The sequence below is a fragment of the Synchiropus splendidus genome, chromosome 10 (genome assembly GCF_027744825.2).
Source record: "Synchiropus splendidus isolate RoL2022-P1 chromosome 10, RoL_Sspl_1.0, whole genome shotgun sequence".
NCBI classification, from domain to species: domain Eukaryota; kingdom Metazoa; phylum Chordata; class Actinopteri; order Syngnathiformes; family Callionymidae; genus Synchiropus; species Synchiropus splendidus.
Window position 1 is genome coordinate 11,725,740 of NC_071343.1, and position 144,179 is coordinate 11,869,918.

The window sequence follows — 144,179 nt, forward strand, 5'->3', positions numbered from 1 at the left end:
TGTGATGCTCCTTTTATGGAACTTTTCATGGCTTTTATAATGCTTTGGATGATAGTTAAAGATTACACATGCAGACACTTCTACCGATCTTGGTTGGGATAGTTTCTCACTGTTCCTCTCTTAAAACCAATTATAATACTAGTACTAATCCTCACATTTATGCTTAACCTTCTTAGGAGCAGAAAAAAACACCCCCCAAAGTCACAGAGAAACTAGACAATAATAATAAACAACATAAAATCACAACTATTGACGGATTTTTAAAAATCATCTGTAAAAGTTAATCTATATTGACATAGAGAATTAGGAAAAGGTTTTGTGTAAATAACTGTTGCTCTCAAAACACAGTGATATAAGTCAAAAGATCATCACTCATTTAAGTTAAAAAGGCAGCGGGAGAATCGTTGACTCTCATCTGGTTTTCTCTATCCGACAAGATCCTCAAATATTTAATCTTAAATCTTTAAAAAAAAATCCTCTTCATATTTCACTTTTGATGGCCTATACTCACCGCCTAAGTCTTTCTTTTGGTTTCTCAAAGTTAATGTAGCTTCGTGCAACAGTGTATTATGCCACTTCTGGTAAGCGCCGGCATTTTTTGTGGTAGTGCAAATTTTCTCTCCGTCAACCTAAATGTTCGATGCAAGACCAGATCGTCTATTGTTGTTCCTTTGACAGAAAATTCTGAATATGTTTTAGATCATTGCGGCTCGTTTTTAAAGCCATTGTTCTTCATGCTAAGGTGTTTTATTTATTTATTTATTTTATTATCGTTTTCCATTGTATTTATCCACATGAACGGATGAATATAAACGTGACTATCTCAATTTAATCTTTTGGTGACCATGTATTTACCAATCCACATTGACTAGTGTGAAAATATATAGCATATTTTCATAATAAAACAATGATTCGTTTGTTTTTCTTTTTATTGGAGGGTATTATGCTATCACTATTTTTCACTATTTCACCACCTAAGGTCTAATTTTTCTTGTCAAACATTAGCGATCAAGATTGTATCTATAGTATATGGTATAGGCTGCACTGCCTACTTTGAAGGTTTGTCTTCTCCAACAAATGCTGCTCAGGTGAATCCAGAAAGCCTGAGTTCAAATTGATTTATATCATTGCACTCTTTAAAAGGGAGTGTGTCCGTGCTGTGCCCCGAGTCGGGACTTTCAATGCACCCCTTAATGTCATATACCCAGTTGTTCTTGTGTTCCTTGGTCCTTGAATTCATGATGAAATCAATTTGAGCTGTATTTGGACTCAATAATAGCTGATATTTGATGTTTTGTATGGATCCAGTGAACTCGCCGAGAAATGAGCTGCATGTTTAACTCAATGTCATTTTTGAACTTCAGTCCACCCTTCGTCTGTCTGTCTCTATTTAGGGAGAAAACAGCGTAGTTGAAATCAGTTTGAAGTCAGAAAACCTCTGAGCCCAGACTGACAAGAAAATAGTCCTGAATAACATGACCACCCTCATTACCCCTGTAGGAAAAATACTTAGAGATGGTTTCCAAAATGAAGAGTAATCCAGATTCACTTTTAGTGTCATGATGAATAAGAGACAGTGATACTGCACTAAGACGTTTCTACACTCGCGGCTGCTTCGTACGTGAAACTAGAGACGAGTAGTGGGGAATTCAAATGCCAGCGAACCAAACCCTGGACATGGATGTGAATGATTTATCCACCTGGCAACTTAAACTGTAGTTCCAATGCTTCGCTGTCACTCATTGAAGAGCCAACTTGACTGCTGCAGAAAAAATATAATTTGGTTTAACGTTTTTCTCTGAGTGTTTGAAGGAGTTAGATGATCCTTTGAAGGAAACTTTTGACATATTCCATTTTTGTTTATAGTAAAAATATTGGGCTCCTTGCTAAGTAAGTAGTAAGTAGTTGGCGATGATAGTAGGTAAATTGATCTCTGCTTTTAAAATAGAGATAAAAAGTCCATAACTGTAGTAGTGGAAGTGCGACCGACCCTATGTCTTTGAGAACAGAGATCCAACCAAATGACACTATATTAGAATTAGTTCATTTTAGGCAAAAAATAAATAAATAAATATTAAAATAAATAAGAAAATATTGGAATTAATTATAGTAACAAAGTATAATATACACACACCATCTTGTCGTAAGAACTAAATACATACTACAGAAAAGAAGCCAATGTACATTTTACAATCAAGAGTCCATGCTGTATAAAAAATATGTCAATTGCTTGAAGAAATATAAAAAATATAAAGTTAAAGAAATATCAAGTTTATTTCAATAAATATTTCATTAAATAAACATTAATTAAAGGGTGTGCTGGTATTCTCAATATATCTGATCAGAACAAATGTACTCACCTTCTGACATAAACGTGCAAATTATTACGGGTAAAAATGTGTTTCAATGATGGAGCTCCTTTATTATTGTTGTTGTTGTTGTTCTTATATTGTATGATGATTTGGTTAGCGCGTTCGTGTAGTACTCATCTTCATCAGTAGGTGGCGGTGTGGCGTTCACTTCAACTTTACAGCCGTAGAAGAAGAAAAACGCCGCTCAGTTTTGCAAGTGGAATCATGGACTAGTCTATTTGCGCTCATTATCAACTGATATCTTCTTTTAAATTGGTTCGTTCAAGTTTAACTTTTTTATATGTAACCGTAGATGATTGTCAGTGGGCACCTCGCAGTTCACAGCTTTCAAGCTGTGGTAGTTTGAGTATCTCCAGCGTTGAAGACAGTGTTAGCATGTTAGCTGAGATGCTGAATCAACGTTGTTGGTTGATAAAAGTCATGAAAGCTTTCGTTGCGTCTGAATCATGATGATATATTGTTTGGGGGGCATAAACACTGTCACCCATTAACCTCCCGGATGTACGTTATATAGTCCATAGCTAGCCGTTATTCAGAGTTAACTGTCATCTTCGTTTATCACTTGCTATCGTGTTTTGTTTGTCAGGGATTTGGTCATCATGCTTTCTACTCTTTGAAGAAAGGCCATCACGAACATGGATTTCTCTGCACCGGCGGAGGAAACACCTGTCGCCAGCGAAATGACGACCAGCGAAAAGGTTCGATTTACCTATTTGCTTCGTAACCTATCACAATGACACTCAATTAAACTCTGTTTACATTTTATCAAACACAGAATATGTGAAGATTTGGGTTGGTATAGAGCAGCATTGGCTTGTTGATGACGAAAGAATGATTGTTTTATTTATGTTTGGTGTGGGATTTATTTTTTTATTCATTCATGTGATGTGATGAAACAACTTCTCCAGTTCAGACAGCCCTGTCGCTTGCATATACATTTACAGAACGATAAATAATTTAAGTATGTTTATGTACTGTATAGCACAGGCTAATAAACAAATACACAACTTCACATTCATATCAGAGTCACTTCCTGTATAACGCTTGGATACAATGTATTGTTGAACCTGCAGGTCTAACTGAGAGTTTGGTTGTTCTGTTCTGATGGTCTAGTTTTGGTGTCTTGAACTAGACCACAGTTGAACTTGAGTAGTTCAGCTGTGTGTGCATGACTCGTGAGAACAAAAACCTCCACCACACCAGCCCTTTGAGGACCCCTGGCCCTGACTCTCTCTCTCTGCCTGAGAGCTGCTCATGAACCAAAAGCTCACACCATTTTGGTGTGTACAAGTACAGCTCTACTCCTGTGCCTTTCATTGGCATGAGTGCTGAGAAAATTTTAGTTTGGGGGAAAAAAAATACAAAAGTCACAGTGAATGTATTAAAACAACAACCGGTTCATAACAAACTGTTTAATTCCAGGTTGTGGACCTTCTCAACAATGCTGCCATCACACCATCAGATGAGAAGCTGGATGTGCTCAAACAGGTCTGTATCTCAATCTTTTTTCGCTCAAAATAAGGCGAGAAAATAAGTTGTCTCTCTCCTTGGCATCTATGTATTATCTTATGTTTGTAGTTGTAGAGAGGTCCTCGACGGGTCTTTCAGATCAGTGGAGAAAGTGTGCCTTACTGATGAATACACATTCTTTTGTACATATTGTTCATATTGTCAGTTCAGTTAGTCATAGTAACATGAAAATTTGCCTGCAGTCACTCTTGTTTTTTCCTTATCTTAGGTTCAAGAGCTCATCATCAATAAGGATCCCTCTCTTCTTGACAATTTCCTTGATGTGAGTATATCAAATATATTAATATATATTTAATGTTTTTGGATTCAAAATGATGGAGTTTTATTACCATCACTATTATCATTATGGATTGTTCATGGCAAGGTTGTCCAGCCCAACTAGCACACCCAGCTTCACCCATCAGGTGTCTGAAAACTGTGATCTGTTGATTGTCAGCCTGGTGCTACGTGTTATCTGGTGCAGTTTGGACACCCCTGATTTATACTGATAAATATATATACTTATATTGGAAAAAAATGCACCAAAGCAATGCTTTTAATAAACTATGGATTCTTCACATTCTAGGAGATGATCGCCTTCCAGACTGATAAGTCGATTGAAGTGAGGAAGTTTGTCATCGGTTTCATTGAGGAAGCTTGGTGAGTTGTTCCTGTCACATATTATCATGTAACTTGTGATTTGTCAGTCTACTTCATCAGTCAATGTCAGGTCACTGTTTACCTTAACATACCTGACCAAACACTATGTTGGTTCCATTTTTACATGTTCATGTCTGTACTCAAATAATTGTGTCAATATTAATATAACTGCGGTATTTAGTCTGGTGATACATTTCATCTGCGAAGTCTACCAACCTTTTATTCCTGAATTATTAAATTGTTATATTTTTAATCAAATTCTGCTAAGCTTTATCATGTTTCTGATGTTTAAAAAAAGTTTTTTTTTGTTTCCCCCCACAGCAAAAGGGACAACGAGCTTCTCCTGAGACTGATTGCCAACCTGAACATGCTGCTGAAGGATGAAAGTGTCAATGTGGTGAAGAAAGCCATCCTCACTCTCACCCAGCTGTACAAAGTTACTCTCCAGGTATTCCCACTCGATGTGCTCGGTAGATATTTTCCTCTCCATGTGGGGGTCTGCTCATACAGGGGCGATTGAAGCTGAGGATCTCCGAATGCCATTTGAGCCAAAAAGTAGAATGTCCAGTCTGGGACCCTGAACATTACTACATTGAGTCCAGGTCCCGAAGTACTGTTATAAGTTTATGTATACAGCATCCTACTGATAACTTGTGTTGTTTTGCATGTTTTGCACACCAAGGATGTAACGGTTACCGGTATATATGATTAACCGTGGTAAAATATTGGACAGTATTGCCTCCTTAAGAACTTGCCAGCAACAAACAGTGTTTGACGATCTCACTTTACCAATAACTAACTGAGGATGACTGAGTCATTCTAATCTGCCTCAATAAATAGTGATTTTTGTCCTAAATTCTGGTTAAATAAAGGCCAGACGACTCAAGTCTGTCTGTGTGATTTCAGGGGACTGATCATGGTGGGTAAACGCCAGACTCTGCATGTTGCTACTGGGCATTACATACATTTGTGTCTGCACCCGAGCTGCACCTGTCCCTCACATGCAGACGCAGCTTGTAGTGTTTCTTTAATTTATAGTTTTTTATTTGCAAACTTTGTTCTGAAGCAGGGAAGTGTGCTTTTATTTGACTTGTTTACAGAATTTGTGTTGCATTTTGAGCACATTGCAACGCCATGATAGTAGTAATTACCATGATGCTTTGGATCACAATACAGTGACTTGAAATTTTCACACTGTTACATCCCTTGTGCACAGAATTCTTCCTGACTGGCTAGGCTCAACAAGTTTTTTTTTTCTTGCGTGCAGTGGTTGGTGCAGTCCAAAGCTGTGTCCGAGATGCAGGAAGCCTGCTGGGACATGGTGACACAGATGAAAGAGGATGTTCTTGTGTTGCTGGACTCTGAAAACGATGGTGTGCGGACTCATGCCACCAAGTTCACAGAGTCACTGATCATCACCCTGTCACCTCGAACTTCACTGTCAGACGTCCCAAAGAGGCAAGAGGGCGACATCAGTCTGGACAAAGTGCCCAAAGACCATCCTTATATTCACTACGGTAATGTTTTGGTGTTTCCTCAATGCCAGCCCAACAGCAGTCACTGTTTGTTGTCAAAGATAAAAACATACATTAGTTGAAAAATGTAATGATTTTATTCATACAAATATTTGCATTGATTAAAAAAAAAATTATTAAGTGTGTGAAGTCAGCACCCCAACAGCCTTTGGAAAAATTCTCAGCTGTTACTGATAACTCATGACACTATGGGAAAATGTAATTCATAAACGTATAATCCTTTACAGTCATAAGATGTGGAACAATGCAAAAGAAACTTGACTCTTAAAATGAGAAGAAATGAAAAACAGTGTCCTGTGAAGTCCGCTTGAGATTAAAGATTTTGTCAACACATAGTGGTTGTTGAAGAAGTACTGAAGTCACCACACCAAAAAGCACATGATGTATTCTGGAGCGAAAGTTTGATGCTAACTTTTGATCATGTTCTGGGTAGATGCGTTGTGTGAGGAGGGAAAAGCAGCCCTGGACAAGCTGCTGAAGTTCATGATCCACCCAGCTATCTCCAGCATCAACCTGACCACAGGTTTGGGCGCTCTGGCCACAATTGCCCGTCAGAGGCCGATGTTCATGTCAAAGGTCATTCAGTCATATGAGACATTACATGGTGAGTGTTTAATCCGGTGCTGGATTGTTAGTATCGTGAAACAATGTCACTGTGCATTTTCTTTCTTCAGCCAATCTGCCACCGACGCTGGCCAAGTCTCAGGTCAGCAGCGTGCGAAAGAATCTGAAACTGCACTTGGTGGCGGTGCTCAAGCATCCCTGCAGCGTGGACTTCCACAGCCAAATCTCCACTCTGCTGCTGGATCTGGGAATGCCGCAGAGCGAGATTACACGAGCCACACCTGCAGTGCGGGAGCCACGCAAGCGACCTCGCGCTGAGCAGTACACAGAGAGCAAAAAAGTCAAGATGGGTGAGTTGCTGTTCCAAGCAGAGTGATAGGCGAGCATCACCTTTATGGGCAGTGGTCGGAGTGGTCATGGTCGGCCGACTTCAGCGTGATCGTTGAATGTCGAGAACTGTCTGTCACTGCCGATCACAACAACCGATCATGTGCGACAGCCTGCGCTCTGATGAAGCCCTGCTGGTTGTGATGCATCCGCTCCCCCCTACTGCTCACTTCTTTCAATCTGTCATGTAAAGTTTGCATCCTGCGGCACATGCACGGGAAAATGCAGTGCAGAGAAGCGCCTTGAAATTAAACACGCCATTTAAAGCGGAGAGTTTTCTGGGCTCATGTAGGTGAGGCCGCTGGTTCCTCAACAGCTGGCTGTTAGCGCAGCTAATGCGTGGTCCAAGCGTGACAGTCGAAACGCTAAGCTAATTGCCCAAGAAATAATCATTAATTTCACCAAGCTACATGAGCAGCCTTTCCCCGGTGTTGTTTACGCAGAAACGGAAAGGACTGGATCCGTCTCCGTTTTGGAGTTAGGTGCAGTGTTCCACCTGAATCTGAAACTTTGGAAAACATCCAGAGTGGAAACTTCCATCAATGCAGTGCTCTCTCTCTCACTCTCTCTCTCCCTCTCCCTCTCCTGCTACAGTATGTAAATATTTCAAGGACTTAGCACAGTCTCTAGGGATTCACCTGCAACATCTCACATTGAATTAAATGTTTTTCAGTTGTCCTTTTAACAGAATAATTGCTGCATTCATTAGAATTAAAATGATTTAAAGTTCATTTTTTCACCATGTACACCGAAGGTCTCATTTTGATTACAAATTCATTGTCAATCCATATGATGTTTAGTGATTGGCAATCTGGCTGATCGGTATTGGTGATCAGCAGCAAAAGTCCTGATGGAGCGTCCCTAAATATAATGCTTTTCACTGAAATACAGACGTTTAAACCCGAACACAACATCAACATCATGATGCAATCATGAAAGGTTCCTCTTGTGCTTCCAGAGACAAATCTCATGGAGGACGACGACGACAAAGAAGAGCCTGCTCCACTCACTGCACCCAAGCCAGCAGCTGTTCCTCCCGCCCAGTCCGCCATTGACCTCACAGCCGAGTTTTTACGTCCTTTGTTGAATCCTGATAATGTAGCCAACCTGGTGAGCAGCGTCGATTCTTCTCCCTGTTTTATTATTAGCCTGTTTTATTATTAACTAGCACAAAGCCTGTCATATGCTGCCTATAATATACTTGAGTGGTGTTTGAGTCTTTCTCCATCCTGTTGTGTAGGTCCTCATCAGCATGGTGTATCTCCCAGATGTCATGCCTGCATCCTTTCAGGCCACATACACTCCTGTGGAATCAGCAGGCACTGACGCTCAGATCAAACATTTGGCCAGACTCATGGCCACCCAGATGACGGCCGCTGGCATCGGCCCTGGTAAGCAAGGGTCTTACCGGCAACACTGATCGATTACTAAAATCAACTTAGACCTTTTTAAACACGATACTTAACTACTGTAGACTAACAAGCTGTCTTGTTGTATCCCATTGAAAGTTTCATTTGCCATGCTGATCTTGTGTGCTCCTTTGTTACTCCACCAGGCCTTGAGCAGTGCAAGACCAGACCTGAGGTCAAAGAAGAGGATGCTGGAAAGCGCAAGCTTCCGCTAGGCCAGGCCATTTCTGTAGTGGGAGTCTATGAGATGCCTGCTGCTCCTGCCGTCACAAAGAAGCTTCCTGAGCCCATCCTGCCCTCCGCCCAGACCAAGTGAGTTTTGCTGCCGATAATCAAGAATATGTTTTGAATTCAATGGGAGACTGTCGGTATGATTTTGAATATCATATTACAATAACAATCAGCACCTTAAAAGATAAAACATAATACTAAACCAGTCATGAGAGTCTAGATTTAAGTGTCGTACATTGGTGTGTCATTATATATATTAGGATGCCCCTGTACTGTGGAGAGCCTGTCTGTTATGCATTTGCTGAGCCATACTGGCCTCTTGAGTAGATCCATCACAGAGCACATGTAGCCAGGAAACCTTTCATATTTACAGACCTCGAATGAGTATCTGTTCATCCCTCCCACTTCATCTCTTTTCCTTGTCTATGTTTTTCAGATTGTCTGGTGCGAGCGGGAGGAAGAAAGTGTTTAGACTCGCTGATGTTATTCAGCCATTTCCGGTTGCACAGTTAGAAGAAATTACATCCAAAACAGTTAAACGCATCCTACATTCCGAAAAGGCTATTGCACAGACCGGGATGTCACATGTGAGTGGTCACGTCCGCCTGGGCGAGGGTCAGCGTGACAGCGGTGTTGAGAGTGCTTCCTCTCTGTGGCAGGTCCGCATCAAGCTGCTGTCCCGGTTGGTGACGCAGTTCAACGGCGCGATGAAGGATGAGCTGATGGCGTACGTGCTGGAGGATGTCAGGACGAGGAGCGACCTGGCGTTTTCCCTCCTCTATCAGGAGTACAACACTTATCTCAGCCAGTTTCCAACTGGGCTGCTGGATAGTTATGACCACTGTCTCTATACTCTGCTCTCCGGTCTGCAGGAGAAACCTGAGCAGAGAGACGGGTGAGCAGCTATTTTGTTGACATATTTGTTTCTTTTGTTTGGCAGATTTTCAGCTTTTGCCTATTGGCTGAAAAGACAGATGTGCATCATAAGTTAATCTGTATTGCAGAACACTCTCACCGCTCTTACAGACTAATAACAAGCAGCAGTAACTGTTAACATGCTGAGCTTGATAGTAATTTCTTTTTCTTCCTGTTTGCAGCCTCTTTACCAAATTGGTACTAGATGCTCCAATCATTACAGACACAGCACTCGAAGTAATACGGCGCTACTGTGAAGACGAGGTGAATTACATATGTCAGGATTTTTGGGTAGAACATTGTGTGATCCATCCACTCATCTGTCCTGCATATGCTCCATCAGTCACGCGTGCACTTGGGAATGAGCACACTCGCAGAGCTCATCATCAAGCGGCCGTCCCGGCAGTTCCAGTACCTGCACGTCCTGCTTGACCTCAGCTCCCATGAAGTGGAGAAGGTCTAAATTGTTTCATTTGTTTCCCTTATTTGGGAAGTTGATGCCTTTGCTTTATGATCTCGCTTCTTTTTCTAGGTGCGAACTGGTGCTCTGACCTTTTTGAAAGAGTTGTACCAGAGAGACCAGCTCAGGGACTACATCGAGAAGTTTGCTCTGAACTACATGCAGCTCCTTGTCCATCTCAACCCTCCCTCGCTGCTGTTTGGGGCCGACAAAGACACAGGTTTGTTCACATCATTATGCTATTATTATCACTGCTGTCTTGCCTGATGGGTCCAATGATTGTTGCTTTTACACACTGTGAGGTGGAGGCCATTTAGAGCATTGTAAGTGAACCAGACTGGTAGTTTGGCTTTTCTTAAGTGACCCCATCTCAAATCAGATCGTTCCGAGTGGCTGCCTCCGGAGTGGGTTGTTTTTGTTGCATTTGTCTCACTGATGCAATGTTTTTGTTGAGACAGAAGTTGCAGCTCCCTGGACCGAAGACACAGTGAGACAGTGTCTGTTCCTCTACCTGTCTCTGCTTCCCTTGAACCACAAGCTGGTCCACGAGCTGGCCGCCGTCTACACTGAAGCCATCGCTGACATCAAGCGCAACGTGCTCAGAGCGATTGAACTGCCTGTGAGTGGCTCTTTGTCAGTTTTGCACATTGTCGACAATTTTTTATTATGCTATTGTCCCTTTTATATTTCATCTTCATTAGGGGCAGACAGAATTAAATTGTAAAATCTCCTTTTTTTTTGTACCAATCATAAGTTCCCCTACTGAAATGAATGGATACGCATTTCATATGTGTATTCAGAGCAGGGTTTCCACGACAGCCACCTCGCCATTAGAAACTGGGTCTCGTTCTAAAGATGAAATGTCACGTGATCAAACTTATTTAAACAAAGTTGAAACAGTGAAACAAATACATAACACGTAGTGAAGGTGGAGGTGAACACAACAGCTGCTTATTGGAGAGATTTTTTTCTCATCATTTAAAACTTTCGTTGTCACCAATTGAGTAAATGCCAAAACGTTCATTGTTTCTCTTTCACTTCTTGAATGGCTGCGTTCTGAGGTTTTTTTTTTCATACAAATTTAAAAAATTCTGGTGGAAACCCTGCAAAGCTTGTATCACCTTGTGCTTTTCTTTTTAGATATATTGGAATAGCTTTATAAGTAGTTTTAACTTGAAGTATCATTTTCCAACCCAAGATCAGAGCAATGGGGATGAACTCCCCTGAGCTACTTCTGCTAGTTGAGAACTGCCCTAAAGGCGCCGAGACCCTGGTGACCCGCTGCCTCCACATGCTGACGGACAAAGGTACACAGGCCACCACATTCCATGCTACTTGAGACAAACGGAAGGCTAGCATGACCTAATTTGTTTGTGTTCCAGTGCCTCCGTCTCCTGAGTTGGTGGAAAGAGTACGAGATCTCTACCACAAGCGAGTGCCAGATGTCCGCTTCCTAATTCCAGTCATCAATGGTCTGGAGAAGGTAATGAAACTCATGAATGTGTCGAGGCAACTGAATTCAATTCATTTCAAGAGTTTTCAGAGCTGTTCCTGATGGCAATGAATTCAGAGCCAGATTTATCTTTTCATTTTTGACCAGTGGGCCTCCAACTGTCACAACATTGATACCTTGGTGGTAAAAGTGAAATATTGAGGTTATAGGAAGGAATATTCCAAAGTTGAAGGGAAATCAAACTGCATAATTTACTTCAAATTGAAGACAAAGGTATCAGCTTTTCTTACATCTGGTTTCTGCCTGGAATCCTTTGGACCCATTTGACTGTGTTTGTTACTTTTTCTGTCCCAGTAGGATATTTTATTGCACCGTGTGGAGGTGAACTATGAAAGTCTTCACATTTAGGGGCTGCAGTCTGTTTATTTTGCTGAATTTATTTTCCCGAATTAAAGTCGCACGTGATTGGTCAAAATGTGCGTTGACAGTATAAGTCAATCTGTGCCAAACAAAAATGCTGAGGGGAATGGCACTTAGCCATCTTCTTCTTTCGGCTTCCCTCTTCTCTCAAACCTACAAACCTCATGACCTCCTTCACCACCTCCATAAATCTCCTCTTTGACCTTCCTCTCCACCTTCTGCCTGGCAGTTCCAACCTCAACATCTTCCTACCAATGTACTGGCTCTCTCTCCTCTGTACATGTCCAAACCATCTCCATCTAGCCTCTCTGACTTTGTCTCCTAAACACCTGACCACATGTGCTGTCCCTCTGATCTACTGCTTCCTGATCCTATCCATCCTGCTCACTCCTCAGCATCTTCATTTCTGCTTTTGCTGGCACTTAGTAATGTATATTATAATATATCTGAAATTTATAGGGCTTGTCTCATTTGACCTGTGTCCATTATTCGTCACAGCTCTACATGTTTGTGCTGTTTTCTTTGTGTCCCATGAAGCATGAGGTCATCCAAGCCCTTCCCAAGTTGATCAAACTGAACCCTGTGGTGGTGAAAGAAGTCTTCAATCGCCTTTTGGGGACTCAGCACAGTAAGACAGAAAAACGCATACAACTTTTTCTCCTCCATTACAACATGTCTGACGTCTTTTGTTTGTTTTTAGGTGAGGGGAGTTCATCCGTGTCACCGCTTACACCGGGAGACCTGTTGGTCGCGCTACACAACATCGACTCAACTAAATGTGATATGAAGTCCATTATTAAAGGTTGGTGAAGTCATTTTCATGCTACACAACTGGACAACTTAATAATTTAGGATCCATGTATACACCTGTCCGTTTCGAACAATGTTACTGTCACTGGTCACATGCTTCCATGACTTCTTTATGTTGGTGTTGCTGTTCACCAATATATCCACCAGGGGGAGCAGCCCAGAGTCAAAAGTTTACGACAATGACAAACTCCAAAACCAACATGGCGACTGTGGAAGTACTGATAATGTACCTCTCGCACAAAAGATGAAACGGAGGCAGCGTTGTTGGATGTATCGTGACTGGAGGACCGAGAATATCCGCTATTGTTATGTCGTCTTCGTTGGCTAGTAAGAGCAACACTGCCCCCCATGGTTTCCAGTGGTACTGCTCCCTTTGCTCTGTATCCATAAGCTTTGTGGAAACATGCAGAAATACGGACGAAATGAACGCAGAGCATGGACAGAAGGCTCTATCCGACTTCGTACATAACATAGAGCATAAATGGGCCCATAAGGTCTTGGTCAGTGACTGACATGCGCAGGCTTTGGACATGTGACTCACAGTTGCAGGAGGAGGTCAGGTTTAGAGCCCAAACTGTGCTGGCTCAGTAATGTCCTGCCAACCAAGACCTTGACTTTGTTGTCTTGCTTGATTCCCAGCCACCAATCTGTGTTTCGGGGAGAAGAACGTCTACACGTCTGAGGTTTTGGCGGTGGTGATGCAGCAGCTGATGGAGCAGAACCACCTTCCAATGCTGCTCATGCGAACAGTCATCCAGTCCCTGACCATGTATCCACGACTGTGTCCGTTCGTCATGAACGTCCTGTCCCGTCTCATCACCAAACAGGTGCGCAGTTTTGTTCTGTGTACCTTCAATATTCCGAAGTTCTCTGGTCATCAGCCGCATGCGGGCTGAAGGCTGAAGTCTCCCTCAGAGGCGACCTCTGGTGGACATTCATGTTATTGTGCTTGTATCTGGCTTATTAACCACCCTGGTGCATCAGGCCTGATGTTCTTTTTGTCTTTCTTCTGAAGGTGTGGAAGTATCCCAAAGTGTGGGAAGGTTTCGTCAAGTGCTGCCAGAGGACCAAGCCGCAGTCCTTCAGCGTTCTCCTGCAGCTGCCCGCCGCACAGCTGGAGAGCATTTTTGAACGCAACCCAGAAATGAGGGAGCCTCTCCTCTTCCACGTCCGCTCCTTCATGCCAAACCAGGTAACCGCCGCTTCCTCTCCTCTCTTTCCATACGTCGGTTCGTCTGCCATCAATGCGTGGTCCTCTCTTGTGTCACAGCAAGCTCACATACCTGCCTCCATCATGGCCGTCCTGGAAGCCAACAGGAAGGCCGAGCCGCCGCACGAGGAGCCAATGGACATAAAAGAGGTAACAAAGGAGATAAGATATGAAACCTGTGAAAAGATCACCAGGCCACAACCAGACCGAACAATCCAATATAATGTTGAAGTCACATCAGTGACAGTGAGTGACTCACAGCAGTTGGTGGAATGGATGTCATTTCGTCTTTGATCGACATAACAGGAAGAAGCAGTCGCGGTTCCTGACTCTCCAGTCCGGGGAGGGACGCCCACTCTAGAGGAGCAGGTCACGGGTCTTGCAGACGAGGTGGAACCCATGGAGCTGCAACAGTCCAACCCCATTAGACTAGAGGAAGCTGCAGCCCCAGCACCACAAGTAAGTGAGGCATTCATCCAAATATGGTGGACAGGGGTGTGGACTACAGCTGGAGGCTCATTCATCTGAGAGGATCTTTGTATGAATGGAAATGGTTTTGAGTTAGACAGATAAATCTGGTACCAACTGCTCAGGAACCATTGAGTTCCCTCTCTGGCTCCACGTGAATCATTTTTAACCGTCGTGTTGAATCTTAGATGGAGGTGACACACACAGAGGAAGTTCTGTCGCCTGAAGCAGAGCAGAAGGAGAGTCCTCCACAGGAGCTGCAACCTGAACCTACAGAAGAACCTCCACACCCGGAGGAACCAGACAAGGAGGACGATGGCACTGCTGCCGAGCCTGTAGCTGTGAGTGGCAGCGAGGAAATGGAGTAAGTCCAGCAAAAAGAAAACCTGGAGCGTCTCTGTGTGATGTGGATGAATAAATGGAGTCAACACAGCTTTGTTTCTTTTGGAAGAAGTTGCATGATTTCTTGACACGTGACCATTGAGGGGGAACGAAGGACAGTGCACTTTGTCTCCCATCATCACAAGGATGGCCTTGAGATTTTAGTTTAGGGAGCCTTCCACATCTCTTTCCCAAGATTGGTGATGGTCACATGACCATCGTCGGTGACATTCAGACGAACCTTTGCACTGTCTGGTTGGGGGTTGCCAGACTTCCACACCTCACTTCCATTCCTGTAGATGGCCAAGGTGGTGTTTTTGTTCAGGCTGATGCAGTCTCCATTCATGGCAGCGCTGTTAGTGGACCACAGCTTTTGCCACTGGTACAGATTGAAGTCGCCATTTTGCTGTTGGAGCCAGAAAAGGACTGTTACTCATCGATACATACAAACATGTCAGGAACCTTTAGATGGGAAAACTGGCTGAAGAAATGTAATAACCAGATTATTGACAAAACCAGCCGAGCTCTTGGTGAAATACATGTGAGATAAGATAAGATAAGACTCCATCGACCCGCGTGAGGAGATTCAGCTGTCAAACATGGAACCAAGACAGTGACACACCACAACAACAAAAACAAAATGTCATATTCCAAACAGTTATATCTTTAAATATTTACAAATCCAATGCTGTATTACATGAAAACACAATATGCACCATCATTATCTCATCTTGAGTTAATATCTAAGTATTACAAATTGTTATCAGAAAATAGTTGGGGATCTGTATTCACAGAACTGGAGTTACATCCAGGTAACTAGTATATTTAAGGAGAACATAATCTAGAGTCAGATTGGAACAATGCATGTCTTAAAGCTCAAAAAAATATAAGTTGCATTTATGCTTTTATTTATGATGAAAGGCTGTGAACATTCATAACATTCTCATGTTATAATGATAATAGGAATATATATATATATATATATATATATACACTTCACCACAAGTTTGCTGGGCGGCCATCTTGGAAAAGTTTGAGCCGCACCGCAATGAATTGACGTCTGTGGAGGCAACATTAGAATGATTATAACTCTGATGCATTGCAACAAACGACAAGGAGCGCAATAAAACAAAACAAAAAAAAAAACCCTGGAAACGTTCATTTGAGTTCATGCTTTTCTTTAAACAATTGATTTGAAGGTATAAAGAACATCCTCGAAATCCAATAGAAATGCGCAAAAACTGAAATGAAAAACAAATATTATCAATTGTTCAAATTTTACTCTGAAATATCAACACCACGCAAACACTCTTGACTCAGTGAACAGAAAAAGGCTATCAAAAGAAGTATGTGTGAGACATGTTTCCTTTTGCAGGTTTATAGCTGCGTTTTATGATCCTCATAGCTGACTAATGTACGTCCATTTCTGCGAGTGCAAGCAGCCGTGTGAGCGGAGGCGAGGCTGCCGTCTGGTGTGTCTCATGTTGACTCTCTTTTCCACTGAATTAAAATAACTTCAAGGCGGTTAAAGATGAATCAGAAATGTAAAAAACATTGCATTGGGCCCCTGCCGGGGACTTGTAAGTGTTGACCATCACACCGCACACTGAATGGACCACATTTTTTATTTAGTATTGTTTATTTGAATCATTGTTTCAGTGACACGTCCCCCTCACATGGTTCTGGTCAGATTACCTCACAAACTCACACGTGTCATCGACACTGACTGCGGCATGTGGAGGCTGAGTGAAGGTGGTCTGGACTCTGTGGTGGAGGCTCATGCTTTCAGAGACGCTGTAGAAGGACAGGAGCCCTGCAGAGTGATCCAGTAACAGCGTCCAGTCAGAGGCTCTCCACTCAGGACCTGATCGAAATCTAAGAAGCTGTCTGCATGTGATGACTCATCATCTTCCAGAGGACTCTCATCTTCGTCCATGTAGGTCACTTTCCTGTTTCCTTTAGACAGTTTCAACCCAGAGTCTGCCGTGTTTGGATCCAGTGATGTCCCGCGAGTATCTGAGGAACTCAGCTCTGCTCTTGGTTTCTGGAGCGAGCTTCAGTGAGATGTTGGTCCACGTGTCTTTCACAAAGTCCTGGAGTCGGACTCCGTTGACTGACACTTCCTCAAAGCAGCAGTGAGGGTGACTGGGGGTACTGGAGGAGAGCGTGTCTTCACTGACCTCTGAGAGTGACGACAAGTTCTGGACAAAGACCAAGTGACTGTCAGCGAGTGACAGCTGCTGCAGCTCAGCATCTTTCTTCTTCAGCTCAGCGATCTCCTGCTGCAGCTGCTCCTGAAGTCCTCGCACTCGAGCAGCTTGAGCCTCCTGCCGGGATCTGATCTGCTGCTCCACATCAAACTTTCTTTTCGGAAGGTTCTGGATCAGCTGCTGGAGAGTCTCCTGACTGTCCTTCACTGCTTTATCAGCAGAGTCTGCGATGTTCTTCTCCTCCTGCTGAAGCAGCTTCACCTCTTCCTCTCTCTCCCGGATCCTCTGCTGGATCCTTCCTCGACTCTGACCCACCTCTTTCTCTCGCTCTCCTCTCTCTGCTGCGGCCGAGACAATGTGGTGGTCTTTGTGTTGGTCCACGGCGCAGAAGTGACAGATGACCTGCCGATCAGTACGACAGAACATCTTCCTCTCCTCATCATGTTGATAACAGGTCTCCTGGAGCTGCTTGTGTCTCCTGAAGGACGGCTCTTCTCCATGAGGCTGAGACACCAGACAGGACCCGAGGTCTTTCTGCTTCCTCCCAGTGCTGGAGTCACAGGTCACACCTTCAGGTCCAGCAGCTTGGAGTCCAGTCTTCTTCAGCTCCTCCACTAACTCTGATAACATGATGTTCTTCTGCAAGAGAGCAACACCTCTCCATCACCCTGTTCCACTTTACAGCAAAGGACTATGCTGTCTCTTAGCGACACAACTAAGACAAACGGTGTCACTGAGACAGCACAGTCACTGATGAGTGAGAAGTGTGCGTTGCCCTCCACCCGCGTCGCCCAGTTGCTGCACCATGTGGCTGAGCTTCTGAGAGGATGAGGCGCAGGTGCGCTGCTTTTATAGGTGGAGGCACACTGCCCCCTGCTGGGTGGTGCGTACACACACAAAGTAGCGACTACTGACAAAGACGGACACTGTCCAAAGATGAGTTGCTCTTACGAACTCGTGTGCAGTTTCGTGTTCATCTTTCCTGGGAGCATATTATTCATCGGGCTGCAGATTTCAGATTGTAAAGATGTGGGTGGTGAAAGAGTTTGCCGTTTGGTTTTACAGCCATAAGATTTTGTGGTACTGAGAACATCATGTAGCGCAGTTGTGTCACCTAACCTTGGAAGAGTGTGGACCTCTCTGGGCTCTATGAATATCAAGTTCAAACTCAATGGTCATGTGACCCCAATTTACATGATGGCAAGTGGCATGCGCTCGAACATAAGGGTCTCGAAGCCACAGTGGCTGCTGGACTTCATTCGGACCAATCCAGAGGACACCTCACAGATCAGGGGTATGAGGGTGGTAAGTGGAAGTCATCTGCTTGGTAAATCTGTATGTGCTCGAAGCACGCCTCAACTGTGACCCTGCTCAGATAGAAGCTGAGCAAAAACTGCATCACGGCCATCTGACAAGTGCAGTTACTGCAGCTGGTCAATATCCACCACCCACAAGCCACAATTCTACAGAAGATGCCAAACAGTAAAGATGTTTCAAAAGAATCATGCTATCACAGATGACAACAACAATCAGCTTTTGGAGTTTTTGGAACAACTTTTATTATCAAGACAGTCAGATTAGTTCTCCTTCTCCTGGACGGTCTTTGTTCCACGCAGTCGTCCTGTACGACGGGCAGCGATGAGACCGACCTTGCGACCAGCTGGCGCGTCTCTCCTGATGGTCGAAGGTTTGCCAATGTGCTGATGGTTACCACCACCGAAGGGATGCTCAACGGGCTGCAGGCAGAACAGAACATTGGTCAGGAGGGGAAAAGGGGAAAAAAGAAAACTGTCTCTGTTGGACAATACAACTTCTCATAACGGTCCCCTGAGGAGAAACAGTATCCACTTACGTTCATGGCCACACCACGCACACGTGGCCAGCAGTTCCTCTTGGCCTTGTACTTGTGGTAGGCACGGCCAGCCTTCAGGATGGGCTTGTCGATACGTCCACCACCAGCGACCACACCTGGAACAAACGGCACATACACAAGTGAGTGACAAGACAGTCCACATTTGAAAACTATACCTGTCAGTCCTAACACCAGAGTGCAGGCCTGGCCAACCCGTGGCTCCCGAGCCACATGCGGCTCTTCACCAAACTTTGTCATTCCCTTAACTAAACGTATGGCATGTGTTTCACCTGTTATTCATTGTTCTTACATATTTGTAGGATGTGGCTCTTTTCAGCAACAAAGTAAAACAATGTGGCTCTCAGCCTCTGACTGGTTGGCCACCCCTGCTATAGTGGATCCATTTTCTTTTGAATGACATGGGTCTATAAAAACTATTCTCCTCAAAAACAATTTTGTATAACTTATTAGTGACTGCGTTGGTAGTGACGTACTGAATACAAAACAAGAGCAACCAAAAGTATGAAGTGCGTCCTTACCGACAACGGCTCTGTTGGCGGAGGAGATGACCTTCTTGGAGCCAGAGGGCAGCTTGACTCTGGATTTCTTGGTCTCAGGGTTGTGAGAGATGACGGTGGCGTAGTTTCCTGATGCACGGGCCAGCTTGCCTCTGTCGCCAGGCTTCTCCTCCACACAGCAGATGATGGTACCCTCAGGCATGACGCCGACAGGCAGGACGTTGCCGATGTTCAGCTGAGCTGTGGGCGACATACAGGTGAGGTTTCAGTCACAACAATTTTAGAACCAACTTATTTCCAAGATGCTTTCCCCCCCCGTTTAACTTCACCAAGAACATCAACATTTTCCATTGGGGTCGCCACAGCACACTATCCTCCATCTTAACCGATCATGAACCATCCTTCGTAGCCAGAACAATCATCTTTGGCTCCATTAACAAATATAACCAACTGTGAATTTTTGGGGAAAAAAAATTCACCTACAAGGTGAAGTGCATCTTCTCTTGCCTCATTCCTACTTCATACTCTTCCATTCTTGGTCAAGACAAACAGAGTTGTCACTGCCCCCTCTAAACTCCGAACAAATGGTCTTCCAGTCAGTCACAACAACACTGACAGCCCGACTTACACATTCTGCTCTTTTGCTATGTACGTGGTTTTCAGAGTATTTTGACAGCAAGTTGGTCAAGACCATTGATTTAACCGTCACCCCATTAGCTGTTCATTTCATTAGACAAATCCAAAATGGGCTGATGAGCTAATAGATTCACATTTGTTTCATCACAAGCACAACACAGCTCCTCAGTCACAGTTGAAATTCAGCATTTAAAAAAAATCCAATCAACATATTCTCTACTTCCCAACAATACTACTAGTCCACCCAAGTTCAGAGATCTGTCAAGTGATTTTTTTTTTCTCCATGGAGGAATCGCCTTCAGAAAAAGGCTATAACACAAAATACTAGCATATAGGACTATAAGTGCCCCCCCCCCCCAAAAAAATTCCTGCAACTTACTAACAGGTCTGAGTTTTGTGTGTGTGTGTGTGTGTGTGTGTGTGTGTGTGTGTGTGTGTGTGTGTGTGTGTGTGTGTGTGTATATGTATATGATTTATCATCTGATTTCACCATGTTATTCCAGTGACCAGCATGACCAAGAAGTAAACATGACCTCTGTTATGTGCCCAACAATCTTAATTCTGCCAAACCACCGACCGAGAAGGTTGTTCTCCAAAGCATAAAACTTGCGTGACCAAGCCTCAAACAGCAAAACAAAACTAGCACCATAAAAGTGGACACGATTGTGATGTCTTTCAATAGAAAATATCCAGACAGAAATGGACAGAAACGACAGGAACACTGAACACATTATTAAATGATGAAGTGATTAAAAGCTATTTTTGTAGTCATCAGTGCCATAAATAATAATTTAAAAAAATGCCCATTTGCTTGTTTCTCAATTAGTTTGTTGCTTGGCTACGTTCCAATCCAGATTGTCTCAGATTTCACATCAGAGCAATGAATACAAACAGCTTCGTGGAAAACCTTTGTGATGTTTCTACGTCATGCAAATGTGATTTGTGCACATTTTTTCTTTTTCACAATGCATTTTTTGATCGGCGCAACTTATAGTTAGTCAAACATAAATAGTCCAGTGCACGTGGTCGAGGGGTTACGCTCTTTGATGAGCGTCTTCACTTAGTAGCATCTCACCTTTCTTGCCGCAGTACACGAACTGTCCGGTGTGGATGCCCTCAGCAGCAATGAAAAGTTCTGTCCTCTTCTTGAAGCGGTATGGGTCACGGAAAGCCACCTTGGCCAGGGGAGCACCACGGCCAGGGTCGTGGATGATATCCTGCACACAACAAACCCTTTGGTAAATCGACCACGTCAAGATCGGAGATGCTGCCAGACCACCTACCTTCACAATCCCCTTGATGTAGCCATGGCGTTCAGCGAAGTCAATGTGCCGGAGTTTAGCAGCACCTTTCCTGTGCTTGACGTGGGCTTTGAACACGGAGCCCGCACCTTTTCTCTGTCCCCTGATCACACGTCCCATCGTGAACTAGAACACAACAGTCACCGACTTGTCATCATGGATAAGAAAATGTCACGTTCAGAGGCTAACGACGTGTCGGCTAGCTGGTTAGCATTTCATCTATTGGTAAGAAACATTACACACTTTACGGTAATGAAAACAAAGCGTCACAGCTATAATAGAGAGGCGATTAATTCGTTTTGTCGTAGTTACAACGGACTCATGCAAGTAGGTTACCGGCCTTTCGGCTTCTACACATTGCCATAGAGCGCCATGACAGCACTTGGTAAAGTGAGCAACAAAAAAGCGGTCACAAAAACTGTCTCCAGCTGAAATAATGAAACGGTGTTGTTTGTCGACATTTAATGTGTGTCCATATGTGTTTATTTAAAGTGGATGACTTCGTTTAACGTTGATTTAAGTGCAGATTCAGTGGAGGAATCGGAACCGAGTTGCCTTACCTAAACTCCGATGACGGAAAGAGGAAGTGAGAGGGCAAAAACGGAGATTTTCTTCCGGAGAATACGAGACAAGGGCTGATGGGAAATGTAGGCTAATTCATAAACAACACGAAAGGAACCAGCATACTTCGGAGAATGTAAAAAAACAACAACTGCATAGCACTGTGCGAAAATTTTAATAGTCGTGCAAATACGTAATTGTCACAAAATAATCTACCGTTCAAACCTTTCAAACCACTTAGCAGAGCATTGTCTTTTTACATTTTCAATTACCAAGAAAGTCGAAGGTGGAAAACCTAAATACAGGCACTGTACGCAATGTAACACAACTGATAACATTTTGATAACATAAATTCTGATGCTAAATAATTTAATTCAAATAAACAAAAAATACTCAAAACAACAACAAGGTGAATTGTATGCAAAACATTTGTACGTCTAATAATGTGCCTGTGGATATATCGGTGTTTGGAATTAGGAATGAAACGAAATGAAATTTTAAAAAATAAATCAATATGTTATATGTTAAAATTAATTGTTCTCACACGCCCAGTTTTGTATCAGACAAGTTGGGCAACATTTTTAGTCAAGGCTTGTGCTTATTTCCAGTAAGAACAAAGTATGTGGAACAGCGTGACGAATAGATTGTGACTAATCCTCATGTCATGATGATTACTGATCTTGAAACGCTGTTCTGATGTCTTTGTGTCTCAGTCCAGATGCAACACACATTTGATCAAGTTCTTCAGTAACAGATAATCTTATTAGAACATTATCTTTTAACCGCTGACCTTTCTCCTAATGACCCCCCTTGAGCTTTTATCCCATTAACATATGGTCTCATTCACTGTATGGAGAGCAGAAGGCCACAGACGACTAGGTGAGAAATGGGGGGGGGTTTGGTAGAGAGGATGGGGGTCGGTTTTGTCTCAGCTTGAGCCCTTATCTGTGTCGTCTGCTCTTGTTTTGTTCTGATGTTGAAACTCTTACAGGTTTGGGCAAGTGGTTCGATGTTAACTAGTGAACTGAAACAAGACTGTAGTGTAGTATCCACTGAGCAGTGGACACAGTTCATAAAAGGTAAATAAGCTTGGACATGAGGAACAACACTGATAATGAAGCAGCAGGAAGAGAATATATTGTTTAATCTCCAATGAAAAAATAATTCATATCTGTAAACAAACAGGAAACTGAAACAGAAGGAACAACAATTTTGCGGCACCACTCCCATAAGTGTGAAATTACACAGCAACACCAGAAAAGCATTCAAGTGCCAGTACTGACGTTTACATTTACAAGAGCATCTTTGCATGTTAGAGCTGGCTATTTAAGGACAGGGCAGACGTGAGAATCAAATTGTGAGAAACAAGAACAAAGGCGATATATTTCCCAAAAAAGCGAGGAAGTTCAAGTTAAAAGTCACCGTTATTCCTCTTTGTAATATTTAATGATAAATTATTTTTATCCTGAGTGTGCGCCGCATCTCGCGCACATGTTTCTACGGCGTTGCTACTCTTGCAGAGTTAAAAAGAAAAATGTATCTATTTAACTTGTAGTTGAGCCCGGACGAACAAACAACAACACAGATTTCTGTTGCAAAAAGATTCTCCTATTCATTTCTATGGTGAGAGCAAACTACATGACCTTTTGTAAAATACTGACTGATGGTATTGGGTAGAAAACTGGATGATCTTTGGCAAATTATTGCATCATAATTGGTTGTATCTGAGGTGTTCTGGCTAAAGTAGTCAGAAGAGCTCATGCTCAGAACAAAATTCGGAATAAACAGTGTACTATTAAGGAGTATGGAGGGTGGTCACAATGCAACTGCAGGGAGGCAGAAGGCAATGCTGTTATTCACCCAAGGATTGCAAATATTCGAGATTAAAAATTGACCTTGGAATGCATCAGTATTAGAGGGAAATTGCAGGGCATTTCACGTCAGATGCTGCTCTCATGTCCTCGTATAAGTGGAAGAAAAACAATCGTTGAATATAATGGTTGACGTTGTTTTAAAATGTTGCAGAAATCAGTAAATGCCTTTCCTTCACAAAAGCTGTGTTATCTAATTTAGGGGTCACCAGATGTTTGTCCTGTCTGTGAGTGATATGGATAGTGAATACTATGAAATAGTGTACTATTGTGATGAAGTTAGTTCATGACCATAAACAACAAATCAAAGTCCTCAATGTTTCTTAGTTCAGCGTTCACAAAAAATATTTTTAAAAACTTTGTTTTGTATGCAATCTTTCCGACCTGATGTGGTTATTATATAAGTTACGTACATTGCTGAAAAGGTGTAAGCGCTCTGTTATGTAACTTATAAAGTTACTGCATGTACTTTTGCTGGTCCCACCAATCGGAAGGCCGGTGAGATATCGCGATATTTGCGGCGCACCCCGCTGGCCAACAGAGGCTTTATCTCGCGTTACCTGAGCGCCGAGTGTCTCATTCCAACACGGTCAAGCCTGCCGGGAGCAGCAACCTCTTCTTCTGGGAACTTGAATTTATACTACCACCACAGTTTTATTATTTATTTTAAGTAACTGTGTTGCCTAGTCTAGATAAGGAACTGTCGGTTGAGGTGAACCGAGCTACGATCAGTAAAGGGACAAGCCAAGCGTCGGCCGGTGTTGCTAACAAAGAAAACCCTTTCTCTTGAGAAAAGAATCCCCCTCAACTCTCTTTAGTTATGAGTCATGTGGTCGTTGATACTCCACACGGTCTAGATCAGCAGGTAAGTGCTTTATTTTCCTGAGCGGGAACTTTGGTTGGTATTTTTTTGATGCTGCCACATGTAGTTTCGATAGACACCGGTTTTCTAAAATGGAGGTGATTGTGTCGCTACGGCCGATTGTGATGGCGGAGGAAGACCAAGTCGCCGTCTATAGTGAACCGTTTTCAGCTAGACGAAGCAGTGAACTGCTTTGGTTAACACTTGTGGGTGGTCAGTTTTGGATATTGTAGCCGACAATGGATATTTCCGAGCATCGTTCTCGTTTCGTGCCGGCCGGTGCCAGGGCCGCTAAGCCCGGCTAATGTCGGGCCTTCTCAACCTGAAACGTGGCGCAGGAAAAAAATAGTTCCTGCCAGAGAAACGTCGCGGGTATTAAATATTTACAGCGTTTTTTCAATCACCACTCGATTCTTGAGTACTCTCTCTTTACTTTTAAGACGGTTTTCTTTATTTTTTTTTAGCAATTGCCAACTTTATCCACTTTTACGTCATATCGCCATTTAAGGCAACCATCACAAACTAGCTTTTTTATTGGCTTCGGTGTTTTTTTTCTCGCTGATATTACGTGACGTTACGATATTATAATGGACCGGTGATGTCGTAGCTTCAGAGCGTACCGTTCGTACTTCTGTTGGGTTGTTTTACACCGGTGCCAGTGATTTAGAGGTCTGAACCACAAAAGCCCCCATGGATGGTAAAATGGCGTCCCATCATCACCACCATAGTACTGGTCCGAGACCTATATGTGTTGGTCATGTGACCGATGTCCTTGTGGTTGACCAAAAATGATCAGTTGTGTTGAATGTGATCCCTAATATCTATTTGTTTTGCAGCTCTCTGCCCTAGACTTGAACTCTGCTGAAGGACAAGGCGGAGGAGCTGGCAGTAAGTACAGTCCGTCATATTTATATTATGCTGCTATTTTAAGACTTGTATTAATTACTTTTTAGCTGCTTATGAAATGCCACCCCTTTAGTTATTTATAACTAAAAGCCCTATACATTTATTTTATCTGCTTACAATTACACATTTCGCTAAAACATTCAATGCACCTTCTTTTTGGAATCAAAATGTAACATTTAAATTTTATACATGGGTGTATACATCCTATATAGTATACTATCAAACTGGCCTTTTGTTGCCACCAAATGGTTGTTTGTACCACAAAGTGTGTAATTACTTGCAACAGGGTAGTGCGATGATTCATTCAATTTTAAACGCACAGGTGAAACGGCATAGCAACAGAGCGTTTCCTAAGCTGTGCCATGTGGTTGAAGCACTTCCTGGTTTTCACATTTGCTGGTGTGACTGGACTTGAATGTTTGTTTTCTCTTTCCCCAGGGCGCTACATTCCACCTCATCTGAGGAATAAAGATGCTTCCAAAAATAGTAAGTGGTTTGCGAGGCCGATCAACTCTGACATCTTGGTGTGAAGAGCCCATTGGAGCTCATAGAGGATGAATGACTGCCTAGAATCAAATGGCCATGTCATGAAGGCCATCAAATCAATCATTTAAAAATCATCATCGCTGGGTGATATTGAGGTCATCTAAGTCACGGGTCACCGTACTTTTGGAAACGGCCACCTCAAGACAACAAGCGATCCAAACAGTGACCAGTTTGGTGAATTCTTGTTCTTCTGTTTCCCAACATCAGTCCACCGGCAACAAATCATAATAAAATAGGAACTTTTTTTGCCCACTATGTTGATGACCCCTGATTTAGGTGCTTACCTTTTGCTCTAGTTAAAGGTTGGCTCCATGAGCTCTCGTCTTTCGGTGCACACAATTTGAATTTAGAGTCTGTTGTGAATCTGCACACTTGGCATTTTTCTTGATTTGCTGTTTTTTTCTTGTTCCACAGCAGGAAATGCTTATTCCGCTGGTAGACAGTGTGGTTATTCAGTGGCACCCGTAAATCTCTGTAAGTCCCTTCTGTCTGCTTTCGCTGAGGCCTACCTGCATTTCTAGATGCATGAGATAGCCGTTTATACAGCAGCAAAGCCATTATTGAAGGGTTAGTGTAGACCAGCTTAAATAAACTAGCAAGTTAAACTCTCATGAACAACTTGAGTTTTTCTTACGCAATGCTTCCCTGAATGGATTCTCTTCCCCCTCCCCATACAGTATATTCAAGCCCACATTTCGCTTGCAATGCTACTCAAGGTTCCTCTAAGCAGTGCCCACAACTGTGGCAGGCAGAGGCTGTTCAAAGAAATGGCATAAACTATACAGCAGGATGGGATGACTCTAGCACGGGTAACTATTGGTGCTCAGTCCAGACCAGCAGTAGTACTGCATGAGTCAGTCGTTGCAGATGAGTCTTTTTATAGCCTCCTTCCCTACCTTTGCTCAGGTTACCCAAGAGCGGCCTCTCAAGAGCTTGCCTTTCACCAAGCCTTCAGTGGGGGCTGGCGAGACAGATGTGGTATACGTTTTTATGGCTACATGCATGCCATGCTCTCCACCCAGCAGCTTAGTGCCCTGTATTGCCAAAATGTTTTGCCCTGCTTTGTGTTTACCACGATAATGTATTCGTACAAGGGGCAAGTTTCTTTTTAGAGAAATATCTCCAAGGAATGTTAAATTTTGCAGTAACAATGGTCCTTTTGAACGGAAAAAATCAGCAAAATTCAGAGAATTTATAGGCCGGTGCGCCATAAATCTAGCCTGGTGAATTCATTAGATTTTTGCATACTGCGGCTCCTTTCTTTGCAGTATGCTGTCAATAGCGTAATCAGATACTTAAGTGGAGACCTGAAGATGAAATGTTGACTCTAGGCTTGAAGGGCCAAAAAGGTTTCTGCACCAAACTGAAAAACTACACCCCACACTGTGGTCATTAGCTTGTTCTGCAATGCTGTGCGCACGTTGCCTGATAACGCCTTGGCTAACACCATGAGGTCATATTTGGAAATGAGACCAGCAGATCGACCATTAATGATTGCTGCCAACTGGAGTGTTGTGATGTAATTTAATGATCGCTGCTCTGCTGAATTGTTTTCGTGGGTTTGTCCCGCAGCTAATTTATCTACAACAAACGCAGTGCAAGATAACACATGCAGACGTCCGTACCAACCCCCCTTCATTTCCTGGGTTTTAGATTATCGCCAGTCTTCCTGCTTTTGTCACAAGCTGTTTAAGCCCTCGATAGAAGTTCAAATTGTCCCTTTACTAGAATGTTTTCTTCATGTTTTTACACTTGTGCTGAAGCATAGTTGTTTACCCAGCTTGTGTTGCGAGCTGGCTGCTACCCCCTTTTCAAAGACGCTTGTCAGCTTAAATTGACAGCAGTAAGAGGAAGTGGTGGCATGACTGATGTTTGAATCAAATAATTGCCACATGCAGACTTCAACGAGTCATCCTATATAAAAAAAAAAGTTGAGCATGAAAATAATTTGCTCAATCCGGCTTCACCCATAACACTGAACGTTTACAAATGTTGGCTGGAAATGAGTGATAGTGAGCCGCTGTATCGCTAACACACATTTGCTTGGATTAACACAGTCAGGAATAATACATTAACATGTTCTCACTGAAATTTAGTGGGCTGATCTTTTGTTTCCGTTCCTCCCTGTAAAGATTCTGGCGGATGGGATGGTGGACGAAGCAATGGCTTTGTGAATGGTTACCACGACAATCGCACCAACGGGAGCTTTGGTGGGCGTGGACCTCCACGCAACGATAGAGGTGGGCGGGTGCCTACTATGACTACAAGGGTTGAGGCGTATGTTATTGTTGAAAAATGTGTGGGAGAATCCAGTGTTAATTCAGGTGCTGAGTTTCATGTTTGGATTAAATACTGCCTTGTTTTAAAGTTTGAAATGGCGCTCCTCCTTGAGGTTGAGTAATGTGACACTTTTGAATGCTCACATGTCAAAATGCTCCAATGTAGGCTTTGGCAACTATGATAACAAAGACGGAAACTGGGGAGGAGCTCCACGAGATTCTTCATTTAACAGCTTCGGGAACCGCTCTGACCGCTCCAAATCCAACTTCTTCAATGACCGTGGGGCCGGCTCAAGAGGAAGGTGAGTGGAAATGAGATGTTCTATCGTATGACGTTTGAACAATTGTGTGACTCAGTTGTTGCTTAAGTTCCCCATGTTTTTAGTTGGTTACAATCAAATAGAAGGAATGGGGAATATGTTCCTGTCCTTCACTGGCTAGTGAAGTGTGCCGTTAGTCCCCACTGTAGTGGTGGATGCATCACGTTGACATTGAGACTCATGCGTATAGAACTACTGAAACTGCAATGATTTAACACTAATCTCTTTCTAAATATGTAGCACCTGGTTGAGAAGTTCAGGTTGTGCTCATTTACTTTTCTAAACTAATAATGCAACATGTGTTGTGCAGATATGATCGTGGGAGCTATTCTGGCGGTGGAAACTCGCGTTGGGCCGAGGAGTCCCGAGAGGAGGACTGGTCCAAGCCCACTGCTCCCAATGAGCGCCTGGAACAGTGAGTTTTCTCCACATTCACAAAGGAAGCCCTTCTGCCTTAAACCTTTATTGACATGCCATTCAATTATCAGCGAGCTGTTCTCTGGAAGCAACACTGGAATTAATTTCGAGAAGTATGATGATATTCCAGTCGAGGCTACTGGAAGCAACTGCCCACCCCACATCGAGAGTGTGAGTGCTGGACACAAATGATGGAAAACTATTGGAATGTGCTCAAACTAAGTGCTTTGGAATGGTTTTGTAGTTCCATGATGTGGACATGGGGGAGATCATCATGGGGAACATCACACTGAGTCGCTATACTCGTCCCACACCAGTCCAGAAGCATGCCATCCCCATCATCAAGTCCAAGAGAGACCTCATGGCTTGTGCCCAGACTGGTGAGATGACTGTGCAAGCAAGATGGCAGACGTTAGTTTTTGATCTATCAAACTGAGTCATTGCTTTGTGTTAGGCTCTGGTAAGACCGCCGCTTTCCTGCTGCCGGTGCTGAGTCAGATTTACACTGATGGGCCGGGAGATGCTCTCCAGGCTGCCAAGAACAGTGGGCAGGTAGTAGAGCACGCATTTAAGTCTGGAGTTAAATAGTTCCAGTTTTAAGCATAATCTTTTCCACAGGAGAACGGGCGATATGGACGCCGAAAACAGTACCCCCTGTCCCTGGTGCTGGCTCCCACCAGAGAGTTGGCCCTGCAGATCTACGACGAGGCACGGAAGGTAACGTCCTGACACGTGGTGATCAACGAAGTGTTAAGAGTGTGATGTTAATGCTCTCCTTTTGTGTAGTTTGCCTACCGCTCACGCGTACGACCCTGTGTGGTGTATGGTGGCGCTGACATCGGCCAGCAGATCAGGGACTTGGAGAGGGGTTGCCACCTGCTCGTGGCCACTCCTGGCCGTCTGGTCGACATGATGGAGAGAGGCAAGATCGGTCTGGACTACTGCAAGTAAGTGATCAATGAAGAGTTGATCATTGTTTTTTTTGACTCAAGAGTAATTTTTTTTGTTTTTGTTTTTTTTAACCTAAGCTACCTGGTCCTGGATGAGGCTGATCGTATGCTGGACATGGGTTTCGAACCACAGATCAGACGCATCGTGGAGCAGGACACGATGCCCCCCAAAGGCATCCGCCAGACCATGATGTTCAGTGCCACCTTTCCCAAAGAGATTCAGGTTGGTTTCGTGAGAACGGCCCTAGTTGTTTCTGCTCATTTGTTGGATCCAGCAAGTGTCAACTAACGGATTGTCTGCCCAGATTCTGGCCCGTGATTTCCTGGAGGATTACATCTTCTTGGCGGTCGGACGTGTCGGCTCCACCTCAGAAAACATCACCCAGAAAGTGGTTTGGGTGGAAGAGACTGACAAGAGATCCTTCCTCCTGGACCTCCTCAACGCCACTGGTAAGAACTCCCTTGAACTGGCGCCGGTCACCCCCACGACGGTCCCATCAGTCTCTCTTAACCCTCCATCTTGAGTCCGTCTTAACTGTTTGCATCTCAACAAACTGTCACGGTAGCATGTTCCTGCACGGCTAGCCAGAACGGTCCCCGGTGCCGAGCGTAGCCGGTCGGGATAATGTGTTAACCATTCAGCATGCGGTCTTGAATATCTGTCTACTACGCTGGCTTGCATTTACCGGCCGGTTTGGTTTTATCTTAGTTATTCCCAGTGAGGTTGAGGAAAGTGTGACTGGGGCATCAGAAAAGCCAGGTAAGTGCTGAACTTATCACTTTACTCTGACCCCAAACCAGACACATCACATCCCACCGCTCATCCTGTTTGGTTGCTCCCTCAGCTGAAATGCAGCCTGCGTTTCCCCTTCTTGTTTTCCCTGTGGAGGTTTACTTCGCTTTTGAACTTGGAAAATGTTAAACCACCAGTTAAAATGCAATCCAATCGCATTTCAGATATTTTATCAGCTTGTTCAGCATGTGATATGAACTGATTTGAGACTGAAATAGACTCAAATTCCCGTGGAGCATCCTAAATTTCTCATAATCCGGACCATTCCTTTCTCTTCATGCAAGACTGGCATCAGAGTTGAAGAACCATTTGGTCACAATGCATTGCTCGTGGGTCGTGTGCAGCTCGTGTCAGATCAGGGGAAGCTGAAGTGGCAAATGGAAATGCAGATCCAGATCCCTCTGAACTATGAAGCTTTTTTCCCCTCTCAGTCCAAATGTTCATTGCCCACCACCCCTCTACCATTCTTGTGAGCTCTGGTTCTGATGGCCATTACTGAACACACTTGAGCTGCAACAGACCGTCTTCTTGGATTGGGCTTTCAAACGTGTGTAAGGTGTCGACTGGAACTTATCAAGCTGGTCCACTAATGGCTGTCAGTGCCGTGCCTTTCTTTAATGCAACCCAGTCTCCGTCTCCTCCATCTTGAGTTGGTCCTCATCTGTTCAGTGCAGACCTCCTCGCTGCTCCCACGACTCCTCCAAACTCCTAATTCAAGGTTGGATCTCTTGGCAGGCAAGGACTCGCTGACGCTGGTGTTTGTGGAGACCAAAAAAGGGGCCGACGCTCTGGAGGACTTCCTGTACCGCGAGGGCTACGCCTGCACAAGCATCCACGGGGACCGCTCCCAGAGAGACAGAGAAGAGGCCCTGCACCAGTTCCGCTCTGGACGCTGCCCCATCCTGGTGGCCACCGCTGTACGTCACCCACGCCGGCACAGGTCTCCGCAAGCCTGATGTTCACGCTAACCTTTCTGTCTTGGACTAGGTGGCTGCTCGAGGCCTGGACATCAGCAACGTGAAGCATGTGATCAACTTTGATCTGCCCAGTGACATCGAGGAATACGTCCACCGTATTGGCCGTACAGGACGTGTGGGAAACCTTGGTATGGACGTGGACAAGCCTCTCGTCCAGGCCGCCGAACAGACCGACTGACTCCATATTTCTTCTCTCCACACAGGTCTGGCCACGTCGTTCTTTAACGACAAAAACAGCAACATAACCAAAGATTTGCTGGACATTCTGGTGGAGGCCAAGCAGGAGGTTCCTTCCTGGCTTGAGGGTCTCGCCTACGAGCACCAGCACAAGAGCAACAACCGTGGTCGCTCTAAGAGGTCGGCATCCTTTTCTGGCGTAGCTGTCCACACTGCGGTGGGGGAATGTCTGACTTGGGTCGCCTTGTGTCTCCTGCAGGTTCTCTGGTGGCTTCGGTGCCAGAGATTACCGTCAGACGTCTGGAGGCTCCGGAGGCTTCGGTGGAAACCGTACTGGACGCAACACCGGCGGTCATGGAGGAAACAGAGGATTTGGTGGAGGTAAAAACAAAAACACATTGGCCGTAATGATGGTTGTGGAAAACGTGTCCCTGAGAGTCACGAGGCGTTTGTCCCTCAGGTGGCTTCGGAGGCAACTTCTACAGCGACGGTGGCTACGGAGGAAACTACAGCCACTCGGGTAGTGTGGATTGGTGGGGCAACTAGTCGCCATAGGAAGGGGTTGCCATGCCAACCCAAATGGAAACCACATGTTAACTTAAGCCAGACCATAACAACCCTCCCTGTGTAGCTTCACTGACACACAGTACATTACCAACCCTGGTTTTCTGCCACTTGCTTCTCTGTACACGGGAGCGCTGCACGCAGCAAACAAAGGAAGTCACCAGCGCGTGCGCCAACCAGAGAGCACCGGAGAACGCACACCTCAGAGTGAGCATGGATGCTGACACGCATTTTCCGATAGCAACCTCGGATTTTCGTTGTTTTGAAATAGTTTTGTTCTTTTTGTGGAAAACAACCCAAGAGAAACACCTGAGGATCATTTGTATGTTAATGTACTGTGCCTTTTTGAATTTGAACAGGAAATCTGTGTTTTCATTTCACCAGATGATCTCGGCCAAGAGCTCCAAATTTTGTTTTTACTGTCATGTTTGGTGAGAACCATTAAAGCTTAGACTTAATCAAACCTTGGCAAACTCAGAGGCGTCGTGGCTCTCGAGCCGCGACTCCATTTGATCCTCAAATTTATCGCCGAAACGTCCCGTCGCCTTTTTACGACCGCGACGGCAAGCGGAGCCGCGGGGCTTCTCCGAACTGTTTTAATCCTTTCAGGACAGTTGCATTCGTTTTTGTTTTTCTTTTGCTCACTCTATCCTGGACCGACTCCTTCTGAAGGATGCGCGCGTCTGTGAAATAGCCATTCCTGAACACGGAAGTCGTTAACTCGGTGCCAACGATCGCTGAGGTGTATCAAAGCATTATCCAACTTCTGAATCCACGTTTCTTTCAATTGACTTGACAGTGTTAAGGCAGCTAGTACGGCCCTGTGCTAGCGGCGGTAAAGTGGGCGGCGTTTTTTGTTTTTTACTTGAGAACTTTTGGTGCAGGTTTGTGCTAAAACCGAAAAACTGAGTCAGTTTTTTGGTTTTTATTTATATTTGGGTTTTTTTTTCCTGGCGGAATATGTATCAAAACAAAAAATGCCTGCCATCTTTTGAAAGCGAGGTTGGCTGCATTAAAAGGACCACGGCATCGGGGGGCGGGCGGGCAGGCGTCGCTGCGTGGTGCTGGCGTCCAACACGGCCAGAGCGACCAGCGCCGGGCCCGCATGGTATTCCACGCTTGCTAGTGTTTTGTTTTTTGGTCAAGGAGGAAGGACAGGTGAACTGAGTCGCAGGCTTCAATTTAGTACAGACGTTTCCTCTTTTCAAGCTGCGTTGAAGGCACGACTCATCTCAAGACGGGTCACTGAGGTTTTTTTCTTTTTCGGATCAGGCGCGGGTCTCGGAGCACCGCTAGCGTGAAGCGTTGCGCAGGAGAGACGGAGCATTTCACATCGGGTGTGTTGTGCCTTAAACTTTTATAAAAGATTTGAACTAAAAGCGGATGCACTGATCGTGTTGAGAACCTGAGATTGAATGGTGCTACTTGATTTTAGGTGTGTAGACACGCGTGCGTGTGTCATGCCCATCCACTTTTACAGAAGTTATTTTTATTGCACTGTTACAACTCTGCTCGTTTAAAGGAGAGGGGCAAGACGGGGCCGCAGCACAGCCACGCTCACCTGGACTCTCGCTAAAAGTGGAACCACGAAAACAAAGAGAAAAAAATCTGGCCTCTCGTGGGTTCAGATCCGAAAAAGCGATTTGCAATTGGGTTTTTAAACTCGACTTCTTGACTTCTGAAGTCGCAGACGTGGAGGCACTCTGACTGAAAAGCTGCACCCCCTAAAACTCTAGTTGGGTGGCGAGCGACAACATGCACATCTAGAGTTTTCTATGGTCGTCTTCTGTGTCCTTACGCTTCCAAATACTGTGTACGAGGAGATCCGGGAGGTTCGGGTGGGGTGGGGGGGAATCAAAAACGCAGCTTGTTTACAAAGGGGAAGGGTTCTCAACGTTTCAACCAGGATTTATTTGGGACCAGGGGGTTTAGCAGTCGGGGGGAATTTAGCCATTTGCACAGATTTCTAGATTCTACTTTTGCTGCTAGTTTTGTGTAATTTATTGAGCATTTTTGACAAATATTTATTTTTGTAAGCCTCAAAAGTGATTCTTTGAAAGTTTCAGAAACTTGACCAAAAGACAGTAACAAAAAAAAAAAAAAACACTGGCACTTGAATGTTGAATGTCACCTGTATGCGTGAAATTTATATATTTCGGGGTAGTGTGAGCTTTTTAATGTCGACGATACATATTGGCCTGGGCAAAGTCAACTCCACAGCTGTTTCCGGGCCTCCTCAGGGGCCGCGCGCACGTCTCTCGACCATCGTTCCAATTGGGTCACAAAATTTTTGAAACGAATAACGAAACATGCCAAGGTTTGGAACAGAAGCTGTCAGAAGAGCAAATAATTCTCCAGAGCATATCGACGCGGACGTGTTCACATTCTCCAGTTGTGTGCATTTATTCTAATTTGACCCGATTCTCTTTCTCCAGTGAATGTCTGGCTGGTGGCAATCCGAAATGAAACGAACATGTGGTTAACGTTATTCTCATTGTTGTATTTGCGTACTATTATTATGACTCCCGAGTTCTCCTTGAATGTGGAGCAGCCTTCTGTTGGCATGTACACGCTCAGTACTGTTGGACTCGCTCCACGTTGGTGGGAGAACCTGGAGCTGTTTAGTTAGATTTGCATTTTGTTTCTGTTTTCTTTTTGTATTAGCTTCTAGGCTCCTGCACGGCATGGGAAGTACTCAGCAGTGCAATTGTATGGTTTTTATCAGAATAAAAAAATGTTTCAAATGCAAAAAAAGTATCTGGAAAACTTTCCAGCATGTTTCCTGAAACTGTTTACTGTAGCTGTGCGGCGTACGGCGGCCTTGTAGCAAGCTGTGAGGCTGTCGACCAAAAACTGGTTTGGGTTGGATGTTGGGCTTCATTTCTTTGGATGGAAAAAAATATATAAAGATTTTCATTTGTAACTTCCAATATCTCTGTAGCTTTATTTCCACTCTTGGTTTGGAAGGTTGCGCTCAGCTACACACGGGCAAAACTCTCCACATGGATCAATGCTTTCACACACACACGTTTATTGCTGTCCATGTGAGGACATAAAGAGTTCACATTGCCTTTCCCCAGCCTCTCACCCTTGACTTAAACCTCCAAAACACATGGCTCACCTTAACCGGGACTCGGAACCAAACTGAAACCCAATTGTAATAACTTAATTATTCTGAAGTCTTCATCCTCAAATTCAGGTTTGGACCTTTTGTCGGTCCCCACAAGGAAAGTGTTTCGTCAAGAATTGGTCCCAACAAGGCAGTGTAAACACGCTCACACACACTTGTATCTCCGTCCTTCTGAGGACCTCTCACCCATAACAATCTGAAACACCTTAACCAGGAGTCTGAACCAAACTTAAGCCCAGTTATGACCCAGTTATTTTCACCTTCAAATTCAGGCTTAACCTTGTGGGGTCCAGCCAAATGGTCCCCATGAAGACACAAGGTCTTCCTAGGAAAGTGTTTTGTCAAGAATCGGTCTCCACACGGGTGGATAAACAAGTACACACGTCTTGTACCGCCATCTTTGCGGGGGACATCTGAATGACATAACCCTTTCCCCAGCCTCTCAAACTAATCCTAACCATCCAAAACACATGGCAAAACTTAACTGAAACAAACTGAAACCCAATATAGTGACCCAGTTATTTTGAAGTTTTAATCCTCAAATTGAAGCTTGACCTTGTGGGGACCGGCAAAAATGTTCCCACAAAGCAAAACATCTGTGATTTCAAATATTGGTCCTCACAAGTACTGTCTAAACCAGGTACACACACACACAGATTGCAGGTGATGATCAGACACGTGCAACACCTCCTGTATGAGGACACAATCGATCAGCAGGATCACACCACTGCTGATCTGCTCATCCTCTAATCCACGTCAACATCTGCTTCTGATATCTTCCACCCAACTTCATGCTCCTCACTGCCAGAGTGTGTGAGTTACCGCTGTGATCCCACGGCTTCTTGTGTAATCCCACCAAATGTCCCCCATCATCCCTCCCTCCCTCCCTCCGCACATCACTCCATCCACGTTCAGGGGATTTGGAGCCATTAAGAGATGGATTTTCATGTGTGTGTTTATGAAATGAGTAATGAAATGGGAGGAGGGCGAAGTGGCACCAACAAGTGCAGAGCACACTGGTGCTGGAGGTGGGGCTCAGTGTCCAGGCTGGAGGGCCGCGAGCAGGATGGATGCCAGCGGTGATATCTGGAGGAGGACCGAGGACCCACATGGAGGCAGCGGCGAGGAGGCGTCCACAGGTGAAGACGTCGTCCTCCACTTGCGGCTGCCGTGACCAGTTCTGCTGGGTTTTGTGTTCCAGATCTCCGTTAATCCTGGAGTGTCCCGGATGAGTGACCACAGTCATGGCGGTCATCACGTTCACTGGTCAGTCTCTCTCCTTCTCTCTGCCTCTGGGTCAAGTCTGTGGGTGAGGAAGTCTGTTTCAGACAATCCGTTCGGTGATCAAGCTAAAAGGTCCAAACTCCCAGACAATGGCCATTGTTGGGGCTAATCTCTGGCTCCATCACATCAGCAGCGCCACAGGGAAACCATTTCACCTTGGACGGGAAAATCTGGGCTCGGAGAGTGAAGGAAAAACTCCATGGATAGTTTGTCCTGAGCTGAGCTACAAAGAGTCTGGCTCTGTTTTAACGTTCCTCTCCATCGACCTCGCTATATAAAATCTGCCGGTAACAAACATCAGGAAACGCTCCTGATCTCTGTCCAGGGGAATAGTTGAGATCACTTGCAAGAGTGAGACGCTGACGTCATCCCCGCCACGTGTGGTGTGTCTGTTTGAGAGCACAGCAGATTGACTGGCAAATACACTGGTCAATCCTGAACGGACGTTCACCTTTCCAACTTTGGTATCTGAAGTGCGTCGTCCTTGTGATGGTTTGATGAAAAATTCAAGTTGACAAGTTGAGTGAAAAAAATATTTTCCAAACTTTTTTTCTGCTTTAAATCTCTTGCATTTATATTCTTGAACTTCTAAACGTTCTAACACATTTTTATGTTGCTTTTTTGCAATCCTTTTTTATTTTATGTAATGTGCCTGTGCCTTATTTTTTTTATATATTTTTAAGGATGAGGTTGTTTTTGTACTTTTTTTTAAATCTATGTTTCTGATTTATAGTTTTTTCCCCCCATTTTTTTATTCATACATATAAAAACAATAAGAATACGATTCATATTTTTCAGATTTGTACAGTGGCATTTATTTCTGGGAGTTAAATTCATTTGTATTTTTCAATTGTTTTGTGAGACTACGTTTATCATCTATAGCCAACCTTTTAATTGACAATGATGTCTATCAGGACGTCATCAAAAAACATTGAAAATCTTGTCCTTCAAATCTGGTTTTAAACTTCTTTTTTCAAATGAAATAATGAAATCTGTTTTTTGATTGATTTTCTGAACCTCAAGCAAATACTCTTGAATGCTCAGACACAGTCTCTTATTCTTTGTGTATATATGACATTCTGAATATATATATATATATATATATACATACACATAAGTAAGTTGATACTTTGGTTCAAATCCTCTGTAATGTTTGGACACATTCACTTTCGTCTTTGCAATGTCATGGACAGCAACTAAGGAAAGTGAACATCCCCGCTGCTGTCTTGTCCTCCTCACAGTGTCCCTGCTGTGTCTGCTGCCGGCGGCCGGGTCTCTGGCCCGGTGGGCCTGCGTCCGGGCCTGCCCCCCCTCCTGCTCCTGCACTCAGGAGAAGAGCTGCAGCGTCCTGTGCGACCGCTCCAGCCTGGCCGAGCTGCCCAGGGAGTTCCCCTGCGAGGCCTCGGCCATCAACCTGGACAAGAACCGCCTCAAGTTCCTGTCGGAGCGAGCCTTCGGCACCCTGCCCTCCCTCAAGTCCCTGTCCCTGGACCACAACAACATCTCCTTCATCACACCCGGAGCCTTCAAGGTCTGATCCTGAGCTTCCTTCTTCGTCTTCATGAGTCTTCAGTGAAACTGACCGTCCCGTCTCTCAGGGTCTCTCTAACTTGGTGGAGCTGAAGATGGCGCACAACGAGTACATCAGCTACCTTCACACTCGGACCTTCACTGGCCTGAAGAAGCTGGTGCGCCTGGACCTGTCCGACTGCAACCTCTTCAACATCCCGGACCGGATCTTCATCGAGCAGACGGCTCTGAAGGAGCTGCTCTGCTTCCAGAACAACTTCCGCAGGATCCCGGGGGCCATCCGGGGCATGGAGAACCTGACCCACATCTACCTGGAGCGGAACAAGATCGAGGCGGTGGCCTACAACTCGCTGCTGGGGCTCGGGAGCCTCAAGTAAGTCGACCCACACAAGGAATACTCCTCTAGGTAACCGAGTGGAGTCACAGCCAGCATGGCAACCGGAGCAGCTACGAGTTGTTATTCTCCCCCTGCTGGAGAACGTTCAGGGTTTGTAGCAAATACAGGACCAAAATGTGATGCGTCATTGACAGGTCAGAAATGGGACAATGCGCCGGACATTTCTGCCTCATGTTCCACGTGAAACAAAGCATCTAGCCAGGAGATTGTTTCCTGTTGGTGAAGCTCAGAGGTGGAATTTCTGCTTCATCTTCCTGTGCATGATCCGTGGATAATATTCAATGGAAAAACGTTTGAGTTATCAAAGTACGACTTACGAATCGTCCACTTTAGAGACGAACTACTCAGGTTTGGTGGTATCACATGGTGGACTCTCACTGACTTCATCATCAACCTCTTTCAGGTACCTGAACCTCCAGGAGAACCGCATCAATGTGATCCATGACCAGGCCTTCCAGGACCTGGTGCGTTTGGAGAACTTCTACCTCAACGACAACCTTCTGTCGGACCTGCCCCGGCTCGCCTTCAAGGGTCTGAGCCGCCTCAAGATGCTCAACCTGGGAGGCAACCAGCTGACCAACGTGTCCAAGACCTGGTTCAGCGACTTGACGGAGCTGGAGATCTTGTACCTGGACCGGAACCAGCTGCTGAACATTGAGGAGGGGACCTTTGAGAACCTGACCAGCCTGATCACGCTGCATCTGAACAGCAACAACCTCACCACGCTCCCCTTGCCGGTGTTCCAGCCCATCTACTTCCTGGGCCGCCTCTACCTCTTCAAAAACCCCTGGGAATGCGACTGCGCCATGGAGTGGCTGAAGGACTGGATGGAGTCCTACAACCTGGTGCGGGACATCCCGTGCGCTTCCCCGTCTTCTGTGGCAGGCATGGATCTCAGCGCGGTGGTGTTCACCAAAGTAAATGGCACCTGCGTGGACCCGGGGGAACTCAACCTGACCACCGTCTCCTCCGAGATCCTCAGCACAACGGAGAACCGCTTCAACAGTCTGATCTCCAAACTGCTACAGCAGGAGCTGAGGGAGGAGCTGGGGAACGGGACTGACAGCCTTCGCAACGGGACGCTAGCGGAGCCAGAGGGGCAGCTGCTAGCTGGAGCGCAACAAATCCCCAAATCCCACTTGCTCTTGTGCTTGATGGTGATGTGGCTCCTGGTCCTCGTGAACAAGTGAGACATTTTGAAGACCCGAGACGGATCTGACAAACTCGGCGCTTTCTCCCATTGGGGAGAGTTTTTTCTTTCTGTTTTCTTTGCCCGCTCTTCTCGATTATTTTTGGCCGACAAAAGTTGAAGGTTCAAATCCTGGTGTAGGAATCAATTGGCAGGATCCTTGACATTGGAACAGCCTGCAGTTACTATACCACTTCGGACACCACTTGTCACGGAGATGATTCTTTCCTGACTCAAAGGGCTTCCTGGGAAAGCGGAGGCCAGTGGGTCTCAGGCGACAATGACTATAGGTGCTTCTGTTGCGTACTGTTGCTCAGACCACCGTCCTCCATCGCTGTGTGTCCACGTGCTCATAATATTATTGCTGTTCTGTGTATATTTTGGACAGAAGCTTTAAAGTGACTGCAGTACAGAAGAGATGGAACCATTCTTCTGCTTCCACGGTTTGTAGTACGTGAGTTTAGGAACTGAACCTCAGATGATGTGAAGGTGAAGAGCTACCAGAGTGCACTTTGAGTGATTTCACTTTTTTCCACATATTTCTGTCAAAACGACAACGTAATATCTGGGCCACACGATGGAAATATTTTCCCTGAAATTTCATTTGATTCAACATCTCGTCGACGTCAACAAAGTTTGACGCTTGAACATCGGCGCTTGTGGACGGTGATGGTATATGAATGGGTGCGTTTTGGCAACAGAGGTGTGGCGCACTGCTGCCAAGCTACGAGCGAACTCTAGTTATAATCCTGGTTCTGACCAACAACCAAACATATTCCGTTACCTGCAAAGATTAAACAACGAAGCTGAAGGAAACATGTGGCTGTTAGCATGTTGTGGAATAGCTTAAGTCACTGAACTCTGTCGAAGGGTTGTCGTTTAACTAGCTTTTTAACTTTTAATTGATCATTTTCTGTTCCATATATGTATATTGAAGGATGAGTGATGCACACCAGAGCTGCTAGTTTCGCTAGCTTCCTTTTAGTTTTCTCATGAAACGCTCTCGCCAAACGTCCCGTCGTGTCTGTCGTGGATTTCAGGCTGTGGCTCTTCTGTGACCCCATTGTTACATCATGCTGAATTCTTATGATGTCATTGTCCAATATGAGTATTTCTATTTACATTCTCACGTGTCACGCTGGCGGAGACGAGCGCTCCCGTGTCGATCTGTCGAGCAGATGTCCGCCCTGCTGGTTTCCCATCCAACTGGAAATGTCGGGTTTGCAGCTTCCCCATAAATGCATTAATCTTCTTACGCGGCTTTGATGCGCCGCTGCTGGTGAATGTGACGCCGTAATGGACGGACCTTGTACACACCCCGGTCGCCTATGGACGGATCTGAGCGGGGTGTGAGCGCCATATGCGAGGTCGTCGACGGGGGAAGGTTTAGCTTTCGCGTTTGACTGAAACGTCGGGTTATTAAGGTCTGTCACATGATTTATTTTTTTATAAATAAAGTGGCTATATATATGGTTGGACGTCCAGGCGTGCGGGATCATTTCAGAGATGCCCCAGAAGTCGACCCACTTCGCTGGTGAACTCCAGTTAATCTGTGCACACTGTGACCCTCTAATGTGGGATTAGGTTTTGCACTAAGACAACTCATCTCCGCCATCCCATCAGCACCGTAGATAAACGCCCTCCGCTGCCGTTACACCCTCTGCTTTACATATTTTGACTCATTGTGTCGCCGAAAGGCGGCTGCTGCAAGGTCATATTCAGGGGTCAGCGCTGGTTTGGTGGTGCTGCCCAGGTGCTGAGGTGGCTCCAATTGCTGTCCGACTTGCAGAAGGCTGCAGAAGGAAGCAGGGCAGTTCTTGTTGCTAATTCTTCACGACATTGCCGGCAGAGGTCAGCGACACTTTTCTTGCTCGGAGTACTGACCACTATCTCACCAAAACTCCCTTTAAAAGGTACCATTCTGATGACTACTTTGTCTGTGTTCAGTGTGTCATTGAACATGGTTTATCTCCGCCTCATGCGATGCATCTCTGCAGTCAACTGCCCAGACGACGACATCCTCAGGCAGGTGTGTTTGGGAACAGTAGTTTCGACTCTTTCTACTATCAGCTGAGCCTTTCTGGCACTGACTTCGATGACTGAAAGTTGATGACAATTGTTAGCAAAGGCTCAAAGGTTCAGTGGTCAAAAGTTCATTTGTCAAATATCCATATGGTCAGATATCGGCAATATTGTGGCACATGAACCGAAAGATGCGCCGCCTTAAAGCATTGAACAACACCAGGTTCACAGTGTCTTCAATGTCCCTCAGATTCTTCTCAGTTTCTTGGTTCATGTTCTGACTGATCCGATGGATCTGCATTTTTGGATCAGTCTGCGGCAAATGGGACACTTTAGCTTAGCTTCCAGGCTCCATGAACTCACATGTCCAGCTCCCGGCATCAGATCCACCACTCATGTTCTCCAACACACGCCAGCAAGGAACTCCATACAAGCTTCTTTATCAGCCTCACTGAGTTCCAGACGTGCCCACCTGGTAGGGGACCCCGAAAGTGTCTCCTGTTCGCAACATGATTGAAAAACTGCCCTGAACTTTCAACTTCCCTTCTGTTGTTTTGATTCCCACCACAGGTCTTTTTGAAAAGCCTCGGTCATCCCGACTTGACCGGGCCTGCGTGTGCTCTCTCTTGTTAATGGTATGAGGTTACACAACAGGCAACGCGGCGCCGCTGTCTAATCGCACACTCGCTCTGATTGAAACGTTAAAAGGCAGCAGGTCAGCTGAGGTCTGATCACCTGTTTTCGCCGGCTGAGTTTGGGAAATTCACTGCACATCTAGGTCAAACTGAGGTAACCCGTTCTTTAAGTGGAACTCAGATGTGGGTCAATAACTGAAAACAAAAGGATCCAGACGGTCTCTGGTTGTTGTTTTTAGTGAAGTTTAGTGAAAGAGCTTCACACAACCCAACCAAAGACAACGCCACAATCCCAGTCAGCTTTCTCATCTCAGGCTGACCCATTTCCATGAGGCTCTCCAGCAGACATCGTCCTTCTTTTACCAGCCTGAACCCTTCTGTCATATATAAAAAGAAAAGGAACTTTTCTAAGCCAAATTATTTCCACATGTAAACCGAGCGCTGCCATGGATTTATTTAGTTTTAGACGCAGTTATCTCATCATAACTTATCTCAACCTAACAAGGATGGTTTTCTCTTTGATGTAAATATTATTATATTATTATTATATATATATATTATTTTTCATGTTATTGTGTTATCCTGCTGTAACAAACATTATTTTACTCATGAAAATGATTATCTTGTGACAACCAATTTATATTTGTATTTTCTCACGATAATTCATTTTAGCTATCGTGACTTTATTATTATTTTTTTTTTATCTTGACACAACCAATTTAACAATGCAATTTTTTTCTTATCTTGACAGTCAGTAAAACCGATACGGGCAGAGGTTGGCGTGAGACGACTCAGTTTGAAAATCTCTTCCGGACATAAAACACCAAAGCGAATAAAAAAAGAAAAAAAAAAATCAAGACTTTTATTTATGTTTTTACAAACACATCTCACTACACGTTGATCTTGTACAAATCTGTCGATTAGAAATGTCACCCGAAATGTGAGGGATGTGCATAGGTGTCCCTGTTGTTGTCTCGACTCCTTTATGGGAATTATTTCACTGTTTTCGGCGCGACACGAGGAACACTGACGGACTGACAGCGTGGAAGCTTGCAAAGGTCCACATGCACGATCACCTCAATTTTTCATCTAAAGAAACACGCCGTCCCCGGACGGTTCCCGCCGAGATGAGAGGGTGCAAACCAGTTGGGGGGAGAGAAGAGATGAATAAATAAGGAGGGATGTCATGATCTCCGCAGAGCGTCCGTGTGCTTACGTTCCTTACGACACAGATGAATGGACTGTACTGTCTCTTTAAATCAAACATCTACGAAAATGTCGCCTCCTAGCGAGCTAGCACAGACATGACAATATTCAGTTTTCATCTTTTTTTTTGTTTTTTAATACAACAACACTATGACTAGGTTGTCTGAGAGAGCACAAGTCCCACTGGCTGCTGAGGGGGAATGTTGCGGTTGAGTTCCACCTGATTCAAATCTTAGTCCGCGTCACCGACGGAGGGAGAGGAGTGGAGCGAGGGAGGAAACGGGCGGTGAGAGTCCTCAGTAGACCCACGAGACCGGCACCCACTGGCTGGTGGAGCAGACCAGGTCCATGGCCTCCTCCAGATGCCGGATGGTTTCATCGATTTCATTGTTGATGATGGTCTGGTCGAAGTAGTGGGCGTAGGTCTTCTGCAGGATCTCCGACTCCTTCTGCAGCCGCTGTAGAGACTCGTCCTGCAGGGGGCGGGGGGCGAGCAGAGAGAGGAGCTCAGAGAGCGACACTGTGGGGCTGAATAGCCAACAACCCTGAAACCCCCACATAACCCACAAAACTCTCCGTTTTGTAGGCCTCTTCCGAAGTGTTACAGTCACCAGGACACAGGCTGGAGAAGTCGAGCCGTTGGGGAAACTGCTACTAGCACAATGACTGAGGGAGGAGCACGATCACGGTGGTACACCACTGGTTCTTAACCATAGGGTCGGGGCCCATAGTTTGGCCGCGAGAGCCTTCTAGAGGGCCGCTAAAAGTTTTCTTGTTTTACACCTAATACATTAGCCACGTATGGTGGCAGCAGTGTGTCACTGAATTGACTCGACAGCCGCAAATCTGTGACCAACTATGGAGAAGTTCTTGAAAAGAAAAAAATGATAAAGTGATGCCGCCCCAGTAAAAGCAGTAAAAACTTGTTGAAGCAGTTTTGAAATTGAATTAGAACATTTTATGTCGATACTTTTATTTATACTTCACTTATATCTTCTTTGGAGAATAAAATATTATTTTTATTTTATGATATTTAGTCATGGTTTTATCATATTTATTTAATTCAGAATTGTATTCAGTTTTTTCCAATTTTCTCAACAGTTTGCATCAAGTGTATTTTTTTTCCCTTTTTTCTTTAGTAAATTTGATGAACATGATTCTGCTGCTGGTTGGACTTTTCCATGACAAATATCTTTGCGATGATCACATGGTTTCATGTCACTTCACAAGGTTTCAGTCTAAGTGTCAGTAGATTAAATATATCACAAATGAAATCAAGAGTCACAAACCCATTTGTTCGGGGAATTGTGGGCCCCGAGATGAAAAAGGTTAAGAACCCCTGGGCGACACAACTCAAGAGGAGTGGACAGGACACGCGTGTCATGGGAACGTTTACTTACTGGCAGCGTTCGACACCATCGGGGTGTCTTGAGGCCAAAGACAGAAAAAGGCATGCAGATGAGAGTCATAATAATAATGGGAGACAGGAGGAGGGTCCACATGCAGGAGGGAGAGTGACACTGACCACGCTAACATGCAGTGTCTTTACAACGTCACATTAATCATTTAATTTTTTAAAAATTAAAAAAGTGAATTTCATTGTTTGTTTTTTTTTAAAAAAGTAAATGAAAATTTTCTAAAACTTTTTAAAGTGAAATTATAATGTAAACAATGGTTTTCAAAATTTTAACGCACACACAGACGTAAAGTTACAGAAAATTACACAGAGAAAAAAATGTTAATTGAATATTTAAGTTGAACAAAAAAATAAAAAGCAGCACAGTGCAGATGTGGAGTAAAATCAATGCAGTCATACCTCGTCGATGCCTGGCGTGATTGTGGGAGCGGCGATAAATACTACATAGGGGGCGTACTCTGCCGTCCGCAGCACCTTCAGCGCCTGAAATGGAGCAGTAGTTTTGAACTAAAAAGCAAGCTCTCTGGGGCCAGACTTGTCCCTCCAGACCTGAGGCTCCACGTCCAGGATGGACACCAGGCCCTGCTGGTGGATCTTGCGGATGGTCTCCAGTCTGGTCCCGTACATGGCGTCTTCGTGGCTGCCGTACTCCAGGTACTCGTTGTTGCTGATGTCCTGCATCATCTGGTCGTGGGAGACAAAGTAGTAGTTCTTCCCGTTCTCCTCATCCTTCTTGGGAGGCCTGGTGGTGTCTGAGGGGAGACAGGAAGTGAGCGCGGCGCGCTCTGCAGGCCAGCGGAGGAACTTCCACGTGCTTACGTGGGATGGGGTAGGCGAATCTGTCCGGGTGTTTGGTGATCAGGGTGTTCTTGATGTGTCTCCTGCCCACGCCGTGAGCACCTACGCACAGGCATGCAGCACAAGGCAGGTGTTTAGAAACAGAGACCGCAATATCAGTTCAATAAAAAGGAAGAAACTTTTGTGAGAAGGTAAACAGACAACATTCAAAGGACTAGCTAGTACTAAACTAGCTTCAGAGATGAGGTCATTGTTTGTATTTGTTGCGACTCACCCAACAGAACCAGTGTTTTCCTCTTGAAGGCCGGAAGCTTCACCACCTCTTCATACGTGACCAGATCTAGTTGGTCGAACACTGAAGTCCCAGAGAGAGAAGCGGCGTCAGAGAGCAGGCGAGAGCCACAAATCGTAAACAAACAGAGACGTCGACAAGTCTAGGGAGGATCGGGAGGCAGTGATGCCACTACAGTGTGGGAAAAACAATCCTGGCTCCCGTTGTTCTGATCTGTGCTTTGTGTGGATGGGAACATGACTCAGCATTTAACAGTAGGTGAGTCAGTACTGCAAGTGGGCAAACTAAATTTGCCGACTCATCGTTGATCAGTGCACTGAGGCAGCGGATTATGGGTAAAGACAAGGCTTACGTTTGAAATTGTGAAAGAGCGGGTAGTAGCCAGGAAAACATGATGACTCAGCGAATCCTCGAGTCTGACTGATCCTGCTATCAGTGATACAGGGATTCAAGATCAAGGTTGAGTCAGCAATTATTACTTTGTAATAACTTGTTGAGAAAATGTGACAATGAAAACAGTGACTGAAAAGATTCCTCAGTATCATTGGGCACTTGAAATGATCTGGTCAGACTAGGCTTCACCAGGTAGTCAATAAAAACAATAGTAATAATAACAATAACAACAATAATATATATACATGTAAATTACTAAGCACCTGTACGTCGCAGCAGGAAAGAAGGCATGAGTGACTCTGCAAATATTTGACTCACGGTGAGTCATGGCAAGCATCCATGACTCAGCATTAATTCATTTGAAATATATACTTGACTTAAATGGAGTCACAGCATTTCTTCAACGCTCCAACCTTAAGACTGGCACTGACACACTTCAGTGTGAAGTGGCACCAAGAAAGACCGTACATCGCATCAAAGAGCCCGAAGGGTCCGAGCAGCACCCACACGTCGCTGGGTTTGGTTTTGCTTTGGGGAGCTGCGGGTGACGTGGCAGACTAGTCTATTCTATTTGACCAGTAGTCGGCTAACAGGCTGGTGGAGACACACCACATCTACAACACTCAGTAGTTTTCAGAGAGCTTTCTGTTGTGCTCATCAACAGAAATGAAAAACTGCAGGGACTGGGTTCTTCTAGAGGAGACATTGAAACAGAAGCAGGAGGAAGGAAGTGTTGGGGCAGGGCTGCGTCACTGTTGGAGCAACGGCTAAACAGTTACTGGCTGCTAACCGTCTGCTCAAACTACTCAGAACACTGCTGAGTCGTGCCGTAATGGATTGTTGACAACGAAATCCAAAGGTGGTTTGAGTGACATGTTGAGCAGCTAAAGCTAAGACTGAAAAAGTTGCATTTTGTGGTTCGATTTTTCATTAAAAATCTGCGCTGTCTGCAGAAATATAACTCCAACAGTAGCGTCACCGTGCCCTCAGACACACAATAGAGAGAGAGAGAGGTCAGAGTCAAGTAGAGCGAGCAGAAGCTGCCACTGTTGTTACTTACATGCACAGAAGTCGTTCAGTAGAGAAGCGAGAGAGATGAACAGGAGGGGTCATAACATGGTTCAGTTACAAGAGCCGAGAACAACAACACAAAATATAACTGTGCGCACACACACAAAGCCACTGTTGTTGCTCATCACAACAACTGGTTGTCATCTGGTGATGTCATCGCGTTTACATGCAGCATCGGCGGCGCAGGAGGTTTGTCACACTGTCACACTTCAGTGAACACACACAAACATAAAAACACAAACTTGCATTTCCAGACCTGCACAGCTCTACACATTAAATCCTCATTTCTGCTCATTATATGTGAGGAAAACAAAGTTGAAATAAACACTAATTCAATAAAGTCATTTGTTTATATCTTAAAAAGCCCAATTATGCACAGCTCTCAGTCATTTAAATGTAAAATCATGTGAACTTAAGATGCAGCAAAATAACATCTGGGGAGGAAAGTGGAACACAACTGTCTCAGCAGGTATGACGTCTGGAAAAATGTGCACCAGCGGCACAGAATTCCAAAAACTGAGGGGAAAAAGACACAACACCCAGACGTCGGTGTAGAAGGAAGGAAGGCATGATGCTATCAAGAGTCCCAAACTCCATCAGGCAGTTCAAGATGTCATGGTGTAGAAACCATGAAGGCAGAGCTGGTGACATGGAGACATGCACAGCAACATGCTCATGATGGACGAACCAAACACACATCAACGCCACACAGCTACAGTCAAATTCCTCACACTCCCTGAAACGAAAAGCTGAGTCATGGCCTCTCACTCACAGGCGACTAGGAAAGTTGTACATTCTGAGTAGGAGGAATTAAAGCAGACTACAGGAAGTAGTTCAAGTTTAAATATACTTTTTTCTTGTCAGCAGGAATAGTCATTCAGTCACAACCACAGTGAAAGTAGTAGAAGCAGTGAAAGCAAAGGAGATGTATAGTAGTAGTTTAATTGAAGAGCAGAAAGAGTAGTTCTTGTCATAAAAGCATTGTATAGCGGTAACAGGAAAAGTAGTAGTTATCGTAGTTAAATTACAGAATTGATATGAAAGGAGTGTAAAACTCTGTTTAAAGAGTACAAGTAGTAGTTGTTAGAGTATAATTTGAAATAAATAAATAAAGTGGACGTGGTAGCAGCAAAAGTATGCGTGGCAGATGCTGAAAGCAAGGGGTAGTTAAGAGTAAAAGTAGAGGTACACAGATAACTGATCGTGGTTCCATGTGGGAGCTCTTGTTTAAAAGTAGTTTCCAGACCAGCACGAGTTGATCTGGGCAACACGACAAACAAGCAAGTGCTCTGGTCTGAGGTGAAGCCTCATGGCCTGCTGCTGAGTGTACAAGCACTTCACGTAAATGACTGCAGCCTGCGTCTTCAGAAGTGCTGACCTCTCTGGTTGCACACACGTGAGACCTTGCGAGTGGCCACGCCCCCCCCCAACCCTACCACCACAGTCACACTGGCAGCCACATGCTGCTGATATCTGAGCACTCGCTGAACCCCTCACAGCAGCGCCAGCGAGTCACTTCAGACTCTGCAGCTAGAATCAATGAGCGGGTTTATTTTAACTGCAGAGTTCCTGGCTGACGTCCGGCTTCTGCTGCAGCAAGTCGACATGCGTGTGAAGATAAGAGGTGTGCGCATGCACGTGGTGTGTGTGCGTGCTCATGCAGCAGCGTGCGTGGCTGTCGTACCTGCGTTGTGCTTGGCCAAATACTTGTCTTTATACTGCTTCTTCTTCTTGCCAAACCAGGTGCAGCTGGCTTGTTGCTCCTGCTTGGTCTTCTCCATGGCGATGCACGCCACCCTCCTGCAACACACACACAGGTGAGCAGCCGCTGCTTCGCAGCCCCGCGGCTGCGGCCGTCCTCCTCACCACTCCTGCAGCTCGGGTGAAGGGATGAGTCCCGCCGTGGCGTTCTTGGTGTTCTCCAGCTTGCCTTGCCACCAGTTGTGGTCGTCCTTGGAGATGATCTGGATGATGTCGCCCACGCGGAAGCGGATCCCGGCCTCCTTGCAGGGGATGAGCTCGTCTTTGGATGGGTCGTACTCGAACTGAGCCCTCACGTAGATCTGGAAACGGCGGGGGGACATTTGAACCAGCGCAGGAGGGTCAGCAGGCAGGTCCGTGGTGTGAGAAATAAAGACGGTGAAGGATGTGTCAGAACTGTGGTGAGGTTCAGCTCTGAGGAACCACTAAAACTTCCCGGTTTACCAGACCCAAACTACACCGCAGAGTCCCGTTTTAACTCCTCAACGTGACACAGTGAGATGGACAAAGTATTCAGGACGAGTGGGGCTTTTTGTGGGGGGGGGGGCAGGGGGCGCTGTCTCTTACCTTCACTGACATTTTATCCTTGATTGGAGGTCTGGACTCAATCTAGGATTTGAGAGCATCACACACATCATGCAGCTTTGAATGACTAAACAGAGCGCTTGGGGAGGGGTGGAGAGATTTGGGAACATGGGGGTTCAGTCTGTTCTGTGAGCTGGTACTGAACTGTGACACCAGGTGAGGGTTGAGCAGTGCCTAAGCTATTAGTCACAAACACAGTGAGGGTCATTCCAGATGAGAAGATGGAGAAGATGATCAAGGGTGAGGTGGAGGAGGGGGCCCCAGATGGGACGGGCCGAGAGACAAACAGTGTTGGGGAGGAGGCTGCTGGACTTGTTCATAATGCTGAGACAAACAGGAGCTTGTGGTGAAGACAAACCAGCTGGTCACACACACCAACGTGTTTACAAGGGTTGTATATTGTTTCAGAATGTGCACGTGCAAGAATCTCTTTCCACTGTGTATGGACGTTTACATGTATTCTCATTTATATTTACATTTATAATAATAATAATAATAATAATAATTGACATATTTTCAGGGTCTGGGCTTTGATCTGAAAAAAGGTCATTTATGAGATAAATAACTTTAAAAAAATGATGTATTTAATTGAATGAAACAATTTGTTTTGAAACAAATTGAAGAAAAATGCTTTACAATTAACTAATAAAACTAAACTAAATAAAAAAAAAAAAAAGAAAAAAAAAAAAAAACCTTACATGACCTGGAAGTATCAAGAAACCAAATAAAACTTGACTCACCAAACATCTCGACAAAGACCATGACTGAACTTTCTAACTTCCATGAACAGCTGCAGCTCATTCTGTGCAACATTCCGGACTAAATGTGTTTTGAATTGGATCCAAACACGCAATAACGCTTAACTGGCTGGTCCTTGTTAAAAAGGACCATTACCTTGTATTTATTTAGTTGCTGTTTATTTGAAATTTCATTTATCTTGAACGCACTTTGGGATTTTTTCCTCCTTCTTCTTCATCTAGCACTCTAAATCCTGCTGGCTACCAACAGCCTACTCTCATCTCTTCACTTCAGAGTGTGAGCAGGGGCCAAAACCAGTCACGCTGTGAGTCTGACTGGAGGGGAAACTAGTGAAGATGACATGAGCGTGTTCATTCACCTGTCTGCCTTTGGGCTGGATGGTGGACGGCAGGTCCTGTGGACACAGGTGATCATGAGGCAGAGAGAAAGGTTAAGAGGAAGCCGGTCAGAACGTTCAGCAGTCACATGCACGGCACGGTGAAACCATCCCAAAGACTCTGTGGAGCCAAGGCCAAAGCACGAAGCCAGCAGCTGCAGCATCAGCACGGTCGCGGGTTCAACTCCAACTCATAGCAACCGATTAGTTTCTCTCAAAATGATTTCTGTCAGCAAAGCAGCAGGGCACGCACCAGGCATGAGGAGGCACACCAATTTGCTAACTGAGATATCGGACACAGGGGCGGTCGGCTCGGGCGGGGGCGCGGTCTGGGCGGAGCCACACTTATGAAAGGTCGAACACTCGACATGACAAACAACTGCTGTAAGTGAGACGTGAGGTGGCGGGGAAGTGAGGGGCGGGGGATCCTTACCAAGATAGAACTGTTAATGCTGGAGTGCCCATTGGCAGGGGACTGCCTGGAGGTGTTGGGGGATTCTCTCTGAAATAAGACACACAGGTCAGCGACACACACTCATGTAGCGTCACACATGTCCACGAGCACGCGGCTGGTGAGATGGAACTCATGAGCGACCCGCACTGACAGCTCCAGGTTTAACAAATGACGTCATTGTCAACCTGCAGCTGCGGATCTCACCGCAGGGAGGCGACAAAGTGCCGTGAGACGTGTTTACTGCGACGCTACGACATGACAAATAAACAGTAAACGGTTAAGAGGAATGAACAACATATTTCTCACTGATCTTTTTAATCTGAGATTTGTAAAAATATTTGAAACATTTTATTTTGTAAATAACGTTAAAAAACATCTTGGAGAAAGGAAAACTGAAGTAGCAAAAAATATCAATATTAAAAAGACATTTTGAAAAATTACAACAAGTAAAAGACTAATGGAAAAAGAAGGAAAAATAATGATGCAAAAATGTAGAAAAAAGGACTTAAAAAAGAAACTTATATAAACTATAAAATACATAAGTGTCATTGGTAACATGTAAACAATATATTTTAAAAGACTAATGTCAAGCTAACATTGAAATAACCAACAGCGAGACATTACAAAGAAAGTGTTGACAATTTTCCTCTGTTATACTATTTCCAGAGTTACCGCAACCTCTGACGTTTGTTGTGTTGTGTGTGTGTGTGTGCTATCTAGGGTGTTCCTGCTGTGTGCAGGGGGACAGGAGCAGGGCCGGGGTCACATATTGGGGTGTGTCTCATTGTGGGAGCAGGAGGAAGAGGAGCACAGGGAGGTTCCGGTATCTTGGTTGTGAAATTGGTGTGCTGATTATCAGCTCCAGCAAAAACACACGCTCACACACACACACACGCAGAGGGCATATTAGGTTACAGGCTGCACAGCGAGCAGTTAGTAACCAGATCTGAGGAAGAAGAAGAAGAAGAAGAAGAAGAGGAGGAGGAGGTGGAGGAAGAGACCTTACCTCACACGAGGAGCCCTGTGATCTGTAACTTGGCACTATCTTAAAGGTGATGCTCCCTCTCATCTCTCTCTGCAGACAAAGACACGCACACACACACACACGTCATGAGAGCGTGGCTGCGGTGAGCAGCAGTCAGAGTCCCGGCCTGCTCTTCTCACCAGCATCTTCTGCAGCTGCTCCACGGTCTGGTTGGCCACGCTGATGCCGTTGATCTCCCGGATTTCATCTCCCACGTGCAGCGTTCCTATAGTCAGAGGAGGGAAGTGAGGAGGGGCAGGACGCCACGCTTTATTCTTTCACGAGCAGACACACACGAGGGTCCAGCTCGCGCTGCCAAGTCAGTGGAGGCTTCATTAAATGAGCCGCAGATGTTGGCTCGTCTCACAAACTCCTTCATTCCGATAAAGTCTCATCAAACCTCTCCACCTGTCACTCCTCTCTTGCTGGCTTCTTTCATGTCCTCCAATTTTCTCTGCTTCTACAATTTCATCAGTTGTTCCTTCCTCTCCTCCTTCCTTTAGACTATCTATCACATCTCACTCCTCACTTTTTAACCGCTCAATACTCCCTTCCAGGCTCTAGATCCAACCCTGCTTCTTTCCCATTCCAATATATCGGTTAACACCTTCACTCTTCTCCTCCCATCTCTTCTCATTCAGCCCTTTGCAATCCTCCTTTCTCCCTCTGTTCCTCTACATTCCTTCCGCCCTTCCGTCTCTAGCTTTCCCTCTTTTCTTTCCCTCATTTTATTACTGCCTTTTATTACTGCGTTCTTACTTTTCATTCCATATTTTTTCTTTCTTTTCGTCCTTTACTGGTACTTCCACCAGGTTCCTCATGCGCTCCTTTCCTCTCTTGTAAGAGCACTTCTCATGTTTCTTCATTTCTTCCTCGCCTTCTACTAATTGGCCCCACTCCTTTTATATAATTCATTTCTTCGTGATTCCTTCCCAAACTAATTTCTTCCACCCAGCCACTCTTGCTGTACCCATTTCATTATCCCTCCCACTATGCTTCATATATTTCTTTTCATCTTCCTCACCTCCTTCCTACCTCCACTAACTCCAGAACATCTGATACATTATTATTACTTAACTTTACAATAAAAACACAAGGTGAAAGCAGCGGACTGTACCCTGTCTGTGGATCATGCCGCCGTGCATGATCCGCGCCACGATGCAGTGGTTGGAGTCGTTCATCTTCAGCGTGATGCCCTGCAGACCGGATCAGAACCGAGTGTCAGTGAACGCATCGAAGCGAATTGGCCAAGCGTGGCAGCATACCATTGGCTCGTCCGTATTCTTCTGGAACTGAACCAGGCGGACCCGGGTGACGTTCTCCAGGTCCATGTCTCCGTTGGTGCTTTCCGGCGAGTCTCCGTTCAGGTAGGGCGACGTGGGAGGAGGGGTCACTCTCAGGGCCTCGTCGCTGTAAACCTCGTGAGCCACCACGTCGTGGGCCTGCAGCAGCGCCTGGAGGTCACAAATGAAAGGTCAAAAATGACCTTTGACTTCTGGACAGTGAGGCAAAACGTGGATGCATCAACAACATACAAAATATTGCTGACTGAACACTGAAACACAGAAAGTACAGATACCCACCAGACAACACCAGCACTTAAGCATATTCATGATATTCCATTATATTTTGAGCACATTGAATATATAAAACGTATAAGTCCGTTAGTGTCGCAAGCTTTATTCAAGTGCATGAGTGCTCAGTAATATCACACACACTTGGTCCAGAGAGCCCCTCTCCTCTAAAGAGTTTGCCTGCAGCTCCAAGATGTTGTAGTTGAAGGTGTTCAAGCGTTTCATCTGCTTCATCAGTCTGAGCAGAAGTGTCACATCTGATGGTTGTGTGGAGCCTCCGGTCTTTCCCGACAGCTAGAGAGGGACTTGACTGGCACTCGAACAAGATGCTTCGAAACTTAAAAGGAGAGCCATCAAAGACGGAGAATCCTCTCACCATCTACAAGCCTGCTCAGAAAAATCTCCAGCTCAAGTATCGTCATTAACTCTTCAGGAAAAGTACTCGACCGACTACACTGATGAAAATGCTACGTTTTTTTAGGTGATTTTACATACACTTCATACACATCACCAACCTAATAATAGTTCTAGTTCTGGCAACGTTTTAAACTGAGTGTGTTTTGCTGTGGCAGCATTAGCCGGTGATACAAGAGCGAGTGGGAAGATAGCTTATTATTATTACATATGTTATCATAACAGCCTTCCACAGTCATGTTTTACTCAAGAAAAAAACCCAGAAAAAACTGCACCCCCTTTCAAGCGGATGACAGCTGAATGCATAGACTTAAACTCACAACTGTCTCAGCTGAATCCCAGGCTCTCACACACACTCAGGATACGAAGAGCTGAAGGAGGCGGCAGCAACTCCACCTCTCCTGTCACACGGCATCAGACCCAAAACAAACTTCATGTTCGCAGGCACCAAGGAAGTTCAGGTTGTGTGTGACTGTAGTCTAATGAGGACGAGGTCAGGGGGATTAACCTGTCCCCTCCGCGTGGCGGACAAGAGTGTGAGAATGTCCAGGGAGAACAAGAGCAGACAGTGGTGAAAACAACAGAGAGGGAAAGATAAAAATAGTGAAAGAGAAAGGGTTGAAACAAGAGAGGGCTGTCACGACAGGAAGTACAGGCTCTTTAAAAATGGTTTACGCTGTCATGCGTGAAACATACATCGTGCACTATTGATCATGCAGATGTCTCTATAATAAAGGGAGCTACATAATGTTTGAATATTATTCCTATTTTCCAACACCTTATTAAAACTCCCCATAAACGTATGTTTCAATGACAGCAAGCCTCTTCCTCAAGGACTGACCTGTCACCATAAGACTTGAAACCACTTTACACTGAATTCACGTCACACTCCAGAGGAAGATGATGAGCAGTGATCACAGTTTCGCTTAACAGTGAGCAGAATTTAAAAAGAAAACCACACCTATTTTGAGTTGTATGGCACCCCCACCCCCACCAAACAAAGAAACAATTGAAATTATATCAAACTTTAAATCGACCATCCCTCCCATTTTACAGTAAATGCTGGACTCTTTAAGCTAAGTGGATGTCTTCATTTACCCAACATTTCCCCTCCCATGGGCACATGCGCCCCACATTTTGTGGTCCAGGGCCTCAAGCCAGAAGAAAGGGCGCACATCGTAAAAATCTCTTTCATGTTGTCACGAAAATAATCGCATAAAAGGGTCTAGTTTGGCCAAAAAATGTGCAACTCTTCCACCATCCTGCCCTAAATTCACTCCACCACAAGCTACCAGGGAAAGGCAGACTGGTGACTGGGGTATGGCTTCCTCAACCTATAAACCTGCATGAGCTATTACATTATTCATATTTATAACAATAGGGGCTGGTTCTCTTGCTCAAGGTGTACCCAAACCCACAACCTTTTTAGTGTGCTGGGGCCACTACATCATACATCATATTGAGCTCATAAAATAAATGTCCTTGGAACTGATACTGATAGTGTTTTTAGAAAATAAATATTTTGCCACCTTGTTAATTATTATCCAACAACCCCTCATTTGTGCCAATAGTTCAGAGGTCACTAACTTGTTGCAAGTCCAGTTTGAACCCACAATTTGAGAAAAGAGTTCAGAATATGGAGTAGAGCTTGTGCCACCTTTGAACTTCCCGCTACTGTGGTTATAAGGGGACGCAATGACGACTTCGTTTGGTCTTGTTGGTGAATTCAGATAACTTGGTTTACCAAGCTTCACACCAGCCTGTTTGACAGGCTCAGTCTTGGGAATGTGGCGGCTACATCTCAGACCTCTTTGGTAGTTTCACGTCGCTCCAGCACAGCTCTGCCTTCCTGACCTCCTCCTGCTGCTCCACCCCGTCCCGTCTTCAGATGGATTACTTTCCTCCTCGTCGCCACAGTGCTATCACTCCCTTTGTCTCCCTCGCCTCCTCTCCATTAGCGTGTCATTTTGATAGCGAGCGGCTCATTGATCAGAGGGAGAAATCGTCCACGCTAATGTGACGGGATTAGCGGCGGAGGCTGATGACATTTGAGCGACTTTCCCCTTTAAACAGATTAACCTCGGATGCTTTGATTCAGTTGGAAATCATGACTTGAGCGCTTGCAAGAACTGAACTTGCAGCTGAAGCAAGTGTGATCGAGAACCGCGGCGACCTTGGGTATCGGTTTGCAGCTATATTGTAGCGTGTAGATTAGATGAAAGGAGCTTAAACTCAAAAGGACGCTACAAAGAAACGACTTCAGATAAACTCAAATGGCTAAAACATGACCCTCACATTTAAAGCTTCTGTATATATATATATATATATATATATATATATATATAACAACACAAAAATATAACAACACAAAATTAATTTAATTGAACAGTTTGCTCTCCAGACAACAGGGAACCTTTGTAAGTGCAGGAGTTCCTGGTCCACTGATCACACTGATGCACAAGACACGTGGCAGCTAGGATGATAACAACAACAACAAACATGGAGGAATCCCTGAACAAAAGCAAACAAAAGCATCCGTTTGCTTTTGGTCAGGGAGGTTTTTCACTACACAATGGTCAGGGTTTCCACTGCTCTGAATGTACTTGAAATTCTTATAACATTGAAATTCTTATGCAAATATTTTCAAGACATCAAAAGAGCTTTCGTTTAAATAAGGTGATATAAAAACTTGAATATAGCCACCATCGTGATTTATTGTGCTATTGTCAAACTGATGCAAAACAAACAATATTTTGTTGTTTAAATGCATGTATGGGTCAGTTATATATCAAATTCATTCACATTGAAAAATGTGGCTTCTTGTGGCAAATATTCTTATGCCATTAAACTGCGATTAATTGAGATTAATTCATCACAAATTCTCCAATTAATAAGATTATTTTTTTACTCGAATCCCACCCCTAAAATATATATATATATATAAAACCGAACAAGATTTAGATTTCTCTTATTACAGTAGTAATTCCATTATAATTGCTGTCATCAGCTCCCGTATCGTCGGCAGCTTCATGCATGAATGAAACGCTCACAGATAAGACAGTTGATAAAACAACTCGTGGATTAACTTCATTACAACGAATCAGCTTCTTTGAGAGACAATGAAAACAAACTGTATGAGTAGATATGTTGCAGCAAGAAACAGTTTTTCACTCACCATGAAATGTGGTTGGGTCAGTATCCTCCTGAGTTCTTTAGCTTCGTGGTTCTCTGAGTAGCAGGAAATCTCCTCCAGGACCTAAGCGCACGAGAAGCAAACAAAAGATCCCACAAAGATTCAATCAACAGTTCAGTAATCCTCCAAACTTCTCTCTGAATGTCTCACGACGACCTGCTGCAACTCTGTCAGTTTACAGACTTCAGAACGTTGAAAAAACAAAAAAAGTCTCCTAATGCCGGCCCCTGAACATCACTGCCAACCCCAAGTTCGGACCCCACTCAACAGGTCGGCTGGAAGTGGCCCCTCCCTCCTGCTCTTTCAGCTGAGTGTGTTGTCAGCCTCAGTTATGTTGCGCCCGACTGGTGAATGTGGCGTTGTGTCGGTGAGGAGGGGGCGAGGAATTGAGCCGGCCTCAAACCTGTGAGGTCATCGAGCCATTTTTCAATCACTAAGGTGTGACTTTTTCAGCTGGCGGGTATGAACAAGCAAAGCCATGATTCACTCATGCTGCCTTTCACACACTCTTTTTCACATCGCTCATCCAACGCCGGATGGAAACACATCCATCAGGGACTTCTGACCACAGCTGGAAATCCTTTACTGACACTACTTTATAAAATAAATGGTAGAATTTCTCGTATTTCTATGGTCATATTTTAACTCTTCCAATTATGATCTCTGATTTTATTTGACAATTTTGTTGTAACAGCAATGCATACTTTTACTTAGTTTAAGTAGATTTATTTGCCTTTATGCCTTATATTATATACTGTAGTCCCTGACTATTTTATTGTTTTATTTCTTCATGAATGTCACCATTTCAAATATATTATTATCAAGATAGAGCATGAATCATGTACAGATTTTTTAAAATTTATTATTGTCTATTCTTGTCTTTAAAATTTCAGTATTATGCTCATTCTTTAAGAAGATAAATGAATAATTGTTTAAATGTATTTAAAAATAAAAAATAATTTCAACGCCTTTAAATAACAATGCATTTTTATTGAGCTTTTATTTTGTATTTTTTTTTATTTTAGAAAGACTGTATATAATGAGAATATATTATTCTACATTAAGTCTATTTTAATTCACATGGCATAAGTTCTTTTGACCTGGTCATTTTAACAATGTATTTAATTCCCTCTCCTAATGATGTGTTTCAGGTTAGCAGCTATCTGTGATTCATTTTTTCAAATTTCAATGTTTAATTATATCTCTTTTGATTGCAACTTTCACATTCCATATTTTTACATTTTAATACTTTCAATTATTTTATGGTTTTAACCATCGCATTATCTTCTCAGTTTTGTATTTTATTTATTTTTCCACGCTATTATTTATTTTTTCCGGGCTTCTTTTTCTTCTACTTTTAAAAAAAAATCATTTTACAACATTTTTCGGGAAGCAGCAGACACACTGCTAATAATCCGAAGACTAACTAACACAAACACTCACGCACACACACACACACGGACTACTCAACCTTGGACTCACAAGGAAAAGGCAGCAACTTGAACAATCCAGACGTGGAACTTTTCGGTCACAGATATACAGAGAAGCACACAAGCTAACTGGTAGTGTGGAGAGGACAGGGGTCTTACATATTCCAGGTGTTTCAAAGCGTCACCGGCATCTTCTTGGAAGGGACGCTTAAGTGAAGGGAGACACAAAGACGGTTACACAGACCATCCCGGGTTGATCAACAGTCAGTGTGATAAGAGAGAGGAAGAGGAGGAGGAGGAAGGCCCCTCTCCTGTCATTCAACAGCTGATATTAGAACAGCCGCTGTAAGATTAGTATCAGTAGCCAAAGCAGCTCATTTCATTCACCGGCAAGATTAGTTCTACTTCTAAACAAAGAGGACACGTGTGTGAGTGCAGTCGCAGCAAAGACGGCTGATTGGCGGAGAGATTCAAGAGAGTGAATCAGCGAAGACAAAGAGAAGGAGGTGGCCTTGCCAAATTGAATGACCTGATCAGCACAATCTATGCTGAGTTGGCCTTTCCCAACTGTGCACTCCTGAGCCGATAAAGCAAAAGAAACTCCGGGGAAAGACTCATGAAACCAGTGGGTGCAATCAAAGCGCCAACTACAACAAAGACAAAACTACAAACAGCCGCTTCCAATTGGGAGATGAAATATGTCTGGTGCTTCAGCAGGGAGGAGTGTGAGGGACCTTTCTATTTGAGCTGGATTGTTTGTCCCGCATGGTTCAGTCTGGCACACACGGGTGGGTGAACACAAATCTTGAGGTGTATTATATTATTATGACTAATATGTTATTACCGAGTGCCACAACATTGGTAAGGTCAAGACAACAATATGTGTCTATTAACCTCCACCTCATGTTCTGATCAGATCAGAGTTCCCAAATCCAAGTGGACAAATGTGCAGGGCCAACGTGTGTGTGAGAGCATCAATCCCAGCTGTTATTACAACAGTTGGTGGACAAAAGTCTCCAAACCTCCAAACTTCAAACTTGATGTGGCCACAATAGAAGGGAAATGACAAAAGAAGATGATGAAGAAGCAACATCTTTTCTAGTACTTTGATTTAGTATTTTGACTAGTATGCTTAATTCAACGCTTTTGCCACATGACTTATATTTTTGTGATTATATTATACATTATGCCATTTCCTTTTTATTACTGTATATTATATTGTTTAGATAATTTAAATGTTTTATTTTCTGTTTTTAATCCCATTATTTAGCTTTTATATTCTACATTATTTTTGCATATCATAGAATCTTAGCCGTATTCATTTCTTAGTTGTGAAGGCATTGACTGAAGCAGAAGGTTGTCCCCCAGAAGTTGAACAGAATTAGCATTAATAGCCATTTAAAACAGAGCGCCAAAACAGCTGAATTATAACACGAACTCAGTCAACAAGTTCACACAATATTCTTTTCCAGACTCCTGGGTTGAGGCAGTATTTTTTACTGAGTCAATTCCCCACTGCTGGCAGTGTGAGTGAGCTGGCTACGAAGCTTTGAGAAAATCTCTGGCCCTCCAGTGTTGTACAAAAAAAAACATGATGGGACTCTTGATCCATCGGAAAGGAGCAAAAGGAGACAAACATGAACCAGACTTGGGTTCCCCTCTGAGCTTCACTCAGCGTCTTCAACAGCAGATCCAGAGCTAATTAGTCAGGTCTCCATGACATGAACCGAAGCCACATAAAACCGAGCTCTGCTGCCCTAAATGGCTGCGCCTGTCTCGGCGGAGTCGGGACTTTAAGAAGCCGGCTCCTTCAGACTTTTTAATTGCTCCCTGAACAGAAACGGTTTATGAACCAGGCAGAAACGCGCCACACTTGATCCACGCTACCTTTCTCTGAGAGGTAAACACACAAGTCATCTATCTGCATCGTCAAAACCTCAGACCCCGGAGACCCAACAGCAGGATGAGACGTCGCTCTAATGGTCCACGCTGTGTGAGCTCGCACTTCTAATAAGGACGGCGGGCCAGCGGAGCGTCCGCGGATCTTTATTAAAACATATCCGTGCAAACACAGCAGTGAACCCAGTCACAGCGGCGAGGCTCGTAGACAAATAAGCCTCAGGAGGTCACTAAGTCCTCGGTGGCAAAGCAATAGTGGGATCGAAAATAACACAAATAGACGCCATTGTGAGGGTTTGTCTTCTTCGGTTTCTAACAGGAATCTAATTTCTTGCGGTCCAGGACTCAAGCAGGCCACAACAGAGTCTCTGTGGTCTCACTGTGGCCTCGCAGCAATTAAGTCTGACCCTTTTATTTATAGAGTTAGACATCAAGCTGCTGTAGGACTCCGCCACACCCTCAGTGGACTCTCCAGTCAATATAACATGCGCACGGTACTGACAGGCGGCTCCAACACCAAGTCAGCTGAAACTGCCGGCATCAATGACAGAGAACATTTCGACAATAACATTTGTCAGACGTCAGCACTATTTGCTGTGTTACCTAAATTAACTTCGACTCCAAAATCACTCTTCACATCACCAGTTTTGTAGTAGGATCAACAAAAAGAAACGGTTTCATAAATTAGTTCAGAATGACGTACGTACATCCTGGGATAAGATAGTGAATCCCACAAATCTGGGTCAATCTTTGTGAGTTGAATGGTTGAGCAGGAAGTGGTTGGAATCATGGAATCGCTCAGTCCCACAAATCTGAGTGAGTCCTAGAATCACAAAGTCAGGAACCTTGCAAAGAATCACCTTTCATTGGTGTGTAAATAGGAAGTTGGTCTGTCCATCTAGTGGTGTCTGAGAAACTCCTGAAATCCCTGAGCCCAACAAATCCGCATGAGTCCATCACAGAAATGATCAACAGAGACTGGGATTGTATAGTCCAGGCAAGATAGATGCACAAATCCCATACCCTCCCGGAGTCCCACACGTCTAAGTGAGTCCCCAGTATTTCAGTAGCCAAACAGGACGGAACGTGGATTGGGGCCCAAAAAGCAGGGTGAGCCGTGGTCACCAGAACGGAAGCAGGTCTGAGAGATACTTTTCCAGAGTCCCACAATTCTGCCTCAACAAAGTTTGTTGGTGGTTGATGGATTTGCACCATGGTTGTGCAACACCCTGAGGCTGAAGTCGATGGACAGGACGTGGGAGCAACTCAAAACAGTCCCACATATCTGGGCGAGTTTATAATGCAAGTCTCCAGTTAAAACGGCAGTGATGTCATGCTGTTTCGGAAACAAAAATGTGCGTTTGGAGACCAAAAACTGGAGGCAGAAGTGTCAGATATTTGAACCCAAACTGACCAACACCAGCAGCGCTGAGCAGAGAGCAGTTGATTAGTACTTTATTAATGAAGCTGAAGTGAGTGAAAGGGTGAGGCGGCAGTTTGTGAGGCCGAAGCTTTTGAAAGCACATGAGGTCGTGTGCGTCCATTTACCTCTTTGGCTCGCTGCACAGCATCACTGGGAGCGTTGCGGATCTGTGGAGACGACTTGGTGTTGATCTTGTCGTAGAGCTGGAACGAAAGGTCAGACAGTCAGACAAACAGAGCACACATAAGCTGGATAATGCCAAAATCAAACGCATCCTTTTTTGAGTCTTGAGTCTTAGATATAAGTCGTGAAAACAGTTTTCTCTGCTCAGTCATTTTGGAGAGACTCCAGTGTAGAAGCACTGCTCCTCCTATGATAAACAGCATAAATGTTCTGGGCATCTGGGATGAGGCCCCAGTGCTGCCCCCACGACCTGAGCAAGTGAAAGCGCAGGACAATAGATAGATATATTTCTCCCCCGACTCACGTTTTCTATTCTCCTGATGAATATCTGATTCATCATCCGCTCTTGCGCTGTGTTTTGTCATGACTATTCTGTTTACGTTCCCGGCCCTAAATGTCAACAAGAAGTGACTGTGTCCTCGTCACACAAGAGCTTTGTGGATAAACATCGCGGCCGACTAATAAGACTGTGTGGCTGCAAACACCAGCGCAGTCAGACGAGTGTGTGGGTGTGTTGCAGAGTGTCAGCAGACAAAAAGGCTCTGACACACACACACAGTCTCCACAAAGGCTGCAGCTGAGGACTCAATTAGACGCATTGAAGACCTGGAGATGAGACACAAAACAACCGTGTGATGTTGGTTATTCATCTGGTGTTGGTTTAACCTGCTGCCGTGTAGATGTGAAAACCCTAGACGCCCTGGCCGTGTTTGTGGAGACGTGTGCAAGGCAACAACCAGCAGACGCGGCTGACTCTCAGGTTAATGCAAATTGCTCAATATCCGGCTTTTCGTGGTCACATAGACTCAGATAACAGAAGAACATTCTTCCTTCCATGGAAGGACACAGTTCAAAGAGATAAAACAAGACCTTATTTAAATCAATGTATCGATACAATATTGCGAGAGTCAATATAAGAGAAAACAATAACTTAATAGAAACAGAATATGGAGTAGAAGAAAAGAAAAACTAAAAGAGAGTAAATAATTTTCTGCTACAGAATGACTTCCTGTCCAAGAAGGTCCAAGCCCTATTGTAGCTAGACCACAAAAATCCACTTAACACACTTTAAAGAGACTTTTTTTTGGTGTGTGTGTGTGTGTGTGTGTGTGTGTGTGTGTGTGTGTGTGTGTGTGTGTGTGTGTGTGTGTGTGTGTGTGTGTGTGTGTGTGTGTGTGTGTGTGTGTGGACCCACAGCTGCACACAGCTAATGTGTACACTGCTCTCTTGTTCTTGTGCTCTTAAGGGGACCAGTTGTCAACGTCTCACCAGCATTTCCTCTGCAGGTTTACCTGACCCTAAATGGGACAAGTACCCCAGACAAACTATAAAAACACAATATATATATATATTCCTTTCTTTAAAGGACCAAACTGTTTTGTATAGTTGTTTGTTATGTGAAGGAAAGTGGTGACGTCCATCCACTTTTAAGAACTTGTTTACTCATATTTTTCAAAAACAGTTTGGTGAACAAGTGGGTGTTGATGTATTTTGTGGGTTTGGGAGGGGAAAAATATCTCCCTGCTTCAGTCTGTGATGGATTTTCTTTTCTCCTGATAGAACTGTCTTCATTCTTTCTTTGGAAGCCGCTATGAGCTGCTCACGATCTCTCCAAATAAGCAGATTTTCTGCTGTCAAGTAGTACACGAGCATGAGTGAACACTTGACATGTTGGAATTTCACAACTCACAATTGATGTAAAAAGAAAAAAAGGAGCAAAATGGCATATTTAACTCAACAAGCCTCCATATGAAACACTTCTAAAAAAAAAATTTATAGAGGAGTATTTATGGTGATATATAGGTATGTTCCCTAATCTAAAGTGAGACCAAGTATTTATATTTTTAAAAGAATATAACACAATATTTTTCTGGAAAAAAAAGTATTATTCATCACTTGAAACAACAACAAGAAAGTTCTACAAGTACGAACTATGATAAAAAAATATGATAAAAAATTAAGAAAACACAGGTGAAGACTACACTTCAAGAAACAAAAGAGAATATTTATCGTACGGTATATGATAAACAGTGTTATGTCGATTTGATTTATTATAAGAAGAGAAACAAACAATAAGGTTGGTCCAGTTGATGTTGTTGAAGTGACACCATCGAGATCAACTTCATTAATTAAAGTCAAGACTCACCCAAGAGAAGAGGAGGATTTTGCAGACAAACAAAAGGTGTGGAAATGATCTAATCCAGATGAATCCAGCTGCTTCCCCCGAGGGTCCAGGCGGGAAGTCACTCTCACTAAGTACTATATTGATGGGCGTCCGGCTTCCTCTGAATGGCACGGCGGCACAATAGACGCTGTTATGTGCTGCCGATGTGAGGCGACGCTCCTCTCTGCTGCCTCCCCCTCCTCCCTCTTTCAGGGTGGGAGACATCTGCAACCCTCCCCTCAACTGGACACACACGTCCACCTCAGACTCACTTTAAGTTGAAAACGTGGAACACAGGCAACTTTGAAAGTATCCCAGCTACCTTAGGGAATCCACAGAGGACACCCTGGAAAGCTCTCACCACTCCTGAACTCACTGACAGACAACCACTAACACTAAAAATGCAGCATGTTTTGAATAGTGGGAGGAAACCGGAGTGCTTGAAGGACACCAGCAGGACATAAAAACTCCAGAGAGACGCTCGAGCTGGAATCGAACTGCTTACAGCATAATAAGATACTCACATCGAGGAGCGTGTGTAGATGCTGGTCCTGGAAAACACTGTGTAGGAAGTCCAGATCCTTCTCACTGCAGTCAGTCAGAGCGTGAATCTCCTCAAGACTGTCCAACACCTGAGACACCGCTCCTGTAACGCCGACACACGCGCTCAGACATAAGCCCCACACAGGGGTGAGGAAAGACCCAAAACATGCTGAGGTCTACATCACATGACTGTTGCGACTAAGTTACGCAGACGCCAAAATAAACACGTTGCAACACAACACACAAGGAGCCAACGGATACCTACGTTCTGCTGCTAGAAGCCCTAGCAGAGGCAGCAGGATTAGAGACAGAGAAACAATGGCTCAGTTAGTTAGGAGAAGTTAGCAGGCGCCTTGGACACTGAAGAAACACACTCATGTGGAGCACAGTAGAGAGGTCGATTTATGAACAAGTCACTTCCCACAATCAAAACATCGTTTTCTTCTTGTTTTTCAGATGTCAACTTTTTAATGTTTTTTGGTGACTTTCCTTGTTTACTCTGGTAGAATTTATTTTTTGTCCAGTTTTTTTTTCACTTTATGTTTCTTTTACAGTTGGATTGGATTTTTCTCAATAAACATTTTTTACAGGGTTCAACTTTTATACTTTTTCTTTTTAACGGTTACCATTTTACTGTAACCATTTCAGTCACACAGTCCAAGTCACAGGTTCAACTGAATTTGGATTGATAAGAGTCGACTCCAGGAAATACATATCTAAACATAACACTATATGATTCTCACTTTTGATTATCAGAGGATCATTTTCATCAACCATAAACTCCTCATAACATTTTCCAAGTTGTTTTCGGCAGCTGTCAAGAGTCATTGTTGAGAGGTAGCAAACCTGTCAAAGAATGTAATCTTCACGAGTCACAGCATCACAATGAATTGACTGGCGAGTCACTTTTTGGAGCACTTGAATTATTATTGAATTTAATTTTGAAGTATTTATCTCTAATGGGCCACACAAAACCAACTTTCTGGACTCACTTGGGCCCTGTGGCCTTGAGCATGACATCAGTGTTGTTGCTTCACTGTGGGTCAAGCTATTTCAAGACTGAGTTTTATAGTAGAATCAGTTGTTTCGCAGAAGAACAACCTTTTCATCAGGTTTCTGTTCAGAGGAAGGTCAGTACTGATCAGATCCAAAACTGCTTGTGGGGACAAACAGGCATGTGACCGTCGTACACTTGATAAATATGTGACCTAATCAGTCAGTCAAACTCCAACTGTCAGCAGCAGAAGGCTGAAGGTTCGCGGCTCTCTGCAAGCTGAGGAATGGAGTGTGACACCACAGTGTGAATCAGGACTTTCAGTCAGAGCACAATCTAGGCACCATACATCTTATTTTGTTGAACACATTTCTGAATCAGTCTAAATCATTCAAGAAATCATATTTTCCATGATTTTTCCAGGAGCTTAAAAAACTATTATATATATATATATATATATAATATTGGAGGAAGAAGACAGTAATGACTCGTGTGCAGGATTCGATGAAACCAAGGCGATAAAGTAAGAGCCCTCTAGTGGACAGCAACCTCACAACATCACAAAATGGTCTACTTTTTCTTGCACTTTTGACGCTAACAAAAATAACCCAATGAACTTTACTACATTTTTCTTTTGAGCAGAGCATTGTGTGCACCGATGTCTCCTGATTTAAGATGACGGTAAAGGAGGGCCACACGCGTGTGTGTGTGCGTGTGAGAGCACCTGAGGAGGTGGGATCGTCCGAGAAGTCGTGAACTTCCTCAGGAGGGTCTCCATAGAAGGAATTAAACTTGTGGCTTGACACTGCAGCCAGTACTGCGCCCTGTAACACCAAACAAATGCGTCAGCAGTGGAGGGATATTCAGGACTTCTGAGATCTTCACGCTGACCTTGAGCTTCCGCCTGGCGTTGAACTTCCTCAGCTGCTCCACCGTCTCTGGCAGGTGGATCTTGTAGGCATAGCGGTCCCTCTCCTAAACAAAGGAGGAACGTGTCCAAATATTACACTCAGCTCTGTATAATACGTCTTAACCGGCTCGATAAACACACGTAAAACATTCATTCAATATCTGGTTATTTTGATCTATAAGATGATGTGCCATTTCCATGCTACATTTTTATACCTGCTACATTCTGTCATTCTTATGTACTGGTATTCTCTGTCATTTATCCAGCAAGCTAGAAGATCATCTTTCACATAAGTTATTTCAACACACTGGTTGACGTCACTTTCATTATTGAATTCCCTCTTGCTTCATGCTTTCAACTGCAGCTTGACACATCATTTAGTGAGGTGTGTTTCTACACACACTTCTTTTTCATAGTTCAACATTTTATTCTGTTTTTTTTCTTTCAAGCTGCATCCAGAATTTGGTTCCTCCACTGACAAATTTGTAAAAGAAATGACTTTTTGATGAATCAGCAGAAACGATAAGGTTTTGCTCGCTCGTGTTTGGATGGCTGAGATAGGTTGTCGGCGCTACCTTCAGCCAAGGGTGGTTAAGCGCCTCGTAGACGGTGATCCGCTCCGCAGGGTCCAGCATCAACATGCGCCTCACCAGGTCCTTCGCACTCTCAGAGATCTGGGCCCACTGACGGGGATTTAACTGCAAGACCAGACACAAAGTTGAAGCGTATTGACGTCCAGAAAACATAAAAGAAGAGGGCTCGGAATCACTGAGGAGGATTCATGAGCATAGAAAACAACAGATGTAACAAAGAGGGAACAATAGGTGTCAATATTTCATTCAGAAAAAGCCAATGAAAAGCAAAAATGGGATTATTCAATACAAAATATCACTGAATGTGTAAAACAAATGCTTAATATTTATTTCTATTTTCACTAAAAACAAGTTTGTACTTGGATGTGAATTTCAAACGTCAACAACTTTGTCCTTGACAAACTGCATGATGAGCCCAGGCTTTTTTTTTTGACACATCTGTAGACACTGAATTTATGAATGGCAAAATGAAAAGATTTCTGCATCTGGAGTCTAAAGAAAAAAAGTATATCGCCACCTTTATTGGACTCTTAAACAGCCACTTTCTGACCTTGTATTTGCCCTTGCAGATGGCTTCAAACAGTCGCTCTTTGGTGCCGTAGAAAGGCAGACAGCCTGAGAGGAGGATGAAGAGGATGACGCCGCAGCCCCACACGTCCACGGGTTTACCGTACGGTTCTCTCTTCACCACTTCAGGAGCCATGAAGTGTGGCGTCCCGACACGACCTGCGGCGACAGAAGGCTGGAGCTGACTTTCACGCCACGGGAGAATCCTCGAACTTCCATCCGGTCTCAAATGACTTGACTGCTATAAATGATCTCACGCCAGGTGAGTGTGCTCCGGTAAAAATAAACAGTACTTTACCTCCTGCCACCAGTCCGGACTCCCCGAGCTGGATCGCGACTCCAAAGCCTCCCAACTTGACTGGAGCGGAGTTTTCTTTGGATGCCAGCAGCACACAGTGAGGCTGAGAGGGAGCGAGAGGAAGAGGGTGGCTATCTGTTCCACTTATCTAGTCACTCAACACTATAAATATCAGGCTCAAATTAAGACCACCTTTTGAAGTTTAGCGCACAACTCAACAACATGGTGTGGTGACAATATAACCCTGTATTACAAACTGTATTGCAAATCACCAGCAAGACGAGCACAACATTAGGCAAACACCGCGGCGCAGTCAGAGGAAACCACAGAGAGAGCGAACCATCAAAGCCTGATGTTTGAAGACAAATTGCTGCGCTGATGATCACACGGCAGATCCCGCAGGAGCTTTCATCAAGATGAAAGCCAATGTCAGACATGCTAAATGTCCGGCACTTATTTACTTTTCATCCAACATATCCAACCATGTCGTGCTGCAACACCTGTATCAGTTCAAATTGGCGGGTTTGAATTGAATTACAACCCCGAGATGAGCAGCCGCAGCACCAGTCCCCCACCTCCAGGAAAAACAAACAGACTTGAAAATATCAGCTGACTGCCGCTGGATCGCGAGGGCAGCACCTAGCTGACTGAGATTAGCAATGTTGGAACCAGTGGAGAGAAATGAGTTGTGCAAGCTTAAATTAATGGGGAATGCTAGCAAGAGAACACACAAAAATCGACATATAAGGTCTAAAATGTACTTTTTCAAACACATACCACCACTTCAATCTTGTCCATGTCACTGTTTTTCGCATGCATTTGTATACAGTGGTACCTTGGTTTTCGAATGTCTCGAACTTCAAACAAATCGTAGTTCGAACAAAAATTTCAAGACTTTTTTTGATTCTGATTTCGAACAAAAATCCAGATCTCCAGTCGGAAAACCATAACGTGCGCGGACCGATCAGCTGACCCACTACGCGCTTTGTTATTGTGTATAACGCAGGCTCTATATGCAGACGTGTCCCGTTAGCTACATTTACAGACTGTTTTTTCTTCATATTGAGGTGTAAAACCTTTCCTGTCTCCGCGTTGGACCGTGGTAGAGTGTCACAGAGGAGGTGCTCGCTCTCCACACCTCCGAGGCTGGAGCGCACACTCCAGGGTTTGATGTCCTGTTGTGGGCTGGAGCTGGGACAGGGATGAGGCGAGTCTGGGACAGAGCGTGACTTGGTTTATGACTTTGTCACAGCCAAACTGCACAGAAGCGCACATTCAGAGCTGGACACGCACCGGGCACCTCTTCACTTCTGGAGAGACGTCACTCACTCGGCAACCCCTCCCACATGCAGCGGCCACACACATAGAGGAACAGCGCACCTGCAGCAGACACGCTACATTCACTCCTACAAAAGACTATTTTAAGGCTTGGAACGCATTACTTCTTTTTCCATTCATTGTAATGGGAAAAATCGATTTCAAACAAATCGCTTCTCGAACGGCCGTCTGGAACGGATTGTGGTCGAGAACCGTGGTACCACTGTATTTAACCCTCTGGTGACCAAAAGTCGCAAAAGCAGCAACAGGTAGCATTGCTGCATTTAAAGAAGACGATCTGCTAATAAAGTGCCTGAGGTAGTTACTACTATGCATAAGCAGATCGAGGACACGTGTAAGTTTCATCTGAGCAACATTAGTTTCTATTGAAATTTGAGGAGTAATCGGTGTTTACTGATCAGATACAGGTCAGTTTGGCATCCACAAGCAGCGTGTAAGGCCATGGTAAATTCTAAGTATTGTTGGTGTAGAATAAGTATAGTATTTTTTTTAGCTTCATCAGTATGATGTTAACACACATTGTTTAGCTAGATTGCAGATTGAATTGGAAGCCCACCCTGAGGTTCAACACCAAAAAAGAATAGCAAGACTTCCTCACCAAGATCACACTCCAAAGAAGAAAAGTAAGATCTTACACCTGAGAAGGCACCTTTGAGAGGATGTCAAAGCGCATGTGAGTCCACCAGGTCAAATATGCATTATAAAAATGTAAACATTTTAGGAGCACTTAATGCTTGTTCAGTCCAACAATCCAAAGCAGTGTAGTAGAAGTTACTCAGTTTGCTATGTTTCTATACTCTTTCACAATTCAAAACCGAAACTAGCTTTGTGCAGTTCCTCACAAACAACGTTAATGCTTATTCATTAAAACAAAAAAACAGACAAACACAACTGTGATTTATGAACTTGAGGACTTAAATCTATTCCGTGACTTTCATGCTCGAGAGGCGGCGGTGCTGATCCATATTCAGCAGCTCTGTCGTCTGTTGACGCTGTTTTTGTGCCTGTCACCAGCAAAGGGCAGAAACCTGAGATGGCGACTCTGATAGCACAAAGACGAGAGCGGGAAAATACACCCTGCATCGGAAACTCCCTGATCAAACACCCAGGACAACAGATCTTCCTCTGTTCCATATTTATAATGCTTGTCAAGTGTTTTTATTCAGCGTCTGCGTGATGTCTTCTTGGAAGTCGCCGTTGTTAGGCAGCGTCGAGCTAGATAATTGACACCTTTGTTTTTTAGTTTACCGCCAGTGATGTTTAAGTACAAAGAAGCGTCAACGCAGTTTCTCTCCAAACTTTAGATTATTTTTGTTATTAATGCAGGTACAGACTCTGGGATGTCAGACCTGCAGATGCACCAAAATATTATCTATTTCAACTTTTTCTAATCTAAAAATGAAACTATTTTTTTGCAAAGGGTAGTCAAGTCCAAATTGGACTGTGTTTTCTTGATGATACAGACAAATTACAAAGTACATTATACATGAAAGATGAACAAATATCTGTGGTTAGTATTGAAGGATGCTAACGCTTCATTTTGAGACTGGCAAAACTAGTTGCTGTAGCAGCAGGAAAAGGTCGTAATGACACATCTATACGTTCGTTTCTCAGTGTAGTTGTCTTTGTTTGAATACCTTTACGTCTCTGTGTATGACGTTGTTGTCGTGGCAATAACGTAGCGCCTCCAGGATCTGCCTCATGTAGTGACTGTCAAAAAGAAGGTGAGAGTTACCACCAAGTTCTCTGAAGAACAAAGACGATATAGTAAATGGAGCGCGGAACTTCAAACCTCACCTGGCGACAGCTTCACTGTAGACGAATCCAGCATCTGCTCGCTTCACGATCTCAAAACACAAGTCTGCTCCGTCCATGCTGAAAACACAGGAGAGCCAGAACACATTAAAAAAAAACTTTAACGCTTTTTAAATGACTGCGTGATTGTGTATTGATTTGCTTGTCCGCACGTCGGGGATCCACTAGAGGGACTCGTTTCTCACGTCATGCTGATGTGCAACTGAAACGTGTCGCGGTTGTATTATGCCAGGTCAGTGTCTGGACACCAAACCTGAGGTCACCACTCAGAACATTCCATAACTGTCAACCTTGAAACATACATATATATACATACATACATACATATATATATATATATACATACATACATACATATTGTTGCTCTAAAAAGAAAGTCAACCAAGTATCTTAATAATATTAATAAATATGACACACCTCCTTTTACTCATCATAATCATCAGTATTTTAGAATATTATACGTTTTAATAAATATTAAGGATAACTTCTTTCTATATTGATATAATTTTGGTTAGTTTAATGAAAATATATCTCTATAAATAAACCACTTCTTCTTATGTGCATTAGCAGGATATTAGCCAGTTATTAATCATGATGCAGTTTGGATGAACAGACCATATTCTAGCATGGAACACTAACTAGAAGTGCAGTGTAAACAAGACCATAATTACCGATTATTAATAGTAGATAAGAAAATGATTGGCTATTAATGAATAATATGTTTTACCTTACCTAAAGTGTTATTCTTTGTTTCAAATTATTTATACTGTATTTTAAATGTAGCAGTATATATACATCGCTTTGCTTGTAAAACTTGAATCCTCAGTATTTTAGAATATTATAGGTTTTAATATATATTAAGGATAACTTCTTTCTATATTGATATAATTTTGGTTAGTTTAAGGACAATATATCTCTATAAATAAACCACTTCTTCTTATGTGCATTATCTGCATATTAGCCAGTTATTATTCATAATGCAGTTTGGACGAACAGACCATATTCTAGCATGGAACACTAACTAGAAGTGCAGTGTAAACAAGACCATAATTACCGATTATTAATAGTAGATAAGAAAATGATTGGCTATTAATGAATAATATGTTTTACCTGACCTAAAGTGTTATTCTTTGTTTCAAATTATTTATACTGTATTTTAAATGTAGCAGTATATACACATCGCTTTGCTTGTAAAACTTGAATCCTCAGTATTTTAGAATATTATAGGTTTTAATAAATATTAAGGATAACTTCTTTCTATATTGATATAATTTTAGTTAGTTTAATGAAAATATATCTCTATAAATAAACCACTTCTTCTTATGTGCGTTAGCAGGATATTAGCCAGTTATTATTCATAATGCAGTTCGGACTAACAGACCATATTCTAGCATGGCACACTCACTAGAAGAGCAGTGTAAACAAGACTGTAATTACAGATTATTAACAGTAGACAAGAAAATGTTAATGGTATTATGGCTATTAATGGTTAATATCTTTTACCTTACCTAAATGTTATTTTTTGTTTCAAACGATTTGTATTTTAAATGTAGCAGTGTATATTCATCGCTACGCTTGTAAAACTTCAGTGGCTACTTGTCTCTCCACTGACTCTCCATTTGAGGAGCCTGATGTTTGTAATGTAACTTCTCAGTCTGAAACCCGCGAGCCATCGTCATTAAACATTAAAAACGTTGGTGTTTATGATCCATAAGAGCAGCAGCAAACATTAAAATATTTCAAGCAATTGAAGTCAACACGCTTTCATCCGTAGTTTTGCCTCATTGTAATATCTGTTATTGCAGCCTCACTACACTTACAAAGACCAATGCAGCACATTCATGGGCTCCTGTGTTGTCCGGACAAATAAGCAGGAAACCATTAAAATCATTTATGAACGCAGCTTGCAGGCTTTTTCCTCGAATGCTATTTCTCCGGCCGCTCTTGAGGTGTGCGATAAAACGATGAGCACCAATCCCGGCGCTCGCCGGTTCAGCGATAAGCGAATTAAATGATAATGGCATTAGTTCTGGAAGTGAGGAGTGAAGAAACGGAAGCATGAGTCAGGGAAGCAGTCGCTTTCAGAAGATCCTGGAGGTGGTTGCGAGTGTGAAATCCTAATCTAATCTCTTAAAATAAAGCGTACGCAGCAACTCCACTACCTTTTTTTTTCACGCAATCGCCATCTCATCGCCTTAACAAGTTTGCTCTTTTCATCGGTGATTATATAATACGGCTTCCTCTCCCCGGGTTTCTGCTGCATCACCCCGCCTTGCGTTACGTTTCCCTGCATGTGAGCGGTTTGATGTGTTTTGGTGACGGATGCTGGAGCGCAGCGAGACTCACAATTCAAAGACCATGTAGAGCATCCCGTCAGAGCTGTACGTCTCCAGCAGCTCCACGATGTGAGGATGCTTCAGCATGTGGCAGATGCTGGCTTCCCTCTTCAGATCTGGTGACGGAGAAAGACATTGATCAGAGGCCAAAAAATAAACACCCAACGACAGCAGTGCCAGTGAAAGTAAAGCGTCAACAAGGGTGAACTATTCTTCGGAGTCAGGATCAATATTCTAAAAAACGACAAGAAGAATGGAAAGTCACTTGAGGTCTATATCATATGAAGACACAAATATACAACGTACTGGCCTAATATACTCAAATCTGAAAACGCGTAATTTCCGCAATTTTGATCATCAAAAGTAGCGGGGGTTAAAAAAAAAAAAAAAATCATGTTTTAAATGAGCTAGCTATTCCAGCAGTCATTGGGCGGGAGGCAGGAATACAACCTGGAAAGGTCACCAGTCCATCGCAGGGCACACACACCAGTGTCCAATTATTATTAATGAGCGTGTCTTTGAGCTGTGGGAGGAAACCGGAGTACCAAGAGAAAACCCATGCAGGCAAAGGGAGAACATGCAAACTCCACCCAGAGCTGTATTCAAACCCTGAACCTTCTGGCTGAGAGGCAGCAGTGTGAACCATCGCGACACAGAGCTGCCCATTAATAAATATATACAAAGTTAATATCAAATCTATGAATTTGACTATAACAATTACATTATTACCCATCCATAAATCATCTCACTGCAAGTTCACTTGTCTGAAGAGACTAGCACACTTGTGATGAAGCCACTTATTGTATCCACTGTAATAATTTATTACGCACTGTGACTAAGGTTGAGCAATATGGTTATTTATTTATTTATTTATTTTTTTAAATAAATGACATTTGAAGCATCTGAAATGCAAACAAAAAAACGATAGTAACTTAGTTTGTTAAGACACTTTTTGACTGTTAAATAGACAATTTAATTAATTTTAAAATTACAAAATAAGCCCCTGATATACAATAGAGAACATAACACATGTTCTGAACAACAAAGGATATAAATATTACGACATGTAAGAACAAGCTTCACTCAGCACACTGGGATCGAGGAACTAATATGATGCTGTGTTGGAACCTGTTAGCTTGGTGAATAATGCTACAAACAGAAACCAAGATCCTCTGTGAAAGATGCAAAAAAAAAAAAAAGACATTCTATGTGAGCTCACTTTTGCAATAACAGATTTCACACGCTACATTATGAAGAAGCACGTTTTCCGGTGCTCTCAGATGTCAGTCAGATTCAGAACACATGGTCTTCTGATGGTCCTGGAGGAGACTTGCATCCAAGTGGCCAACAGGTCAGTGTTCAACCGGACAGCAGGGTGAAAGACCACCAATCTTCCAGGATTTATTTGTTGCGATCAATTGATCACCCAGCTCTGACCGATTCACCACGAATATCCCTTATCAGGAACCTTGGTAGCTTCAGGGAGTTTGCCTCAGTTTTGTGACCGGCACTGAGGTTGACTGTAATGTGCGGCAGAATAAATCGAATTTTCACTGGCTATAAACAGACTATATGGAGTGAAGTTGAAGGTTGTGGTGTTAGTCTGTCAACCTGTAAAAATTGGCTCATGTGAAGAACATTTCTGAGGAACAGGAAGGAAACTCTAAATGCTGACTCGGCAGTGTCAGCCGCGCAGCGCGTTCAGGCGCCACACCAAAATCAGTGCATTCTCCACAGCGTGACAGTTTGTGATAAACGACTTTATAACCCATTACTGATATGGAACCTGGCAATATACAATAAATTGATTTCGGGGTGAAACACGCGTCATTTATCAGAGAGGCAGAGTCAGAACCCATTCAGCTGAAATGATAGTCAGCCGCACCATGGACTAGTTTCAAATATGAATATGAACATTTGCAGAGCCACACATTTGGTCACATAACTTTAGAAAGTATGGGCCCTTTGGCGTCCTTTGATGCATGCTTTTTGGAAGGGCTGGATGCTTGATGCTTGTGAGAATTAAATTCAATAAAAGCAAAACAAGAACGCAAACCACAGCTCATAATCAAATCAATGAGGCACCGTCCATGACTCAGGAGTCATGTTGGCTCATGGCAAAAACAGAGGTTCCCTCACTGGGACATGAATCCAGTCCCTGGGGGTAGAGGAGCAGAATCCTAACCTCCGGAGCACGGGTGACGTTTGCTGCATCCCATAATGAGCACTCACGACGCATTACGTCACCACAGCTACATAGAAGTTGAGATATACATTGTATTTGTGCAAGAACAACCTGAACAGCTTCAAGTTGGCTTCCGATTGTCACGGCAACCAGGTCTTTTATTGTTGGAAATAAACAATCACCTGTTTGTCGCCACGCATTTTTCTTTATGAATGCACCGCTGGGCTTAATATCCCGCTAACAGAAATAAATATGCAGAGCCAAAATATGCCCGGTCTATACGTGGCAGAGAAATATTCCATAATGCAACCAAGGCGTCCCCCGGAGCCGCATTGATTTATGGCTGCAGATGCAGAGAGGGAAACAATGATTTGACTGTTCCTGCAACAACGTGATAGGGAGCGCGGCGCACACACTTTAATGACATGTTATTACACTGTTCCCTCGTTCTCCTGCGCTGACATTTAATTATGCCCCCAGTTAAAGCCACTTGCGCCGCAGTGAAGTTACGCTTCCAAGAGCACCTGATGACACCAAAATGGAGGTTCACTTCGCTGGATATTGTCCGTCACCACAGACTGGAGACACCGTGCCACGTCTTAAGAGTGTGATAATCACTCTGTTGTACAGGACTAGCTGCCGGAGACACGGCACTGTTGTTAAGAGTGCGTGGGAAGTCATGTTTACTTAGAGTGATATAGATCTTCCAGCCGAGCTACATCGACCGATTAACCAGCAAAATGACAAAAAGACAAGTAGCTATTTAAAACCCCTGTCTCACCTCTAGCCTGGATTGTGGGAGACAAAAGATGCTACATCAAAAGTCACAGCCACTATGCTGAGTTCATTTCTACACAAGACAGGAACATTCCATGTGTCGGGCAGATATTTTTGCTTCAGATTTCGAACAAAAAATCCAGAACTCGAACGCCCCCGAAAAAAGCCGAAAAAACATATTGTGCACGGACCGATCAGCTGACCCACGACGCGCTTTGTTATTGTGTATAACGCAGCCTCTGTATGCAGACGTGTCCCGTTAGCTACATTTACTGACTGTTTTTTCTTCATATTGAGGTGTAAAACCTTTCCTGTCTCTGCACTGGACCGTGGTAGAGTGTCACAGGGGAGGTGCTCGCTCTCCACACCTCCACTCCAGGGTTTGATGTCCTGTTGTGGGCTGGAGCTGGGACAGGGATGAGGCGAGTCTGGGACAGAGCGTGACTTGGTTTATGACTTTGTCACAGCCAAACTGCACAGAAGCACACATTCAGAGCTGGACACGCACCGGGCACCTCTTCACTTCTGGAGAGACCTCACTCACTCTGCAGCGGCCACACACATAGACGAACAGCGCACCTGCAGCAGACACTCTACATTCACTCCTACAAAAGACTATTTTAAGGCTTGGAACACATTATTTCTTTTTCCATTAATTGTAATGGGAAAAATCAATGCAGATTTCGAACAATTCGCTTCTCGAACGGCCATCTGGAACGGATTGTGGTCGAGAACCGAGGTACCACTGTAGTAAACTAAGAGAGTAGAGATGAGAAATTCAATGTTTCACGTCTCTGGTAGAAGCCGCTGGTGTCTAATAGACTGCTCTGCCAGCTTTATTTAGGGGTTAAATTGAGCCGTCTGTCTGCTGTCCCCAATGTATATCACATCTCTTAACAGTTGACTTTAACTATGGACCAGTCTGGACACATTTCCTAGATGCTATCGAAGAAATATTAGTAATAATGTGAATTATTGTAATTGTAATCATTATACAAACTGGTGTGATGAAAAATCTTTTCACAATTGTCCATCTAATAAAACAAACACCGATCCAGAGACTCGGAGTCGACCAACGTTTAAAACTACGATTGTGATCCAAAGTCCACCGAACTCTCCACAACTGTCACATGCCGGTGTCGGCTGTCAAACGTAACGTAACAAATAAAACTGTCAACACACAAAGATTGATGACTTAATGGAAGAAGATTTTGCTGGAGACTCCTCAAAACTGAAATAGAAAAAGTTACAATTGGAACAATCTTTATCCATTTAAATTAAATTCTGTTCAGAACGGATCAATGGCTCAACGATTTTATAAATTGTCAATTCATAATCATCATCATCGTCATTTTGGTGTTGTTTTCAGCGAACTTTGAGTGATCAATATAGTTTGGCCTCACAAGAGGCTAAACTGAACTAAATTAATAATCAATATTAACAGGCTAATATGCTACCAATTCCAACAAAAATGAGTAGCATATTTTGGTGAGTCATGTTCCCTAATCTATAGTCTAACCAAAGTTTCATTTAAATCTTTTCTTTGCACCCCTTTATTTTTGATAATTTCCTTTCTTGGGGCATGTAAAATATTTTTTGAGATGCACCTTTTCCCCCCATTTTTACTTTATAGAGGTCTATTTGAATTGGAAGTTTTATTTTCTACAATTGTTCTACACCAATATTTTTTCAGGTTGGTTACTTCAACTGCTGCTTTGCTTTGACAGTTCATTTCCCAGCTTTTTGCAACACCTTTTGGTGTAGCAAAATGTTATGTTTCTAGTGCTGACCATCTAGGAGTTGTATTTAGTTTGCATTCGATCATTATCTAAAGTTATATTTGGGCCACTGCAGCAATTGGACTAGTGAAAAGGTGCTCATTTTCTGAGTTTTGAATCTGGTCTACAAAACTGGAGGCTCAAGGTATCAACAGGTGAATAAGGATATTTGTTCCAAGCCAAACCTCTTCAGGCAGAGATATTGATACAGAAAAAGATCGCACTACTTTTCTTTTTGAAAAGGAATTTTATGTTAACTTAAAATTGCACATTTAATTTCCTTTATTTCAAAAAAAAAAAACTGATCTATGCATTGCGATGTTGGAGCAGCATCAGTCCTTGTTGGTATTCCTCACTTGATTCCGTTTCCTTTCCTCGGAGGTTGGAGAAAAGATAAAAGGGTGGGTGGATAGAGTGATGGAGGAGGAGGATTAAAACAGATGTGATCTCTGCAGTGATTCTTGTTCTTCCTGCTGTGAGTGGAAGGCTGCAGAAGAGGGGGAGCTCGCTACCACGACGACATCACACCGGGTTGTGTAGCAGAGTGTGCGCCTCATGTGAGAGACTCAACAGAGCATTGCAGCCGGTGTGGATAAGATGTCACAATAATCTAGTGAAGTCGCGCAGTTTTAACAAGTCGGGAAGTTTGAGTGAAGGCGCAGGAATGAAAAGTGAGTGGGGGCGAGGAGCCGGGGCGAGAGGAAGCGAGTGGGCCGTGATAAATGTTGCTCATTGTCTGTCGGTCTGGCTCCTCTCCCTCCATCCTCTGGTGTGCTGACCTATACAACACGCAGACCTGCGGACAGACTGCAGAGAAACTGGCTGGTGTGTGTGTGTGTGTGTGTGTAGTTGTGTGTGTCACACCCCTGCAGGCCAATCACTGCCAAGACACCGACCATTTGACCCACTTCCCTCAGTGTGACGTTGTTTTACAGCTGCCCACTCAAGTGAAACTGCCCGGCTTTTTCAAGCGGCCACAAAAATAAAACACACAAAACAACGATTAGGACAGTGACAGCGGGTCTGTGTGTCATTTGTGACCACTTGCCATCATTGTGGACGGCAACTAAAGACAAAATCCTGATCACATTTTTAATAGAATCTTAAATGGAAGAATGACAACCAAAAGAAAAGTCAAATGAAACGTGTCGGCTTTTTGACCCATTTGTTTGTAAGGCACTTAAAAAGATAAATGGCCCTTAATGTGTGTTGTGGACAGGGAGATTTATCCTTATTAGCAAAGCTGACGCTGCTTTAAGCAGATACCAATGTTGTCGATGAGCAAATGCAAATTTACGATCATACAATGACCGGAAGTGATCATGCCATGTCACAACTTGCGCCTTGTTCGTTGTTGAATGCGCTTTTGTGGCCCTGTTTGTTTGACTAAATCAAAGACCCCACACCCCACTGTAAATGCTGTTATCAGCCGTACCTGCTGTGCACACACATGCTACATTTATCCTTAATCCAATCTCCCCTTCACATTCTCACCTTAAGCCAGAGTGAGATACTTGATAAGTGCAGCTCCTGATAAGTGAGGGTGACACTTTAGATGAGCCACAATGGCTTAAAGAAAGAGGGAAAACTCTTGCTCAGCCAGAAAGTGAAACAACAAAAAAAGTTGTGAAATTTCAGGGGGTTCGGTCTGACTTTTTTTTCCCTCACAAATCCAGATTGTGGTGATGATGTTTCCAGATAGAAGAGACAGACAAACCTTCTGTGCTGAGCCCGGGACTGGAGGTGAACTGGGCCACGTCCACTATCTTGACAGCAAACTGCTGCCCTGTCTCTCTGTTGATGCATCTTCTCACCACGCTGAACGGACCCCTGCAGCAAAAGAGAGACGGCAACCGTGTTAAAAATGATAACAATACGGCAGCAAATAAATACAATCTTAAAAGAGAATATTATAATATAATTAAATAATATTAAATCAGTCCCCTCTTCGGATGAATCATCTATTTTTCAAGTATGACACAAGTTTACATTACAATTTAACACAAATAAATTGAAAATGACGGGCAGTTTGTTGAATCACACTATACATGACTCAGCGAAACATTACTTTCAAATATCAAACTTCACAGACGATCTTGGTTTTCCGGTGTTTAAGTTTCTAAACTGCCGTGAGGAAAAACTTTTCCGACTATAATCCAGAAGGTGATAGTGAGGAATAATCTTCTGACAAAGGCAAAAACATGCAGCCATCCTGGGCCATTCTTCTGCAGACTAGTGGAACAGATGGCAATCGGGCGAAAGCTGCTTAGCGTCAGAGGGTGATGTGGAATGGAATCAGGCCCAATCGGACAGGAACAATGCTCCATGCACACACGCAGGTTAGACAAGGATCAAATTAACACTGAGCAGGCTTTTTTTTTTTTCCTCGTATGGTTGGTGGAGCGCTCCCAGAGACACAAACACAGGTCACTGGGTCACCAGCTAATTGGGGAAACATAATACGGCTGTGGAGCATTGTAATTCCAGGATAACGTGAAAGAATAGCTTTTGCTTATTAGTCTTTATATACCGCAGGTGTCAGCATATTTAACATACACTCCACGTATGTAAACAAAGATTTTGCCACCAATTACTCTCTGGTGCTCTGGTCACTGCTCACCATCAACTATTCCATTGTGCTGCGGATATCGACTATAAGTCTGATGCCGTTAAACAACAGGGACAAGACAACAACAATACATACATTTTTCATTTTATCCCATGTGTTGGACGTACCACAGTCTCTCTTGAAACTGTTTTATGATGAAACTTTTTAGTGGAGTTTGTCTGTCGTCAGTAAGAGCCTGACATCCTTTGAGTTAGATGAAGTTAGATTCAAGTTTACTTCAGATTGTAGTAAAAAACAAACACAATTATGCTCATTGATCCTGCTTAAAAAGGCACACCTGAATATTAAGTTATACAGAACGATATCACGCATCTGTATTTCTTATATCAGTGCCATGGAAATTTAACCATTTTACGATGAAACTTATTCGTGGAGTTTGTTTCCAACATTATTATTTGTTTATATTTAAATTAAAAGTTAACTAAGTGTAGAGACGAGAAATTCAATATTTCATGTGAACCCGCTGGTGTCTGACAGACCGCTCTGCCAGATTTATTTAGGGGTTAAATTGAGTCGTCTGTCTGCTGTGTCTCATGTCTCAAAACAACACTTTAACTATGGACCAGTCTGGACACATTTCCTCGATGCTTTTGAAGAAATATTAGAAATAATAATTGATCATTTAGTCATATTCTATTCTCCAAATCATTCGTGATCATCAGTCCTTCGTCTCGTGTGATGAAAAACCTCTTCACAATTCTCTCTCCTAAAATGGTTGTTTTTCATTGCCTATTGAAGATTTTGATCGCTTTAGAATTTGTTGATGGTGCCTAACTGATGCTGGGTTGTAGCATTTGCGTGTGAACCTCTGTGACCCCTAATGGGGACGCAAAAGAGGCAGTTGCCACCAATACCAGAGTGGATGTCCGTAACTATTTTCACCTCAGTGTTTCACCGAGGCGCCTGCATGTGTTGATATGAACCAAGGCAAACTTAAAAACAACTTTAAAACAACGATCGTGAACCAAAGTCCACCACACTCTCCACAACACTACGGTGTCGGCTGTCAAACGCCACGGAGCTGGAGAGCACGGCGTGCCATCACGTCAAGTTATCCTGAGATGCAGAATTGTCATCGTGCAGATTGTGTTTGGCAGTTTATCGATAAGTTATCGCCCATCCCTAGTCAATACCATAGAGCTTCTGTTTTTAAGGAGACCATGAAAACCAAGAGAAGTGGCTGCAGTGGCCGACAACCCTGTCGAATGGGCACAAGGTCTCGCAAGGCATTGTGGGGCACGGAAGCCATTTTTTTTTTACTGTATTTAGATCTGAGCCACGACAAAGACACAATAGAACTAGGCTGTGTAGCACAGTGAAAAAAACAGCTTTGACATCCACATGACGACATCAACTGACAACACAATTTCGATCTGAACAGGATAAACCGCGCAGCCTTAGCAGTAGTAGTTTCACAAGTGTTCACAGTTTAAATGGCTTAAGAATTTACTTATTAATCAGAATTCATTCATCGAGAACGCTATAAATTGACAGAGTACATTCCTTCTCTAACATTTATCTCGGGTTAACAGTCACAGTCTGAAGTTCAATTACCAGGAAGAAAAAGAACTCTCCCTGAATTCCACACTATTTACTTACCCAACTATCTTGGACATTCCAGCAGAGTGTTCCAATTAGGAAGGACTTATCCAAGAGTACAGCTACTGTAACAGCACATTGTGATCATAAAAACTATATGCAGACAGTTGCAACATTCAGACCGAGTGGAATTTTCGACTGAGAAGAAAAAAATCTTCCACTTGTCTGGTGCAGGGCTCCAGTGGGAAATCAACCGTCGCAACAGAAAGATAACACCAGCGGGTAAGAAATGCATTCGTCAATTTCAGGAAGGTGGCACTTCAAGCCAAACCACAGGTCACTAGAAAACTAAAGCTATCAACTCCACGAGGAATAAGACCGTTCAGGTACTTGGGGTCAGGGAGCCCTCATTAGTAACCCTCTGCTGTCCTCCACTCTTCCGCCGTCGAGTTCGGCGCTACAAGTCCAGTCACGTCACCTCCATCCCCACATAGCCGACCAGCAAATGTCAAGTTTTTTCCCTCCGAACGCGCCTACACGCGATCACAGACCAGGAGCCCTGCAGCGGCCGGGGCTGACCTCAGGCTGGCGATGAGACCCATCATGTGAAAGAGAAAGCCTTAAATTAAATAAGAGGCTAACGTGAAGAAAAGTTGGCAGCCATATCAAAGGAGGCAAACAAAAGTAGACAGAATTTGAAAGGGCTCAATTATCTTCGGGCAAAGGTCTGGACGTATTATCTTTTCTACTCAGTTTGAAGCGGAGTATCTTCACGAAAAACACGAGAGAAAATCTGTTGCACGAGTCTAGATGAAAACATATCAACAGAGTATCTCATCTGGCCACCTGTAAAAGCAATATTACAATAGACAGCAGATTTGAATATTAATTTTTCTTTGCACATTGAAGTTCAACAATATTTGAGACCAACTTTATTAAACACATAACCTAGTTTGGGATACGTAAATCAATTTCTTTTTTAAATTTGGTTGATGGCACCACCATCCTAAGGGTATGGACAAAAACGACTGAAAAGATCTGTTACATCAAGAGCAAAGAGAGTCGTGATGCCAACTTCGTGACACAAAGGCCACAGCAGAAAGTGAAAGTTGAGCAAGGAGTGGATGGCTGGAGTGTCTCCGTGACATCTTCAGCGCTAAGAGGTACCAATTAAGGCTTAAAGGTCAACACAAGTGAAATAGTAGCGGTAAACCACGCCTGTCTTCTCGTGTTGGCGTTCATTTTGCTAGTCAGTGTCACCACTACAAGTTATCTTCAGGGTTGAACCTCAGTGTCACGAGCAAAACAGTGTACGGAGAGAGAAAACACAAAGTTTGGGGATGTTGATCACATGACCGAAGACGACTCGAGAGTCGGAGGTGGGTGTGTCAGCAGCAATAATCAGAACTGAAGGAGCTTCTTTCCTCGCTTTTAACTGGGCTCAGCTGCGCACACTTTCAGCCATTAGCTCTCTGAATAGACGTCAGCTGCTCTGAAGATGCTGCACTTTTGCCAGACTTGCTGAAATTACAGGAAGAAGAGGAGCGAATGAGAAGATGGAGGGGGGGGAAGTGATGGGAGACAAGAACAGGAAGAATTAGAAGAAGAAAGAATGTGTCCTCTGTTTCCAGTTCGGAGGGAGATTGCTTGAATTTGCACAAGGTGAGGCCCATTAAAAAGATGTTTAGTCTAAACCTCGGATCAAAACAGAGTCAGTCAGTTAAATGTTAGTAACGGCTCGGAGGAACGGGAAAATGTCATCAAAGAACCCAAATGCTTTACTGACCACAGTAGCAGTATTATTACATGCTTGAGAACAGCATCATCTAGGAATTAAACCACTGCTGAAACACAAATCTTGCTTTTATGTTCCTGAATTTTCTTCCTGCTGTTTTTTAAAATATGTTTTGTACATTGACCTTGAGTGTCAAGAAAGGCGCGTTTAAATAAAATGTATTATTATGTTGCTGTTATTTTCATTTGAGAAGAAACTCCTTTGAGTGATTCTTGTGACAGTAGTTTGAAGAATGCTGGGCTGCGTTTACAAGAAGAACTGCTAAGGCATCATAATAAGGCACGGCCAACATTTATTGGCTACTTCATTTTGACTTATGAAACTGCAGAGTCCATTGCAACAGCCAGTAGAACTAAATAAGGCATGAGAGGTCATGAGAAGTTGTCAGTGGCGGCACAATGTAGCTGTGTAGAAGGTAACCACGTGTGACCTTTACTCTTCTGATGTTACTTTACAACTCCAGAGCTTCAATCCGTGCACTTCCCTTCACCTCTGAAGGGGAAGAGCCACAGTAAAACCCTCTTTCCCCGCCTGACCCCACCATGTGCCTCTGACGATAACTAACCGAGCGAGGTGATGCAGGGAGAGTCGGAGGGTGAGGACATGCTCTGCCGTGCACGTCACTGAGACCGATGGGGATTTACTGCAACATCAAAAAGATGGGGTGCCCGCTCTCACGGGGCGACGGCCTGAATCTGTGTGTGTTTGCCGTAGTAAAAGGTGATTTGCGGACAGGACTCACTCCCAACTCTGCGAGGCATCAATCACACAGTGTCTCATTTCGTAAATGTCACCACAGATAGCGCTTATACACACACACTGATACACACACACAGGCTTTAAATTTGTTCTAATGAATGAAAGTTATTGTCCACTCCCGGCTTTCTCCTGCAACATCCGTAATGAGCCTGACCTAGTGAGGTAAAGGTGAAACTGGAAATGGAAGGTGTGCGCAAAAAAAAAAAAAAAATCACAAATGTCACTTAAAAAAGTCCTTCAGTTTTGGACATTTTATGATTTTTTTTTACTCCAGAGATAGTAGTGACTCTTTTTAAGTTCCAATAACAACTTAATATACACTAATATATAACTACCGTAAATAATTATTATTTATGATATTAAAAAATGCTTCTAAATCGCATTGACCTTTTTATGCATATAGCTTAATAAATGTCAAGCCTTGGAATGTCAACAATAAATTAATTTATAAGATGCCATATTGGAAAAAGACAAACAAAATAACTAAATACATAAAAATATTGGGATTATCTTTAAAACATTCACAAAAACATTCCAGTATTGACAGAGTTAAACATTAAATAACCTCTACATAAAAAACATTTAAAAAAGTACACACCTAAAATTGATGGCGAAATACGAAATATTTAAATAAGACCTTATTTCATGGTTGTCTTGAGGTAATAGGGAGAGAATCTAAGAGTTCATGATGTCTGTGTGGCACTCATTGTACAATTGTAGAAAAGTGTCATCGTGCGATCACTCACTGCACAGAGGGGCTGAAACGATTCATAGCCATTCCATACTAATGTGTCAGGATCCTCAAAAATGAGTGTTTCCGCTGGAGGAAATCCATGGATCAATCTTCTCACTTGCGTTAAGACCTGCACATTTGTCTTTGTTTCTAGACTGGCTCATGCCGTCTTCAGGCTGTGTGCTTAGTGCATCAAAAATACATAAGGTATGGTGCCCCCAAATGATCAAAACTGTTGATAGATGAAAGAGATGAGAAGAAAAAAGACTGTTAAGCCGTTTGTTTTTAGGTAAATTTGCTAACGGCCGCTGCGACTGACATCAAACAAGGACAGCGTTTGCACAAGGATGAAATTCTCCAAACTTCCAAGAGTCTTTGGAGTTCATTAACGTCACAGATGACTGATCGTTCAACAGCTCGAACACTTGCTATTAATTTAATCGCGGTGGCTTGAAAAACAATAGCAATTGAATTTCTCACAAAAAAAGATGGGACAGAAAAGTTAAAGAGGAATCGGTGACGACACCGGCGCGGGAGACTGATCGCAGCCAGATTAATAGGAAGTGAAGAGCTGAGGACTGTAAAAGAGTTAATTCTATCAGACGGCATAATGAAACTCCAGCCAGGAGGAAAACGCTGAAGAGAATCGACAGTAAATGGAAGTCATTAACATGTTTACACCTCATGGGGAGACTAAGAGGAGGGAGATAAGTGTGAGGGAGGGGAACCGGATGATGCGCATGAATAATACAATGAGACAAATAGACGCCGAGTCGGAAATCACTCCTATAGTTATCGACGCAAGCCGTCGTTCCGGGTGGTCTGTGGATAAGTGACAGGCCTCAACAATGATACAGTCGGTGTGGATTACAACCTAGGTGCAACTGTTGGGCACAAAAGCTTCAGAGGAGTGTGCTATTGCCCCTCGGATGATGGCTCTACAGTGTGCTCTGTCAGCTAAGTAAAGTGGTGTAAGGACCACAATATTAGCTATTTCGAACTCCAGTTTGGTCCCTACATTACTGTAGCATATATGAATATTACAACAACTACTCACACCGCCATGTTAAGTACTAACCCCAATAACCACACTTTGGACATATCGATGAAATCTTATATGCCACACCATCTTCTCCACACACGTTTCTCCGATCCACGTATTGATCGATTGAACTCCTGACAGTCTACAGAGCCACGTTCCGTCTGAAAACCCCCCCTGGTGTCATGCTGGAAGTGAAGTGCAGATTGTTAAATACAGCTCTATTGACCGGTTTGAGACATTCGGGTCGAAATGATCTGGATTCCCTTCCAAACGTTCCTTAAAAGCCAGCGTGATTTTCAGAGGGTGAGAACTTTATGTCAATTGTAGTGAACATCTGGAGAGCTATGGAATAACAGGCTGCAACTGTGAACAGCAAAATTGACCGGGGCTCTTTAAAGGCCTCTTAAGATCCCTTCATTTGAGTGATATATGCACTTCAGATCCCAAGGGCGGCCATAATTCCCCCTCAAGGAACATTTGATCTTCTTTTCAGCTCATTTAGAGATGTTATCTACTTTATAGCCCTTTTAGCACATATGGTTCTTTGACAGGGAGAATCTTTGCTGCGAAGCAACGGCAGAGCAATTAGGGAGACTTTCACTGTCAAAGGATTCTTCCTGAAGGATACTGACGTACTGAGGTCCTCCATGATGGATCCTTGGGGAGGAAGTCAGTGGCATCAGCCGTAATGGAAAGAATTATTGTTTCCGCCTACTTAACTCAGTTTTTCATTTCGGTTTCAAAACACAGACTTCCTCACGATCAGATCAGTCGGTTGCTGACTAACCTCAACTGCATTGTTGTATTGTCTTAAATAATGACAATGATACGCAGTGAAGCGAGAGTGAAACAGAGATCTGTCACTATGGAAACTACACAGTAAAGCTGCTGTTGAAAAGGGTCCTGCTTTTGTCAGTAGCATTGTCGCGCGGTCCCTCATTTTCTTCTACTTGTTCCCAGATGTGGGCAAAGTGCTGTCCACAGGGGCCAGATGTGGCCCTTTGGCTGAAGGAATGTGGCCCTCATGATATCAGCAAAACTAAGAAACTAATTTGTAAGCAATGCAGGGCATTCCACAACATTCTATTATAATTTTAATACTGATTCTTCACTGTATTTCCTGTACTTCATTCCCTGTAGCTCAGTTATTTTGACATATTGTATCATTAAAAAGGGAGAGGCAGTACCAGAACTTTTAGGAACAGGGCCTTCGGTCCGGTCAGCAAGAGATTTCTACAGCGCAATCCAAGACAAGACAGGCTGGTTGCGAGGCTTCAAATGTTACTACTTCACCTGACAGCATACTCACTATTAGGGATGTACCGATACACTATTCTCACGAAACAAAACGATATCCATCTCACGATACGATATTCATTCACTGATACGATTCAATACTATACCATACATTCCAATACACATTTTCAGTGTTGGTGCAGCTTGCTGGGTCCCGGAGACAAAAGAGCTACCTTCTCTGGTGGCTGGTGGGGCTTTATGTGCGCTCGAACTGTAGGTTGGTTCCACTTGGCGGACCGAATGACAGCACATATTAAAGCAATTATGTACTCCATTGATCCGTATGCCAAACTGGCAAGAAGGGCACAGCGGAAAATAAAACAGCCAAACATCAATGTGGGCCACCGGTCAGACTAACACAGTAGTTTAATACAGTAAGCTAAATAAAACATTAGCTTTAGTAACCTGTCGGAATTGTCATGAGGCTCACAGTAATAACATCAGGTAAAACGTCAGTAACCAGATACAGTGTTTTAGTATTGATATTCTTGTCTTGTCTAGTCTTCGGGGGCTTGTACGTTCATTTCTCAGGTGCAGCAGACTAAATTCTTCCAAACGCATCAGGAAACAAAAGTGCGAAGCAGGGAGACAAGAGTTTTTGGGTCACTTCTCAATCACTAGGTGAGCTGTCTCCACTGTCGCCCTCTGGTTAAAAATAACTTAACTAAAGGAAGGCAGAATGGTGCAGTCCATTCCATGAGATATCATGAACTAGACTCATCATACATTTTCAAATATATATAAAACAGTTCTTTATGTATTTGTTTTTATCACTGTTTTATCATAAAAAAAAGGGGTTTCCATAGAAGGTGAGCTAATGGAGACAAGAAATGCAAAACAAAAATGCGTTCATCTTTCTCGGAGCTGATCAAAGGTAGGACAGATGAGATCATCCTAAAATTGTCTTTTATCTGGCCATTGCCTGCATTTCTTCCTCACCTCCCTGGGAGGGCAGTTATGTAAGAATGCCAGGCTTTGCAGTTTATTTATTCTCCCATGGGGATTTGGCAGATCACTGAGCAGACTAGCACCTGCGATGCTTTCTGAGCTCAGACACAACCACATACAGCACTGCGGCAGAGTTCAGGAGGCGTCTGACACTGAAGCAGGTGTGGGTTAAAGAAGCGCTATGATACTGTCCAGGCCGAGCTCAGGCAGGCAACTGCTGTCTACATTACAAGCAGATTTCTTTTTCGTTTCGCTGGCTCGTACACAACAATAATTGTTGGGGGGGCGGAGGGGGGTAAACTGATTTCACACGCGCGAGTCAGAGAAGAGACAGATGTTATGTTAATGTGGCAGAGCAGGGAACTATTGGCAGAGCCATTATCGCTCCACACAAGAGCCATAAAAACACAATACTGACTTTCACTGGGAGGAAGAAACTGCGCGAATCAGACGGGGGAAGAGATAAAACGCAGTCTATCTGGGGTGAAGATGGGAAATGGAAGATTATCCCACATGAAAAAAGGACAATACAATAAGCTGTAATCAAATACAAGCACACGAATCACGCACCCACAGATTATTAACGCCAACCACAGGCTTCAGTCAGCTTTGTTTGCTGTGTGTAAATTTGTCTCAGAAGAAACTAATTTAAGTGATCAAAAGTAAATGTACAGATATTGTTAGCAATTAACACCATCTGTTATAACAATTACAAGTACTGTTTGATGTACTGCCTTGCTGAAGATATTGCACAGGCTTTACAGAAACCTGGGTACTGACCATCCCTGGATCAAAAAATCCATGTGAGCCAAAGACACTGAAGCCAATAATCCATGACCCCATCTTGTTCAAGGTTTCATCTCCAAAACCCCAAATCCTGAGGCAAGTAGACTCCCATAATGTCCTGGTATTCAGTGTGTGCTGTTGACACACATCAAGCTAAGCAAGAGGGTGTTCCTCAATCCCAATGAGAAAGGGGAGTGAGCATGAGGGGTCTTGAAACAGGTCCTTGAGAATCCACTGTCTACCTGGCGCTGTCTCTGAACTCCTCCACCCTCTGATACACTTGATTCTAATCCTGTCCTTTCAACTCACTCCCATAGAAAACCTCAGTCTCTTCTAAATCTTCCTGTCCTTGTATCAGTGTCTCCAAACCATACAACATGACAGGTGTCAAAACTGTCCTTAAAGTCTCTCTTTCAATGGTGTCTGGCATCATAGGTTGCTGTCGTCTCCACCCATTCCACCTCACCTGCACTCTCTTCTTCACCTCCACTGATCTCTGACTGGATACAAGCTAACAAAACATTTTTTTTCACTGCACGTACAAAAGGACCACTGCTTAACAATATCATGCAAATAAGGGAAAGGGGCTTCTATATAAATTCACACTCAGCTTTAACTGATATTTCTCCTGGGACCATTTTTGTGTATTTAGAGAACCTCCTGGAACAAATGACTCTCCTGTTCGCACTGCTTGTTATTTAAATAACGCTCACTTACTCTCTTTGCCAGCAAACACAATTGGATCAAACCCTCTTTTGCAGTCATGAATTTAACAAAAGTTCCTTCAGAGGATTCATACAAGGAGTGTATAAAACACTCTGGTGTATTAACGCGGGATCACAGTAAACGGAAGATAAATGTAGGGAAGAAATGTTGAGGGAATGAAAAGATTCATCCGGCAGGCAGACCCAAATAAGCGTTTATAGAAAAGAAGAGAGTGACTCCAGTTAAACGCTCTGGGGTTGTTTGCACTGTGTGCGAGGTTCACCTTTTAACCAAAGAAATCTGCAGGATTAACATTCAGCGGTGTTCAGCTCAGCACTAACAACGAGAGAAAAACAGCTCAGACAAAAGCAGATATAAATATAAAGCAGACAAATTAAGTCACACAAACGCCACCCACATTGAAGCTCCGCAGATGTTTTGAAGGAAAAAAAATAACACTGGACACTGAAACAAGTTCTAATCCAGTTTGGTACGACCCAATATGATGGCAACAAATGCACATAATTAGGAAAAACAGAGCCACATAGTGCGTGCTGTCAGAAGCAACTAAGTGAAAGTGCACGCTCGCACATAAGCATACGGTCGACTGTGGAAATGTTTCATGCTTCCCAGCCCTAGCAGTGCAAAACAAGAGGACAGGAGCAGAGGACTTGGGTGAGCACGAGGGGGGAGGTGAATGAGAGTAACATGTTCTGACGGGAAGTCCCACTGCAGTCAGCAGCCGCAGATTTCTCCTTACCCTATCTTTCAAACTCCCTCTGCACCTCCAATGCGGAACCGGTCAGTCTCAGGTCAGGCAAGATGAAACCATAGGGGGATGTGAAAGACCTAAAGCTCCATGTTTTTATTTAAGTGCTGTTGGCTTACAAAAACAAGGATAGACCTCTAGACTCGAGAATGGCTGATGCCTTCTGCAGGCATCAAATTTGGACTGTGAAATAGACAAGAAAACTGCCAAGTCTGAAGGCCAGGATTCAAACAAGGAAAACCTATATCACTTTTTTGCCAACCAAGAACAAAACTGAGTAGCGTTACGAGCAATTAATAACACGAGGGACGTCCTGATACCTATACCAGCATCAGTACTAGCACCGATTCTGGCCTATTCCGCTGTTCCTGTGCTTGCTAATGACGGCACCCTATACCTGCTACAGTGTTCCCTCGCTTGATCGCTTCTGAGGGTATAGTGCATTATGGGGTGGGCAAATGTGGGTGGTCACGGGTATGTGGTCGGCATGTAGGTACTCCCCGATTCACGGTTTCTGCTCCACGTTATTTTTCACTGAGCTCTAAACGAAAAGTGATGTGAAGCTTCATGAAAACTGATGTTCAATATTTTGGTAACCGAAAGATCAAGAAAAAGGAGTGTGATGCTCAGTTGTGTTCACGTGAAGGAACTCGAAGCGCGATAAAGGTGAAACCTTGCCTAGGACATCACCAGGAGCACTACTCAAACAAGGCCCTGAGACACAGTCAAGTCAAGGAACCAAAAGAGGAAAACCTTGCTGGCCACATACTGCAAGAAACCGTGCTCAGAGATGGGACGAGTTCCACTTGTCAGGTGATGAGAAGCAGCAGCATTGAAGTGACAGCTGTGAGTTCAACAGTTGAGGGCTTTTCCTGGTTCGTACCACACTGCTGCGACTAAATGAGTAAAGAGCCATTTCCCAGGTAGCTAAAAGGGCAGGACTTCTCTTCCTTCCCCTTCTATCTCTGCACTTTACACTTATTTCTTCAGCCTTCAATCACATCTGCTGGCTCCTTCCGGGATTCCATTCAGTTCCTGAGCTCTTGTCTTCCACTGTCCTCGTAAAGAGACGAGAGAGGGCGATTCTGGTTCCAATGGGCATCGACAGTGCTCTTACACTCACAGCTAGTGTAATACACACGCTTGTTACACATTAAAGCAGAACATCCACAGTTATCTCAGGGGCTTTATCAACTCGAGACCTTTAACCACTGAGGCATCTCATTTCATACTTCACACAGATCGCAGAGGAATGTGAAGTACAACATGAGCCCAAGAGCATCACCCACCTTGAATGAAACAGACATTTTAGTTATTCTATTACGCAACAACTTGCAACTGTTTCACATACGAGCAAGATAAGACCATAAGCAAAATGAAACTCACATGGTTACTCTCAGCCTAAAACCATATCCTCTGAGACTTCATGAGAATGAAATAAAGCAATCCATGCTGTACAGCAACATTTCCTCTGGATGACGTGAAAAGTAGGTTCTCTATCCTGAGGTGAGAAAACGTGGTGAAACAGTGGCAAGCTCACTGGACGCCATCACTGTGGTGTCTGGAGTTAAATTGCAGTGTGGGCTATAAAGCCCTTGGTGCTGGACACTGATTCATTGTAACTTAGGTTGGAAAAAGGCCACAACTAAATGACATGCAATGTAATAACATTCAGTGTTGTGATTGGAAATCTAGAAGTCATCATAAATTGACATGTAATATCAAATAAGTTCTTTACTCCTGAGTGACCCATATGTGAGATGAATACCATACATACTTTCCTGAGCACCATATTCGCCATCTAAAATATAGATCACATAGCATTGAGCAGGTTTATTTAGAGTAAAAAAAAAAAAAAAAAAAATCACTCACTGTTTATGAGTCGGAGTCAGAGTGAATTGTGGCATAAACTGGCCAACTGCTTCCTCTACCAAGGACATAACATGGGAACTTAGGAGTAAAAAGACTGAATGCATAAAGCAGAGTCCCAAAAAAACCCTTCCAGACAGGGAAGCAAAGAGATTGAGTGGAGCAAGCAAAGGACCGCCAATGAAAATCCTCCTGTCACAGATTGAATCGGGCATTTTGGGTCTGGAGCCAAAAGCGAGATTTGCTGCCGGATGCCGTTTCTGGACTGTTCGCAGACGGACAAGAGGCACTTTCCTGAATTAAACCTGCTGATTTGTAGCCTGATAGCTTTAAGTAAGTAGCTGGTCAGTTCTGCTAGATACGCACTCTGGCAACAGAACAGTATATAGCCCATATAATCCCCAAAGGAGTCAGGGAAGACTCTCAAGTCTAATACAGGAAATGCAGAGCTCACCCGAATGAGCTCGATAAAGACGTTGGGGACTCATTGTTTTGACTCTGACTGTGATCGTGAGCAATTATAAGCAGAACTATGAGATGTTTTAAATATGAATATGTGTTTATTTATGATGATGGTAATGCAATATTCATGGGGCGGATGGGCCATTAGTTCCATCACATCACCCGAACGCTAAAACATTCATGAGCCATCGGATGTACGGGGTCCCATTCAGAAAACCTAGAGGGAGGAAAGCTCAGCGAGGATCGTATGTAGCATCGTGTGGATGAAGAAACAGATTTTTGTTATGTGCAGAAAGTGATTTAAATACATTGAATAGATTGTAATGAGTCATTTTTAAAGCATAGTTCTTTTAATGTATTACTTAAAGCCCAAGAAGAAGGCTTACAACCTTATATTAATAACTAACAAGAGTGATACATGTGTTTGGTCTATGTTTGTCTTAAGCCTTATGGATACTTCAATGTCTCCGGACCAGTAGCACTCGAGCTGATAGTTATTTGTTGTACTATGGGGTTCACGCCTTTGATCCTCCATCACTTATTATGCGGAGTGATGCTTCACAATTTGTCTAACAGCTTCTTACACGGTCTTTCAAATCACAAGGAGAGTGTTACAGACGGTCAAAGGTACTAATAAACAGGATGAGATGATGTCGCCTTTTAAATCGGATCAAGTACCACTCGACAAGACGCGTCAAGGGTCTGCCAAAGCTCTCTGCTGGGATGGCCAACACCGTGGCTGGAGTTATAAAAAAATGAACTTTCTTTTTTGTCATAAAGCTACAAGCTACTCTAAGATAATGCGACTGCCAAACATTCTGAGCCAAAACAGAAACAAATTAATGCGAAATGAGAGCCCATGAAACCAAAATGAGTCAATGTGCGACCACAGCTGTGGTACGGTGTTCATGCTTTCATTCAGCGCACTGTTTTAAACAGACTTCAGCCGGCAGTTTAAAAATAAATGTCTGCCAGATGTGAGCAAAACGAGCACCATAATTATTTAGGCCGTTAAATACATCTGTCACTGAGCTGCTCCGGTTTTAAATAAACATATTTACTTTTGAATCTCACCAAACGACAGGGAGAAAAACATCTCAGAAAATGTCAATAAAATGTGAAAGGCCAGTAAGTGATCGGTCAGTGGGGATACTTGGCAATGAAAAACCCACCAGTTTCTTTTGTTTTTTTTGTTGAGACTGAGAATAGCAGAACAGAGAGGTTCTTTCTCCTCACGTCCTCCTCGCCAGACAGTGCATTGATAAGCCATTGAGAGCGACAAAGTGCGTCAATAAGTCCATTTTAGCCAGACACAGCTTCTATTTCTGTCACAGGGAGAGGCAGACACAGTCAGAGACTGGCCAGTGGGTTACAGATGACCTCACCAGATCGTACACATCTGGACTGTCAAGTCGCCACCAAAAATACCTGGGAAGCAGCTCCAGTAGCATACAGCAAGGGTGACGCCCGGCAGGCTAGATGATTGATTGGTGGCATGAAATATAGTCTGAGGTGAGCCTCAGGGCACTGTTTTCTCTCCATTCCTTACAGTTACGCTTCCACTTCTGCGCTCGACTCAGCACATCAGTGGAGTGGTGCAGAAATTCAACAGCTCTTGCACAACTCCAATGAGACCAAGAAGCCTCCAGCCCCCACCTTTCATTGCTTGCAGTAGAATCAGTTACTACATCTTGTTTGTTTTTCTGATCTCCCAGTACTATCAAAATGCACATCCTGTGGGGTTTCACGTGTAAATTATTTTGCTATGTCCTTCAATATCTGGTAAGTGTATATGACAAAATTATCAAAAGTCTAGTGCTTCCTCAGAATTCAAAAGACAAGATGTTGAACTGCATTATTTCTTTTATAAAGTGAATGATATTGCTCTCATGCAATAGTTACAACAATCTAAGCGTGAGGAGAAGTAAATCTTCCTCCAATCTGCTGCCGTCCTCATGCAGTCCACCTCTTCATATGTCTGGCTGGAATGAATGCGACTTCAGTTCTGCCAGCAACAGACTTTAGTCACTGTGCTGTTTCTTTCGGGCGAAAACCGCCATGCTTATGTCCGTCGACATATGTTATATGTGTTATCCGCTTGTTTCAATGTTTCCACTTTGTTTAATAAGTTTGATCATGTGAGATCTTTCAAAAGAGGCCATTTTTCTGATGGTGTGGTGGTTCTCATTTAAGCCGTGGTGGTGCGCCACCATCATCTACATGTAGCGGAAACAATGAAAAGGGGAAAAGACACTTTAATGTCTCTATTTGTCATTCCACTAGCAAAGCAGACGGGAGTAGATCATGATCAGAAATCATTATAAATAAAATGCTTTAGAATAGAAAATGGATTTTAAATCAAATCCTGGTCCCAAAAATCAAATGGCTATATCTATATATCTATCTATCTATCTATCTATCTATCTATCTATATGGGTGTCAAAACGGGTTGCAGCAGTTAGTGCTTTAATCTGAATTACTATTGTCACCATCGTCTAAAGGGTTTACAAGAACATCATTAATTAACAGCATCAAAGACGTAGATGTCATATTTCTTAATAAGAAATAATCAGATAATAATTGTCTGCTATTCACGCAATAAGCCAAAAAGGATTTTCTCATGAATAAACATGATGTGTAATTAAAAACAGAAGGCTGCTCATCAGATCGGCATTCTCCACTCCATCTAATTCGGGCTCTTTCATGGCTGGATTCACGGAGGAGAAAGTGAATAGGAGGGGAAATAATAATAAAAAAAAAACGGTGCCAGGAGGAACCAGCTCAAGAGGGCTGTAAAGCTTCCATCACAGTTCAGATCCCAATGATTCAGCTGCATTGAATCCAGTATTTACTTTCTGTGGCGCAGGGACACCAGGGAATATTCATCCTGCTGCACAAGTGACGTCACCCGCTACAGCAGGAGATGATGATATTTTAAGCTGAAATTATAGGCAGCAGAGAATTCCATGTTAGCCTAGATTAAAAGAGGACAGCCGGCAGCACCGCTTTCGGAGAGCGACCATTTCTCTGTCCATGCTTATTACAGCATGTCGGGAAGGCCGGAGTGTTCCGCCACAGCCTCCCGCCGCCATCATCTGACCGCAAAACCTTTACAATCCTCAGTGGAAACACTCAATCCCTCGCAATCCCTTCGCTACTCAACACGGCCTGCAAAACATAGCTCGCATTTGAAGGCTGTGCCGCGGAGAAATCGATAAAATCAATGGAAGCTTTGATTAAAACCGCCGCGCATTTAAATGATGAAAGGATGAGGTAAGCGCGACAGGAAAGCCGCTGGGTTCTGACCAACAAACGGAGCATGAATCTGTCTTCCGTTCAGCGACGAGGAGTCTAATCTTGTTTCGCAATTAATCACGTTCTGAATGGAGATGGGCTGCAAGAGGCTGGGCGATGGTGCGAGTGTGTAGCGGAGGCGGCGGTCAGCACATTGGCCTGGCCATTTCCTGTGAGCGCACGCTGCAGTCTATAAAGGTTAATGAGCTCACCACGTGGAAATGCGGTGCATGACAACGCATGCCCGCACATAAACCCACCTACCTGCATGAGTATGTTTATTTAACTCGGGCACGTAGCATTAATCCCTCCTCCCCCACATAAACGCACACTTTGAAAATGCCCCGCAGCTCAGACTTATGAGCCATGGGTGGGAGGATTTCTCGCCGTCTCCTCAAATTTCTCACACACTTTGGTTGTAAGCCGTCTTACGTAACGCTGCCCCCAAACTTCCGCTGCCCTGCCAGGGATTTAGGTTTGTGAGTGTGTGTGCTCCACAGGGCCATTCGGATCATTGCGCTGGTCAGAACTCGCCGATTTAAGCCGTGGAAACACTTCCACTCACTTAAAGCAGCATCTCTTTTAAAGGTGAAAAAAAAACAAGCGCTTTCAGGGGATTAAGAAAATGGTGAACCATATGGAAAGTCATTTCAAGCTATGAAGATTTGCGTATTGATAATGTGTTACCTATTTCCTTGAATTCATTGATGATTCTATAGTAGTGTATACTGCATAAGTCAGTGGTCCGTGAGGCCCCTAAGGGGGTCTAGGGCAGTGTCTTGGTGCTTGAGAAAAAAATCCAAACAGATATTCATCGTTCATCGATTGGAATGAAGTCTACCCAATCTACTTTTAGGCCAGAAGCGGGGTCCGCCTGGAAACTCGCCAGCTTATCACAGGGCACACAGAGACACAACAATGGACCATTTCAACCTATGTTTTGGGACTGGGAGAGTGCCAGGAGTAAACCAGAGGCAATAGCACTAACCACTACTCCACCATGCCCAGGATGGAAACCATTCACCATATTTAGTTTAGCAGGAAAACATGGCCATATAGGGTTGTCATCTGTCCCTTTAAATATGGAACTGTCTCATACTTGAAGCAAGTGGGAACATACTTGGAAAATGAAAATAGTTTTTAATTGGGATGTCAATATGATCTTGGCGGGCGGGGGAAAGTACAACCAGAACACAGTCGTAGCCTTGTTTGGCTTCTTAAAGCCAGGGTTTCCAACACATATTAACCCCTTTTTTTTTTCATTTTTTTGCAGTGGGGCTGGTGGGTGGAGCTTGTTGTGTGGCGGCTCCGCCACAGTATCAAAAAACCCTGAAAGCTTCAGCGGGAAAGATTCATTGAGCAGTTATGCCATAATAATCACTAGTATTTGGAGTTAAAAAAACAGCTTTACTCGGATATATCACAGTTAGAAGCATCATCTGATACATATTGTCTTTTCAAAGTTTCCAGTTGCTTGACAAAAAACAACTGATAAAAGCAAACAACCTGGACAACACAGCCTCAAAACTTGGAAACTCGCCAACTCATATTGAGCCAACTGACAGTCACCTCGATTGAATCAGTGCCTTTTAAATTAAAAAAAAATGGTCGAGGTTGTTTCACTAAATTGATTTGGAAATGAAACACATTTCCAGTAATTGCAGCTTCAAGTGTCAGGAAGCGTCTCTGATTTAAAACAAGGGGCCCTGCAAATGAAAAATCATTAATTTCCAAACATTCACTACTGAAATTGTGACACAGATGACAAAGCGGGAAAATAACAGATGGTGTGTTCACAGCTTTGGCCGACGAAGACGGACCCTTTCGCCAGATTCTAAAAATACGAGTCAAGAAAAGCAAAAACAGCCTTGAATTCTGCTTAAAAAGACAATAAAATAACCGTTATACGGGACAAAAATGATAAATAACAAGCTCAATCCACAGCCAAATATCATTTAAATGTTTTAAACTCAAATAAATTCATACATAAACACTGCTGTCACCGGCCCATTGCAGCATTTGGCGGAGGCTAATATTCCTTTTGAAGTCACTAAAAAAGCAGTGCACAATCATGATACCACTCCCTCAGGCTGGATGGAAAATGTCCAGATACATTCAGAGGTACTTCAGTTATCATCAAACCAAACCACTGTAGTCGTACACTGACCCTCCAAGATGGACGCCATGAACTCAGTTAATTCATGTCTTCAATAAATGAAAGTGATATCAGTTCTGAAATGTGCGGAAGAGTCCACAACGCGGTGATTCAAAAGGCGTTATGCTTATTAAGATTACATATCACCTTAAATCACCCGAGGGAAGCACAGATTCAGTCCCCTACTTCAAAAATATGATCCCTTGCTTAAGCACTGAGATCACTCACGACTCGTACTTGACCAAAGCTTTCAGTTTGCAGGAACTTTAAGACACCCACAGGTGCTGCTGAAAAAGCGTGGCCGAGGTAAAGGTCAAAGCTTTCTCTTCGCTCAATGTCGCTGCGGTGATGGTCCAACACGCCGCTGCTTAAGCCCGTTGACGGAGCAGAGTGACATTTTAATCCATTCGGGAGATGTAACCACACCGCACTTCGGGTCACTGGCCTTCTTTCCAAGAATCTGCAAAATATCGGTTGGAAAAGATTTTTCTCCTCGCCATCTGCTGAGCATTGACAATCTTCCCTCCAACGTTCTTACACATACGCCATTAGTTTCAGGCTCTCAGACCATTGACTGCCTGCCATGGAACCAGCGTGTTCTCTTTGGAATTCTGGTCAGGGCTCAGGTCCCAGCGTAGCCTCTCTGGCATGTAGATCAATGTGGAATAGCACAGGAAATTCAATACACTGTTCACTGCGACTTTGCCTTTGACTGCACGGAGGTCCAGAATTAGTCACCAGCAAGGGTCTCAGCGTGGAGAGTAGAGATGTGTTCAGATGAGGGCAACCTCGGGGAGACCTCCACTTCCTTGTGATGTCACTGTAGTCAGTAAGAGCCTGACATCCTATGAGGCAGTGATGGTATGGAAGTTAGATTCAAGTTTACTTCAGGTTGTGGTAAAAAATAAACACAATTATGCTCATCTATCCTGCTTAAAAAGCAGAATGAGGCACACCTGAATATTAACTTATATAGAATAATATCACACATCTGTATTTCTTGTATCAATGTCATGGCAATGTTTGATGAAAAAAAGGAAATCGCTGACATGTGGTAACTAGTGATGGGAGATATGGACAAAAAAAGTTCAGTTAACTAAGCGTAGAGCCTGCTAGTGTCTGACAGACTGCTCTGCCAGCATTATTTAGGGGTCTGTCTGCTGTATCTCATGTCGCTAAACAGTTTACTTTAACTATGGACCAGTCTGGAAAAACTGTCAGTCCTTTGTCTTGTGTAAAAAAAAATCTTTTCACAATTCTCTCACCTAAAATGCTTGTTTTTAATTGCGTTAATGAAGCTTTCAGTATTACTTTAGTGTTTTAGTGACTGTTTTAGAATTTGTTGATGGTCCCTAACTGATGCCGGGTTGTAGCATAAGCGCTGCCAGTGAGAGTGTGTCCACGATCAGTGAACCCTAATGGGGATGAGGAAGAGAACGCTGCCGCCAATACCGGAGCGGAGGCCTGTCCAATATCCAACTGTTTTCACCACGGTGTTTCGCTGACCACGATCATGAACCAAAGTCCACCACGCTCTCCACAACTGTCACGCGCCAATGACAAACGCCACGGAGCAGGACAGCGCGGTGCGCTGTGCCGTCTCGGTCTCATCATATTCATGTATGTAAATCCAATGCAGTGTGCCATGTGTTTATCGAATTTATCGTGAGATGCAGAATTGTTATCGTGGGGATTATTTCTGGCGGTATATCGTGTTTGATAAGTTATCGCCCATCCCTAGTAGTAACATAACTTTGGCTACAGGCTCCATGATGACAGTGAAGTTAGTCAAACACAATTATTAAGTAGATATCTGACAAAGGTAATTACAATATCACAGATTACTTTAACTTTTAGGGTTTTCACTACATGTAAAAAATGGCGGCGTGATTGAACGGATGAAAGCGAAGTTGGGATACCGAAACAGGGGGCTAAAATACAGAACATCATATTGATGCACATGATTATGGTGGTTTTCAGAGTGTTTTTCACGGAAAAATCGCGTGAGCCAATTCAGTAAATGTCAAAACTTTGCCTTCTTGTTTCTCTATCTCTTCTGTATTGTTTTTTTTGTCTTGTTTTGGCACTAACAGGGAAGACGGTAACGGATCATTGGGACCTAAAATGTTTCACAATGGACACATTCAATACATGGCACATTTGCCAAATAAACACCAAACCACATTTTCCATCATTCCTTTTGAATGTGTTAACGAAAATGTACACGTTTGTTTTCCCCCTTTTTTAATGACTATTTACAACACCACACTCAGACCTTCCAATGTGCTCGTCGCCCTGTATCCATCATATGCCGACTAGCCAATTAATCGTTCTAATAGGCTGTCAAAATCGTCATTAGTTGCAGCCCTGTATCACACTGCTCCCCCAGCTGAGAAAAGCACGCACCTCAGGAACTGCTCAGGAACCGCAGCTATGTTTGTGAAATTTTGTGAAACACTTGTCTGATCGAAAATCTTCTACACAGCAACAAAATTATTTAACATCTGACTATTCTCACCCCAGACATTGCTCTCTGCACCAAAGACACTGGAGTAGAGGAGTGAAGTTGCAGCCTGGAGGAATCGAGAAGGACACAAAAGCCTTTGTGGAGCACTGATACGTCCTTAATGGACACTCCAGTGATTGGGCATCGAAGCCTATCTTGTGTTTATTCAAACCAGGACAGACAGTCGATTCACAGTGGGACAATAACAGCCACGAGTTGCGGTCGCTTTATGCAACAGCTCTGTTCACCAGCATGCTTTTTAAATCAACTGAGTCAACTGAACCCAATGATGGTTTTATCAGAGCCAGAAATGAAGTAGGTCACGTCCCTATCGGGTTCTTACGAGGTTACGGGGGAAACCGTTTCAGCATCAAATGTCTATTTCCCAGCTGGCACTGTGTAATGGTCAGAGGCCAGCATGGAAATCTAATCCTTGTGGAGCTTCCTCCTGCCTGGAAAGCCTCCAGTCAAAAACACGGAGGTCACTCTGCTACAAATGAACAGCCAGGGAAACCTTCAGCTTAGTCCCTCATTCAGAGGCGATCAAGAAAAACTTTTTAAGCGGTGGAGGGGCTCAGCTTAGTCGGAGTCTACTGATAGATGCTGGCAGGGATCAGAGCGTATCACAGGACCCAACAGAAGCCTAATTCCGATCCCTTCTCTGGAGGTGAGCAATGAGACGTCCATCGACATCACATCATTCCACGACTTAACAAGCCCACATTGAAATTAAAGCGATAACATTAATGACTACATAATAACTCATGAGAAAGAGCCTTGTTACCTGCTGAGTCTGAATTACAATACTTTTACTGTTGCCATGGGGATGGAACACAACGACAGGTGATGATCATTGGGCCAGTCTGCTCCTCTCTAATAATGATACTGACCACTGGGGCTCTTCATTAAGTTCCGCTAATCGTGACCGACAAATGATGGAGGAAACCCACGTTGGGCTCCACTGACAGCAACACGGGTGCAAAGTGGGACAAAGTAAGGAAGACTGTTGTGACTTGCATATCTACATAATGACATAAATAAGGTTGAGTTCGCCACAGAGATCCGTTCAGCAGCACTTGTCATGTGCTTATGTCTCTTAATCCTTATCGCTGGCTGAGGCCACGGCCAAAGCTTAGATTAGCCCACATATGCACACACTGAGGGGTCACACACACAAACACACCCTATCACACACAGCTAGAAACCAAGAGATCAGATACACACTGGACAGACATGGGAGCACAGACACAAAGGCTTCCTAGTTAAACTGCTGCTGAATGACAGAGGGTCCAGGTGTCAAACACAGACTCAGCGGGAGTTGCTTGTAGAGACACACACTTATCTTGATCGCTGGAGTATCTGACAGTATTATCCTGTGTCTTCACATTCTAGATTTACTCACCTAATTTGTCTATTGCAGCATATCTCACACTGGCAGCCACATCTGGACACACAAGCGAGTGCAACATGCAGCTCTCTGAGATGGTCTGCTACGTTCCAGTGTTTGCAAAACGCAACGTGGCGACCGCATGTGGAACACTATGCAAGAGTTTAACTGCCGTTGCAACAATTATTTTGTCTATCATGCGACAAAAATCATCTGGTACATAAACATGCTGGTAAATATTTGAGCGGGCTTCGTGTCGGACCACAGGGTGTCAGGTTTTCCCAAAGTAGATCCAGGTTCTCTCCGCTCCGAGGAAATTACAGGTTTATAGAAAAGACAGCCGAGATCAGATATCTGACTCTGGAGGGGAGGAGAAAAAAAACGGAGTCTGGTAAACTGACTGACGGGTTTTGCTGTTGAACTTTCCAGATGTTTCTGTGACGGCAGGCTTCATCAGCAGAAGACAAACAAAAGAACAAGCTAGATCCTCTGTCCTTTGCTTTGAGGAAGCAAATATGATGTGAAAAGACACTGAGTCACTTTGACTTCTACTTCTTTTTTCATCACGGAATCATATTTTTTGTTCCCTAAATTTTTTGGTAACTTCGTCCTATTTTTCCTAATCATTAACTTACAAAAGATTTTCAACTAAATTGAATATCTATTACAAGGTTTAATTTAAACATTAACACTTGAAAACTTGACATGAATCAGGATTTAATAGACCTTAAATGAAGACAAACCAAACCTCAGTATGGCGTAAACATCACCAGGCTGAGGCACCTTTAATGTCTCTGTTGCTATATGGGTAAACAAAACTATCTCAGTGGTTAAAGACTGACCCACTTCTATACTAATAATGACTTTCGCTCTGGTAGACAGAGCTAAATGCTGTAAGGTCACTGTATTAATGTGTTTTGTGTACAAAATAATTGTACTTGTACACTGTAAATACTGTTTAGATGGTTCTTTTTATTCGCGCTTAGTAGTACACATTAGTATGTCTTTACTTTTATACTTAGCTTGCATGTTATATATATATATATATATATATATATATATATATATATATATATATATATATATATATATAGCTTTCCATATAAACTGGAAGCTACAGGTATATACACACAGTATATACATCTCTCATCAGAGCTGTCAGCAGTGGTCTGAGTGGGTTGAGCAATATCAGGATGTGCTGAGCAGGTTCGCCGTCTGGACCACCATATGTGGCTCGTGTGATCCTGTGTGTCTGTGTGTTTGTGAGTGACACTCAGCCGTGTTTGTGCATCTCACTGAGGTGCTGATAATACCCTAACTGTTTAACTAACCTGTGATCCCAAACAATCGCTGTGAGCCGGCGTAACGTGGGCTGACGGAATAATTTAACATGTAAACAGATATGTGTAGCAGCCGCAGCGTTTGTGTGTGTCGCACGCCGGCTGGCCTGGTCACATGGTTTGGCAGAGGGTACACTCTAAAACAGCCGAGTAGTAATATTCAGCCCACCCCGATTGTCTGTGTTTGCACTTTACATCATGTCTTAATGTCACAAAACACAAGTGATGTTAAAACATTTCAACATTCCTCCTGAGTCACGAAGCAGCGGCATAATTCTCAACGTTGTCCCCGCAAGCATTTGGCACGGAAACAGGGTGACGTTATTGTTTCCATCCCACAACAGAAAGTAAGTCCATTCTAAAATATTATTTCCAGTATTGGCCCAGTTGGACACTACTTATTCACAACTGATACTGATACTAGTGACTTGTCACTCAGAACACCACCAGGCTTTTAGCAAGGGGGGCGTCTGCAAAACATGAAAAAATGGACGCCCGATTCTCGACCATAGCTTGGCCACCAGAAGCTGCGGCCAACCTATGGTCGAGAATCGGGGCGTCCATTTTTTCATATTTGGAGACGCCCAGATGCTTGCTAAAAGCCTGAACACCACACCACTGAAGTTGAAGACATAATGGAACATGGCACAAAGTGAAATTGAGGATATTGGGGTTTATGGATCAGACCGGACAGGTTCTTGGAAAACAAAACCCTACCAGATCCAGTCATTTCTGCTGGTAAAGACCCAGGTCATTCCCATCCGTTCCCAATACAGACCAAAAATGTCATCCCCAAACTTGCCTTTCTTATGAGGAACAAATAAATAAATGCTAATGTTTATTTGCCTTTCCCTCACACCCAAACATCTACCATGATGCTGCTTCACTGACAATGCTAGGAAAGACTCAGGGACCCTGGCTTGCTGGGAAAATGGGCAACAATAAATAACAATTTTAATTACAAAAAAAATCCATTCCAAGTATGTCCACTTTTGACTGAATAGCTTTCAAGCTTTCATAGTACTTCAGCTTCATTTGAATGGAGCACATACACTCTGCGTATTTCAGCTTAGCAAACCATTCTAGCTAGTTTTAGCGTTGTAGCTATACCTTGTTATTTCAAGAATGTATTTACATAATTACGAGATAGTTTTTCTTTTCCGAGTTAGTCACTATGGAAGTATCCTATAGGGTTTCTTCTACCTCTTGCGACAAGCACCGTCATTTCCTGACTAAAAGCCGATACCTTTTTTCTTGTGGTCTGCGGCCTGTGGTTTAAACAAAGACACAGCTGATATATGGATCTTTACTGGTGAACAACCTTCATGCCACCAAGATATTGAGGCTCATCACATCAGATCAATTAACCAGGAGGCTCAGTGTACTGTTTTCGAACCTTGTGTGTTGTGTCCGCCACCACAGTGGGTCTCAGCTGCTGCGGAGCTCCGGACACGCAGGTGAATTCACTCCCTGTAGAGTGTGTGTGTGCGCCATTACACAGCAGCACACAGGTGTCTCACTCTGGGAGAACAAACACATCGATAGAAGCCGAAATGAGCAAACAGGCGCTTTATAAACGGAACCAGTGCGAGTTGAAATGACCTCAAGGGCCGAAGCTTTGGCACAAGCTGAAAAGTTAAAATCAAAACACGTCGTGCGCTCGCAGAGGTGTGACGGAGTGGAGGCGGGTGAGCAAAGACCTTCAGGAGACTTTATTCTACTCCTTGAAACGTCATCTCATGAGCCGAAGTGAGCGGTAACACGCTGTTGATGGTCTGAAAGCAAGAAGGAAACAAATGTTCGCTGAGAGAGCGATCAAGGACGCGAGTGGGAGTGACACAATAGAGTCGGAGCTTGTTGTGTGTCAACACATGAATCACAGGGCATTAGTCGTAAAAGCAAGCAACTTTTTTTTTTTAGTGTAGGCGGCAAACTACACCTTTCATTCATTCAACCTGCACCACTGTAATTAGATCGCAAGTCCTCCTATATCATTAGACCTCTTTCTCGTTCAACAGAGCAGATCTGTTACAAAAAGCAAAATCTTCTACTGTTCTTTAAGAGCAACACGGCACTCACATGTGTAATATGCATAGCAGTGATTCTTAACCATAGGGCCGGGGCCACGAGAGGGTCGCAAAAAGTGTTTTTGTTTTACACCTTTGGGCCTTGAGAGGCTCAGTTTCAATACATGAGCCAGATATAGTGGCAGTAGTGTGTCACTGAACTGACTTGACAGCAGCAAATCTGTGATAGTCACCAACTGTGGAGAAGTTCTTGAGAAGAAAAAATGATAAAGATGGTGATGCTGCTGCCCCCAACAGTAAACACTGTTCATGAACGCACCTTTTGAAGCAGTTTTGAACATTTATTTGAACATTTTGTGGCGATACTCGTATTTTCTTTGCAGTTTAAATAAAATATTATTTTTAATTTGTGATATTTAGGTTTTATTGTATTTCCTTTGTTCAGAATTTCATTCAGTTTTTCCCAACAGTTTGCATCAAGTGTATTTTTTTTCTTTTTTCTCCAGTAAATTTGATGAATATGACTTGCACTTGAATCTGCTTTTTGATTAAAAATAAATATCTCTGCAATGATCACATGGTTTCATGTCATTTCACAAGGTTTGAGTTTGTTTACGGGTAATTAGATTATATATTATTATTGATCATAAATGAATAAGAATCAAGAGTAATGAATCAGCTCTATTACTTGAATGGGCCCAGGATCAAAGAGGTAAAGAACCCTTGATGTATAGTTTAAGATAGTAGTTTTCTCCAGGGTGGACTTTAAAAATAAATAAATAAATAACAATGGGCCTTAAAAACGTCCTTGAGGGACTCCACAGTAACTCATGCATCACAGAAGCTTCTAAAAATACCTGCTTCCAATTGGCAAGTGACACTTATCCAACCACCACATGAAATAATGAACTCGACTGAAAAAGACAGTTGTGCCGCGGCATTAAACAAAGTGAATAAAAGAGTCGAACAGGAAGAGGAGCGTTGTGAGAGTGATCAGAACAGGTTCATTGTTGTCCATTGACCTTGCGGCTGAACACGCGCTGGCTCTCCGCTGCTCCCACCGAGAGCTCGCTCACAATGGTGCCGGCACACACGGAGCATGTGTCACCCATCTGTCAGACAATATGTCAACACAGCAATAATACCTCACGCTAAATGTGGCTGCAGCCCGTTTAAGGTCTGCTCAGCCATTATCTTCTCAGTATTTACTACCTTCACACCTCCGTTCTATCTGCCTCTGCACAGCTTGATGTGTACACACATTAACCCTCCTACGCAAACACACCCAGGAAGCACTCGTGAACCCAAAATCTCTCGTGACTTGAGGTCAGTTTCATAGCTTACAGGAGCGAGCATTTCTGCGCGGCACATTTCACGACGTGGCGGCGGCAGCAGCAGCATCACAGCTGTCACAGATGCACGGCTGAATGAGCCCATGTGTATCTGAATATGTGCATGTGTGCATTTCCACAAATCCACTTAGAGAACAGAAAACACTCGCGCATTCTTTTGAGCAAACTCGACAATTGTTGAGGAAGCAGGCTGGCAGGATTGGCCGCCACGTGAATCTAACACTTTCCCGCAGATTAAACCATTATCACAGAACTCTTGTTGGACACAGAAACAATTATGAGACGCTGAATAAAACCGCTTGTGCCTACAGCCCCGTGCAATTTGGAGACTGAAAGACGCGCAGCGCAGCATATTGATGGTGCAGAAACGAAATGACAAAAGCTGACAGCCCTGCGGTAAGAAACTCTGCAAATCTGAGGAGGAGAACATCATAAATAACTTGTGTTGTTGCTTCCAACTGTCAGGAAGCGCTGAGAAACAAGCTGAATGTGGATTGAACACGATGCTTTTATCATAAATGGTGAAGGTTTAGGGAGATGTCGGAAAACAAACAGGACTTGTTGACTTGTTTGTGTTTGTGTAATAAATTAAAGACATGCATTTACTGGTTCATGAGCTACTCATAAATAATGGTGCTTCCTGAATGAATGCTCAGAATCAGTGGCTGATACACAGAAGAAAAGTCACAAGATTGTCAGTGTGTTGCACAGAGGAAGGGAGTTGAACAGGAAAGCAGCAGTGGAAAGTGAAAGTTAACCTCCTTGAGCAGGATAAAAATGTGAATACAAAAAAATATTAAAACCACGTGGAAACATCGAACACATAACGCAGGTGGACATAAACATGGCGGCTTTCGCCGGGAAAATCTCGAGAGAAACCTTATAATGACTGAAGTCTGTTGCTCACAGAACTCAAGTTACACATTTCAGCCAGACGTAGGAAGAGACGCTGCTGATTGGAGAATGAGAAAGACTTTTGGGGGGGCGCGGCGTTCATTTAAGCTATTTTTTTAATCGGACAATGTGCTGAAATACATGTTTGCCATACTCGTAACAGCATTCCACACAAAAAACAGCATGAAGCAGCGTTCAACAACTTTAGTTTGGGGAGAAAAAAAATGACCCACAGCCTGAACTATACTTCATAAAAGTGAAAAATGGCTACAGCACTGAACCACTTCACCCTGTCAGTTTTAGGTAAGTGTATGACTCACTTTCATTCTTAACATGGAGGCCGGCGGCTGGTAAACTCGACAAGCATGTGATCGCATATCTAAAGGAAAGAATGAGGGGAACTGTGCACATAAAAAGTGGGTCACAAAAGAAAGCTCACACTGAATAGTGAAGGTGAATTGATAGTTTTTCTACTTTTTTTAAACACAAATTCAGCTTTCCTGATCTGTTTTTCTTAGGCGATAGCATGTCTGGTTCCTAAAAATAAATGTAAAAATGACCCAACATAAGGATTAATGGAATACTTTAATGGTCACTAACTGTGGGGACAAGGCTTTGTCTAATCGTTCCTGCCTGTGTCCTTTACTAAGCCAAATTTATCCCTAAAATGTCTTAACAGAACAACCAAAGCAGGATCCCTGTTGTACAGATAATAATAATCATTGTCCAGTTTGGAATTTATCGGTCTTAAAAATAGGTCAAAATAGCCTGCGATAAAACCCTCAACATTTCAGTGTTCGCAAGAGAGCCGCATTTGGCGATGGGCGTGGTCAATCTCTCGTCCAGTCAGCTGGTAAACCACCATCATATATTCCTCAAATGCAGGGGATTAAACGACAGCAACATCTGACACTAATCCCATTCTATTAATCTAATAGGGGAGTTCCAAAAGATCACTCCCCAGTGTCACACATGTTGCCTTTTTTAATCCACGTCAGCAGCAAACAAAAGCACCAACTATTATCCAGAAACGTCAAAATATCTTGTATAACATTGAAAAGCAGAGAGAATAGTCTTGTGGTACTCTTACATAAAGTAACTGCTCTCCATGTTAGGCTCCAACTGGCTTAGTTGGAGCCTAACATGGTTCATGGTTCATGTAAGACTGGGTTTCATATGGCACAGTTGAGATGCAAGAGTGGAAAAGTGGGTTGAGGTTTCAATGGCCACTCCCATTGAACCCATTTTTTATGATATATTTGGGATAAAGAGTTGATCATTTACTTTGTGATTCCACACTACATCGATTTGACCTTTGACCTGTACTTGACAATAATTGTGCTGACATCTTTCACTCAGCATCAGTGTTCCTCATGAAGACAGCAGAGGAAAGAAGAGAGTCTGGACAATTCACTCCGTTACAGGACCTGAAAGGAGGATGAAACAGCCTTGGAGGAAGGGCCTGATACCGCAGCCAAATATCACAGGATGATGCAGGAGGATCTTGTAGACTCCATATGTAGGAATGGCCTGGACCTTACAGTGATATTACACAACATAAACTTAAGTATCTGAAGATTGGGACACCTACTAGTAGGGCTTACGGTTGTAAACATTGCATAGACAAAACCAAAACAAGACACTTTTTTCAGAAGGATGACTATTAGAATGGAGTCTTCAAATGTAAATGAGAGTCCTAAAATGAGGCGCCGTCCCTCATGTTGATGGAAGCAAGTCGAGCTGACTCATGAAGGATAGGCGACGCATTTCTAGGTAGGTAAGATGCTGTTCTAAAGCGAAGGACCTCGAGGAGGTCTCTGGTCAAGGGAGGTCTGGGTTACCCATATTAGACCCAACCACATGACCCAACCCTGAATAACTAGACCATTATCGATGGATGAGCTGTTCGGGTGACCTGAAATTTGTTGAACATTCTTGTGTGCGTTTAAAATATTTTCTTTTCAAAAGCCTTATCAGAATAGTTTTCAGACTTGCAATGACAAGACTTTACATACTATTTTTTTCTCCAACAAGCGAGAAGAAAGTGGTGAAGTGAAAACGTCTGCAGTATGTACCAGGCTTTTTGCCTCGCTGATACAGGAGACAAAACAAGTGCCGTTTCTGTGGAGATTTGGTTTGTCACCATAATGCAGACAACAGATTGCCTGGACGAGAAGGTGTGAAAGCCTTGGTCTGGCTGGAAACTTCCACAAAATGCTTATCCAGTGTTAGAAGACAGAGAAGCAGCAGTACTCCTGTGGGTGTACGTTTCCAGCCTGATAGGAAAGGATAAATATTTTAAAAGGACGAGTGTGAGATCTCTCCTGCTATATCATCTTTGTGTAATTGTGCGTGCTGGAACCAGCTTTTCAGCAGATTTTCTCCCCCCAGATCCCAACAGAGTGGTTAAAATCATATTACACGAGGAGTCTGCTCGTGCGCGCACACACTTGGCTACAAAACGTGTGTATTCCCCGAAGGCACCAGGCCCCATTCAGTCACGAACACTCACACAAAGTTGGGAGCATTATGACTTAAAGCACCTGAATTTCCTAATTGGGTCTTATACAGGGAAGACTGCAGACTCGTCCCTATTAAAATGGATTTATGGAGATAAGGCCAGAGTTCCTGCTGCAGCTGCCGCCAAGCAGAGTGAAGCCACCAACATCCTCCAGAGTCAATAACAACAGACCGGTGAGGTACTACACTCGGCTAATGCAAATGGAGCTGGAACATGGCTTTAGGGAAGAGCAGCATTAGAAGAAATTGAACATTTTTACTTCTGTCAAAATTGTTATTGAAAAGACTAGGACTACATACTTTGATGATAATGAACCTAAGTAGAAAAGTTCAACCTATTGTCTCCTCATCAACCTCAATATTAATGTTCAATTGTCATCGCTTCCCTGGCTGCGGGGAACTCAAGATATAGTTGCCATGTTACTCTTAAAGTAGGACAGCTGTAGTTACTTTTATAAAAGAAAGGAATGTGCAGTAAGTCAAAGCTCAGTCACAATGTACAAGTGGCATCCGACTTACGACCTGCTCGACTTACGTTCCACGCGTACTTACGACCACGGCCAGCAGATGCTTATTTTTATTTTTTTATTCAACGTCTGGCACCGCAGCACGTAGCAGCCCGGCAACGCGTACGACAGTTACGGCAGCACAGTATCCCAGCATCTCACTCTCACACAGCCATCTACCACTACAGTAGTTCGTATAACCCTCGCGTCGGCTATTTTGAATGCCGTTCGACTTACGTCCAATCCGACTTACGACCGGTTGGTCTGAACCGATCCCGGTCGTAAGTCGGATGCTACTTGTATGTGCTCACGCATACACACCACCAACACCAGGTCGCAGTTCACTATTTTATCATTTTTAGGTTAAAATGACCAATTTCTCATCTAAAAATTGAAGAAATGCAAATAAAAACAAAATATAGTACAGAAGTAAGTTGCAGAAGTTTGCAGAAGTAGAAAAACATCAAGACCTGAAGAAGAGCCATTCGCAGTTTCACTCTACTGGCTGCCCTGGATTTTTTTCAGCACAGGATCCGTCTCTTAGGTTACAGAGGTGATGAGCCTTTTCTTTTCTTCCAGTTAACTGAGCGGTCATTGAACCTGCTACTACTCTCATTTTAATGAACAGAGGGCTCATATTTGGATGGCAGCTCACACAGTCACAGACAGGCCAGCTCAATCGAGTGACGATTCTTTATGATTACAAAGTGCAGAAAAACACATTTCGATTAAGACCGTCGTGATGAAATGCAATGCACAATCGATACATTACTTTTTTAAAACGATTTCAGATTGATATATGCTGTTAGGAAGGCCAACCTGCCGAATGCAGATCAATCTAGTTGGATCACAGGGATGTTAAGCAATACAGGGATCTACGAGATGAATTGCTGCACCCTACGAATCACACATGAAGTACACATTGCCAAAAAAGCAAAGGCTGAAATCTAAATAGGGGGCCCATGCACTGCTCAAGCTCTGAAGAGAAGATATTGTCTCTTCCACAGAAATCCTTCATGCTGGGGCAGATTCATACGTGGAAGAAGTTATAGGTGGTAGACTTTCCTTATGAACTATTGCAACCTGTTATTTTCAATATACGACTATCAACTGCCTGTATAACTCATTTTCTTGGTCCAAAAATGACTTGGGAAGTGAGAAAAATCACACCAAAACAAACTGGTATGAGATGTTTGTTTTCCTCATAAATGTCACAGCAGTTTTATTATGCAGCATTACCTTACATCCGACTGAAACTCCACTCAAAACACAAAAGAAAAAGACACCAGGTGGGCATCCAAATGTGAGAAGTCTGGGGACACCCGTCTAAATTGTCTGCTACGTCTCAGTCATACATAAGCTCCGTCCCCGTAGATTCCCGGGGCATAAATTGACAATGAACGAAGAAATGCACTCTTTGCACTGACATCGCCACATGCTGTTGCCACCATGCAACAACTTGTTAACTCCAGTGTTGCAGAATTAGGGAAAACAAAAGGCGCACGGATTTCGTCATGCCGAGATGAGCTACGTCTCCCGCTGCGAGAAACATTCAGAGGGTGAACTAGAAAAGAGCATGTCCTGGAGGCACGGGATGTCTGTTAATGTGTGAGTCAAACTAATGGACTACTTCCTTTCTCTCTGTCCCTGGCCTCCCTCGCTCATCCCATCCCCAACGCCATGCAAACACTTTACACAAGACGCTACATCGCTGATGCATCATTTACATCTCCTCTTTTCCTGCCGCCCGGCCTTTCTGTGCCACAGGATGCTGAAACACGACACTCGGGATCAATCCAACAGGCCGATGAACACTGAGGCTCATGTGGGCGTTTGTGGCTTTCGTCCGAGGTCAGCTGCGCTCCAGACTAAATCCTTGTGCAATAAATGTGCTTTCAGGAGATTTTTTTTCTTCTATCACAAAAGTAGGCGACAGGACGATGCTCCTATAGGCTAGGGGTTATGTAGGTGGACTCCAACTGGTGAGTCTTAAATAACAATGAATCAGCCAGCTTACTGTACCCTTTCTTGTCGTCCAGTGATGGTTTTGCCACAGCAGGCTCCACTTCTGCATCAAGAATTGGACCCGACAGATTGAATAGAACTTGATTGGAGTCGTGATGACGCAACTGAAATGGTCTAAATTCGGAGAGTGTGACACTGAAAAACTGTTCTGTTGGTTAGTGAATCCATCCATTAAAGTGACTGTAATAAATACATATTTGATGAAAGTAAAACTAGCGCAAGCACAAGATAAAAAAGGCTCACGCTGACAGGTCTTGAATTGAGAGGGTTTAGTATGTGAAAAACAGGCAGGCTGTGATTTGACCTCCTTATATCAAATGTGCCGAGCTTCTGATGTAATCTGCATTTGCAATTCGCTTTTTTTTTTTTCAAATTTGACTATCTACTTGTGACTTGAATATGTAAATGTTCTGACACACTGACCCATTTCAGACCCAATGAGCGCCGCTTTCAGAAGCATTTTGCATGATGACTCGGACGGTTTGTTTGTCAGCCTGCGAGTGTTTGAGCGAGGCGACTGCGACGGCGCAGGATAAAGAGAATACACATCATTTTGCTGCCTGTCTGAACATGTCTTTTGAGCCCAGGTCTCATCACCTTGTCAGATATCCAACCATCTCCCTGACACCACAAGGAGTCCCAGTGGCCTTCCATGACTGACTGATTTTATCTGTCAGACCTGCCTGCTCCTGGTTCGCACATCTGCCTGCTCGTCCAATGAGCTGCTTCCTTCCAGCGCTGCGCTTGCCGTGACACATCAGTTATTCACATGTCAATCAACGCGGAAACAGGTTTCTTCAAACAGCAGGAGTCAGCCTGCCGCCATATTCACCGCTTCAAACGGCCCTTTATATTAAGCCCAGAGATGCGAACGTGCAACAGACCCAGCTGTGATGCAGGTTCTGGATCCATTTAGCAGAACAAAAGCTGCCAGCAAACAATTGAGAGGCAGTAACGCCTGGAGAGAACTGCTTGTCAGAAATAAACACTGGGAGACACAAACAGAAGCTGATGCCACTTTTCGCAGCTTTGACGTTCAGTCATCTCCGTGGCCACGGGGGAACACACCGGATCTTATTCATGTTGCGAACTATGTACCCAAACAACGATAGTTTATCACATAAAACATATCAACAGCACCGGTTGTTTAAACTTAATATACTCTTCAAATTCCCAAAAATGTTAGGTGATTTATATAAATATAAATGGAGAGCTCTCAAACAAGTTCTATGTCAGGTAGTTTGGATGTTTTGTGCGAAAGAAAAGTGAAATCCTGGTGTACATTTTGTCGCATGTGGCTTTGAGGACTGGACAGTGCTAAGGCTACTCGCGAGTATTGCTGTCCTTGCCGTCATGCATTTGTAATGGACACATGCGTACTCTATTTCACGTGTCAAACTCAAGGTCTCCGCTGCTTTGAAAACACCATTCAACTCAAATTCCAGAGTAATACAAACCAACACAATTGATATATGACCTTTCGAGGTTAATGTTAATGCTTATCCCTTCCACAGGCTAGCTAGTGGAGGTTGTAAATATCAGGGATTCATCTGGAAAAACCCTAGAAGTTGATATATGTCAGGGTCTGTGAGGATTTTTTGATAAAAAAGAAAAAGAAAAAAACAGAATGCAACACAGCGAATGGAGACATGACAGAGAAGGAATGATTCAGAGGGGAAAGTTTAGTGAATTGGTGACAATAAAAACGTTAGCAGCAGCCCGTCTCTTCACTTGAGTCCTGTGTGTATTGAACTGCAGTTATTGTGATGTTTCTTTCTGGATTTTTCCTTTAAAAACACGCCGCATACCGTTACGTTAAAGTCCACTTGCATGATGCCTGATGTATCATCAGTTTGTTGTGATGTTCCCACCTCATTTCAACATGTTTGATGACGTGAGATCTCATCTTTAAAAAGAGATCATTTTGCTGATGGTGTGGCGGCTCTCATTTAAGTCGTGATGGGGCGTTACGCTAGTTAATATGTAGCAGAAAGCCAGCATGTGAAAGGGAATTCTCTATCAAAGTCTGCCATTTGGAGACAATTCATAAATGAGGTCTTCCCAGTGTGGGATTTCACCCACACACTAAGATTTTCCCAGTGTAGGAGGAATGATCCGCTGTTTAGTCAACATGCAGCGACGTGTAATGGCCAACATCAGTGCTAGCTCACCATCGGTCGATGGAGGAACCTACCTTTGAAGGTAGGCTTTTCCTAGGATGTATAATCTGAACTTTGTTGGGTGCACTACTTGGTAAAACACGTTGCCAAAGGTGTCTGGTTCTCACAAGGAAGACCAACCCAGTCACTGAATGTTTAAGCGGCAGTAAAAGCTTGACATGGAGAGGAACAGCTCTGGGATCATCCACAGACTTGGACGAATATGAGATGACATTCCAGCGTGGCTTTCAAATGTAAATGTAAATTAGCATTCTACAGTAGTAACACTTAACCAAAACTAACGTCTTGATGAGGAAACACCTCTCAAGATGCGAACTTGGACCAGATACACGACTCTTCTGGAGCACAAACTAAAACCTCCACGCTCAAACAACAAACGGAAGCAGTTGACTTTGGGAGTCGATTTTTTAACCTCAACTCCTCCTTTTAATTGTTTGTTTCACTTAAAACCAACACGAGCAACAACACAGGATCTCACCATTGAGTGTGACAATGCTTAAGACTTCCACCACACACCTCTCGACTGAACTCACAGGGGCGTCAGAACTTCAGCTCCCTGAACAGCTGGCTCTGCTGCGTTGGCTCGCGGTGTGTGTTTTAACCAGCAGCCCGGGGAATAAATCAAAGAATCCAAATGTTCTTTTTCAGGCTGCCTTATAGAGAAACCAGGCAAGCATAACGTGTTTATCACTTCAGGTATCAACATCGGGATATATGCAGTACACATACTGCAGCTCTGTTGGAGCGCTGTCAACAGAGGTAGCTGTAACCCAAGGACACAGGACAAAAGTTTGTCATATCACTGACAAAAAACACATTATATATCACATTTTCTCACATTAATAGCAACTGAACGACCAACAGCAGGTGTATGAAAACGTGCAGGACATTTACATTGCGTCATTTGAAGTTTTAATATACAGTTACTTCCTAGTGGTTGAAGGAGGCGACTCAGATTCATCTGAGTTGACTGAAATGAGTCAACATAAAGTCATATATTTGTATAAATAAATTGACAAGAAATATAAGAGTAGGACAACACCATGTTTTATAAAGTGTTCTAGAAGGAAACCACAATTTCAGGCAATGACTTCCAGGTCAAAACTCCAAAACCGGTCAGGAGAAGATGACTAGCTTTGGAGTGCTGGAAGTGAAAGTTAAGTAGGGTGATGGGTGAACTTTACACCATGTAATATTGGTGTGTCATGTGACTGGAAAAGTTCAGTTTTATCCTCAATATCAAAGGCTCCATTCAATGTTAAAAAAAAGAGCTCCGGCCCAAGACTGGATGTTGGAGGTCGCAGTACCACAATGGTAGGTTTAAAAAAAAAACTCCTTCATACCTGCTATCGTCTTACCCAGAGGTTATTATTACTATTATTCCAAGTGGTCTGGAAGAGAGTGTCAGCCACTAACGATGACCAGATGTGTGGCGAGCATGAGTCACGGTGCTGTGCGCGCCCTGCCCTTTAATCTCTGCACCAAGTTGGTCTGGACCCACGGAACCATGTCCGAAACTGCGTGTGCGGGCAGACAAAATAAGGCTTGCAGGCACCAAATTGATCCCCACACGACCCGAAAGTGACGGCGTGACCGTGTGTGAATCCACCGAGCGCGTGCACTACTCCCAAACAACCAAGGTGCCAAACGGACAAACAGTGGAACACTTACTTGCCAATGATCTCACAGAGCTCATAAACATCTTCAAAGAGAATGTCGTCGTCCGCCATGGTCCGACCCCAATTCTCGGGGAATTATCCCCCAAAATGTGCGACCCAAACCTGATCGTGGTATTCTCCTTAATGCGGACAAAAATGCACTTGAATCGCCGGTGAACTCGGTGAATAGTTCCAGGTGACAGCCTCCTAATCCCAGGCGCTTTGGAACACCCCCGGTACCCCCCCCCCAAAAAAAAACCGCTGCTCCGCCGCTGCCTCGCGGGTCTCCGTCGGTTCAGTAATCCAGTTCCAGAGTCCACTTCTTCGGCCGCACCTTCGCAAGTGCTCCCGTGTCGCACTCGGGAGCCAAACGACCGCTGAATAGCACAGGTCGGCGGCGCCGAGGGCTGCTATTCTGCTCCGGGTCGTGTGCTCAGTTCCTCGGGAGTGAGACGGACCCAGCAGGCGTCAGGCTCCAGTGCAACCAGGTGATCTGCACATCGCGGACCAGCCGAAAACAATCGGACTCTCGGCGAGTACAAGCAGTCACGCGCCGTCTCCCTGCGGTGGAACCGTGATCGAGACGTCAACCAGGAGCCCCGCTCTCTGTCGGTTCCTACAGGAGCTACGCTACTCTCCCCCGCCGTCGCTGAGTGTTTCCTCGCCCGGACATTCGGCTCCACGGCGCTTCCAGAAAGCCTGGCTCCTCCTACTACAGGGCTAGGAAACTGCACCCATGACCTCCATTTTGGCTCCGACAGCCGCGGAGATTTTCTGGTGGAAACACATGGGAGTAGAGCCAATATGGCGGGCCAGTGGCGCCCAGAGAAACCGCACGAAAATCGTAGTTTCCTTCAGACTTTTACAATCAAACGACATGAAGTGCAGTTTCACACGGAAGAAGAAACGTTTCAAAACACACTACCCGAATTGAGTAACTGGTATTTATATATAATAGGTATCATGTCAATAAATTATTTATTGATTCATGATAAATATATATATACTCTATAAAATAAACATGAACAGAAATGTATATTGTTTTTCTTTTATTTAGATTTTCATATGATCACTTAGTATTTTATTATTATTACATAGCAAATAACTAAAATACAGCAGTCATCTGAATTATAAACAGTACATTTTACTATATTTTTGAATATTTTGACTAGGTATTCATGTATAATAATTGTAATTGAACTTCTTTTTAACCGTCACACAATGTGGCAACACAAGTGTTTTTTTGTTTTGTCCCCTTACATCTGTAAGTTCTTTATTTATAAAAGGTGGTTTGATTTTTTGCCTTCAGTGTCTTTATATTTTGCAGTATCATTGCGAAATCTTGTTGAGCAAGTGCCCAAGCGTGGATTAGCCTTCTGGCGACGGCAGGTGGTTTAACAGGTTTGTGGATATGAATGATTTATATCAGAGTTGAAAAAAGCTCAGGTTTTCAGAGACAAAGTTAAAGGATGGCTGATGTGGAGAAGCCAGACTCAGGTGGCTCGGACACGTTGGCCGGTGGACAGGTGGGATGAAGTTGGTGGGAGATGGAGGTCCAGAGATGCAGCGAGTGAGCAGCAAGTCCTGATGGGGGAAAGTGCAAAAGAAGAAGACTGACTCACAAGATTTCAACTGTCCTAATCCACGAAAGCTTCCCAATGCCCTTGTTGTTTTTCCTCCTAACTGGTGTTTGTTTTTCCCCAAACCGTGTAACAAGTCCCAAAATGGAGCTGAGTCGGCGCTGCACTCAAGCAGGTGCACTCTATTTATATTTGATGGGCTTTGGTGCGTTCAGTACATTGGCAGATGATTGTCTAATTAATGCCCGATGAATAATTGAGCAGCAATTGTAAGTTCATGAGTTGTTGTTTTATTGATGGTTTTTCTCAACAAGGAAAGATCTGCTGTAATGTAATGTAAGAGTCTCTGGCTCTGCTGTAAACACGAGTCTTGTATTTGGACCCCCTGAAACCTTTGAGGGCGTGTGTGTGTGTGTGTGTGTGTGTGTGTGTGTGTGTGTGTGTGTGTGTGTGTGTGTGTGTGTGTGTGTGTGTTTGAGTGTGTAGATGGCAGGGTGCTCGCAGAAGATGAGGAGGAACCACATTGGCCGGGGAATAAGAGAAACTGTAAGATCAGTGGAAATCTTATCAGTGACAAACACACCATTGCGGGCTCAGCCAGTGGGCCAGAACTCGCTTGCCCTGCTCACAAATCTCAGAGAAAGCTGATATCGCCGTTTGGTGAAGTAGTGCGCACATTTATGCGAATAAAAACGGATTGTTTGGGCTATTTATTTCATAGTGCTTTTGCACTTAACACACCACTGATCCTTTATCAGGACATTGACTTTGTGCCACAGAAAACCACAGGAAAGCTGCTGTCTTTACTTGTTTAAATGTAAAAACAGTCCTTGTAATTTATGTAACTAAAATAGATTTTTTTTTTCCTCACACACACAACTTCCAGATTACCAAAGTCTTTGCTTCCGACTGACACTATAGTTGAAAAGTTGAAAAACCACAGGTTCTCGTTCCACACACAGATGGAAGCGTCCAGCACACTTGGTTGGGTGAAGAATTGCAGAAGACCTACCATCTCCCAGAAGGTCGATCCACTTTTCTTAGGCACCGCTCAGCAATGTTGAAGTGGGCGACATCTTGTTTAGGAACACTGCTAATGTAGTGTTCTGAAAACCAAGATGGCTGCCTGTAAAAAGGGAAAGAAAAAGAGAAACTAAAGAAGTAAAACTTCTTTATTTACGAGACATAGGGGTTTCTAGTAGTTTGAAGTCTGCTACTAGCAGTAACTGACCTGACAGCATTGACATTGGGTCTGGGTTCAAGTTTGGTGTGATGGGACGAAGATACAGAGTTTTAGGAAGAGCTGAACAGGTACCAGGTGTTTGTTTCAGCAAAGTGCGGCCCGGGGGCCTTGTGCGGCCCGATGCCTGTATTTTTGTGGCCCTTTTCACATCAGACAAAATATAGCACGTTCTTGTTTGAAGACTATAATTTTCTTCTTCTTGTTCCTCAAAACACATTGAAGAAATATTGAAAATATATTTTGGAAATAAATGGCCTTTTTATCTTGAACATCTTGTCCATAGTTATGTTGATTTATATTCAAATGAAGTTCATGTGAAATGAAATATTTCAATAGGTTTCATGGCATATTTACACTTCTTAATTACTTCCTTGTTACTTATGTATATATTTTGGATATTTATGTTTATGTTTTGTAGTCATCGTCTTTCTATTGATGATGGCCCCTCACCACAGTTACAGTTTCTAATGTGGCCGACCACTGATTATTATTATTGGCGCTGATGATGGTCATCTTTCATCCACATTCTAAATGATCCAAATGCCAATATTATGGATCAAAGTTAAAGCAGCCCTCTTTCCCTGGGCTTCGGCGCGCGCATGACGGACAGTCCATCTGCCGACTTCGGCAGGGAAATTGACTGTCTGAACAGTGCTTAACAAGACTCGAAACACACACGTGATTCTTCAAAAACGCATAGCATGCACTGCCTTAGCAGATTCCACACTTCAAGACAAAATCCCAGGCGTCAAGCTTGGTGCTTTTGCTGCCTGCCACTCTTATTAACAAGAGTGGAAGCAGTCATCTGCGGCTCAGCCGAAGAGTCGCCGCGCTTTAATAACCAGGCAGAGACACCTTTTATGGAAATGAGGGGTGGGGTTTTGACCAAATCGTCGAGTTGTCTGCAGTGAACCTGCTTCAGAGAGGTGTGTGCTCTTCATCCATCTGTGTATAATTTTTTATCAGCCATTTTGAGGTGAAAAATATTACACTAATCGATGCTATATTATTGTGTTAGACATCAGTCGGTGACCTTGACACACCCAATAAATGGCAACTCGACCGTGTAAACCAGTCTGTAAAAGTCATCACTTTATGACTGAGAAAATAAATCTACAGATCCAGCGCCTTAAACATGTTTATAGTTACATGTTAAAGTATTGTAAATACTGAGTAAATGCTCTGTGTGATTCATTTCAGAGGCTTCCCAAAATAGAATGGACCAGGAATATTCGTATTAGTTGAGGCAAGACCTTTGTACATAGGTTATGTGTCGTATTCAGCCCTGAGCTTGTAACACAGGAATGAAAAAAACAAACCTGAGCTCTGATACCTCTGATGGTACCATTGTGGTCTTCGTGTTTTACGTGTTCTGAGCTCCTCGGCAGCCACCAGGGAAGATGACGCAACTGTTTCGCTGTCTGGAGCCCAGATCAGTGTTCTGTGAGATGTTCAGACCTCAGGGTTTCTTCTGGGGATTCAGCAGTGTTTGGTTTTTAATCTTATCCAGGTCGATGACGAACGACTCCTTGAAATATTGAATCAAACAAAAGAACACAATTATATTTAACTTGTGATTTCATAACAGTAACTGTGTCAACGTTCCACCTCCAACAATATTATTCTTTCGGCTTAGAATTCTCTGTAATCTGGATCCATTAACTTCAAACTTATGATCATCTTATTAAAGCACTCATGTTAACACCTCACCTCCACCCAAATCTGTTAAAAAGCTCTGCCTGGTGATGTCACTGCAGCACTTCCCTTCAAAAACAACAGACCTGAGATGAAATATAAAGCAGTCTGGATTCCTGTTTTTGCTTCGGTGTGAGCCCCACAACCCTCCCGAGTGCCTGCTTGTTCATTCACTTCACCTGCTCTGCTTGCTCACCTGCCAGTCATCCTCTCATCAGTGCTGCGGTACATCCACCGCACTCCTCCATCACCCTGCTTTCCATCCTCCAGGTTGTGACTGCTTCTCATCTGCCTCCTGCATTAGCCAGCCTCCACATTTCCATTAGGATCCACCAGGAACGCTCGCTCGCTGAAAACATCAGAGGAAATGACATTGAGAGGGTGCAGCCATTACGGGTCATGTTGCTTCAGAACTCATTCACTCTGCTCCCACATGACAATGTTGAGAGATGATCCAATATGCAGAGTTGAACTGTATTTCCATGCCAAATTAAATTCCTCAAGCGATTTTGAGCTCACCTCTATTTTCTATCAATTTTTGATCTTGGTCTTCATTTATTCATTTACAAGGCTCTCCTGATTCTTATATCATGCTCAGACTGAGGATGACCTGGATGAAGGCAGGGTTCCAACCTATAGTGATTGGTTCCTGAAGCAACTCCCTTTAGCTCACATTCTGTTGATTGACATCCACCTGTCCTCAATGGGTTCACACGGTTCACCTAAGGTGTCGCCTATGCAGCAGCAGACCACCTCTGGACTTCGCACTCTTCCTGCCTCTGGTCATTACCAACTACAGCTAGATGACTATTTACCCCATTTCTCTTTTATACCAATGTACTTGGATGTACCTCTCTTCCCTGACCACCAGAGGTTGCTGTGTTCTGAAGCTGACTGATGACGATAAGGACTGGAAAATGCGACTGTTCAAAATATAGTGTGTCTGTTGTGAGGTGGAACAGAATTTCTGACTCTAAAACTTATGACGCTAACTGACCCAGTAGACTCACTGGTTCCAACACAGCATGACATCAGTTTCTGTGCGTGAAGACTATTCTTTTGGTATTATTATATTTATTTATTTCATTTAATTGGCGTTGTTTTTGCAAAAGTCCACTGATATATTTTTCTATATTTGTTGAGTGGAGATTTCTCTAGCATCATTTGTTACGTATTTTTCATTTTTTAAATAAATATCCCTATCATCCTATTACCAACTTAACTTATTTTCATAATTGGAATGCAAAGTAACTTTGAGGGAATCGTTCTGGCAGAAATAGTCCATACCAAGTTCACAAGCACTTCACCACTTGCAAAGCTTCTCCACTCTTGTGTGTGATCCTGGCTTTAGCGCACCACTTGAAAGCTTAGGTGGGCCATGTAAAATGACTTGCCAGGCTGGACTGTGTGAGTTTAACACATATCAGGTCACTGAGCCACAACCTATATTACTTTTAAGTCCACAATATTCGACTATGACACTTTGGTGAAAAATCAGAGGTGAGCGGTTCAATGAGCGCCCAGCGATCGCAGAGAATCTCCGCGCTCCGGTAGTTTTCCCGGGAAGTTGGGTTTACCCTACTTTTGAAAAATAGAGCAATCATTGCTTTAAACTCACCAAGAGCACGGTTATTACTTCAGAACCGAGGCAGGGGAGGAATTTTATTATGCAATGAAGTCATGATCTGCCTCTCTGAAGTGTACCAGCGTGAGCCCTCAGGCGACGGAGTGACTCAGAAACAGTCCCCGTGCTCGGGTTTGTTTGAGGATAAATCTGAAATAAAGTTGTCTGGAAATAAGCGCAAGACACAGTTACAACCGCCACAGTGAACTGTAGTTTTATTAAAGCAACTATAAACATGCCGTGTCCTCAAGCCAAAGCCGTTAGTTGAACTTTAAAAGGCTTGAGATTCGAGCATTCAGCTGCTTTTACAGTAATTAAAACAAACCGTTTGTTGTTTTATATATAAACCGCTGAAGCAGTTACTGTCACTCTGCAACTAAAGAGGTCCACTCAATTTAAATGAATCTACACACAAAAAAATGAATAATAAATTGAAAAAACGGAGAAGCTTTGCTGCACAAGCAGCAACTTTCTTTCCTGCACTGTTGAACCAGCTCACAATGTCAAGGCAACGCAAGATAATAGACTTTCAGACGCTCACCATCTTCATACTTTCTTCATACTTTATCACTGGGTACTGTTAAGAACACCAATCTTTAGACTGCTTTTCGAGTCATCGATTCAATGTCATTCTAATTCATGCGTTAATGTCAATTCACTGAGAAGTAGAAAGACACAAATGATGAGAGCCATGTCATTTATTTATACTGGGGGTTGGATTTGATTAAACAAAAAAAATCTAATTAATTGGAGAATTTGTGATGAATTAATCTCAATTAATCGCAGTTTAATCGTATCAGAATATTTGCCACAAGAAGCCACATTTTTCAATTGGAATGAATTTGGTATATAATACTGAATCAAATGATGGATCCATACATACATTTAAACAACAAAATATTGTTTATTTTGCATCAGTTTGACAATAGCACAATAAATCACCATGGTGGCTATGTTCAAGTTTTTATATCACCTTATTTAAACTAAAGCTCTTTTAATGTTTTGAAAATATTTGTATAAGAATTTCAGTTTTATAAGAATTTCAAGTCCATTCAGAGTAGTGGAAACTCATTGTGTAGTGAAAAACCTCCCTGAACAAAAGCAAACAGATGCTTTTGTTTGCTTTTGGTCAGGGATTCCTCCATGTTTGTTGTTGTTGTTATCATCCTAGCTGTGTCGTGTCTTGTGCATCAGTGTGATCAGGGCCACTACTGGACAGATGTTTTGATTCAAAGGATTTGCTGAATCAATCTATTTATGTTTATATCACAAAAAATACAAGTTATAAAAGCTAAGCCACCCACAGGAACTTAAAAAACACAGAATTTTTCTATAAAGATTTACAACAAATTTCCTATCTTGACTTATAATGTACATTATGCGCATTATAATTTAATGCAAGTTAGCTGTGGGCCAAAACAAAAAATGTAATAACTGTATTTACAGAATTTAATGGAAATGTTCGGCCTTCTGCCTGACGGAGTTGAATGTTCCTCCTAATTAAAACGTCCAGTCACATCTGCTCTGTAAATGAGGCTGAGCTTTTGTCCAAAGGCAAATGTCAACAAGTGCTATGCGGCTGTTGATCCACTGCCTGTCGATGATCTGAAATATGTCAATTTTAGTTTGTCTTGTTGAGCCTGACTGTGTTCCATCTGGTGCCTGGGGAGAAGACACACAGAGTGATTATTATGACCAGCGTAGGGAGGACCTTCTTCACGCTGACTAGCCTCTGATGTTATTCATGAAGCTGGAATCAATGTCGGTTAACATGAGATAGATCAATGGACTCCAGAGCCCACGGGAGAGATGAATAATTTGGTTACTTGTGGTGCTGACACTGTGGATAAAAGCAGAGGTGAGTTTGTGTGTGTGTTAGCATCTCTATAGACATGTGTGGAAGCTGGATGCTCATCCGTCAAGTGGACTGCAGCTGTTGAGAAGTCGGCAGAAAGCTTATCTGGAACATGGTGAGGGAAGGGGCGAGGAATGTGATGAATTGTTTCCGTTTGGAAAACTGAAGCCACAATTAGAGCGATGGACGGGTGAGCATTGACAAGTTAGTTCTTCGCTTGAACTCGTACCAAGCGTTTGATTTCTGTTTTGAAGAACAAAGAATGAAATATGATTGCTTACCGAGACTGAATTATTGGTGAGACTGATCATTTCTTCCTTCTTTTGAAATGAAAGATGCAGATGTCAGGACAGCTCAGGATGACAGTACGAGAGAGCCGCCTCTATTTACACCGCTGACTCAGCACTTTCAGAATTAGACCGCCATTGAAAATGTCACAGCTGAAACGGGACGTGTCACTTTCCCGTGTTCTGTCATTCATCTTTCTAAGACTTGGGATTCAAGAGGGAGGCTTGCATTGACCCCGCCTTGTTTTAGTGAGACAAACTACATTTGAAAACAGTGAGTGTAGCATCTTTCCATTTTCACACCAGCTCTGTACGTGCCACTGAGCGGCATGACGCAGACTGATGAACAGGAGGGGTAAAGACCAACTTGTATTAGTCCGCAGATCGATGAAGAATTTTCGGCCCCAGGAAGAAGAAGAAGAAGAGGAAGACAACCTTTGAGCTTCATGGATGCAGGGCATCGTGATATGAGGCGACCAGGTGTGACCAAGGAGGACGACCGAAAAAGGTTAAGATGGATGACTTCCTGAGGCAAGTGCTGATGGGCAATAATGGCAGAGAGGAAGTTTATATATTACTGACAGAAATATAGCCACATTTGCCTCTAGAGAATTGTCACTTTAATGTTTAAAATAATGATAAACAGGGGAAGATTTTACCATTTAGCCTTCGCATGAAGTTCAATCTCACATGGTTGAGGAGCAGCCGGAAGTGAACTTTGGTTAAGTCTGAAGTTGAGTTTCGTCCACGTGCTAACTGACGTAATGTTCTCATGCAGACGTCATGGGGATTAAAATGGAATGGATGGAAAAATGGACGAGAGATACTGCATTACTTTTTGCGCATCCAGAGTGTCACTCTCAAGGGTTTAAGGCTTCTGGTTTGGTATTGTCAGAGTGAAAAGCACCGGGAAGAGACGCTGAAAAGAAGCTTATAGTCATCAAAACAGCCAAATAAAAACAAAGTCAACTTCACTAAAAACGAAACCCGATGAAGCTCATTCGTAATTAATTAACACTGATCATTTCTTTGTGTTATCGGCTTTGACGATATCGACGCAATAGACGTCTCCTCTTCGCCCTGATGAGAACAGATAACCATGCTGAGACCTTTTAAAATACGTTTGAAGGGGGATTCTCAGACGAGCTCATGCCGGGAGAGTGAGCAGAGGAGATAAGAACGTGGAAGAAGAAAGGCTGGAGAGCAGCAGGAGACACATCGTCGGGGCCCGAGGCTGAGATCATGGGGGATGAAAGTGATGAGCTCATCTGAAGCCGCCTCCTCGATGCATCCGCAGCGTGAGGAGTGCGACCACTGAGGCTGTGGCGTCAGACAGACACAAGGTTTACTGGACTTACTACCGACACAAGGCCACTGGACATATGGAGTCAGACTGTCTACACCACTGGAAAAGACTGCAGTCACTTGAAGTTAAAGAAAGTGGGAAAGAGTGATTTCCATCTTGTGAGCCCCTCAGCTCCCTCTTTTTTTATGTCATATACTGGTTGTGGTTCTCATGGCAGCAAGGAAAGGGGTTGAAGGCTACAGTATATTGCAAGACCTGCCCTTTACATGGCCACAGTAGTGATGAGCAGACGTGAACATTTTTATTTTCAGATTCAAATTCAAATGTTATACAATGTGATTGAAAAACAAGAGCTCGCTGAGGAGCTGAGTAGAAAACCTGGCACCCCATTTCATCACAAACCTGGCAACCTGCCTCCCCAGACACAAGGTGCCGCGCCATGACTTCAGCGGTGACAGCACCGTCTGTGTTGTGTTGCTCACACTATAGACTCATTTGCTGCTTGTGATCCGTGAATAATGCAGAAAACAAATTTGTGGTTAGACTCTAGTGATGAGGAGCTAAGTTACCAGATGAAATGCATGTTTTGCTTTTCCTACATCAACATTGTAGGTCAAGATCAGAACATTACTGATACAGATCATTCTCAGCCTGTACCAATTTGCCAATCCATTCTTCCCTTTAAAAAACAAGGTGGACTAATGTGACAATTTCCCTTCCAAAGAAAGTCTCAACAACCAACAATGGAAAACGACTGTCATAGTTTGTTTTCTTATGTACTTTTATTTTGTTACTTCTTGTGTTCTGGTGCCTTGTTTCCTGTTATCATCTCCCTCCCTCCCTCCAGTCTGCTATGCCACATGGTCACTTCGTGTCTGATGGTAAAACTCTCCCTGTCGACCCTCCAATCTCTTGTTATTCCGATTTTGATTCTTGTTCCTGCGTAGGGCGTGTACAGTTGTAGTTCCATTGATCGTGTGTGAGTGTTATTTTGTACTCGCCTTTTTGGTTTCGCCGCGTTATTGTTCTCCTCTTGTGTATATGTGTAGAACCACTACCGAGCACTTTAAGTTGTTTGGCCTTGTGAGTTTAGTGTCCGAGTGCCTTTACGCTGACCCGGTTATTCAGGTTTATTTCAGCTTTGTTCACCAGTTCCTTCTGTTTTCAGGTTTTCACCCTTCCCTACGTGTGTGTCCTCCTCGCTCCGCTTCCATCTTATTTTGATCCTTACTGTTAGTGTTTTGTTTGTGTTATTTGTATTAAACCATTGCTAACTTTTCATCTGTAAAACTGTCGTAGCAGCTTATTTACTTAAACTCAACATAGTGACAGCATTTGTATCTGGCCCCCATGTGCTGCACCATAGCAGTGCTTCAAGTGCACAACGCTTATATGTTCGAAAAAACGGGCTAGGAAGGTACGGAATCAATCCCGTCTTCAGACTATCATCCCGTAATTGCAAAAAAACACATCAACATCCTTCAAACTGTCTCAGAAATCCAGGGAGATTTCCCATTGCTGTGAATGGTTTTCTAGTTGAGTGTCTTCAGATGAGACTGTTGGATAAAACTGCTCTATCACTCAGGAGCCAAACCTCAACAGACCTGTGATACGAAACACGGACTGACAGAAACCCCCAGTCCTTGTCTCAACCCATTGCTCAGTGTCCAGATCTAACAAGAAGACAACAAAACAGAGGGATCGGTGAACCAAAGACGCTGCTCTTCATCACCCTGTTTCAGAAAGGTCTTCCACAGGGTTTAATCCATCATGTGAAGGGTTCACCTGAAGGTGCACATAAATAAAGCACTGAGAGATTAGGATTCTGTTGTTCAGAGATTTGTGATTTGATTTTTTTTCCTCATCATAAACTGGTAATGATTGTTGTCATTAGCCCTTGTGTATGAGTCATTACACAGTTCTCTGACTGCATATAGCAACAGTGGTCCTTCATAAGAGCCATTAAGTCAGCTGCGTCAACAGAAGGCTTCGTGGCTCCCTGTGGTGATCAATTGGAATGAGAGTCTCTTCTGAGTCAGATAGTCCAACAAGACACTGATAGCCACAAAAACTCAGTCACCGAAACAACCCCAAACCAAAGTGTAGCAGGAAACACTTTGCTGACATCAGGTTTTTCAGCCCAGATAGCGTGAATTAATCACATTATTTGTGTGACCTTTATGGAAAGATTGCTGTTGTTCTCCAGTAGATTGTAGTGTAGAGTTCTGTAGTAATGACTGCATCACCAGGCCACACTCAAGCAGCAAAGAGACACAGTCACTGGGACTATAAATTACCAAATTAAATTGACTCAATTTTAAATCTGCTGCTCTCTGCTACTTGTCTGACCACTGAAATCCTTTTTATCCTCAAACATGTTTATATATAATGTGTGACAGACAATATTTGCAGACTTATGTTCATTATGATTTTGTTTTTAAAGCTGTTAACGTTGCTACTTGGCTGTCACTTCAGGCACACACTTCGCTCCATCCTTGCTGGACTATTATGTCTATAAATCATCATCGGCTCCGAAAGTTGTTCATTTTGCTGAAGAATTTTGATTTTCCTCTTTGTCCACAGTGACCAACATCACTGGCTGAGTACAAACTTCTCAAGGTGCACATGTAGAATAGACGCCAAGGTGTCTTCGAAGATGTGAAATTCTGCCTGTTTTGACAGTTATAAACATAAGTTTGACGTCATAATTTGTGGTGAATGCTTCCACTCAGGACGGGAAACTGACCAATCTAGACCTAGGACTAGAGGGATCAAAGGAGTTGAATTCACATCCTGGTGACATTCAAGGACCAGCAATGTTTCTACTGGTCATTCGTTGTCTGTACAGCTAGTCTGAGTGGGGCTGGTGTTTTAATCTGCAAACAAATGTATGAGAGTCCACGAGGCATCGACTGTTTTTAATAAAGTCACATGGAGATATAGTCAGCCAAAAGCATCAACTGTGATAACATCTGATGATATCAAACATCATCCCTGGCAGATGTTCTCGAACTTTTTGAAGGTTAGTCTGTCTCCTCTGGCGACTGAAAATAAAATAGAAACAAATGTAGCTAATGAGTTTGCCACTCTGCAAACTTTGTTTTGTGTGCAAATAGCACATTTTTTTTAACGCAAGGATTCTTGAATGCAGCTCACACCATGACACCTGCCACTTCAGCACGGAACTGCATAAATATGCCTAATCTGACAGCAGCCCGTGGAGCAAGAAAACGGCTGAGCACTGCTGTGGATTTCAGGAACACGGACGGTGCCACAGTGACTTATGACAGGACGGCTTTAACAGCATATTGAGGTGGACACAGCAGGAGTAATGACATGCAGGTGAGCCTTAATAGGCATTACAGATGTTTCACAGCGGCACGCCAAGATGCAATAGCTATGAGAGAGCAGACTGCAGACGAGACCTCACCTGTCGTGCCAGATGTTTGTGGAGTTAGACATGACCTGCCATCTTAATTTACGAGGGCTGAAGGAGGGGACCAAGCGAGAAGAAGCAAAACAGTGAATATGAAAAGAAGCAGAGAGTTGAGTTTCTATATTGCTGGCAAGTGGGGTGACAAAAAACAATCACTCCAAAACCCACAAAGAACAGATTGGTTTCAACAAAGTCCTTATTCTGCCAATGCATTATGGCGTTATACTTTCTAGGGGTGTTGTGGAATACCAATATGGTCAAATATTGCCTACATGATTGCGCAATATTGTATCAATATTTTCTCTGAAATATCACAATACTTGATTGTGTGATATTGTCTTCATATTTTACGTTTGATATATTGATTGATTTCTTACATAAATACTAGGATATGGGACTAATAAATCGACTCTAATCTACACAGCCATAATACTCTGAATTGATATCAAAGAAAGCAAAGCCAACACTTGTCCTTTGATCAACCAGAAGTGTTTTACATGACAACCACCAGATGGCGCCAGAGGGCTTCCAAAATAATCCTTGAGACTGCAGATTGTAGTGAATCTGAGTCAAAATGGTTTCACGTTTTTAACAGGGACACAGGGAAAGAATTGTCTCCCCAAGGTGGACAAAAGCTCTTCTCCGTCTCAAAGTTTATAAACACAGGATTCTGGCAGGACACCCAAGGGAATTTAGGTCAGGAAGTTTTCCTTTTCAATCTCAGAGCACGATTTGTTATCAGGGTTGATACAGAGTAGTTCCCTGCTACCAGATTACACGCTTTATGCCCGAGCTCGACCGCTCTGGGGGTGTCTGCTTGCAGTGCCAGAGGAGAATGAGGAGGATTCTCAGGCTTTAAAGAAACTCTCACAGCCAGCAAAGCCCAAAACAACTTATCATCCTAAACTCCTCCGCCTGCATCATCTTTATACAACTGCCATATTCCTGTATGAACATCAGCAACATTTGCCTTGACCTCATTTGTCTGCTGGATCCATTTAATGCAAGTTTCTCACTAGCCAGCTCTCCTATTTCATCCCCCTCGCTTCTCTCCATGTCGCACGCTCTATCTGACTTTCGATCTGTCCTGCTGCTTCCTGCAAGAAACCAAATGTCAGGTCGGAGCTGGCTCTGGCAGGAATCAGAAGGCGAGCAGGTGGAGGAGCACAGGGGAGTGGGAGAGACGGCTGAGGGAGGAGGGAGGGATGGAGGGAGGGAGGATGGAGAATGAAAAGGAAGACAGTTGCCAGGACTAGTGCAGGAGTGCAGGAAGGAACAGTCTGTGTTTTCAACGACCGTATGACTCAATTTAGGTAGCACTGTGATGCAGTCGGTTATTGTTGCTTTTCATCAGGAGCGGGACAAATAATCCATTCTGAATGGACGCGTATGACACACCATCATCGGCATATTGACTAGTCATCTGTCTGGCTCCCGTTGCCATGAAAGTAGGCGGCGTCCAGTGGATCAGGTGTTGACTCAGGCTACAATATACAATATTGCTTTTAATGCTCTTCCGCAGTAGAAAAAATGACTAGAGTTAGCCATGCTAACTGTTAACTTCAGGGAAGATCGCCGGAAACCAGTGCCCACTCAGCTGTGAGACATGTTTGGTGGGAACAGACAGTTACAGGGATGAGATCGTAGCCCGAAACCCAGCCCAAGTCAGACCAAGTTGAGAAGCTTCAGAAAGCAGATTATACTCAGGGCTAACTGCTTTTAAGGGCATCCAAGTGGACTGCGTCATGGTAGAGCAAACCAAACTTGTCACTATGATTTTAGGAGTGAGCAGGATGGAGAGGATCAGGAAGCAGTAGATCTGAGGGACAGCACATGTGGTCAGCTAGATGGAGATGGTTTGGACATGTACAGAGGAGAGAGAGCCAGTACATTGGTAGGAAGATGTTGAGGTTGGAACTGCCAGGCAGAAGGTGGAGAGGAAGGCCAAAGAGGAGATTGATGGAGGTGGTGAAGGAGGACATGAGGTTTGTAGGTTTGAGAGAAGAGGAAGCAGAGGTGAGATGGAGGAAGATGATCTGCTGTGGCCACCCCTGAAGGGAGAAGCCGAAAGAGAAGGAAGAAGAGTCACTATGATTCCCAGCAACAAGTCGGCATAACATTTTAAATCATCTCAGCCATCACTGAGCGAAGACGATATATAGCGATTGAAGGTCATAAACAAGAGAGATGGGCAAGAAGTGGAGCTCTTGAGCTGTTGGCGGCTCACTATATGCACAGCCTTGCTCTGTTTAATGCTTATGTTTCACTTGTCTGGGCCACGTGACAAGGCAAATAGCCCTAAAATTGAAGCCACGGGGAACATTAGCTTCCACAGCAGTGGCCATCATCTGGGAGTTGAAGCTGAAACACAGTGACACAATCAGAGAACATTAAGCCAAATGAAGGAGTTGTTAGTCTGCTATATGTGTAAGTTGTGAAAAGGATTTATGAGAAGTTGGTGTTTCTTCCAAACAATGATTGCCTCCGCGCACTTTGGAATGAAACGGTACAAAGCAATTTTACCGACACACTCACGTTGAGTCCCCAAATCCTTCCCAGGTCTCAACCTGCAAACACAGCCGATTGTGTTTGCTTCAAGGTTTCTTCAAATTAAATTAAGAGTGTTTTTGCTGAGGCGGACAGGAAGAAAAAACAAGCTTCACAACGCTGAGAAATATTAGGAAGGGAGACAAAAACCCGTCTGTCGGAGCAGATTTAACACAGGGGTCCAGAGACGTTTCATTCTTTTCTCCTCTTCAAATGTGCGTTATTAAATCTGTGGGATATGATTTGGACAGAACCGCATTTTGGTGAAAGATCAAAGTTCCCATTCTGTCGTCATGAGTGGGAACCCTTGTTATCCTTCGCTCTTTCATCTCTGTGGTATGTCATGAGCGCATTTTGGGATTTACTTTAAATTTTATGCCGGAAGTTAGAAATGATTGAACACTGTTACACAACCTGATCCTTTAACCACACACACATACAGACACACACAAGATTGTGTGACACTTTGTCTAGATATGTTATAACCGACCTGAAAATGGACTGAAAATGATCCTATCTTTGTATTACCTCAGCCAATGTTTATCTAGCTGTCTCTTGGTGAAATAACATTTTCAGGAAACGCTGATGATGGAACATGGGACAGCACATTACATTTTGGTGTTGCTCCAAATGATCATCTCCTTCCACAAATCTTTCAAAGGACTCGATACTCTCAGCGGTGGGGAGGAAACTGCAGCGCTGCCGTCTTTGTGATTCAACTTTTCCAAGTATAATTGTCGGACTTTTTTATGTCGTGTCTCCAGGTCTGCTCCCCTGTGCTCGGAATAAAGGCACTTTTGCAGAACATTTGCCAGCAAATTTAATGAGTTCGGAATGCATCGTAGTGACTCATGTTTTCCAGCATCATCGGGCCCTGGTGCTGCACTTTTCCAGTAGATGCTTGAAGTCGGGGACAAATGTTAATGTTAATACAATTATGATAATGCACTTCAAATATTCATGAAGTATCTGAAGCCCTTCTCTTCTTCATTTGACTCATCTTAATTGCTCACCAGGATTCCACCCCACCTTTTTGGGCAGCACCTGTGCATCAGAGATAGTGGTCAGACCATTCTCCCAGCAAATTTCACAGCCCTGCTCTGTTGTCAGCCCACAATGCCGGAGTCCAGTGGAGCGTGTGAATGGGGTCATGCCTGGGAGATGGGAGATGGAGAGCAGCTCTGCCATCCGTGAATGAAGAAGAGAGGGATAACAATTCCTTAGGCACTCTCCGCTGGACTCGCCATATCTGCGGCTCTACAATGTGGTCGGCCAGTGGAAATATAGATCGGAAAGGCAGGTGATTCCCAGCGACACTTATTCCATTGAACCAATTGATAGCGAGCACTTGTTTGAGGACTGTTTTCAAAATGGCCGCTCTGATGAATTGTGGCGCGCTCGTGTTTTCTAGAGCAGTGAATCTATCATTACCACCACCGACTGAGTGCATATTGATGGGACTGTATATAGAAAATATTCAACTCCATCATGTGAAGGAATCACGAAGGTCATGAGCGCATCCGCCACCTACCCTCGCCAAAAATTTGCAATTTATAATGAGTCCATTAACCTGAGGGGCCCTCAGGTCCATTTAGAATCAGAGAGAATGTGTTCAGTTTTTGACAGGAGGACATTTTGAACAGATGGCAGCATATTTGTAGTCTCAGCCAGACGTGTCTGTCAGTTAACATACTGTTAACATACACTCTCTTGGTCTAAAACTCGAGGTCCGAGGGCCATTTGCTGCACGTGGAATGACGTCCTTAGTTGAGCTAAGAGGTCAGCAACTCAGCACAATGCGGCATAGCTGAGACTAAATGGAAGTCAAGTTCTAGGCAAGCACTTAGACTCAAGTGCATAACCACAAAAACACTCAAACACTCATCAAACCCAAAACATCTCGAACATATTGGATGACATGGTCAGCTTGCAAAGCGGAAGTTGCTTTTCATGGCAGTACGTCATGCACTGCGCAGGCGTTTTTACTGGAGGCGTGTGACAAACAAGTCTGTGTACAGTAACTGCTTATGTTTTACATTTGAATATGCCACATCTGACTGATTGTATCGTATCGAGCATTGTATCGTGCTCTGGGTTGTAACTACACCTTAATCAAATTTGAGGTATTTATTCAAAGATTAATATTTGTCCCTGACCATGTCATACCAGAGCTGCCGACTCTCATGCAAGCGGCATGAGACTCACACAACTGCGGCTTCTCACACGCCCAAGAGGGCTATTTGTTTTTTGCTTTTCGGACTGACAACTATTTTAATTCCTCTTATTCATCCTCCTTGTCATGTTGCTTATGCGACAGTGTACCCGAATAACTGTATTGTTACCATCATAACTTGCCTTTCCAGATGTAATGTCTGTTCTTGAGCTTGAACTTAGTAAAATGCATTTGCTAAAAATATTGCAACTTATGGTTCAGTACGACTTAAACGCATTTTTTCTTCTTCATGATGCATTTTTTTTTTGACTGGTACGACTTAAACTATGGAAGGACCAATAGCCCAAAAAATACGATGCTTTGACTGGTATGAGGGGTTTGTTTGTTTGAAAAAGTTTCATGCCGTGTTTTTACTACACAAATGCTACTGAAACATTTGTATTGCAAGATACTTAACATTCAAAATACGATACATTTTTCAAAGTCAAATTGTTTTCATTAAATAATTCAAACAAAGTCAAAGTCGACTCCTTTAATAACAACACTAGCCCACACAGCTTTCATACGGTCATAGGTGCCGAGGTGGAGAGACAAGCTCATTCCCTCCCACGGTCTTTATAACTGCTGCATAACACATGGCTATTCAACTTTGCTTGAGTCGACAAGTCCGATTTTCCATCAAGAGACACATTCCAGCAGTCTATCTCAGAACAGAACCCGGAACAAGACTTCCGAGTCGAAGGGAGATGAACCATTATTATGGTGTTACCGCAAACCTGCAATTATACGTCCCACCGCACAAACACCCGACATGCACTTAAAGTTATGACTCTAGCACAGTTTTCTCGTCACACAAAACCAAAAATGCCACAGCGGTTATGTAGATTGCGCTCGACAATTTGTCAGGGGATGAAAGCGAAGAGAGGATCCATCAGGATTTAAGAATGACACAACACAGCAGCACCAAACATCCAACCAAGTCATGTGAGGAAGGAATACATTTCCTGACAGGAGTGGGAGTGTGTTGCGCCACCTTTAGCTTTGACCTCCTGATCATTAAAAAGCAAGGAAGTCCGTTGATTTAATGCTCTAGTTTAAAAGCTGACAGTGTGTAAGTGATGTTTCTGTTCAGGTTGAGCAGCTGACCAGCAGTAGAGAGAGAGACAAGCTACTTTTTTTAATTAGCCGAGTTTCCTGCAACAGACTGATGAGAGACGTGGTGCTGTCAATCTCTCTGACTGGCATCTGCGTGTGTTTCCCTCACACAAACGTCTTTCCTCAATGTCACTCAGGAAAGTAAACGCTTTTCTTCGCTGACAATGAGCAGCGGGATGAAAACAATCTCCATATTCACTTGATTTCTTCTGCTACGAAACAAAACTTTCATGTTTTGCCAACAACTCGGCATAAGTGGACTCTTTTCTTAGTTCAGTAGAAGCTTGTGTCTCCTTCAGTAGGTCACAGTTGAAAATGTACAATCATATTTTCACTTGATATTAAATATTAACGCTTCAATACAGTGGTACATCGGTTCTCGACCACAATCCGTTCCAGACGGACGATTTTTTTCCCATTACAATGAATGGAAAGAGAAATCATGCGTCCCAAGCCTTAAAATAGGCTTTTGTAGGAGTGAATGTAGAGTGTCTGCTGCAGGTGCGCTGTTCCTCTATGTGTGTGGCCGCTGCATGTGGGAGGGGTTGCCGAGTGAGTGACGTCTCTCCAGAAGTGAAGAGGTGCCCGGTGCGTGTCCAGCTCTGAATGTGCGCTTCTGTGCAGTTTGGCTGTGACAAAGTCATAAACCAAGTCACGCTCTGTCCCAGACTCACCTCATCCCTGTCCCAGCTCCAGCCCACAACAGGACATCAAACCCTGGATTGAGCGCTCCAGCCTCGGAGGTGAGGAGAGCGAGCACCTCCCCTGTGACACTCTACCACGGTCCAGTGTGGAGACAGGAAAGGTTTTACACCTCAATATGAAGAAAAAACAGTCAGTAAATGTAGCTAACAGGACACGTCTGCATACAGAGGCTGCGTTATACACAATAACAAAGCGCGTCGTGGGTCAGCTGATCGGTCCGCGCACTTTGTTTTTTTCGACCTTTTTCAGGGGGCGTTCGAGTTCTGGATTATCGTTCAAAATCAGAAGCAAAAAATCTCGAAATTTTGTTCGAAATCCGATTTGTTCATTAGACGTTCATAGCACAGCAGCATGATATATTATTACATATTATATTTCAGAAACACTTTCACAAAGGCCCACGTTGCACATTGCTTTTCTTTTCTTAAATGTACAATGAAGGAATAGACAAAACAGTTTAGCAACAGCTGTGACATGCAATTATTCCTCCAAACCGCTTTGTAATCTTTCAGAGGTGTTTATGGCTAGTTAGTGTGGAACACAAGCTAAGCAGAAATTCTTTGTTTTCTGCCAGAGAAGTCAGGAGAACATCTTCACTGCATTCCTTGTATATGCAGACGGATTCAGCGGGATTGCTTCAGTGCACTGCTAAACCAGTTCATTGTCTCAACTGGTTTATTATTAAATTGACAGCGAGTGATGGCGCTGCGCTGACAGCACCCCAGGGAAGCACCAAATTATGATAAACCGTGTCTGCAGGAATAATGTGAAGAGAGTGAAAGCATATGATTTCACTGAATAATGTCAGCGGCGAATCAAGTTGAGCGCTAATGGAAGGCAATGACGGGAAATTGGACAAATGTGTTTGCTGCAGACGCACGCGCGCGTGCTGCCGCGTTGTTGTCTAGTGTTGAGAATGGAGGCAGTAATTGGTTTTGGCTAGTTTTCATCCATTTTAGCTGAAATGTTTCTGATGCACTCAGTGAGGCTGAACTTTTATTGACGGCTAATCTGCAATGCAACACAGGTAAACACTTACTCTTCAAATCATTTCACAACCAAAGGTCATATTCCACTCTTACTCTCATAGAGGGTCCAACCAGGGCGAGGAAAGATTTGAGCAGTCATATGTCAACAAAGCAATTATGTTACAAGAATTACATCACATCACTTTATTTAAAGGTGTTAATATTAAAAGTAAAAAATACAACAGAGGAGTTCAAGGTGGAGGTGGGACTGCACCAAGGCTCAGCTCTGAGCCCCTTCATGTTTGCCATGGTGATGGACAGGTTGACAGATGAGGTTAGACAAGAAGCCCCTTGAACGATGATGTTTGCAGATGACATTGTGATCTGTGGTGAGAGCAGGGAGCAAGTGGAAGATAAGCTAGAGAGGTGGAGGTTTGCCTTAGAAAGGAGAGGAATGAAGGTTAGCCACAGTAAGACAGAATACATGTGTGTGAATGAGAGGGACCCAAGAGGACAGGTGAAGTGGCAGGATGCAGACATAAAGAAGGTGGAGGATTTGAAGTACTGAGGCTCAACTGTCCAGGGTGATGAAGAGTTTGAGGAAGAGGTGAAGAAGTGGGTGCAGGCAAGATGGAATCATTGGAGGAAAGTGTCAGGTGTGATGTGTGACAAAAGGGTGTCAACAAGGACGAAAAGGAAAGTGTCTAAAAGGGTGGTGAGGCCAGCAATGTTGTATGGTTTGGAAACAGTGGCACTGAGGAAAAGACAGGAGGCAGAGCTGGAGGTAGCGGAGATGAAGATGCTGAGCTTCTCTCTGGGAGTGAGCAGGATGGATAGGATCAGGAAGCAGTAGATCAGAGGGACAGCACATGTGGTCAGGTGTTTAGGAGACCAAGTCAGAGAGGCTAGTGGCTAGTCTACAGTGGGGCTTCCATCCATCTAGTCTTATTTATATTATTAAAAATATTGAAAGTAAACATGAACGGAAACACTAGAAAGAAAAAATGCCCAAAAATGTAATACGCTTCAAGAAGGTGGATTTGTCTGTGTATCGATCAAAGGAAATTATGGCTTTATGCTATGGAAACTGACTGGACTGGATATCATGTAACATACATTTCTTGGACCACATCCAAGGAAATGGCGGATCAAGTGAGATATGTCTGGTGAGACGAAGAAACAAGATTCTTCTGGAGTTAGTGAACATTAATGCTATTCTGGAGGGAAAAAGCAAAGAAACTGTCAGCCGAGTGTTTTGTTTGTTTTGTGTCCCTGATGACATCATCCCATGGCGCACTCTCCTCTCAATAATCGCAAAATAACAACAACCCCGACAGCGCACCTTCCCGCCGTCTCACGCTCCTCACACATGTCCGGTACAAGGCTCAACCACTTCTCCGATGCTTCAGACTTTCTTATACAGTACCACAGTTCCCCTCAAGGAAGTCTTGAACAGGATTTCACTAGGTCCACCAAAAGACAGTCCAGCTCCTGCTGGCCAAAGTTCCAACTTCAGTCGACAGATTCACAAGTGTGTATCACCTTATCACGGATAAGAAGTCGATTCAGGTACAGCAGAGCGCTGTCACACGTTGCAATAACAGAATAACGCTCGCACAGTTTTCCAGTTTTCCAATATCATTAATCCAGGTTGCCGTTTGTGAGGACTAACTTGGAATGAGTTGTGATTAGCTTGTTGGCCCCTCTGAGGAAGGCGGCGTCTAAATGGGACACACTTGAACCGGCGGGGAAAATGCTTCAATAAAGTGGCGCCCTCGCGGGTTTATGTCTGACAATTGGATCTTTACCTCCACCAGCAGAGCGCAGACTTCACCGAGGAGAGACTATTGCAGTGCTGCAGTGGTTTGACTGGAGGGATTAGGAGTCAGAAAAGCTCCCCGGGCGCCGCGCCACCCCTTCTTCCCGCCGCAGCCTCGGGAGGATTTATATTTACTCCAGTTATTTATCACTTTGGAGCGGTGATGGAGCAGTCGGCGAGGCCTGGAGGATGTGACAAACTGCCTGGCTGGAATTAAAACTCGCAGCCTGCTTCAGATTGATTCCGCTGCTCTTGAATCACTGCAAAAATCTAGCGGGGAGATTTGTAATAAATACAGATCCCTCGGACATCGCTGCAGGACTTACCAGCTCCTTCACCGGCCCAACTGCACGTCAGAACTCTTCTCCGAGCCGAGGATATACATTTAACAAGACAATGCACAACTAAGTCAAGTCAGTCTTCAGATGTCAGGAGGTGCCATGGCTAACTGAGGCGAACTTACTCAAGTGTTTTTAAGGCAGCATTGACCCAAGACAAACCCAAGACAACTTTAAAAACCATGAAAATTCACCTGCACTTTTCTACTATGTAGGGGTGGGCGATAAGGACAAAAAAAATATTTCTGCGATAGAGATAATTCTAATGGTAAATAGATTTTCATGCTATTCCATGTGTTGGACTCTACAGTCTCTATTGAAACTGTTTTATGATGAAACTTATTAGTGGAGTTTTTCTCCAACACCATTATTTGTTTATGTTTAAATATAATAGCTAACTAAGTGTAGAAATGAGAAATTCAATGTTTCACGTCTCTGGTAGAAGCCGCTGGTGTCTGACAGACTGCTCTGCCAGCTTTATTTAGGGGTTAAATTGAGCCGTCTGTCTGCTGTGTCTCATGTCTCTTAACAGTTGACTTTAACTATGGACCAGTCTGGACACATTTCCTAGATGCTATTGAAGAAATATTAGAAATAATGTGAATAAATGATGGTGATCATATTCTATTCTCCAAATCATGATACATATTTGTCTTGTGTGATGAAAAACCTTTTCACAATTCTCTCTCCTAAAATGGTTGTTTTTCATTGCCTTATGGAAGATTTTGCTCATACTTTGACCGTTTTAGAATTTGTTGATGGTCCCTAACTGATGCCAGGTCGTAGCATAAGCGCTGCCTGTGAGAGTGTGTCTGTGATCAGTGAACCCTAATAATCAACGTCACTAATGCAGCAGAATATTCAAGTATCTATGTAATAAATATTGAAACTATTATTGCAATATAGATACAATATTGTGCAGTCAAGTATTGCAATGTTTGACTGTATCAATATTTTCTCACACCCCTAATAAACAAACATGTTGCTCCAAACGCCTTTAAATAAAGACAGTCTCACACTGTCCGTCGACTCTCTTGGTGTTGTGAATGTAGTATAGGAATGGATTAAATTATTCAAAGTGGCTCTTTGTTTGTGATGGACTGGTTTAATCCAACAGTCGGCAGGTAATGAATCCATCTTTTCTTCTCTGTCGCCCTTCATCTCGCCTGAAGTCGGATCATCCTGGTCTCCAGCAGCCCCAGGCTTTCCCCACTTATTGTTCTGGGCTGCTGGGACTTGAAGCTCAGTCGATGACATGGTGTTCGCAGGTTCCGATCAGAGAGGGAATAAGGAGCGACAACCAAGTTTGGTGTTTTATTTTTTTTAAACGCACATGAATCGTTTCATTAAATCTGAAAGCGCTTGTAGACATGCAGCGTTATTTTTAGCGATCCCAGCGCCGCAGCTGGACCATTAGCTTCAGAACGGCTCTTTTTCTGTGACGACGAAAGAGCAAAGAGAAGCTCTGATACAGAACCAGTCGCAACATGCTGATGACACGTATCTGTCACTTGTCAGTGGCTGCAGACCGTCGAGGAGGCAGCGGTGAAAAGTTGGAGAGTCAAGTCTTCAGTGGAGGGGATGCACGTGGAGCTTATCAAGTCATGAAATGTTTCAGCACCTTGCCTATTGTCGCATACATCTGCCCGAACATGGAAATATATGGAAACATACGGATGAATGGAAACATACTATGCCACCTTTCCCAGAACAAAATGGCATGGTGCGTTCCTCTTGGTGATTTGACTCCTTCAGTGTAGTTGATATGAAGGCGTCCTTCCATGACAGTGGAATTTAGAATGTGTGGGTAAAGAAGTTATCATTCTCTCTCACACATTTATAGAACTCCGTCTGATTTGTTAACCAATGTTTGAAACTTCATCAATATCCATAGGTGAAATTTCAAGTTATAATGACACGATGAATAATACATCATGCTGGAAACCCTGATGTTGACATTCACGTTTGGCTGCCTGGATGTCACATACTGTGGATGGTGTTTTGAGCTTGTTGTTTTCTACAATAACTCTCCATGAAAGTATTTTGCAAGCCTTGAATCCGGCCTCATAATATATATATATATTTTTTTTCATGAATCTTAGATTTATTTTTTATTAAGTATTTTATTGATCTGCTGTTTGGTGAGTCTTATTTGTTTTATTTGTTCACTTTGTATTGTGTTCCTGTGCTTCCAATAACCTCTTTGCTTTACTACTGTCTGACCTTGAAGTTCACCCATTTACATCAATTTGTTGTTGTTTTTTCCTTGGATGTCTGTAAACTGTGTTTGTTAGAAAACAGCCTCTCAAACACTTAAGCAGAAAGTGTCTACCAGCGCCCTGGGTGGGAGTTTGTCATGTCCCGCTTAAATCAACTAGTGCTGTGGATTTACTGGTTCATGCTCAGCTTGTACGTCGTGATTTTCTGGACTATCCCAGTGACTCGGAGTGAAAGGCAAGGGACACTCCATCACAGGGCACCTACAACTGAGTGAGACAGTCCTTGCTCATACTTGCTCACGAATGAAAGTCATCCATTAACCACTGAATATTTTTGAGGTAGAATGTGGATTATCTATGAAATGCACCCACTGATCAAATAAAAAACGTTTTTTTGACTCATGAATGCTGACACATTCAAATATTCCACAGTCCAGGGGTGCCGGTGGTGGTCCAGCGGCCTCCCTCCAACAACAGCGCCATCCCTGAATCCAATTCACAGGCTGAAGGATTGGGGTCCAAATTGACAGTGTCACATTTCATATCACAGGGCGCCGCCTTGGGAGCAGGCGCGAGGCTGTGTGTCGGAATATAGAGCGGGCAGCTGATGCCGAGACTGTGGGGGAGCACGCGGGTGCTTATACATCTATATAGTGATGCAAACAACAGTCAACAAACAGCTGCCGTGGCTGTTTCCCACGTACCACACTGGGAGTGTGATGACTAAGCTTGATGTGTCAGTCTGGGATGGTCCTCTGGAGGTGATGGCAGCACTGTGAATGCCATATATTC

The 144,179-nt window shown here is 43.5% G+C and overlaps 5 protein-coding genes across 28 annotated transcripts; 3 read left to right on the top strand and 2 right to left on the bottom strand.

Annotated features, from left to right (window-relative positions):
- Positions 1-2,522: 2,522 nt before the first annotated feature.
- On the top strand, positions 2,523-14,827 carry sympk (symplekin). Of its 2 annotated transcripts, none has more exons than XM_053877038.1 (27): positions 2,523-2,627; positions 2,959-3,070; positions 3,795-3,860; positions 4,111-4,164; positions 4,468-4,541; positions 4,863-4,989; positions 5,809-6,058; positions 6,510-6,680; positions 6,751-6,990; positions 7,986-8,137; positions 8,268-8,418; positions 8,583-8,748; positions 9,104-9,254; positions 9,327-9,562; positions 9,765-9,846; positions 9,926-10,039; positions 10,115-10,262; positions 10,501-10,661; positions 11,241-11,349; positions 11,425-11,525; positions 12,453-12,543; positions 12,616-12,717; positions 13,365-13,552; positions 13,741-13,917; positions 13,996-14,085; positions 14,242-14,394; positions 14,592-14,827. In XM_053877038.1, the coding sequence occupies exons 2-27, from the start codon at positions 3,008-3,010 to the stop codon at positions 14,769-14,771; spliced, it is 3,597 nt and encodes a 1,198-aa protein (XP_053733013.1). In that variant the 5' UTR covers positions 2,523-2,627; positions 2,959-3,007; the 3' UTR covers positions 14,772-14,827. The 2 variants fall into 2 exon arrangements, with proteins under 2 accessions (XP_053733013.1, XP_053733014.1); XM_053877039.1 differs by having other exon boundaries at positions 2,537-2,627; positions 2,992-3,070.
- A 3,701-nt stretch (positions 14,828-18,528) lies between these two features.
- On the bottom strand, positions 18,529-21,911 carry rpl8 (ribosomal protein L8). The gene is made up of 6 exons (XM_053876898.1): positions 21,862-21,911; positions 21,284-21,427; positions 21,076-21,217; positions 19,386-19,604; positions 18,847-18,962; positions 18,529-18,730 (listed from the first exon to the last, which is right to left on the bottom strand). The coding sequence occupies exons 2-6, from the start codon at positions 21,419-21,421 to the stop codon at positions 18,572-18,574; spliced, it is 774 nt and encodes a 257-aa protein (XP_053732873.1). The 5' UTR covers positions 21,422-21,427; positions 21,862-21,911; the 3' UTR covers positions 18,529-18,571.
- A 1,457-nt stretch (positions 21,912-23,368) lies between these two features.
- ddx3xa (DEAD-box helicase 3 X-linked a) lies at positions 23,369-35,454 on the top strand. 9 transcript variants are annotated; one of them, XM_053876485.1, is made up of 21 exons: positions 24,290-24,598; positions 25,432-25,483; positions 25,940-25,987; positions 26,462-26,521; positions 26,764-26,856; positions 26,954-27,025; positions 28,180-28,287; positions 28,493-28,628; positions 28,957-29,061; positions 29,135-29,234; positions 29,308-29,443; positions 29,518-29,615; positions 29,682-29,780; positions 29,850-30,010; positions 30,092-30,236; positions 30,319-30,463; positions 31,542-31,723; positions 31,794-31,911; positions 31,987-32,140; positions 32,220-32,341; positions 32,421-35,454. In XM_053876485.1, exons 1-21 carry the CDS (start codon positions 24,554-24,556, stop codon positions 32,504-32,506), a joined length of 2,265 nt encoding a protein of 754 aa, XP_053732460.1. In that variant the 5' UTR covers positions 24,290-24,553; the 3' UTR covers positions 32,507-35,454. The 9 variants fall into 9 exon arrangements, with proteins under 9 accessions (XP_053732454.1, XP_053732457.1, XP_053732459.1 ...); XM_053876479.1 differs by lacking the exons at positions 24,290-24,598; positions 26,764-26,856; positions 26,954-27,025 and adding exons at positions 23,369-23,485; positions 30,723-30,773; XM_053876478.1 differs by lacking the exons at positions 26,764-26,856; positions 26,954-27,025 and adding an exon at positions 30,723-30,773.
- Positions 35,455-36,652: 1,198 nt separating this feature from the next.
- Positions 36,653-41,549, top strand: nyx (nyctalopin). Of its 2 annotated transcripts, XM_053877339.1 has the most exons (5): positions 36,653-36,793; positions 36,856-36,920; positions 38,180-38,469; positions 38,537-38,841; positions 39,269-41,549. In XM_053877339.1, exons 2-5 carry the CDS (start codon positions 36,899-36,901, stop codon positions 40,053-40,055), a joined length of 1,404 nt encoding a protein of 467 aa, XP_053733314.1. In that variant the 5' UTR covers positions 36,653-36,793; positions 36,856-36,898; the 3' UTR covers positions 40,056-41,549. The 2 variants fall into 2 exon arrangements, with proteins under 2 accessions (XP_053733314.1, XP_053733313.1); XM_053877338.1 differs by having other exon boundaries at positions 36,783-36,920.
- A 1,812-nt stretch (positions 41,550-43,361) lies between these two features.
- On the bottom strand, positions 43,362-119,134 carry caska (calcium/calmodulin-dependent serine protein kinase a). 14 transcript variants are annotated; one of them, XM_053877324.1, is made up of 30 exons: positions 118,451-119,134; positions 80,979-81,091; positions 74,532-74,637; positions 72,168-72,245; positions 72,008-72,080; positions 69,033-69,135; positions 68,718-68,893; positions 68,150-68,272; positions 67,556-67,639; positions 67,389-67,488; positions 65,936-65,953; positions 65,652-65,773; positions 62,906-62,983; positions 59,618-59,665; positions 58,011-58,091; positions 54,113-54,301; positions 53,965-54,043; positions 52,988-53,073; positions 52,830-52,898; positions 51,803-51,871; positions 51,352-51,387; positions 50,217-50,258; positions 49,755-49,951; positions 49,573-49,688; positions 46,407-46,472; positions 46,154-46,234; positions 45,884-46,086; positions 45,734-45,817; positions 45,318-45,344; positions 43,362-44,390 (listed from the first exon to the last, which is right to left on the bottom strand). In XM_053877324.1, exons 1-30 carry the CDS (start codon positions 118,507-118,509, stop codon positions 44,214-44,216), a joined length of 2,883 nt encoding a protein of 960 aa, XP_053733299.1. In that variant the 5' UTR covers positions 118,510-119,134; the 3' UTR covers positions 43,362-44,213. The 14 variants fall into 14 exon arrangements, with proteins under 14 accessions (XP_053733299.1, XP_053733298.1, XP_053733303.1 ...); XM_053877323.1 differs by having other exon boundaries at positions 46,407-46,487; XM_053877328.1 differs by lacking the exon at positions 51,803-51,871 and having other exon boundaries at positions 46,407-46,487.
- Between the last annotated feature and the right edge of the window lie 25,045 nt (positions 119,135-144,179).

Bases quoted from the DNA above. Each gene is read 5' to 3' on its own strand.
- caska (XM_053877323.1), bottom strand. From the start codon at position 118,509: ATGGCGGACGACGACATTCTCTTTGAAGATGTTTATGAGCTCTGTGAG. The intron at 54,044-54,112 runs GTATGCTGCCAC...TCCGGTCTGCAG, and splicing joins AGAATACGGACGAGCCAATG to GGCATCACGCTGAAGATGAA. The intron at 51,872-52,829 runs GTAAGGTCTCTT...GTCTTATTTCAG, and splicing joins CACAGGGCTCCTCGTGTGAG to AGAGAATCCCCCAACACCTC.
- rpl8 (XM_053876898.1), bottom strand. From the start codon at position 21,421: ATGGGACGTGTGATCAGGGGACAGAGAAAAGGTGCGGGCTCCGTGTTC. The intron at 19,605-21,075 runs GTGAGATGCTAC...TGTCGCCCACAG, and splicing joins CGTGTACTGCGGCAAGAAAG to CTCAGCTGAACATCGGCAAC. The intron at 18,731-18,846 runs GTAAGTGGATAC...TTCTGCCTGCAG, and splicing joins TGCGTGGTGTGGCCATGAAC to CCCGTTGAGCATCCCTTCGG.
- nyx (XM_053877339.1), top strand. From the start codon at position 36,899: ATGGCGGTCATCACGTTCACTG. The intron at 36,921-38,179 runs GTCAGTCTCTCT...TCCTCCTCACAG, and splicing joins GGCGGTCATCACGTTCACTG to TGTCCCTGCTGTGTCTGCTG. The intron at 38,842-39,268 runs GTAAGTCGACCC...AACCTCTTTCAG, and splicing joins CTGGGGCTCGGGAGCCTCAA to GTACCTGAACCTCCAGGAGA.
- ddx3xa (XM_053876485.1), top strand. From the start codon at position 24,554: ATGAGTCATGTGGTCGTTGATACTCCACACGGTCTAGATCAGCAG. The intron at 25,484-25,939 runs GTAAGTACAGTC...CTCTTTCCCCAG, and splicing joins ACAAGGCGGAGGAGCTGGCA to GGCGCTACATTCCACCTCAT. The intron at 29,062-29,134 runs GTGAGTTTTCTC...TTCAATTATCAG, and splicing joins CCCAATGAGCGCCTGGAACA to CGAGCTGTTCTCTGGAAGCA.
- sympk (XM_053877038.1), top strand. From the start codon at position 3,008: ATGGATTTCTCTGCACCGGCGGAGGAAACACCTGTCGCCAGCGAAATG. The intron at 6,681-6,750 runs GTGAGTGTTTAA...TTCTTTCTTCAG, and splicing joins GTCATATGAGACATTACATG to CCAATCTGCCACCGACGCTG. The intron at 8,419-8,582 runs GTAAGCAAGGGT...TTACTCCACCAG, and splicing joins GGCCGCTGGCATCGGCCCTG to GCCTTGAGCAGTGCAAGACC.